Raw genomic sequence first — 144,179 nt, 5'->3', positions numbered from 1 at the left:
CAAGCACACAGTACTGACATATCGAATCCACCTTCTTTCACTTTCTGATACTTCAACCTGTAAGGAGTCATTTTTCATAGTGATATTTGGCCATAAGTAACACTATTTTTATACATACTGTCCAAGCGTAATTTGCGATTCCCATTGCGTGTACTCATTGTGGGGCCTTTACAAGCTAACCACCTCTTCAGACTTAGCCTAGACCCTCATCACTGCTACCTTGATCTGGTTTGGCTACAGCTCCCCTAAGTTGTCCCAGTCACAATACAGGTTGGCCTTCTATACATCTGTCCACCAGGCCAGAGTATAGAAAATCAGTCCTAACAGCAGGCGATGTCGAGATGTTCCACGGCTTGTTTGGGAGAACGTGCCCTGATCAGCATATCGTTCAGGTAGGGGAAGACATGAATACCCCCTCTTCTGAAACTAACTGCCAGCACCGCCATCAGTTTGGTGAAAGCCCTCATGGCGCAAGTCAGCCCGAACAGCAGAACTCGAAACTGACAATGAGAACCTCAGGCTCTTTGTGCTTGTGATGGATAGGCACATGAAAGTAAGCATCCTGAAGGTCCAATGAAACCATTCCATCCTGAAGCTGGAGGGCCTGAATGATCTGAGGAATGGTGACTATCTTCAACTTGTCCTTCCTGAGGAACTTGTTCAAGCATCTAAAGTCAAAAATGGGTCTCAATCCTCAGTCCTTCTTGGGGATTAGGCAATAGGGAGAGCACCACAATTTGTTACTCTCCGTCACAGGTACTGGTTCTATAGCACCTTATTCCAGCAGGCTCAAAATTTCCTGCCTAAGGAATGGATCTGGAACTTTGAATGAGTGGCTCCCCGATGGATTGTCTCGAGGCCTTTTTAGAAAGGGGAGGCAGTAACCCAGAGCTACTGTTTCCAACGCCCACACATCTGAAGTAATACTCTGCCATTCGCCATTCTTGCAGATGCGGAGAGTCTGCCTCCCGTTAGGGTCTTGTGGGTTAAGGCCTCAGAGAGGTTTTGAGGTAGCTGAAGCAGCAGCTGGAGGGTAAAGTAGGCATTGCCTGGGCGGGCTTTGCAGCTCTCCCTCGTCCACCACAAGGGAATCTTCTTTGGCCCCTTTGACTTGCCAGTCCTCTTGCTCTTCCAAATGAGGAGTAGAAAGGAACAAGTAAGTTACCTTTAACTATTGTTCTCCAGCATGGGTCTGGCATGGATTCACATGCTCATGAATACTCCCCGTAGTCAGGCTGGGAATACTTGACAAAGAAAAAAACAGTTTCACTTGCAAACTGTATTTCTCCACTAAACCAATCACTGAACTCTGGGTCACACTTCCCCCAGCCAATGACTGCGATAAGCCCCTCCTCTAATAGCCATCTTCAGATTTGGTAGCACGTAAAGTGGCAGCATGACCAAGAGCCACAGAGGGGCAGGGGAGGGTCGGTTTGCATGTGAATCCATGCCAGAACAATGCTGTAAAACAACAGTTACAGGTAAGTAACTTGTTCCTTTTCCAGCATGGGGTCTGGCATGAATTCACATGCTCATGAATAAAGAATACATAGTAGTACAATATTATGCAAACCCTGGAGGTGGCAAGGCTCAAAAGAAACATACCTCCAGAACAGGTTGTGTAGCACTGCTTGGCCGACCCTGGACTCCTCTCTGGAATCCCCGTCTATGCAGTAGAATCTCTACCTAAATCTGCCCGCCTCTACTCTCCGCCCTTTGCAACTCATCCAGAACAGGACTGCAAGACTTGTCCTTGTGGCCTCAAGCCCAGGGACCGTATCTCTCCAGGACTGAAATCACTACACTGGCTCCCAGTGACTGCGAGGATCAAGTTCAAAACCCTTTGCATTGTCCACAAGGCAGTCTGGGGCCTTGGGCCAAAATACCTTCAACTCTCTTCCTAAATATCTTCCTTCTAGTGCTCTTCGCTCATCCGCCTCCAACTCCCTCAGGGTCAGCCGCTTCTCCAAACAACGAGTTGGAGGCAGATCTCTCTCCGCTGCAGGGGCCTCCCTCTGGAACAGCCTTCCTGCCTTCCTGAAACTTGAGGAGAACCATCTCCGGTTCCGGAAGCACCTCAAAACCTTCCTCTTTGCCTCTGCCTTCTCTCCCCTGCTAAAATTACTGAAACTGCACGGATTCTGCAACTGGGCCACTCACCGTTCTCGGTCCTTGGCCAAGCCACTCTCCCCTGCACTGCCTCCCTGGCAACCCCTGCACTGCGGGACTGTCTGTATCCCTACAGCCCCCCTTCCCAGCACTTGTCTGCACTTACCTCGCACTTGCCACCAGCTGGTCCTTGTAATTTATCCTGTATGATATAACACTGTACTGCACTTTCCCCTCTAGCTTTCCCCCCTGCACTTTTCCCTTCCCCTCTACCCTTGCACTTGCACGATCTGAATGACACCTGGCCTAGTAGGATCGCTGTCCGTCTCCCCTTGTTCCCATCCCCCCGCCTCGTCGCGCCTTGAAACACTTGTGTATAGGCGTGTTACAAGTGCTATATCATATCAATCTTGCAAAGGTGTGCGTAGCAGCCCTGCAGATGTCCAGCAGGGGCACACCAGACAGGAACGCCATAGTCACAGCGATCGCTCTGGTGAAATGGGCTCTCAGAAAGCTGGGCAGCGTTCGATTTACCAACCGGTGACAGTGTGGCATATAGCCGGAGAGCCACCTGGAGATGGAAGACCAGAGAGTCGTGTGAGGGCTGCGACCGCAGGCACTTGAGTGCAGACTCCGGCACCCAGTACTTCTTTTCCAGCTGTCTCTTTTCAACGGGGCTGAGGCGGGATTTCTCATCAGCGCCAGGCCCGCATCCCAAACATCGCCCAGGAGAGGCACCGCCAGAATGATCTTCCTCTTGGCCTCATGGCGTTGATAAAGGAAACTTTTGTTCTTGGTCTCTTCTGATGTCAGCTGGAAGAGCTCAGACGCACGGGTGACCATGCCGAGGAATGATCCTACTTCATCTGGGGGGGAGGGGGAAGGCCCTCAGTGGAGGGGAAACGCCGTCATCCGTCGGTGCCGTGTCCGTCCCCCTTTCCCTAGGGGGTGGGGGGAGGACATGTGTGGTGTTTGAGGTCGCATAGAGTACCGTTTTCTCATCTTCGCCGGCAGAGGGCCCGGTCTCACAGGGGCCGGAGGCCGGGGTGCCGTTGGCATCCTCTTCTGGATCTCCGACACCAGAGTCTGGAGAGTAGAAAGGATGTCCAGCGATACATCCCTGGGAGGTGTTTGCAGGGGGCAGGGGGAGAAGGTTTGGGGTGTAGGTTTGCTGGGCCCATGACCTCTTTGTCCGAAGAAGAAATATCTGTGCCCTGGAGCAGGGTAGAGGCTCCCCTCCACCCCTTTTTTGCATTCCGAGCTGTCAGCCCATTTCACCTTCGATAGGGCGGCCGCCACTAGCTCGATCGTGGAGGATGATTTCGCCTTGACCACCTGGCCTTCAAGGGCAGGTCGGACACCTTACCCCGTGCCTTGGTCTTCTCCGGCTTCTTCTGCAGTTTCCCCGGGTTAGCCAATTTACTCTTCAAGGAGGAGCTGGACCGATGACTTGAGATGGAGGCAGATGATGAAGATGAGCACGCCCTTCTATTTGCGGGACCCGCTTGAGCGGTGGCCGTAACAGAAACTGACTTACAGTACTTGGCCTTGTCTTGAGCCACCACAGATGGAGTGCCCTCAAAGGACTTAGAAGCCCACTCCTCGGATCGGCAGGTCCTGGCCGAGTCATGCCCCCCCCCCCCCCATTTGCCACATAAGGTAGAGGCCTTGGTGTTGAGCCACGCTGCCAACCTACCACGACGATCCTTGACAGTGCGCTTGGAGAAACCAAGGCAGATCTCACAATTAGCTCCTTTGTGATCCGGATGGAGACAGAGGCACTGGGAGCGTTTGTCCTCCACAAACACAATCCGCAGCTGGAGCAGAGCTTAAAGAGGGGACCTCTGTGCTTCTGACATGGTCCGACGTGCAGTGTAGGCCCGATGGCCTTCCGGAATCTTCGATGAAACTCTCGACGATTCTCGCCCTTGAGGGGCAATGAAAGACGCTGACAAACAGATCCCCGCTTGCCAGTCAAAGAAATGAAAGAGCATACAGGCTCCATTGACAAAAATAGGAACTTTTCCAACGAAAAAGCACAAATGTAGAAAATCTATCAGAGCAAAACACAAGGACTCCCCAACACTTGAACGTGCAGTAAAAATCTGTAGATGGCTGCCAGAGGAGGGGCCTAGGGAGAGGGCAGTCATTGGCTGGCGGCAGTATGACCTAGAGCTCCGCGATTGGTTTATAGGAAAAAAGACAGTTTGTAAGTGAAAGTGAAACGGTTTACTTTTACCGAGGATTTCTGGCCTACCGACGGGGAATATTCATTAGCTTGTGAATCCATGCCAGACCCCATGCTGGAGAATGAAAGGACCTACCACTCCAAGATGATCCGCTGGGGTGAGATGGTTGGGGCCATCTGATAGCGGCACCAAGGGATTTGGCTGCCACCTTTGAGGTCTGCAGCTTCTCTAGGCTTTCATCAGCCATACTGCCAAACATCTGGGTGCCGTCAAAGGATATGTTGAGGACCTTGGCCTGCACATCTGGTGCAAATCCAGACTTCAACCACGCGAACCTGCTTATTACTGTGCTTGCTGCCATGGCTATGCTGATACTGTCAGCAGAGTTCAGTCCTGTCTGAAGGGACTCAGACATAGCCTCCTTTCCATCCTTTTCTACCCCTTAGGGAATATTCTCAGACTATACAGTCCCACAGGGTGAACGTAAATGTAGCTAAGGCACAAGAGGCATTTGCAGATTTAAGAGCCATGCTTCCAGCAGAAAACACTTCCCTTGCCCAAGCGTCGAAACGCTTATCCCCGTCTGGGGGAATTGTTGGTTATGCTGCTTGCTTAGGAGGTAGATGTTGCAGCCTGAACTACCAGGCTTTCTGGCATAGGATGTTTAGACAAATAGTCAGGATCGCTACTGGATGGTCGGTACTTCCTGGTGAGGTTTTTATTCCCCGCTGGCCTTGCCTCAGGTGCCTCCCAGTTTGCCTTTACCCTTTTTCTGCAGGGATATTTGAAAAACAAGCACCGGATCTTTCCGAGGACCCTTATTAAGGATATCAGTCAGGTCATCTTGCTCAAATGAGGGAGCAGGCCTGCCCCCATCCTAGAAACTCAATTGCCCTAGACACAAGTTGTCTCTATGGGGCATCAGCTTGTTCTGCTGGTGAAGTGTCAATCCCAATGGCTGACTGAAGGGTTTCATATAAGTCTTTTATCCTCGACTCGTCCAAGATAAGGGCTGCTTGGATGTTTGGCATACCATACTGTAAGCCAAAAAGGAGGGGTAGCTGGGTCTGAAGTTTCATGTTCTTCATAATTTAAACACAAAGATTTGACAAAATCCTTCCTAGGTAAAAGGTTTAAATGTTTTTTCAACCTCCTGACAAGGGCAGGTTTAGAGGGCAAAGGAGTCGATGGTCTCGACCCCAATGGCTTCCACACACATGACATCGATAGTTTGGACGCTAAATGGCAATGGTTTCAAAGACTTGCAGTCTTCGACAATTTCTCGTCGAGACCTCAAAGTTTCTTGTGGAGTTTCTGGCCTGTGTCCCATGCTCAAAGGCATGTGGGATTTTGGCTTAATCCTCTCCTTGTCAGTCTTCTACGGCGCGACAGGAGCAGGACTCTTGGTCTTGTTTCGAGGGGGTTGTGACCTTTTCGAATATTGTCCTCTCAGGAAAAGTATCAGAGGAAGAGATGAAAGGTGACCTACGGCGTCTCTTCATCATGTTCTTCATGTTCTTGAAAGAAGAATGGTGCAACCCACTCCTGATAGAGAGCGCTTTTTGGACTTTTCCCTTTGAGGAGAGGTGTGCTTTTTCGATTAAGTCATTGAGGGGGATTTAGTTGCGTGCCTACCTGACACTAATTTCCCTTTTCACTCTTTCAACACCTTACCAGATCATTGCTCGACAGGATTGACAGTTTGCAGTCTCATTCTCCACACCAAGACACCACAGACACCCTCCAGCTTCCTGATCTCAGCTTGTGTCCCTCCTCCCTCCTCATCTGATTGGTTTCATTCACCTGAGCGAACCAGGCTCCAGGCCCTGTGCACGCTGGTGTAAGGTAGTGCCCACATCGCAGCTTCCTAATCTGCACCTTGCTGTTATTTAAAAATTGTTGGCACTCTGTGCGCGGCCCTGTGCTCACCCCCTCCCACTTCCTGATCCCTTCCTGTGTCCCTCCCATCTCCCACCCCCCCCTACTCTGATCCTCATAACGCTTACCCAAGGGCACCCAGTCTGCCCGTGCAGCCCCAAGGCAAAGACAGCAGCCAACCATAAACCAGCAGCAACCATCAAGGTAGGTGTAGCCTGGGTGGGGAGAAGTGCTATCACTCTACTCCGGAAGCTGTGCCACTCTGCCTACCCTCAGAACACAGTACAGCAGACTGTTAGTACCAACCTGTTTCCTCTCCAAACTAGTAAGGACTTGATATTGTACCCGAGTCGCATCTAGAGAGAACTGTGATTATTGGCCTCTGCAACACTTCGATAGAACTGTATTCGAACAGGGATAGAGCTGTGCCACACTGATAAAACTGTGAATATAGGCCTGCTTCGCACTCATAGAGAAAGGTTATTGTTGCCTTGAGTCACATCTAGAGAATTCCACATTGAGATAGAACTGTGAATACTAGCCTGTGCCACATCCAGATAGGACTGCGAATACTAGCCTGTGTCACACGCGGAAAGAAATTGTTAATACTAACTTGAGTCACATCTAGAGATTGCCACATTCAGATAGAACTGTGAATATTAGCCTGTGTTGCGCTCTTAGAGAGTTGGTAATGTCGCCTTGAGTCACATTTGGAGGGGACTGACCATTAGCCTCTGCCACATTAAGATCCAACTATGAATACTAGCCTGTGCCACATTGAGATAGGACTGTGAATATGGGCCTGAGCCACATTGAGATGGAACCGTGAAGATTAGCCTGAGCCACTCTAAGAAGGACCTGTGAATATTAGCTTGCGTCGCACTTGGAGAAAATTGTAAATGCTGTCTGGAAAAACATGCAGAGACTGCTACATTGATATAGAACTGTGAATATTGGCCTGTGCCACATTGATATAGAGTTGTGTATATTAGCCTGCATCACAACCAGAGGGAATTGTTAATGCTGCCTCGATTCATATTCAGAGAAGACTGACCACTGGCCTCTGCCACATCAAGATAGAACTGGGAATACCAGCCTGTACCGAACTGAGCTAGAACTGCAAATATTGACTGGTGTCGCATTTAGAGAGAACTGTGAATATCGCCTTGAGTCACATCTAGTGAGGACAGTGACCATTGGCCTCAGCCACATTAAGAATAGAATTGTGAATGTATGCATTGATTTATATGCTTATAAACCGCTGAAAGCCCTCGGGCATCAGGGCGCATCAACACAAAACATACAGAGTAAACAAAGAGACAGACGGTATCACCAGGAATGTGAGGAAATTAGCTGGGCTCAGAATTAACTCATTTGAACAAGGGAGTTTTTAGCTGCTTCCTGAAAGTCAGATTTTTTTCCAGGCAGAGAAAAAGGGGTAAGCTTATTCTAGTGTTGTGCTGCCTGCACTGGGAACGCTCGGGCCGAGCCCATTGCTCGATGGAACGGGGGCACTTTTTTTTTAAACTGTATTTATTAACTTTTGACAAATGAAACATGGCAATAGAACTCAACTTGGGGCTCACAGGCCCAAACCCCCTCACCCCCCACCTACTTCCATTGTTTATCAACAACACAACTCAACTTCAGTTCCACCCGTTGCATCTCAAATAACACCAACCCAGTCAACCACCTGTAGCGGCCCTCATGGGGGGGCGTGCCCCGTGGAGTCTGCACATCCGACCCGTTAGCTTGATCCTCTACCATGGCCTGGTAGCACCGGAAGGCCACCCAATAGTCCCTGAGTTTGCAGTTTGACAGAAGAGTTAGGTGGTATTGGGTCTCTCTGCGTTCGCAACTCGCCATGAGGTTAAGCCAGTGGTGGAACTTGGGAGATGCAGGCGCCCCCCATGCCCGCGCCAGTAGTGTCCTGGCCACCACATAGGCCATACCGACTAAGCGTTTCTCGTTCCGGGAACCAGTTGTAATTAGGGCCAGTAGCCACACCTCAAGGGGAGGGATCGACTGGGGCGGAACGGGGGCACTTTTAACCTGCCTTGTGTTTTGGATCTCAATGACCACATCGAAGTGTATCTTGGAAAACTGTTTAAGATATGTTGGTGCGGAACCATACAGGCACATGTGCACTAGGGTCAAGGATTTAAGTAAAATCCTGTCCTCTATCCTCAGCCAGTGTAACACTTTCCTTCCTTCAGATACAGGCTATTTTCTTAATCCCCTTAATGATACAAACTGCTTTGTTCTCCATTACCTGGCATCTCTCCATCCCCCTTGTTTGTGGCCCCAAGAAACAACGCATTGCCGTAATCCAGGCGGGAAAGGATGATGGCCCTGGCAATGCTAGCCATATTAGTGATTAATATGGTTAGATGGAGCAATGTTTACTCTATCAGATGTTTGCTGATATACATAATGAAGCAAAAAAGAAAAGATATATCTCTTCTTTCATAAATGTTTTTTTTTGGGGTTAGGGAGACATCTAACTATTCATCACAAGTTTACTTATTAGAGAACGCTCTGCTTACCTTGTTTTTATCATTGGGCATAGGATATGTCTCTGGTGGGTATGGTTCGGAAAGATGTTCTTGTATATAATTTTACTTATTTTAAGTCCAGTATGAGTTGGACTTTTCAATTTAGGAAATGCCTTAGTTGTGTTTGTGTGTCTGTTTTTTGTCTTTATGTTTTTTGTGATTTTTTTGTTGTAGTTTAGTGTACCTTTTTCTGGTTTTCTCCACTGTTTTTGGCATCATTATCTTGTTACTGTATAATGGACATGGCGAGGATAAATTGGATTTGAGGACTGTAGTATGGATTTGTTGACTTTTGCTATGTGGAATGTTAAGGGGATTGGAGGTGCCATTAAGAGGCGTAAGGTTTTGGAGAAGTAGGGCAGATGTGGTTATGCTTCAGGAAACTCATTTAACAGAGCAGAGTGGGGGATATTTGGTCAGTCCAAAATACTTGCAAATAATTTCTAATTATTATGATTCTAGGTCTAGGGAGGTGAGTGTATTGATTAGGAAAGGTCTTCTAGTGACAGTGAAAAAGACACCGACGGATGATGAGGGCCGGATTTTGCTACTTGATGTTTTTTATGATGGGAAACTGATGACAATTGGGACAGTTTATGCTCCATGTTCGCCAACTATTTATTTTCTTACCAGGTTGGATTTGTTGCTGGATAAGATGGAGGGTGATTATTTTGGGTGGGGACTTGAATGTAGTAATGAATAGTAATCTTGATCGGAGATCTGATTGTGGATACTCTGGGGAAAGGATAAGTGCAAAATTGCGTGAATTAATATCCAAATATGGGCTAACGGATGTGTGGAGGGAACTTCATCCAAACAACAAGGAATATACATTTTATTCCCGTTCATAATTCTTACTCAAGGATAGATTATATTTTCATGAGTACGGGGTTAATTAATCAGGTGGTGTGCTCGAGTATTCGAGAAAGGGGGATTTCGAACCATGCTTTGATTGATATGCAGGTGAAACTTGGCAATATGGGTAAGAGGTCTAAGAGATGGAGATTGCAGGCTGCTTTGCTTAAGGACGATATTGTTTCATCGGGTTTGGAAAACTTCATTCAATGTTTCTTTGGGGATACTAGAGGTTCAGCTGGGGTTAAATCTGTTTGGGACTGTTTTAAGGCAGTTTTTAGGGGTGAATTGATTAGCAGAATAGCTCATGCCAGGAAAATAAGCCAGGAAGAACTTAGGAGGATGGAGGAGGGGGTAAAGACTATGCAAAAGGTTTGTGCTGATAATGACTTGGAATCAAACAGGATATGTCCAAGGAAGTTGGAATCTGAAATGAAGAACTATGTGCAAATTTTGGCAGATAAAGGCATGTTTTATTCGAAACAGCGGTTTTGGGAGTTTGGGGATAGGAATGGGAGATTGTTGGCTAACAAGCTCAAAGGACTAGCGGTGGATACATCTATTTCGTCCATTCTGACAGATACTGATGTTACCTTAAATAAGACGGAAGAAATCTGTGAACACTTCCAGGGTTTTTATGAGAATCTGTATAGAGAGGATGTACAGCCTAATGCTGAGAAGTTAACAGCATTTTTTTAAAAAAAATACTCTTTCCGGGCTGCCTTTAGATAAGAGAAATAGGCTGGAGGCTATGATTGATGTGTCTGAGATAAGCTTGGCAATCTCACAAATGAAAGATGGTAAATCCCCGGGAATTGAATTTATGGTGTCAGGTGAAATGTGTGATTCGATGAAGGAGGCATTGCTGATTGTGATTCCAAAGCCGAATAAGGATAGTAAACTATGTGGAAATTATAGACCAATTTCTCTGCTAAATGTGGATTTAAAAATGTTTACAAAAATTTGGGCTAATAGAATGAAGTCATGTATAGGGGAGTTAGTTGATGAATCGCAGGTGGGTTTTGTACCAGGGTGTTTAGGGTATGATAACATACGGACTGTGTTAGATGTAATTGGAGTACATTATGGGAAGGACTCAGACAATATTATTGTTTTTTTTTATGCTGAAAAAGCATTTGACAGGGTCAACTGGAGATTCATGGAATATACATTATTAGCAATGGGTTTTGGACCTGTGTTTATGAAGATGAGTGTATTCATAATATTAGGGCTAGGTTGCTGATTAATGGGGATATCTCACGGGTATTTCAGCTGTCGCGAGGTACGCGTCAGGGCTGCCCATTATCGCCGTTCTTGTTCAACCTAGCGTTGGAACCACTAGCAGCATATATCAGACAATGTGCGCTGATAAAGGGAATATGTGTTGGGAAAACTGAGGTTAAGCTTTTGTCTTATGCTGATGATATGTTAATTTTGTTGTCCAATCGGATGAATGCGGAATGGTGGTGAGGGATATGTTTGAAGAGGTTAGTAAATTGTCAGGCCACAAAGTTAATTGGGAGAAAACTGAGATTTTTCCATTGTCCACAACATGTAACAATGGGATAAAAGACATTTGGAATTGTAGCTAGTCACCCGAGGCAGTCACTTATTTGGGGATAAGTGTTGTTGGAGATTTGAGTAAATTAGTTCAATGCAATTTGGATCAGGTGTTAGCTAAGATAACCTTACTAATCAGGAAGTGGGAAATGTTGAACCTGACCCTATGGGCTAAAATAAATGCCATTAAGATGGTCCTGTTGCCCACAATATTGTATATTGTTCAATCTGTTCCATTGTTGATCTATAAAAAACATTTTTTGAAGATTGAGAATCTTTTTCAAACCTTTTTGTCGGGAGTTGGGAAAAGACCTCGTGTTCCTAAATTCATATTGATGCAGAAAGTGGACAAAGGTGGTTTTGTATACCTAGACCTATTTAAATATTACAAGACCTTTTTGCTTAAAAAGAGTTCCTATTACTTTAGAGCTGGAAATGTTAAGGAACCATTCTGGTTACGAATGGAGAGGGAGATGTGTGCACCATTCTGTTTGGATACTCTTTACTGTATGGAAAAGCTATCTAGCAAGAAACTGGTTTTGAGACCAATTGGGGCTACTAGACAGGTTTTGGGCTCTTGGTTTAGTGAGTATGGACAGCTTAAGACTTCACCGCAGATGCTTCGATTTGGCATAATGATTTGATAATGATTAATATATGTCTTAATTGGAAGAGCTGGGTTTCGAGGGGTATTCTAAAATTGGGAGATATTTTGGATGGGGCTCGGGTGTTGAGTTTTGAGGAGTTGTAGAAAGATTTAATCTGGGGCGGAGAGAAATATCTAGATATCGGAGTTTGGTTTTGATGATTGAACAAAGAATTACTATGGCGGGTTGCTCACTTGGGGAGAAGCCGGAGTTTAGTAAATTACTGGATGGTCCGGAGTATAGTGCACAAACTTATATGAATTTTATGCTTATGAATGCAAAACATCTGTTAGCATGGGATGAATTGAGAGTCTTGATCGAATGATGTTAATAGGGTCATTTCTGATATTGATTGGAAAGGTATTTTGAGGGTGGGTGTTGTGCTTATGTCTAATTCGTCAAAAAGATTGTTGGTAGATTGTATTGGACGCCTGTGAAAATGTTTAAGTTGAAGTTGAGATTGGATGACTTATGTTGGAGCTGTTGTGCGGATAGAGGTACTCTTTTACTCTGTGGGAATGCACAAGGGTACTATCGTTTTGGAATGAGGTGATAGATAGGATTGATCTCATTTTTGGAATAAGTTTACATAGATCTGCTGCAAATATTATATTGCTCTCACATGTTGAGAGGAATGTTCAAATTAGAAAACATAACTTTTGGATGATAGGGCAGTGATTATTGCGATTAGATTGATCCTCAGGATTTGGAACACTAGAAAGAAACCTAGTTTAGAGGATTGGTTGATGGATCTGAGGGTTTTGTCTAGATATGATAAGGTTTCGTTGAAGAATAGAGGCAAAGAAGAAGAATACTCAATGCTGTGGGAATCGTTTGATGCCCTTTATGATTGATTCTATTCTTTATGGGTCCATTTGTTGAGGAGTGGAGGATGGAGTAAAAAAAAAAAAATGTTTTTTTAAAAATTATATATATATATATATATATATATATATATATATATATATATTTTTTTTTTGTTTTTCTTCCCCTCTCTTCTCTTTCATCTCTTTAGTTCTTCTCTTCTTCCTTTTACTTTCCTTCTCTTTGTGATGTTTGTGTTGGTTTTGTGTTGTTTGGTATGTATTGGGTAGAACACTTGATAAGGTTAATTGGTTTAAGTTTTATATGGTTGATTCTATTATAGGATTTAGTTTGATGATTTGTTCATGCCTTTCATATGTACGTGAGTACTGTAAAGTGGATTTGAACCTATGCAGAATTTGTCATGATGCCTACCTCCAAGGAGCCAGGTCCGACCCAGCAACCCCAGAGGCAGGCATCATTCCCCCCAGGGAAGTGCCAGCGGGCCCAAGCTGGGGCCCTTTGGACACAGTCCTGGCGCCTTAGGCACCAGGCTCATGTTGGGTGCCAGGCTCATAAAGCTAGACATGTGTTCAAGTGTTTTAATGTGCACTTACCTGATGCAGACCATGCTGCTACATCCAGGCCCTCTTGATGTCTGAATGGAACTACTTTACCTGTGGGACTACTTTCCACCTGGGTGTAGTAGGGGAAGGATACACCTGATCAGTGGAAGGATACATACCCGGGACTTCTTCCGAAGCTATTTAAACCATGCCCGATCAGCAACTCGCGCTTCGCGTTGTTCTGCTCCTCGCAGCTGGACGCTCACCGTGTCAGCTCCTGCATCTGGACTTCAGCCACGCCTGTCAGCATCCTGGGTCACCCGCTAAGAGAGAATTGGAGAGAAAGAAGACCTTACCTGCTAAAGCTGCATCACGGAGACTTCACACCGATGATCCTTAAAAGGGAAGACATCATTTTTAAAAGCATTTCACTTCGATCGCTGCAGCGCTGCATTTCACTCACCTTTCCTGGGCACCTCCATCTTCAGCAGCGATCATCCGGATCCCCAGCCTCTTCCCAGAGCCTAGAGAGAAAAAGACAAGAACACAAGGTGAGAGAAGGAAGGGAATAGGAAAAGCTCAGTTTCCTTCTAAGACTTACCTGTTGGGTCATTCCCATTTCATTTCGGGTCCTGCCGCTTCCTGGCATTCCGGACCCCAGCCCCTATGGGGAAAAAAGACAGACATTAAATGAGCGAATGCAAAGACATTACCCGAACGCTCATCCAGAACTTACCTGTCATTTACTGGAACTGCACGTTTCACTTCGGGTCGGCGCCATATCTCCGGCATTCCGAACCCCGGCCCTTAAGGGGGAAAAAGACATAAGCGTTAGCGCTTGCTGCAGTAAGACAATGAACATTATTATTAAGCTTGAACTTTTGAACTTGCTACAGAACTCTTACAGCGCCTTACCTGAATAGTCAAGCTTATTTGAACTCCCATCAAACCTCAATCCAGTGAAGTAACTGGGTTTCAACGCGCCCCTGCATCAGAAGCAGGATGGAGAACTCATCCTTCCAGGCCCTAAGGTGAGACTTCACGGGGAATCGTGGCAGGGAATCGTGGAGGGTTAGAAGGGAGTGGGAGGCTTGAGCATTATTCCGTCAGTAGGTAATACTCCCTTTTCACGCACAGGGGAATATTCCTGCGAGCCAGAGAAGCCAGAGTAGAGGGGCCCTACCTGTCCATCCTCAGAGTCCTGCGCTTCACCATTGAAGAAGCATCAGCACTCGAAGCCAGACCTGCGCCTCCGTGGGAACCAGGTGAGCGTGACAGAATTGATGTATTTTATGGTAAACCTAATAAACAAAAGTAAAAAAAAAATGGACAAATGGCTCTCAGTAGGCATAGGTAGTAGACATCGTTTTATGTAGAAAACAAACCTGAGCCTCAGCCCCCACGGATGCCTCCACCATCATCATGAGGGTTTTAACCCGAGCCATTACTGGAATACGTGTGTCTTTAATATCTGCCTCGAGTCACATCTAGATAACAGTGAACATTGGCGTTGGCCATAATTAAGACAGACCTGTGACTACTAGCAGGCTCCACGCTGAGAAAGAACTCTTATAGAACCCAAATGAATAGTTAGAGAATTGCTCTAGCTATATAACCCCCATGACTAGATCATCCCCCAGCCCCCGACTACACATAGTTTAGATTCATCTTTGCCACATATCGAACCAGACACGCCATCTAGCAAGCCACACCACCAGGCAGCCCACAAGCTTAGTATCCGACAAACCGGCCTCAACCGAGAATAACCCAGCAAGACAGCCAGACTAAGCATGAAAGACTGGCTGCGCAAAGACAGCAACACACCCACAATCATACACGCATAGAAGCAAAAAACTGAACGAAACTAATCAGGAAAATCACTTACAAATCTACAAATCATAACAAAAACAGAGCCAACCCGACAAAACACTTCACGTGGGCTACCGCCCATGCAACCTCAACCCCGAAGGAAACAAACCAACTAATTCACATGGAACCCAACCCAGACAACCCAATAAAAAAACCAAAAAGGGAGAAACACTCCAGACATCAACCCTACAACCTACCGCCAAATAACACAAAGTGCCACAAAAACAAACATGACCATGAGAAAGACAAATGGGAGAGAGCGAGAACAGACCCAACTGAACGCCACCAGAGATCCACAATTGCGGAACACACCCTCCATCAACAAAATCGAAAACGGAACTATCGCCGACAGAAGAGAAAGTCCCTATACCCAACACCATACCCCACAAACAAGTGCCCAACGGAACAAACCAACCCAACGAACGAATCAAGAAAGACCAACAGAACACAACCACGCAGTAAGAACGGACAAAGCTAGAGGGAACAGGAACACGATAGACATCCTCACGCCATATATCACCAAAAACAATAGGACCCACCCTTCAACAGCCACAAAATTTAGAAGATGAACCTGAAAAAAACAAAAACATAAGACTTAATCTAGAAGAGCTATTAGAAGACGTCACAAACACAACTGTACCTCCACCACAACCGGAGATCTACATGGAAGAAAAACAGAACACCAATCAGAAGGTAACACTGATAATAAAGCACACACCAAATTATACCATAAAAATCCACTGCAACCCGAATCAACGCAAGATCAATGTGAAAACACTCAGAGATCTTTGACCTGCTGTGCGACAATGGTATCTACATCCTATTCATCACAGAATCTTGGCTGTACAACAACTACAAAGTCACACTACAAAGCTACCTCCCCGTCAACTTCCAATCCCTACAGTTAAACAGGAAAGGAAAAAAAGGAGGAGGCCTCGCAATAGCGTTCAAAAAGCAGCTGAAAATAAAAACAGACAAACCTTTAAACATCGAGAACTGCGATTCTATGGTCATACACTTATTGGTAAACCCAAAAACAAACGTTAAATTCATACTGGTTTACAGACCACAAACATACAATGCAACCTTCGTCGACAAATTCATAGAAGCTGTCACCAACATCGCCATCCAACAGGAGTATCTGATAATCCTGGACTTCAACATATGGAGGAAAAAAAAAGCAAACTCACTAATCTGCCAACTAGCAACCATGAAACTACAACAACTGGTCAAAGGAGCAACACACTCGGCAGGGCACACACTTGACGTAATTTATACCGACAAAAAACAACAGCAGATAGATACTTTGGAGCGACCATCTCATCATCCCATTTGTCATCACGCTACTAACTACAGCTACCAACCAGCCCCTCTCCCAACAACCACAAAAAGAAACTGGAAAGCTGTCAAACCAAGCAACCTAATAAAACTGGAGCCAACAAAACCATCCACAACCAAACTTGAGAAGGCAGAGCTAGACGGAAAAACAGACCTACTACATACCTGGATTGCTGATACAATTGAAAACATCTCCCGGAAAAACAGTTTACCCCCCTCGAGAAAAAGAGTATTGGCAAAATGGATCACCCCACTACTAAGCACCATGAAAAAGAACAAGAAACTGGAACTAGAATGGAGGAAAGAATATAAACAAGCTAAGAAAACTAATCTGATCGTACAAGAAGGAAATTCAAGAAGGCAAAGAAAAGGCACTGTGACGACAAGCCACCAACACACAAAAAGAAATGTTCAACATCATAAACGAAATGAGAAACCCACCAGGTTGCGACAGCGCTCCAATACCTTCACAGAAACAGTGCAACAACCTAGCAGACCATTTAAAAAATAAAATCAACACCCGACAAATCATACAAAACAGACGGACCAATCCTAACACACAACCAACCGGATCCAACGAAGAGCCAGAGGACAAAATCCAAAACGTCCCGCAAATATCAGTGGAGACATTCGTCAAGCTGGTAAAACGTAGCAAGAAAGCAGGCTCGCCCATAGATCCCTGGCCCCCCAGACATCAACAAATCAATCCTTGCACAATTAACACCATCAGAATATTACAGAAATCTCTTGAATCTATCGCTGAAATCAGCATATATTAAACCACTACTTAAGAACACAAGTGGCGACATGGAACATCTCTCCAACTACAGACCTATTTCAAATATCCCCTACCCGGCAAAAAACCTGCAAATAAAAACGAACTCAAGAGCACATAGAAAAACACTATCAGCTTCAGACCTGCAAGAGGAACAGAATCGGCACTCCTATCCATCTGGGATGATCTAAAGACAAACGCTGTCTCCAACACAACCTCTGCCCCCGATTCTGCTCGACCTCTTGGCAGCATTCGACACAGTAAGCCATGATATACTCATCAAGATATTAGAAGAGATGGGTATAACAGACTTAGCACTACTAAGGATAAAATCATTCCTAGCAAACAGAAACTGTCTGAATAAAGCCCTTCAAATCTGCTCCGCAAGTTAACGACTGCAGAGTGCCACAAGGATCCTTTCTATCACCACTGTACTTCAACATCTACCAGACTCCGCTAATCAAGATCTTCAAAAAATACAATCTTACGTGCTACAACTACGCAGATGACACTCAAATCATCTACAAAATCGAAGATGCACAAGAAGAACACTCAACTCTAGGAAAATGTCTCAAAGAAATATATGCCTGGATGAATGCCAACAACCTAAAAATCAACCCAGGGAAGACAGAAATCATTATTTCCAAAAACCAAGACAACAAAACCTACATACCGCGGGCGATAGAATTGGGAACCACGCTCACATCATCAAACGTAGTCAAAAACCTAGGAGTCTTAATGGGCGACACACTAACATTAGAACCACCAGTAAAACACAACAATTAAGAAATGCTGCCTCCTCCTTCACTCAACAAAAATAATCCTACCATTCCTGTCCTTCATCCACAAAACAATGACAATGGTCACTCTCATCATGTCAAGAACGGACTACGCCAACAGCCTCTACCTCGGAATGCCAGAACACCTGCTGAAGAAACTACAACGCATCCAAAATGCAGCAGCTAGACTTCTCCTCAAACTATCTATAAAGAAATCCCATCACACCAATGCTAAAAATGCTACATTGGCTTCCAATCAAACAACGTATCACATTCAAAACAATGTGCGTAACACACAATGCAATCAGCGGCCAGGGAGTAGAATTCCTCCAAAAGAAAATAACCATCTACAAGCCGACAAGACTCCTTACATCAAGCAATGAAATCCGCCTGGAACCAAAGCCATATGCCAAGAAAAAAACACGGGGGCTCCTCTTTCTCCCACCTGGCGGCAAGAACACGGAGCAACCTGCCAAAAGAAATAAACACCAAAGACCACTAAACTTCAGAAGACCAACACCAAAGACCAACTAAAATTCAGAAAACTACAAAAACTTTCAACGCCTCAGAACCAGACAGAATCAACTGAACCAATAAAACCAAAAAAGCAAAGAACTGGTTGACAGAACCTATGATGGTACAGAGAACTCCCAGAACTGAGGGGGGAACACCCACAAGAACAAGAGAGAGAATGCTAGGCAGAACCGACCACAAGCAACATTCCAAATCAGGACAGAACAATAACATGGCCAACACAAACAACAGGCACAACCATCAAACCTACCCACCACCAAGCATCCCCCTGACAGACATGACCACATGAACCTTATCCTAATACAATTGCGTATCCACACAATACAACTATTACCTCATGCTCACATGACAACATCCTCAAACCAAACCCTCCACATAAGCGAGGGCTGCCAAGACATGAGAGCAGAGGCCCGCGCTGCGCTACTCCGCCTCCCCCAACCAGACTGGAGCCGCTTCAAAGATTTGTAGCCCCCTCTGCAGCACCCAAGGCCACGGCCCGCCACCTGCACTATTTACAGCACAGCAGTAAACCTCTGCCTGAACACACACTTCTAACGGCGCCCCCTCGTAAACCCCACAGCCCATCGGATCATCTTAGACTTATGGCCCTGTGCAATCAGGACATCCAACACTTTGACAACACACAGCGGGACATCCATAACAACTTCTAACAAGGCAGAAAGACCTGCACCGCCCGTCCCAGGCCCTGAAGCTTAGCCCCTCGACCTATAGCCCCGGTCAACAGGGCACTGGTAACCATGTCCTGACGTATTACCTCCAGACCCCTCACAAGGTACATTCCTCCTGTGTTGCATTAACCTGTAGAATAACCTATTGGAAGATTTACTAAAGAAGATAATATTGCAATGACTGAATGACTGCGGTGTGCATGGCCCAGGGCAAATAAGTCAGGAAAGGACATTCATCTCTGACACTGGCCACGATGGCACAACAACACCGCCCGGATGAACCCAGCCAACCTGCCAGGCCCAGCCCAACCGGCGGGGCTGACCAGTGACGTCTTCCAGCCAAAGCCAACCACATCGCAGCAGCACCTATAGTTCGTCGTCGCCACCCAATCCCATTGAACTTGTGCCCCCTATAGTGTGTAGGTTCTTATGACGTTTTTGTAAATATATACGCCTGTCTTTGCTATTGTCAGACAGAGCACTCTTGGAGTTTTGCAGAGTTCTTTGCATGCCCTATTCTGATTGATAAACTCCCACTTAATCTCACCCGCACTCTGTCTTGGCTTGATTCCCAATTTGGGAGAGTCCTTTATTGTCTCTCATTGAGGGGAGGATCGTGCTGGTTGGGGACGCTTGCCTTCAGTGGTGACCCCGAAAGCGTGATCATTATTATTATTATTTTTTCCCCGACCTAACATTACCGTCCCCTTTTGGCACGAGAATCTCCGGTCGAAAAGGGATACGCACGGTGAGCCGGCTCCGGGAGGCTGCCCGCCAACGGCGACCGGTACACTAAGAAGTGCGCACTCAATAGAGAGAGGGTACGGGATCCCAGTTGAAAAATCCCCTTTGAGTACCGCTCGCCGGAGCCGGGGCTGACTGTTGAGCTGACGGCGACACTGCCTGGACGGACCCAGTTTCGGAGACCATCGGTTCAAGACGGGCACGTGAGTAATGAGTGCGAGCGATTGTAAAGGGAGTGGGGGAAGAGGTGTAGGACAGGGAACGAAGAGGGGGTACGCAGATCTACTAAGGATCATCTTAAATTTTCCTTGCTTTTTCTTTTCATATGGCCATTAGGATTAAGAGGTGAATAAGAGATAAAAGTGACGGGAACCTAGCTCCGAAAGGGGGTGGAAGGCGGCGCCGCATAGTGCTATCTTGACTAGTACTGGGAATATATGAAGAAGTGGAATATAAAATAAAAGTGTTCAGCAAAAGGGGGCACTGAGAATATATTAGTGACCGCTATTACTTCTTTCTTTTCTTTTCTTTAGGGGTAGGGGGAGAATAAAAAGTGAGATTAACACAAACTTAGGGGGAAAGTAAGAGAAAAAGAGTCCTACTAGAAGGGGGGAGAGCAGGCTAACATATATATATGCGCATCCATATATTCAAATAAGACGGACAGGGACAGCCGGCTAGAGAGGAAAGGGAGGGCAGCTTGAATGGTGAATTGAGTGGTACCAAGAGGTGTGTGCACCTCGTATGTGTCAGAAGACAATTTGATGTTGTGAATGTGTAAAACGGTTATAAATGTATAATAGTTAAATGGTCATGGTAAGTGTGACCGGATAAAACGTTTTTGAAGACAACGTTGATACAGTGAAGTGAGTGGGTACCTTTTGATTTCCGGGTTGATATTGTCAAAATAAATGATGGGTTGCTCTTGTATGTGCCCCCCAAAGAGAACAGAGTAGAAACTGTGTACAGTCAGTTTTGTATTGTGCAGTCGGGGGGGGGGAGAGTCCAAAGGAGCCCAATATTGAATGTGAAGTAAAATACGAAAAATATTGATACTACATTGACATTGTAGTTGCAAACACACAGAGACACACAAGCACTAGGAGGGCACAGAGATGGGGGCCGAAACACCCTTATCACATATTTGTAAGAATCTCCCAGGGTACGCGGAGCGGATTAAGAAATATCACGACCAATGGATAACCGAGTTGAAGGGAGAGGGGTTACCCCAGATATGGCCCGAGGGAGGGTCATTTGATAAAAGTGTTCTGGATATGGTGGCCACATGTATTTATTTGAAGTACAAGGGGAAGCAGTTGCAAAATAGGAGGGAAATATTAGATCTTTGGAGGTTATTTGAAGAGATACCACCGCCTAAAACACCAGCATTAAATCCTGATCTCCCGTCCACCACAGACAATCCACTAATGATACAGAAAGATGTCAATGAATTGTCAAGTGTAGCGCCACCAGTAGAGGTAATAAGTTTGTACCTGATATTAAACAAGCCTGTACCCGCAGAAGGATACAGTGACCCCACATATGTGCCTCCCCCGACAACTACTGCACCCCACCGGCCCACGGCACCCCCACCATATGAAAGTACGAGAGAGCGAGGCCAGGCGAGTACACAAAGGGTGGACATAGAGAAACTCACAGATGATTTACAGTCAAGACTCTCAATAGCAAAAGATGAGCTCTCAAGGATAAAAGACATGTGTGGACAAACAGCACTTAATGCGGCTAGATCAGGGCGCGCGTCTAGAGCGCCAAGTGAGAATAGAAAACCTGAAGAGGGGTGGAAAAAAGGTGAGATACTGTTCAGAATTGAAGAAGAACCGACACGAATAATTGAAATAGGGACGCGAGAGGGAGATACTGACAATGAAGAAAGGCCTATGGGGGACAGAGAGGAATTACTATGTGACATAAGGGACGAGTTAGAAGAAAGCGACAGGTTGAGCATGGCAATGGGAGGGGGAAGCGAAGGGGGGGATGGTACGTGTTCGATGAGAACACTGGATGATGAGTGGACGGGGCGATTAAGGAACAGAGTGGGGAAAATGGCATCACTGGGAACCTCAGCAGCCAAAACGGGTCCGGATGCAACGACGAAAGGAAGGCTACAGCTCCCGTTGATACACAGGGGAGGAGGGAGGCCTAACTATATCCCATGGGCGCAGATGGATAAAGCCAATTTATTAAAGCTATTGCCCCTGTTATCAGGAGGGGCAAGTAAGTGGATATACGCCTTTGAGAAACACACTGCTGGGGTACCCCTAGCTATAGGAGATGTGAAGAGTTTGCTCGTATCAGCAGTGGGCGATCAGGCTGAAAGAGTATGGGTTAAAGCCGGTTTCCCGGGAGTAACGTTAGACTGTGACCGCCATGATGGGGCCTCCTTTAACACAGTGCTTGCCAGGGTGTGGGATGCCTTACGCGAAACATTCCCAGATACACCAGACTTACAGTCAGTGATGCAGTGTACAATGAATGACGGGGAGGAGGCTATGGATGACATTTTTCGGGTCCAAGAGATGTGGAGAGCTGAAACGGGCACGCCCTGGTATCAATCGACATCTTTATTTTACTTCATTATAAAAAGAGGGCTCCCAAAGGAAGTGCAGAAGGCGCTCGACAAGATAGCAGGTATTGAAGCAAAGGGATGGCCAGAAATTCAGAGCATAATAGTACACCATTGTAAACGAATCAAGGAGAGGGAGAAGGAGGTGGCGCAGAAAAGATTGGCAGACGAGGCGAAGTTAGTACAGACAAAGTTGGTGAAGGTTGCAGCAGCAGTAGCCGCGCTCCCACACAGCAGGGAGGGAGATGATGAGGAGGAGGGACTGATAGCACTACAAGGAAGGGTGGCAACTAATTGGGTGGGAGCAGGACAGCGGCAGTGGAATGAGCAGGAGCAAGGCGGAGGTCCGCAGTGGCAAGAGTGGACCCCTCGAGGGGGACGAGGTGGGTACAGGGGCCGAAGAGGAGGTGGATCAGGGTACGGGGGAATGGGAGGAAATGGATGGCAAGGTCCTAGAGGTGCGCAAGGAAGTTGCTGGAACTGAGGGAGATGGGGGCATTACTCCAGAGAATGTAGAAGCAGACCCAACAACGGGTTCCAAGAGGTAGAACAATATGGCCATCCCCACCCGGGAAGTCCATATGGTCTACCAATGGGACAACAGCAACTAAGAAACCCAGGCCAAGGTAATGCTGGCCAGCAACAGGGACCCCAGTATAGAACACAGAACCACCCACAAAACAATGACAGTATGCAATACACGCAAGGTAACCCTTTCGTGACAACAGCAAACGGGGCCCCCGCACCAGCACCTTACAACGGCATGTCAGTGGTTTCAGGAAGTGTCTTTAGTGAGGGGGGGGGCGATGAGACACCCCGCATAGGACAGCCCACAGAGAACACTTGCGTGTCCAGTTCTATCTACCACCTACAATGCAGCAGAGGAACCATTGGTAGGGGCGCAGATAGGAGACAAGCAGTTCATATTCATGGTTGATTCGGGAGCGGAGAAATCATGTATCAGAGAGGGCCGGTTCCCGTTATCTAACCGGAAGTTAGAGACGCAGGGGTTCTCTGGGGCTGTAATTGAAGTTCCTTACACAGAAGCTTTGGATGTAACAGTGGGGGGTAAAACTGTGAAGGCACCCTTACTGTATTACGAACATTCACCAATAAATTTGTTAGGGAGGGATCTCCTGAGTAAACTTAACATGACCACATCATTTACCGAGAGAGGAATAGTGTGTTCTACACCCGGGATCTGCCCCTTGCGTGCGATGTTGGTAGTGCAAGCCTACACAACCACACAGGAAATACGAGGGCTGCCACAAAATGAGGAAATGTTTATTGAAGGGCTAAAGACTTTGGCCCTCATAATTCCAGAACTAAGAAGAATGGATTGGAGGGTTCCAGCGGAGTTCCTTTTCCGCCCTATAGTGTGTCCCAACGCAGCACCAGGATCAATGGTATCATTAGACTTGCACGCTGTACAAGTATCAGCGAAAAGGATCGCTGTGATTGGAGTGGACAGGGAAGGGTGTGAGTGGCGTACCGTACTGTGTACAAACGCCAACATCGCCCTACGAGAGTTAACAGATGAGGATCTATTTTCAGACACAGAAGGGGATGGTGAGATAGTAATGGAAATAGCAATGCCCTGTGACATTTTGATTCAAGCCAGGGAAGCCCCTGTCCAATTGATGGCAGTGGTAGGAGCACCGCCGTCATTTTTTGATGACGACATGAGGCTCGTACCAAACAATTTATGGACAACAAGCCCCCATGATGTGGGACTGTTACACGGAGTACAACCTGTGGTAATAAAACTAAAGCAAGGAGCAATTTTACCCCGAGTTAAACAATATCCATTGTCCTGTGAAGCTGAAGAAGGGATAAAAGAAACAATAAATGCACTACTAGCACAAGGGATAATAGTGCCTTCAAACTCCCCATGTAACACATGTATTTATCCAATCAAAAAAGCGAAAGGAGGGTCTTGGAGGATGATACAGGACTTACGCCCCCTCATTGATGTAATTCAGAAGGAGTTCCCTCTAGTCCCGAACCCTGCATCAATACTATGCAGCATCCCAAAGTGGCATCACATTTCACAGTAGTAGATTTGAAAAACGCATTTTTTTCGATACCCCTGGCTGAAGAGAGTAGATACCTCACAGCATTCACACTGGGAGGTAAGAGATATGAACACTGCAGACTACCACAAGGATACTGTGAGAGCCCGAGTATATTCAACCGCATATTGCATGAAGACTTGGGAAACCTATCAGTTGAGAGTACGATTATTCAGTACGTAGACGATTTATTAGTGTGTGCACATGACGAGGTAACATGCAGAAAGGATTCAACAACGCTCCTGACCCTGCTGGCAAACAAGGGGTACAAGGTAGACAAGGAGAAGTTACAGTACTGCCTGACAGAGGTCTTATAGTTGGGACAACTCATATCAAAAGATGGAAAAAGAATAATTCCCGACAGGGTAGAAGCAATAAGATCAGTAGGAGAACCCACAACAGTGAAAGACATGCAGAAATTTTTGGGGATGTGCAACTACTGCCGAGCATGGATATTAGATTATGCAGCATACACGAGGCCCCTCCTACAAGCACTCAAGGAAGCACAACAGGAGAATAAAAAAATACAATGGTCAGAAGAAATGAGCGCATCATTTCAATCATTGAAAGAACTAATTTCAAGCGCTCCAGTGCTAGCAAACCCTGATCATGGACGCGAATTTTACCTATTTTCACACTGCAAGGGAACACTCATGACAGCTGTACTGACACAAAAGACGTCCCTAGGACACAAGCCATTGGCATACTATAGTGGTACTTTGGATGCCGTGATGCAAGGCCATTTCGCGTGCGAGCAATCACTGCTGCAGCCGCGTTCGCGATTGAGAAAAGTGCCACAATAGTAATGGGTTGCCCTGTGACATGTTTGTGGAACATTCATTATTTGCAATACTTGAGAGGTCAAAGAGCACACTGACAACACAGCGGGCGACAGCCTACGAGATTATATTGTCTAGCGCCAATATCCATATAGTGAGATGCAAGACAGTGAACCCCGCCACATTCATTACAGAAGCGTGCACACTAGAGGACATGCAGAACCACGATTGCGCAACCTACACAGGAGAAAGAGGGGAGGACACAGTGGTGTGTGAGAACGCTCTAAGCGAGGGGGAAGTGTACTTTGTGGATGGGTCTGCATCAATTGACGTGGACACGGGAGAGAAACACGTGGCATGGCAGTAGTGAGGTTAGAAGACGGTGAGTATGAAACATTAGTACAATACCGCCTCCCATCACATTACTCTGCACAGGCAGCAGAACTGATTGCGCTCATAGAAGCACTACATGCAGCAAAGGGTTGTGCAGTGACAATATACACAGACTCCGCTTACATGACGACGACAGTACATGGAGGTCTAGCAAGATGGGGGCGTAGGGGATTTCGACGGGCAGACGGAACACCAGTACAGCAGGCAGAATTATTGAAAGAGCTAATTGAGGCCCTACAAAACCCTACTGCAGTAGCCATAGTAAAATGCCAAGCACATACATCCAACACAGACGTTGTGTCTTTGGGGAACGCGGCAGCGGACGCTGCCGCCAAGGAGGCTTCCTATTTTCAGAAATAGGACGCAGGGGAGTACATGCTTCAGCATAGGAGAAACGAAGAGCCCCCGGAAGGGTACAACATTATGCCCATATCACAAATACTAGAATTGCAGGAAGGAGCTAGTGCAGAAGAAAAATTGATGTGGACAAAACGGGGGTGCAGCAAGTCGGGAACCGACCTGCTGTGGCGACAAGATAACTCAGGGAAAGTGGTAATGCCAATACAGTTACTAGAAATTGCATTTCAACAGCTACACTTCCCTGCACATAATACCAAACAGCACATCGCAGCAGAAATACAGGAAGAATGGTTCGTGCCCTGTCTCCAGGAGCATGTGTCTCGATTAGCAATGGAATGTACAACATGCCAAATATACAATTCAGGAATGACATTACGCATGCTCCGGGGAACAATTCCTAAGCCCATTGGTCCATTCAGAGAACTGCATATAGATTACGCAGACATGGGGGAAAGGTGTAATGGCGCACGGTACATGATCGTGGTTGTGTGCCCATTCTCAAGGTGGGTGGAAGCTGGACCATGTGCACGGCCTGATGCCAAAAGCGCCGCCAAGTTCCTAGTGAGGGAAATATTCCCGCGCTGGGGAATTTGTGACGTGATTCGCTCAGACAATGGCACTCATTTTGTAAATGAGCTTTTCAAGGAAGTAACTGCATTATTGGGAATAAAACACAAATTGTGCTCGATTTATCATCCTCAAAGTAATGGCGTAGTGGAAAAGATGAACGGACTGCTAAAGAGCAGGCTATCAAAACTCTGCTTTTCATTGAAAAAGAACTGGATCTACTGTCTGCCCCTTGCGCTATTTGAACTGAGAAATCAGCCAAGTAAAGATCACCATTTGTCCCCGCACGAAATAGTGACTGGGAGACGAATGCATACAGCACACTCCCCGCTGCGCGAACACTCAGATGCACACAGAAGCGCCGCGATATTAGGAGAAGAATTCACAGACTATTTGAAAAAACTAACAAGAGCAGCGCGCGTAATATCAAATCAGCTCTCCCCACCGTTCACTAGAGAGGAGGGAAACATAACAGGGTCTGTCACAGAACCTGAGCAGCAGCTACAGCTAATGCCGGGCAAACTAATTTATGTCAGGAGTTTTGTGCGTCGATGGAATGCACCACGGTTCCACGGCCCATACGAGGTAGTGTTCTGCACGCCCACAGCTGTAAAAGTGAAGGGCTTGCGGTACTGGATACACTTGACAGATGTGCGAAGAGCTTATAATAATGTGCAAGAGGAGGCAGATGAGGAGGCACAGACAACAGCAACCAATTTAACTGAATAAAATATCTGAACATCTACTTGTGTGTGTGTGGCAGCAATGAACACGAATGGGGAAGTGGCTGATGAAGTATTGTTGCATTCTCTTGGTTATTTGTATTTTTTTTTTTGTTTTGCCCTATTATGTGATTAATGAAATGATCAAATTATGACTTGTTAACACCCTTGTCTGTGAATTCCCCTCCCTACAACCCTACCCGCTTCTATTACCCGTCAACATATAACGGCACTAACGGTGCCAACAAAACGTTTACATGCATGCTCTTAATGCACTTTTGTATCTTAAACAGGAACTACCATGGCATCAAACAGGCAGCCTGCAACGGATAGAATTAGTAGAATGAGAGAAATATTAAATGAGAGATGCAGATATTCGTATGAGTGCGGATTATCTATATGCATTACAATGTTTTTTATGCTAATGTTTGGCTTGGTTATATATTGGTTTATAGCGTTCATCTCTATGAACGAGGGGGGAGGGATTAACAGCACTGGGATTAACAGCACTACTGGGACCAATGTAACTGCAAGTGTCAATATGAGGGAAGGTGATTTCCTGGTATGGGATGGAACTAAACTTGTATGGGGTTATCACACCACACCATCCAATACTATCATATCGGAAAAGAAGAGCCACAGGGTGGAGTGCAAAATAATACAGTGTCTCCACCCGGGATACCTAATTACAATGCCCGTAGTTTAAATGACCGAAACCTGTCTGCCATATGATGGTTGTATAACACCCCCACCAGCCAGCCTGCCCCCACCCTAAAAAATGACCTGCAAGATAACGTCAGGGACGAAAGGGAAAAGCTGTTAGCAATACACGAGATATTATATGATGCATGGGCCACAGGGGGCGGGAATGAGAAAGGGGGTCTATCTTATCCTTCGCCCAGGAAGCTGGGAAGTACATGAGGAACAAGAACAACAGACAAAAGAGGGAAGCAGGGAGGAGGAAGTATGATGAGTACTATGGGTTAGGTCTAGATAAGATGGAAGACCCACGACACCCCCAACAAACAAATAAGTGGTATGCAGATATGAGTGCCACAGCTAAACAAACAACAAACGAGAGCTGTTATGTCTGCTCCCTCATCCCTCACGCTTCAGGTACACCCAAAGTATTGTTACCCAAAGAGTTGCCAATTATAGATGCCCAATGTCTCCTTCATCTCACGTTGTGCAGAATTAAGAACACCTTCCAGGCACACGAAGTTACTTTTCAAATGCTGCAGAACGAGAAAACGTGCTACCCAAAAACGGCAGGGGTGGTATGTTTGAAAGAACCATTTTTTGTAATACAAGGGACACTTTTTTCTGATAACAAGTGGAAGGATGAAGAAGTAATGTGCAAGGCGGAAGCACTGAGAGGTGTGGCACCAGAGAAATTGCAGTGGATAGCAGAAACATGCACACCAGTATGGAAAGAACACATTTCAAAACTAACTTGGGTAACCGCCATTGAAAAACCTTTCAAGCTACAGAGCGAAATAGACTATGAACTATGTTTTAAAGGAGAGGGGAAGACCTCCATGGGAACAAACAAGAACTGTAACAAGACCCTAATCATCCCAGATCTGAGGAAAGGGACAGCGGCCCTTATGGACACGTACTGGGTATGCGGCAACCAGGCATACCTACACCTCCCCCCGTCGTGGAGTGGCAGCTGCTCAATGGCCACTCTACACTCAGCCCTAATGGTAATACCGGAGAGCCACATCGACGGGAGCAAAAAGACACAGGAACGCCGGCAACAGAGCGCAGCCCAGCCAACTGCGGAGTCGCAAATGTACGTCCTATCTTCCGGAAGCGAGGGAGAAGTGCTCACCCGTAACAGACGTGCATCAAACTACATATCAAAGGAATCATCAGAACTATTGGCCCAGATCCCAGATAAATATCGATTATTCAGCTCAGCAGAAACATTCTTTGCCTCACTGATCTCAAGTGTCCAAGCAAGAGCAAATGCAAAATGGCTCCAGATAACACGCTGGGAACTGATTCAGCTGGCGAACGACACTGAAGAAGGGTTTAACGTAATCAAAGTGGAACTAAGAGCTTTACGACTGATGACCATGCAAAACAGGTATGTCCTGGACCTGTTGACGGCGATGGATGGAGGTGTTTGCCGAAAAATCGGAAGTGCCTGCTGCACTTTCGTACCTTCGGAAGACGCAGAAAATGGCTCCCTGTCCCATGTGATCGAAGCAGTCCACAACCTAGGAGAAAAAATGAAAATGGAAGGTGGGGCAGAAGACAGTACATGGTTCAATAACATCTTCTCCTGGGTCCCCTCATGGCTTGGAACAACTGACATTTTTGATGCCAGCTGTGGTGTTCCTCCTTTTAGCCTGTGCCAGGTGGGTCTTCGGGTTTGTGCTAACGCAGTACCAAATGGGGCAATGATGATGGTGACAATGGGCAACACCCGTGCGACAATACAAAACATGCAGGAAGTACAGGTCCAAACAGGAACAGATGACACACCAAGATATCAGCTAGTGCCTATCTATCACGACAAAGATATCATAGCATGGCACACCACCATTAGAGAGCCCCGTGTATTAGAATGGTACCAGGAGGTGTGGGTAGACTTGGCGGGAGATGGCGGATGTATCTACCTGACTTGTACCCCAGATGAATATGCCAGAAGAGGGGAAAGCTTACGGGGGGTGTGCAGAGCATGGATGCCCATAAAAGGCACACCTGCATGGGACGAGGCAGTGATGGACGAAGCGGAGTGTAGGAGGTTGGAGGAGTTAAAGTATTTGTTACTTAAGTAACGAAAGGGGGGAAATGTAGGGGAGGAGTGGTCCAAAAGACCCCCCCTTGCCTACATCCTCCACCCCGGGTGAGGGCCATGGCTCATCGGGCGTTCCCTCCTACCACCAGGGCCCAGGTGGTGGATGGCTCACCTGCTGAAGACATTGCCCGCACGTATTAAATCTAGCTAGGCCTCAGAACCCATTTTCTGTCTACTTAAGATGGTGTGAGCCCAGCGCGCTACAGCGCGGCCCCCACCTTCAGAGAGTTCCAGTCCTCCCCGTCTCCGCAGCACCATGGTAGATCCGCTGCAAGCACGTTCCCACGAACAAGACGGGCATGATCTAGCGTAATACATTAACATTGTAACAGTTCACCTTCCGCAGTGTATCGCTGCTCCTACAATGACCCAGTCAGCCAGGCCTGGGCGATGGGAAAATCTGTAGAATGGTCATCTGCTGAAAGCAGACAGGTACCCAAATATGAATGGAAGAAACCACTTTTAACATGTATCCTCTCCATACAACCACTCTTACTAAAGAAATCTGTGAAATAGTGTAATTATCGTACATGACACCAGCCGTGAAGGACCCACACCCCTGCAGGGGTGTACAAATGGTAAAAGCATTTGTGGGGGATTATTCTTCATAAATACCACTGAAAGCCCCACGCCCCGCGGTCCCGTACCACAACTGAACTGATGCTGCTAGAGTACACAAGAAAACGAATGTAACCATACCCATGACACATGTGAAGAGTGTGCGAGAATGCACTCGTCACACGTGTATGTCTAGGCCCCGCATGTGCCATCTCCGCCACGCACAGTGGCGGGTTACTTTCTATGTACTCCACAAACCCTAAAACTACCTCACTCACTGCAAATGTATATGCATATAACTAAATACTGTAGTTGTTAAGACATAGTGTATGAATAAGGTGCTCAGACTGGGTATAATCGAAACACATCCAGCAAAGTTTAAATGCATGTTTCAAAATGATTTGAATAAGTATTATAGAGTGTTCAAATGTTTGTGATGTTTTTACCTAAAATAGGCAACACACGAGGGAGATACCTTTGTGAGCTGCATGCAAGGCCGTTCCCCCTCCCACCCTGTGAGGGCTGCCAAGACATGAGAGCAGAGGCCCGCGCTGCGCTACTCCGCCTCCCCCAACCAGACTGGAGCCGCTTCAAAGATTTGTAGCCCCCTCTGCAGCACCCAAGGCCACGGCCCGCCACCTGCACTATTTACAGCACAGCAGTAAACCTCTGCCTGAACACACACTTCTAACGGCGCCCCCTCGTAAACCCCACAGCCCACCAGATCATCTTAGACTTATGGCCCTGTGCAATCAGGACATCCAACACTTTGACAACACACAGCGGGACATCCATAACAACTTCTAACAAGGCAGAAAGACCTGCACCGCCCATCCCAGGCCCTGAAGCTTAGCCCCTCGACCTATAGCCCCGGTCAACAGGGCACTGGTAACCATGTCCTGACGTATTACCTCCAGACCCCTCACAAGGTACATTCCTCCTGTGTTGCATTAACCTGTAGAATAACCTATTGGAAGATTTACTAAAGAACATAATATTGCAATGACTGAATGACTGCGGTGTGCATGGCCCAGGGCAAATAAGTCAGGAAAGGACATTCATCTCCGACACTGGCCACGATGGCACAACAACACCGCCCGGATGAACCCAGCCAACCTGCCAGGCCCAGCCCAACCCGCGAGGCTGACCAGTGACCTCTTCCAGCCAAAGCCAACCACATCGCAGCAGCACCTATAGTTAGTCGTCGCCACCCAATCCCATTGAACTTGTGCCCCCTATAGTGTGTAGGTTCTTATGACGTTTTTTGTAAATATATACGCCTGTCTTTGCTATTGTCAGACAGAGCGCTCTTGGAGTTTTGCAGAGTTCTTTGCATGCCCTATTCTGATTGATAAACTCCCACTTAATCTCACCCGCACTCTGTCTTGGCTTGATTCCCAATTTGGGAGAGTCTATTGTCTCTCATTGAGGGGAGGATCGTGCTGGTTGGGGACACTTGCCTTCACCCGCCAGCCAAATGAGACTACTATTACCACACTAAGAAACCCACCCACAAGCTAGTAAATAGAAGACGGAATACACTAGACCGACATACACGATACCCTAGCAGTATTCCTGGAGATGTACCGACTTCCTAACAATTACCCTAACACACACACACACACACACACACACACACACACACACACACCAATCATCCGAGACATAGGTATGGCGATTCACGTGCGTCAATCCAGACATTCTGGCAAGGGCTGAACTGTGCCACTTCACACTGAGACGGAGCTGTGGGTATGGGCATAGGTCACAACTAGATCAATCTGCTGGGAACAGTCTGCATCAGGCACAGACTGGGATATGGGGCTAGCCTGAGTAAGAACAAATATAGAATTGTAGCGATTAACTAATGCAGCATATGGCCAGAGAGATGAGGGACAGCCTTGTCCTGCTGAAAATAGATCAATATAAGGAAGACATTTTGTCTAAATCTCGAAAAACACAAAATGAGTGCGCATTATCGCCAGACAACAATGCCCAAAACCAACCCTACTAAAACCCCACCCCTCTTCACACACCTCTCAAACCCTAACTAAACACAACCACACCTCACAAACTGCAGCAAACCACACACACTTCACCACATCGCAACAAACAGCACACAGAGCCTCACACAACAGCACACGACCGGATACCACATCAAAAGCTCAGTAAACTGTGCTAACCGAACAGAAGTTGCCACCAGCACATCACTGCTCCCTTGCTCCGCATCCAAACTTTGCCCTACTAACGCAACCTAACCTAACCCCCTTTCTTTCAGATCCACCAGGGAACCACTACGGTGGCGACAGTGCGCAGTATAAAGATCCTTTAACATTAACACACTCAAGGAGGGGCCGTGAGCGACATTTCAGTGCGACAATCATGGCATTTTTTTTAACCCGGTCTTCGGGATTGATGGTGTCAAAGACGAGGCCATTGTTTGAGTAAGTCGCAGTTTACTAACGGATCCAAAGCGTACCGTAATTCTTGAATCACTAGCCACCGCAGAAAAACAGAACTGAAGCCAACGGGCGGTGTGAGTGCTATATGTGCCAGTGATGACGTCGACATTGACAATGAGGCCCTCGAGGGACATCGACGTACAGTACCCTATGCCACATTTATTTTCCAAAGCAGCTGATGCTGGAGACAAATATATAAAAAAATGAGGAATACGTGGGAGGGCACAATCCATTCGATATAGAATATATATGGCATACATAACTCACCGTAATCATGTCTGATGCTTGTATCGGCTTAGATTCACATGCTATGCATAGACTGGCATCTAGTGGTAGTCGCAGAGTATTACATGATTTGTATTCCAAACGACATGGACTGGGGGTGTCAGTAATACTATCCCTAGTGTGACGTCTAGTTTACCCATGTACCTTTACACATCGAGGTGCCTCAGATGGTTTTGTTTCCGACAGGATTATAGCCCCTTGAAAGCTGGAAGAGGACTATCTCTGTGAGGAGCCCCATGATGATGATTGGCCCCCTTGATTGTACCTAGAAGAGCATTGTGGGTCCTGCCCCAGAAACCTTCTAGTATTGAAGGAACCCTGTTGGACAAAGGGTGTGTTTGTTAATTGTCGAAGAGACTCAAGTGCATCGTATTCTTCCTTTGCACTTTTTAGGGCATTTTCCACCACCTTGCCAAAAAGGGCATTAGGTTCGACAGCCATGTTGAGCAGGGTGCCTTGTGTTTATAATTTAAACCCTGGCTGCCTTAGCCAGACATGGCGTTTGATTAAAGTGCCCTCTGCAATGATGCAAACTGCATGGTCTGCAGCGTCATGGTTATTCTTAAGAATGCAGTTAGATACCGGCTTGCCCTCAGACACAGTGCTTAGCAATTGAGACTTAGGGGTTCTGGGACTGCCTCAATTAGGTGTTTTAGCGCGTCCCATTCATGGCTGCTATAACTGGCCAGGAGGGTGGTGTAATTGGCAATTCTGGCCTGACGAGCAGCAGAGGAAGCAACCTTTCTACCGTAGGTGTACGTCTTTTTACTCTTCATCCGACAGGGCTTCAGCAGAGGCCAGTGGTGTGCCAGCTCTTTTCCTCATAGTTGTCACGACTAGCAAATCGGGTTTGAGCTCACTCCTGATGTACAGGGGCTCTGTAGCGGATGGCCTGAACAATTTTCTCAATATGAGGGTTAACTGCCCTCATGAGATTCGGCGTAAGCAGAGAAGGCTGGATGCGCCTTTGGATGGATTGCAAAAGAGGGATTAACAGTGGCAGACTTCTTGTCCCCAAGGATGTCCTCCACAAAGTCATTGTCAACCTGGGTGTCCCATTTTAAAATGTTGGGCGGCCTTCAGGCGCAGTTCATTGTATTGGAGCTGATTGTCCACTGGGTAGTCAGCCACAGGCTGGTCTAGTAACTTGATAAGAGGTCATCGTCATTGTCATATTGGTCTTGGTTATTTTGATCCCCCGGATCACTGAGAACTGGGGTCCTGAGATCCCAAGGTATCTATGACATACAGGTCCTGAGAGGGGTCTTGCTTTTGGGGGTGGGTGGACACGGTCTGGTCTGTGACACCTCCAGACGTGGCTTTTTGGTAGGGGGTTGGTCACTAGCAGCCTCGCATTGTGAAGAGTCCATAAAAAGTTAATCAGGATGCCAGTCCATAAAATTGGCAAAGTAGGACATTCTCCTTGATTCTGTCGAACTGTTCAGGGGTCCACTCAGAGGGCGTTGGAAGAGCTGAGGGGTTAGGTGTTTGTAGTGAGTATGCCTGTCGTGCGGAGAAGGGAATTGTGATGGCCCAGAGGACAGGGATGATTTAGAGTAGCTCGCCCAATGATTTTGTCGCCAGTCAGCCATGGGTTGTGTGCTTAGTGTGACGGGAAGTGCGAGTGCCTGAGCCGCCGGGTGTAGTCTCCATCACAAATGCCGCTGGCCTGCTTATTGGAGTTAGGGGGCCGCACTGGGATTTGAGATTAATCCCATTCGACTTCAGCATCACCAAGGAGGTTGATGCTGCCCTTGCTGGATTCTCCTGCCACGTCAATGGAGGCCATTCACTTACCGATTTCTTTTTTTTTTAAAAAGTGAACGTTTCCCTACTGGGTCTTGCTGCCCCCGACTTGCTGTTAGCCTGTCCAAAATAAGTTTGCATTAGGTCCTACCTAGAATAACCTGGAGTCATTTATAAAGAGTAACACTGGGTTTTGCTTTCCCTGTTCTGTTTTAGACAGACACAAAAACAGTCTTCGGTTTATACCTGCCCCAGGTTGTTGATGGATCCTTGAAAATGTATATGGTTTTACTTCCCTTGAGTTAGCTGTGTGCCATCCTAAATTAAGTTACAAGAGTTACTACTTATCTCAATCTGTGTTTCACTGACCTCAAAAGCACCTGTAATTGAATATTACATCCTTAGGTTTTCTCACCTAGTATAACTATTTTTGTGATCACGCACAGTTATAGGTTCTTACCGTACCTAGAAAAGTATTCCACTACTCACAAAAAGTATATTGTCTAGTTGACTTATGCGATTTCTTGCTGAGCATCACGGTACAACTGTTATGGTCTACTACCCTGGTAATACTGAATGTAATCTGAAAGTAACCATTGGTTTTACTCACAAAGAATAGGTGTATCCTATACTGAATGTTTAAAAAAAGGTTTGACTTACCTAGAACTAGTGTTAGGCGTACCAAATAAGGTTACATGCTTTGGTATGTGTACCTTCAAGCATAGTGTTTTTTTTATAATGTGTTTATGACTTTGACCAGTACTTAACTTGGCCCAATTGTATTTACAATAAACCTTTGTTATAATATTACTTCTGGTTGTCAGCGTTTCTATTGATTTATTTGTGCGTTTTTAGATTATTTGTACCTGTCTACAGTCCTCTCTCCCTCCTAAATAAGCTTGGCTGCTCTGTCTACGCTACCACGAACTCAGGTGGTACAGCCTTATACCAAGAGTGAAGTCTTGTACTGTCTCAGCTGAATGGTTTTGATGAAGTTGGGTAGAACTTCAGAAAAACTGCTCTCACACCCGGGAACCCTGGATGCAAAGTCTGGGCATTGTGTGTTTAGGCTTGTGGCGAACAAGTCTAATGGGGGGGCGGTGGGGGGGTGACCCCATTGTGAGAATGTTCTCTCTAGGATATCTGTTGTGTTGCCACTCATGTTCTTCTGGTAGACGGTATCTGCTTAGAGCGTCTGCCAGAGAATGGAGTTTCCCTGGAACATGTTGAGGGGTTAGGAACATGCTCCGATTGAGTGCTCACTTCCATATTTTTTTGCGATAGCTTGGACAGAGTGTGTTCCTCCATACTTGTTTAGGTAGAACAGGGCAGTGGTGCTGTCTGTAAGGACTTGCACTGTCTGACCTGCAAGATGTTGTTGGAAGGCCTGAAGAGCCTTCAGGACCGTCAAAGGTTCTAGGAGTTGATATGTCGTTGGGCTATAGCACATGGCCACTGGCCGTGGGCTGTGTGGTGAAGGAAGTGAGCCCCTTCCAATCATGCGAGTGAGGAGTCTGTAGTTAGGATCGCTTGTGCTGGTGGAATGGTTTTCCTTTTAGCAGGTTGTCTCTGGACCACCAGCGAAGAGCCTGTACCACAGTTAGTGAAAAACGACTAGATCGTCCCACAGACCGCTTGCCTGAGACCATTGTTTCGGTAACCATTCCTGCATTGGGCACAGGCGTACGTGTGGAACCAAGTGATTGCAGGAGGTCGTCATTCCAAGCAATTGCATTGCTTTGACTACAGTTATCTGGCGACCGGTCTTGTAGTGAGGTACTTGCAACAGCATGTTTTGTACTCTCTTGTTTGACAGGAAAGCCAGCTCCTCTTGTCTTTAGAATAGCCCCTAGAAATGGTTTTATTTGGCTGGGACTATGCTTGATTTCTTTTCGTTGATGGAGAAGCCCAGATTGAAAAGAAAGTCCATTGTCTTTTGTGTATTTTGTTTGGCTAATTACCGGGGAATCACCTCAAATTCACTGTCGTCCAGAGGAAGGTATACTGGGATGGACTTTCTGAGCATATGTGCTGCCACTACTGTGAGCACTTTTGTGAATACTGTTGGCATTGAGGCGATGTCTAAGGGGAGTTCCTTCAACTGGTAGCGAAGGAACAAGTTACTTACCTCTAACTATTGTTCTCAAGCATGGGTCTGGCATGGATTCACATGCTCATGAATATTCCCAGTCAGGCCAGGAATCGTTGGTAAAAGAAAGAACTGTTTCACTCTCACTTACAAATTGTCTTTCTCCTATAAACCAATCACTTGGCTCTGGGTCATACTGCCCCCAGCCATTGACTGCCCTCTCCCTAAACCCCTCCTGTGGCAGCCATCTTCAGATTTGGTAGCACGTACAGTGGCAGTATGACCAAGAAGAGCTGCAGAGGTGCAGTATGGAGGGTTTGCATGTCAGACCCATGCTGGAGAATGGTTACAGGTAACTTGCTCCTTCTCCAGTATGGAATCTGGCATGATTCACATGCTCCTGAATAAATAATACATAGCAGTACAACATTACACAACCACAGGAGGTGGCAAGACTCAACAGAAGCAATTACTCTTACCTCCGAACAGGTTCACCTTCAAGCAAACAGGTTGCTTAGCACTGCTTGGCCGACCCTGGAATCCCCGTCGACGCAGTAGAATCTCGTGAAGGTGTGCGTGGACCTCCACGTAGCAGCCCTGCAGAGGTTTAGCAGGGGCACACCAGACAGGAACGTCGTCGTCGCAGCGTTCGCTCTGGTGGAATGGGCTCTCGGACGGCCAGGCAGCGGTCGGTTTGCCAACCGGTGACAGTGAGTGATACAGCCAGAGAGCCACCTGGATATGGTAGCCTTGGACAAGGCCTTCCCGTGGTTCACAGAACCAAAGTTCACGAAAAGTTGAGAAGTCTTCCGGAAACCCTTTGTGCGTGCCACATAGAACTTCAGAGCATGAGCCACGTCGAGGGAGTGCAAAGTCCTTTCAGCCGGTGGCAAAGGTTTCGGAAAACACAGGCAACACCAGAGGCTCGTTGAGGTGGAATTTCGATGGATCCTTTGGCATAAAGGAGGGGGTGCGTCCGCAGCACCACCTACGTGTTGTGAAAAGTCAGATAAGGCTGTTTGCAGGAAAGGGAATGGATCTCACCTATTCTCCAGGGAGGTGATGGCCACAAGGAAAGCAGTTTTCCACGATAGGCACGAGAGGGGCCTGATGCATAGGCTCGAAGGGGCTCCCCCCCATTGAACCTCAGAGTTCCCACGCCAGCACAGGTGCCTTAACCAGCGGAAAAGATCCAAATAATCCTTTAAGGAGCTCCCTGTGACGGTGGGGCCAAAAGAGAAGATCGTCCAGGAGATCTGGTATAGCGGGAAATCGGCACCAGATGCACCTTGATGGAGGCGTGCGCCAGCCCCGCCTTGGCCAAGCACAGCAAGTACGGAAGAATCTGTGGGGCAGTGACCCTCAGAGGGTTGATCTGCTGCGTCCGGCACCATGTCGCGAAACTCTTCCACTTCAGAGTCAACAACGCTCTGGACTTGGCAAAGACCTCCCTGCAGTCCGCCGGCAGCTCATACCCACCAAACTCTTAAGGCTGCAGGAGCCAGGCCTTCAGGTTCAGCGATTCTGGGTTGTGGTGCAGGATTGTGCCTCCTCCTCTGGGAAGCAGACCCGCGACCACTGGCAGCTTGACTGGGGGTGACGACAGGCCGAGAAGGTTCGGGTACCAACACTGCCTCAGCCATCCCGGGGCAACGAGGATCATCCTGCATCGGCACATTTGAGTGGAATGATTACTCGCAGCAGTAGAGGAAACCAGGGAAATGTGTACAGGAACAGGCCTTCCCCAGGAAGGACAATACGTCCCCCATGCTCCACGGCGGGTGGAACCTGCTGGCGAATCTCTGGCATTTGGAATTTGTCGCTGTCGCAAACAGATCGATCTGGGGTCTGCCCCACTTGATCTTGTCGAAGTTCCCACTCACTCGTTGCAAGAGCACAGCTCCCTGCCGAGAGAGTCAGCGACTGTGTTCTTGACTCCCGCCAGGTGAAAAAGGGATGATGAACATCTCTTGGCCAACGGCCCAGTGCCAGAAGTCCTGCGCTTCTCTGGGGAGCGCTGGGGACCTGGTTTCCCTGTGCTACCTGATGTAGAAGCACGGTATGGTATTGTCCGTGAAGACCCTGACCACCTTGCCCTTGAGGGACGAAACAAATTACTTGAGGGCCCAGAGCAATGCCTGCAGTTCTAGGACACTGATGTGGAGATCCCTCTCGGCCTGTAACCACAGGCCTCTGGCGTGGAGACGTCTGGTGTGGGCTCCCCTGCCCTCCAGGGAAGCGCCCGTGGTGACCAACTCCTGGTACAGGGGACACTGGAAATCTGTGCCCTTGACGATGTTGGAGCACACGCCCCACATCATTGCTTCCCCGAATGGACACTACTTGTGAAGTCCAATATTGACAACCGAAACACGGGTCGACCAAAATCTGTTGAAACAGCTGTATACAGATATAGTCACCATAGGGAACCAAATATTGTTGACATTTAGAATTGTATATAGTGACCTAGTGTAGTGGGTCATTTGTGGATGTATTGAAGAAAGCGTATGGAGATGGAATGGGGGTGAATGAATGGTGGGGAAAGATATGCGAGCCAAAAAAAGATTGTATTGAATTGTTGTGGTAAATGATTTATGTAATTATGCTTTTAAATATTGAATATGTATTCAAAAAATAAAATGAAAATTAATTTGAAACAAAGTTGATATATGAAAAACAATAAATGAGTGCGATCTGTCATCCTCTATCCATTGGTCCATATTGTAGTGTGTTGATGTTATTTGGCCTAAGGACCAAGGATTACAGTTGGGCACCCCTTATTTTTGAATCTGTAAGTACAGCCCGCAATTGTAGGGCCACGAAGAAAGTTGTGACTGAAACACATAGAAAAATTGAGTGTGCATATTTTTTTCCCTTCTCAGAGGAGCAGTATAAAAAACTTCTAGAAACACCAGCATTACTTAACAATGCTGCACCCTTCACAATGACTAGTGGGGGGGGCAAGACGATACATAGAAGATCACTCAAAAAATGAAAAAATAGACTAGAATGGATCTTCATGGCAAATTTATGTTGGAGTACCTTAAGGCAGTAATTACCCTGCAGGGTCTCCAGGTTAAGAATATCCCGAGAATATTTATTGACACCCCCAAATTCCAGAAGAACTTCAGTGGGGTTGGCAATAAATGCTCTTGGGACTGGATAATCTTGATAGAGACAGCAGAGGAAGAGACCAAAAAAACAGGGCGAGTAATTGGCTGAGTTAGAAAAAGTTTTTCTGGACAACAAAGCCATCAAAGATGCCAAAAAAAAAAAAAAAAAAGGCATTGTAAGGGTGAGTATCTACCCTTTCACTCAGTTGTTTTGAGATAGAACGAAGAAATGGCGAAGATGACTGACAATTTGTGGTCTATTAGGTGTGATTTAACGCCCTTTGAATCTAACACTACATATTAGAGACATTCAGGGGTGATGCGACAGAGTGGTTGACAACTAGACGTGTCCTTTATAATAGAAGGGAGTATATGTCTGCACCTAAGGTTTTGCAATCAGGTTTGAGTTACACGATCCAAATCAGGAGACCTTAATTAACTGGGTCCCTGTCATTTCATCTGTATAGGATGGTCCAGAAACATTTGGCCAAACTTACAAGTGGAGTGAGGATTCATCCATCACATCTGTACTTCCCCGATAAACTAGAGATGAAGGTGAGTCAGTCTACGATTACTGTTATCACAATCACATTGATAGTGTTCTATGAATTAGGGGGAATGACAGAAATACAGAGTTTACATTGGATTTTATAGGTGGTGTGGGTCACCCTACGTTGAGCAACAGGACACAGAGTTTCCTGTTCTTATCCTGATGAAGGTTGCATGACCGAATGGACACTACTTATGAAGTCCAATATTGACAACCGAAACATGTGTCGACCAAGAATCTGTTCAAATGTCTATATACAGATTGAGTCACCTTAGAACAGGCATAGGGAACCAAATATTGTTGACATTTAGAATTGTATATATTGACCTGGTGTAGTGGGTCATTTGTGCATGCATTGAAGAAAGCATATGGAGATGGAATGGGAGTGAATGAATGGTGGGGAAAGATATGCAAGTCAAAAAAGAATATAATGAACTGTTATGGTAAATGAAGTAATATAGTGTATTTGAATATGTATTCAAAAAATAAAATGAAAATTGATTTGAAACAAACTTGATATCTGAACAATAAATGAGTGTGATCTGTCATCCTCAATCCATTGGTCCATATTGTTGTTCCTTGATATGATATTTGGCCTGAAGGACCAAGGATTGCAGTAAGGTACCCCTGATAATACAAACCATCTCAGTCTCATCCTCCAAAGAAAAGAGTAAACGTTTAGGGTAAACCCATCAGTTAAGCGTTTGTCTGCCAACCCAAGAGGAAAACAAATGCAACGGCTAAATTGAACAGCTGTTTTATTTACAAAAGAAATATTACATTTAAGTCCGTCTTCAGCACTTGCATAAACAACTTCACAAGAGAAATTCACAAAAATTCAAGAAAAATAAAACAATCACTGTGACCCCCCTCCCCCCACCCTTCATTATTTATGTCAAACACGTGGAATTTCCTGCAATGATTTCGGACCAAAGGCACAGATTTTTGAAGCAAAGGGCACTCCATTGTCATACAAAGACACTGAATCCACTTATGGAATACCTCCTGCAAAAACAAGAGTGCACCTTAATTGTAAACCAGGGCTAGCGCTGCCCTCTAAGATGGGTGGCTGCCAAAATACTGTTAATTCCTGTACTACAGACACCAACAAAAAAAAGCATAAAAAACAGCAGCATTAAGAGGGTTTGTGCAGTGAGCCTGGCCAAACATCCCATAGCAGCAGTTCTTACCAAGAAAACAGAGCTGGCACTTGGTCTATAAGTGTTTGGCCCGGTCCCTTTATTGAATCTTCAGAAATGTTAAGTCACCACAGCACATACGCCATCTAACAGGCCAAGGGTATAATCAGGAACAGGAAAGTGGATAACTCGCCCACAGAATGGAGGTAGAAATTGACACATTCACAGCATTTAAAGATGTCAAATCTGGCCACAAAAGACCAAGGAGAAGCACCTTTTGTAAACACCCTTTAAAGGGCCCCGACTGGACATAAATACAGAAAAGATCTGGTTTAACACGTCCAAATTCAAATAACAAGAGAAAAAAAAGTGCACAACTAAATTTAAAGAGTGTGCATTTAAAAAAAACCCAAAAAAATAAAAACCTGAGGATTCCCCTCCATCATAGCCTTTCTTGCAGCATGGAAATGGCAGGCTCTTCTGCTTTGCCACAAAAGGTATAATGAAAAACTGTTGCATTGACCCAGATTTGAACTGTCACAAAAGAGGTAGAGGGATTTAAGGACAGGAGTTCATCCCTCCCCAATCCCTCATTTTATAGCAGCAGGTAACGTAGAGCTTCCCTCTCATGGTCCAGACTACATCCCAGGCCGAAGCACTCACATCACCATGCACTTCTTCTCCTCATCCCCAAAGGATCTTTCCACACGGTCAATTTCTTCAATAATCTTGTTGAAGACAATACTGCTCTTCTGTGAAAGACAAAAAGGTTTGATCAGGAAACGTAATTCTTCGAAAGGTTGAATGTCTTGCCTGAAAGCAAAGTCATCCAGAATCCTGTAGATTCGCATTCATGAAGCAGAGGGAAATTCAAGGGGCACAGGATTTTTTTTTATTTTTCCAAAAGGCACTTTAGGACTCTCCCTTTAATAAATCTGTGACAAGGTGGGGTCTTCAATGCTCACTCAGGTGTCCAAGAGCACTTCAGAGACACTCGCCAAACTCTAAAAGAAAAGTCGCATTGCTGCATTTTGTGCAATATGAAAGGGAGCGCTTTAAAAATTCCAGTGGTTTGTGGCAGCGTGTGAGGTCAAGATACTACAGACTAATGGGATATTGGCTACATGAACAGGTTATATTATTCAATTTGATTGCAGAAAAAAGTGAGGATTATAATAAGAACAAATACAGTCCCAACTTTGGAATGCTTTATTGTTAGTATCTCTGATCGTCTTCGAACCAAGAGAGACTATTAGTCTGAACTTTTGTAATGAAAACTATTTCATTATTGCAACATGCTAAAAGCCAAACATACATATGTGTCTATTTAGTTGAAGTATTAGACAGGATCTGAATGCCACACTAAAAGTAAAAAGGTCATTTATAAATGTTTCGGTCCTCACAGTAGTTCAGAACACTGAGCAAGCAGCACACTACATGATTCCTTATCTTCATTGGTCCTAAAACAAAAGCGTTCCCAAAATGGGACACTAAACCATACAAATGTTCAGGGTTTCCACAAAACGCTTCTTGAACATGTGGTTAGACTATTCTTTTGTAAATGTGATCCATATTTTATTAGCATACAGGCCAAAGAGTTTACAAAGCAAATGGCAATTGCAAAAAAAAAAAAAAAAAAACAACAAAAAAAAAAATAAACTTCTGATTTTCATATGATGTAAAGTCAGAATTTGCAAGAAATGCACTTGAACAAACAAAACATTTTAAAATAGTCAATACGCATTTTAAGCTTAAATTTGAATTTTGGAATTGTAACTGTATAAAAGTGATATCCAAATAGCAATCCCATTAATCAGGCAGCCAATTGACTAAGATTATTGGGGGGTATGCACTTCGTATCCCTTTTTCATAGGGCAGATGTGAAGGCAGGAGGCTGACCAGCCCTTGCCAGTTTGAATGGGGCAGATCCTTACCATTGGTGGATACAGGGAAGACCCCAGCTCAAATGTAGGATCAAAGGAGGACTGCTGCAGCCCTTCTTCAGATTGTCGTTCGGGCCAGACACTTTTCGAAGAAGTGCAGCCCACTGAAGAGCCAAGGAAGTCCGTTAAAGCCAACCAGGACTTCCTCCAGCAAAGTCCCGGCAAAGCCCCCTCACCTGTACTGCTTCCTGAAGACCCTAATTGGCGCTTCACCCTTCAGACTCCCCTGCCCCCCTGCTAGAGGATCGTCCTCTTTGAAGCCTTCAGAAATGTCAAGGGACCACCACATGTACTGGCAAGATCCCCCCTGTGCCTCTTCACTTCAGTGGTCCTCGTTCTGAGTTCGGCCTAGCAGTCTCGGAAAGATGGGCCTAGCAGGAACAGTTGGTTTCCACCACAAGGGTCTCTTTTTGACCTCCGAGCGCAGTGATTTTTGCTGCTGCAAGCCTTCATCAGGTCCTTGAGTCTCCTAATGTCGTGGGAATCATGGTGGTCTTCATCTAGTCATGCCTGGACAGCCAGCTAACCAGCATCAGTAACTGTCTCACTGGAGTTCAGAACCGCAGCTTACCCAGACTCGATCCGGATTCTGAAACTGATCCAAGCATCCACTGACCCTGGACCCACTGCAACATGAATTTGGGCCAGTGAATTAAGGAATGGTAGGGGTGGTTTTCTTGCATGTGATAACAAAATGGGAACATGCATGTATGATATGGTGATGTGAATGAAATATTTGGTCATGTGAATGATATGGTGATGTGGATGATGTACAAAGTCAATGGAATATGACTTTTGGTAATGTAGTATGGAATAGGCTTTTGGGTTATAAGGAATAGATTGGATAGGATAGATTGGATAGGATTTCAGGTAATGTGTCAAGGAGTAGATTGGATGGAAGGTGGGTTATGTATTGAAATGGTCACATATTTGTTTTTCTACTTTTTATATAATGTAAGAAGGGAGCTTTTGCACCGCCATACAACCCATCCATAAGCGCCATTATGCCTCTAGCATTGGTGTACCCAAAGGGTCCACAAGTAGACATAGACAATGAGTTAAGAGCATTGCGGGAAAGGTTAATCAGGTTACACAAACCTGAAATAGTATCACCAGAAATAAGGGTACCGGTGCATAAAAGAGGGGATTCAAAGTCAATTCAAAGGGGATTTTTTTGTTTAGGTTTAACCCTGGGGCGATAAATGCTTGTGTTGAAAAAGATGATGGACAGAGGGTATTGGCGGCCCTGGCACAAGAGGGGAAGAGCAAGGTGGTAGAAATAATGAAGCGGCCGGGCAAGAAGGATATCAGGGAGAGGAGGTGGCTAGAAACCCGTCCGTGCCACAAGAGGCAGTGACGAGGGACAGATCAAGAAATAGACCAGATTTAATGGTGGTAGTACAACATCAGAAGAAAAAGGGGTGTAGAAAACAAAATATATATATGCAGATGCCTCCAAAACATAAAGGAGCAGGGATAACGCAGCATGTGCCATGGTCTCAAATGGACAAAAATAATTTGATTAAAGCTCTCCCCCAGCTTAAAGCCAGAGCTAAAAAATGGATCTATGAATCTGAAAAAAAAAACAGCAGGGATAGCCGTAACACTAGGAGATTTTAAGAGTCTACTGGTCACCATAGTTGGGGACCAGGCTGGGGACATATGGGCAAGGGCTGGGGTAAACCTTGCAGATAATGAACATGATGGAGCAGACTTTGATGAGGTAAAGGCAAGGGTATGGGCTGCCCTACGAAGGATGTACACAGACTTACATTCTTTAATGCAGTGCACGATGGGTGATGATGAGGACCTAGTTAGGTTTATTGTTAAGTTACAGGAAATGCGGATAGTTGCAACAGTATTTTTCCATTTTATCGTAAATAGAAAAATCAAAAGAGGTCCAGAAGGCACTAGATGACATTTTGGGAATTAAAGCCAAAGAGTGGGCAGAGATACAATGTATAATAGTCCACCATTGTAAGAGAATCAAGGAGCCGGACAGGGAGACAGCCCAGAAGCGGAAAACGGACTAGGCAAAACTATTGGAAAAGAAACCAAGTAAGGTTGTCCCCAACCCCTCCTCCCCCCAAAGCACCAGCGACGGCACCGGCTCAGGGGGAAAGGACAGGAGACACTTAACAAATTGGGAATGCCACAATTGCGGCACTCTGGGGTAAAGGAGGACAGGTAAAATGGGGTGGGGGCAGTACCCCAACCCACAGAGGCAGTATGAAGGAGCACCTAGGGGAAGAGGAGGATTTCGAAAAGCAAGAGCAGGAGCAATGGGGCAGGGCGGGGGGGCATATTGGGCCTCGGGAGGAGGATTGGGAACATCACAGTGCTGGTATTGCAGGAAATGGGGGCATTTCACAAGGGAGTGCAGGAACAGGCCCGGCATGAGTTTTAATTATGGGCCACCACCTCCAGGGCAGGGATTCCAAGGGCCTCAAGGAAGGAGACAACAGCAATTTGGCGAGGGGGTCAAAATCAGTTTCCTTATGGGGCTGACAGGTAAGAGCAACAACTACAGCAGGGTGAGGGAACACAATTTAAAAGGACGGCAGGGGGAACAGGCGCCCTATTCCAAGGAGTTGCAATGACAGTGCGGCCCTTATTCATTCCCCGGGACAAATACATATTCTGATTAGGACAGCCCACAGGAAGCACTCGCATGTCCAATCCAATTGATAACCGCACACCCTGAAGAGAAGTCCTTGGTGGAGGTGGAAATAGGCAATTTATATTTATGGTAGATTCAGGTGCAACCAAATCATGCATCATGGAGGGGAACTTTCCATTATCAGGTAAAACTCTTACATGCAGGGATTCTCTGGGGCTATTTCTACAGTTCCATACACTGAGGAGCTGGATATAAAAGTGGGAGGGGAGGAAGTACGAGACCCCTCGTTATATTCAGAGTTCCCCTGTGAACTTGTTGGGTAGGTGTTTGCTCAGTACAATAAATGCAACCAGATCATTCACAGATTAAGGGGTAGTGTGTTCCACTCCAGGGATTTGTGTAACTCGAGCAATGGTAATAAATCAATGCAATAGCAAGGGAGTCAGTAGTCCGTGCGGTTCCTGTGGTCCTAGATATGGAACAAGTTACTTACCTGTAACTGTTCCCCAGCATGGGTCTGGCACGGGTTCACATGCTCATGAATATTCCCCGTCAGGATGGGAATCCTCGGTAAAGAAAATAAATCAGTTTCATTTCTGAACCGTCTTTCTCCTAACAACCAATCACTGAGCTATGGGTCATACTGCCCCCAGCCAATGACTGACATCTACCTAAGCCACTCCTCTGACAGCCATCTTCAAATTTGGTAGCACGTAAAGTGGCAGTAGGACCAAGAGAAGAGCCGCAGAGGGGTAGGCCGGAGGGTTCGCATGTGAATCCATGCCAGACCCATGCTGGAGAACAACAGTTACAGGTAAGTAACTTGTTCCTTCTCTAGCATGCGGTCTGGCATGGATTCACATGCTTGTGAATAAAGAATACATAGCAGTACACACATGCACAACCACAGGAGGTGGCAAGGCTCAATATAAGCATCTCTTACCTCTTCGACACGCTCACCTTCAAATGAACAGGTTGCGCAGCACTGCTTGGCAGACTCTGGACTCCTCTCTGGAATCCCTATTGATGTAGTAGAATCTCGTTAAGGCGTGCGTCGACCTCCACGTAGCAGCCCTGCAGATGTCCAGCAGGGGCACGCCAGACAGGAATTCCATAGTAGCAGCGATCGCTCTGGTCGAATGGGCTCTCGTACGGCCAGGCAACGGTCGGTTAGCCAACCGGTGACAAAGGTCGATGCAGCTGGAGAGCCACCTGGAAATGGAAGCCTTGGATTCGCAGGGCCAAAGTTCACAAAAAGTTGTGACGTCTTCTGTAAACTCTTGGTGCGGTCCACATAGAACTTCAGCGCCACATCCAGCAAGTGCAAAGTCCTTTCAGCCGGCGACGAAGGCGTTGAAAAAAACACAGGTAACACCAAGGGCTCATTTAGATGAAAGTCTGATGGCATCTTGGGCATGAAGGAGGGGTGTGTCCTCAGCACCACCCGTGTGTCGTGAAAGTCAAGTAAGGTAGCTTACAGGACAGGGCCAGAATCTCACCCACCAATCTTGCAGAGGTGATGGCCACGAGGAACGCGGTCTTCCACGACAAGAAATGTAGTGGAACTGTCTGCATAGGTTCGGATGGAGGGCCCATGAGCCTAGTCAGCACCACAGTGAGTTCCCACGCCGGGGCTGGAGGAACGAACAGAACAGTCCTTTGAGATCTGGTGTAGTGGGAGATAGCCGCCAGATGAACTTTGACGGAGGCATGGGCCAGTCCTGCTTCGGCCAACGACAGCAAATACGGTAGCACCTGCAGAGCTGTGACTCGTAGAGGGTCGATCTTCTGTGCATGGCACCAAACGGCAAGCCTCTTCTATTTATGTCCTTAGCATTTTAGAGTAGACGATTCCCTGGCCTTGGCAAGCACCTCCTTGCTGGAAGACCGTAGCCCCCAAAACTGTAACGCTGCAGGAGCCAGGCCATCAAGGTTCAGCGATCCGGGTCGTGGTGCAGAATTGTACCTCCTTCCCTGGCAAGATCTGCGACGACCGGAAGCTTGACTGGAGGGGACGCCGACATGCTGAGAAGGTCCAGGTACCAGATCTGCCTCGGCCACGCCGGTGCGACGAGGATCATATGTTACCGGGACAGTCTGAGTTGATTGAGGAGTCGTAGAAGCAACGGCGGGAACGCATACAGAAACAGCCCGTCCCAGGGGAATGACACTGCGTCCCCCATTATCCCCGGCACATGGTGTTCGTCACAAACAGATTGATCTGGGGATGGCCCCACCTGGGGAACGGGTGATTCACATGGTCCTGCCAAAGTTCCCACTCGTGACACGAGCGTAGCTCCCTGCTGAGAGTCGGCAACGGTTTTCTTTACTCCTGCCAGATGAAATGGAATGAGGAACATCCCCTGGGCAGAGGCCCAGTGCTATAGGTTCCGCGCCTCTTTGGAGAGCGCTGGGTATCTGGTGCCCCCCCTGCTTCTTGATGTAAAACATTGTGTTGGTATTGTCCATGAAGACCCGCACCATCTTGCCCTTGAGGGGCAGAAGAAAGGACGTGAGAGCCCAAAACACTGCTAGAAGCTCTAGCACATTGATGTGCAATTACTTCTCCTCTGGCAGGCACAGGCCTCTGGCGTGAAGACTTCTGGTGTGAGCTGCCCATCCTTCCAGGGAGGCGTCCGTCGTGACTGTCTCCTGGTGTGGTGGAGTCTGGAAATCCATGCCTCCGGACAGATGAGAGCGTACTCCCCACCACCTTATCGCCCGAGGGAAGCACTAGCACGTGATCTTGTCCTGCAAGCTCCCTGACACTTGTAGCCAACTGTCGCCGAGGAACTCCTTCAACGGACGCATCCGTAGCCTGCAGAGTCAGATGAGATGGATGCATGATGACATCACGTCGAATAGAGACTTGATGGTCCTCACCATTTTGATCTTCAGTGCTAACAGCCGTTGCACCTTGCCCATCATGGCTCCTACCCTCTCTTCCAACGGTGACAGCAGGCACGACATTGTTGAGTTGGGATCCCAGAAACAGCGTGTCCTGCCATGGAGTCAAGCAGGACTTTACATAGTTCACCGAGAACCCCAGATCTGTCAGTAGGTGGACGGTCCTCGCCATGTGGTCGACGGCGAGGTCTTTTGAACTGGCCTGGATGAGCCAGTCATCCAAGTAAGGGTAGACGTGGATCCCTTGTAGTCTCAGATGCGCCGCCACCAGCGCCAGGAACTTGGTGAAGATCCTTTGGTGCCGACTTCAGTCCGAAGGGAAGGGCCTTGAATTGGGAACAACGAAGCGCAGAAACTCGCGGTGTCCCTTGTGTATGGGGATGTGAAAATAGGCATCTTCCAAGTCCAGCGACAACAAAGTCTCCCTCTTTGAGCTGTCGGAGCACGTGCTGAAGAGTGACCATCCGAAACTTTTGGGACTTTATACTTGTTCAGACGGCAGAGGTCCAGAATGGGCCTGCAACCGCCAGTCTTCTTTCTGATGAGGAAAGAAAGAGTTCACTCCGGAGCCTCTTTGGGACGAGCTTGATTGCCCCCTTTAACATGGCCCGTACCTCCAGCAGCAACTGATGGATGTGGTTTTCCTGACGGGCTACTGGTGGCATCTGTGGGCGCTTCCATTGGAACTCTAGGGTGTGCCCGTGGGCTAGAGCATCCAGCACCCAACGGTCGGTGGAGATGGTCTTCGACACGCGGACGAAGTTCGCCAGCTGGCCTCCCAAAGCGGTGCACGGGTGGGGCCCGACTCCACGGCCGGTTCAATCTTGTTTCGACGTCAAAGCACCACCTTGGTCCACCACCAGACTTGGCGCAGCCCCTGTAGGTCTCCTGGGCCGATGAGCGTGGGGGGGTTAACTGACGGTAGGACGAGGCACCTCCTCCGAATCCCTTAGAGGAACCTTGGGATTTCCTGCCAGAAGTCTGAAAGGACGTCCTTCGTTGCTGAAGCGTGCATAAGGCACAAGCTGTCTCAGTGTCCGCTTTGATGGCCTGGAGAGACTCGTCCACAGTCTTTCCAAACAAATTGTCCCCGAAGGGCATGTCGAACACCCTCGACTGAACATCCTGATGGAAATTAGTGGCCCTAAGCCAGCCTCGCAGAAGTCCAACGCTGTTAACCATTTGGCGGAATCCTGTATCGGCAATGTCCGTGACCACTGTAATTGTGTGGTCTGAAGCCAACTCACCTTCCGCTCAGTCGTCACCGTTCTGCTAATCCTAATCGGTCTCCCTGTCGTCGCCCTCGTCAGGATACGTCCCGTGGGCCCTGCTCTCGACACATCTCCCCTCCTGGAGGACCGGGAGGCTGGTGAGCTCTTCCTCTGAGGAAATGTCCGTGCCCTGGGCGGACTACCGTGCCCCCCCTCTCTGCGACCAAGGGAGACGGTTTAGGTGAAATGATGGGAGTCTTTTCGATGGGCTGGAAGGAATCCCCCCTCCTAGCAGGCAGGGATACTCTCGCCTTCGGGGTCGCGTCCTGAGAATCTGCCCCAGCAGCCTTCGCAAGGGACACTACTACTACTTCGATGGAAGTGCGAGTCTTCACCTGATGCATCTGGGCCTTCGTGGTCATGGCCAAGTCCTCGGCCTACACCTTAGGGGGAGAGGGTCAGAGCCCCGCTCCCCCTTAGCCTTCTCCGTCGGGCCATGTCTTCTCCAAAAGCTTACCCGGATGATCAGACTTCCTCTTCTTTGAAGAACTTGAGCGTTGGCTCATGGTCGAAGGTGCTGGAGACGCAAAACTCGCCCTGGCCTCCGAGGAGCCTGTCGCAAAAGCGCTCCTGGAGGCAGTGGACTTGCGGCGCTTAGCCTTATGTTGAGTCCCCGTGGGAGGGGCGCCATCAAAAGGTCTTAGAAGACCGCTCACTTTTCTTCTGGGCATGGGAGGCATGCTGCTGGGACTCACCCAGAGCAGGGGCCTTCGCCGGCAGCCACTCGTTGAGGCGCTTGCGACGGTCAGCCCGCCTGTGCTGCACCATCTCCCAACATGCCACGCAGTCGTCCTACACATGCGACTGGTCTGAATGCAGGCAGTAGAGGCACGGGGAATGTCCATCGTCCGAAAAAGACATTCCGAAGGTTGCAGCCGGGGCAAACCTTCTCTTCCACCATGACACGTGGTGTAGGGCTCGAAGCTACTTCTGGAATCCTCCAAGAAGAAACTTAACGAAAATCCACCCTTGAGGGATGCTGAAGAATCCGGAAACAGGTAACCCGTTAATCGGACGGTTAAATCAGTGGAGCTTGAGGCTCGATTGACTGAAATAAATTGAGAAAAGTCTTTAAAAAAAAAAAAACTCAAAATGCAGTAAAAGCTCGAGAGCTATAGCACGAGGACTCCCAGTCGCTGTGGTACCAGCTATATCTCCCCTTTTCTTAACATGGCCCGAACCTCCAGCAGCAGCCGAGGGATGCATTGTTCCTGTCGGGCCACCAGTGGTATTCGCGGACACTTCTGTTGAACTTCCAAAGTGTGTCCGTGGCCGAGAGCGTCCAGCACCCAGCGATCGTTGGAGATGGTCTCCCACACGCTAAATTCGCCAGCCAGCCTCCCACCTGGGTGCATCCGTTGGGGGGGTGGGGGGAGGGGGGGAACTGGGTCAAACATCCTGGCCGGAACAATCCTGCTTGGAGGTCGGCGTGCCGCCTTAGGGCCCTTGACGACGACCACCTCCGAAGGCCTTGGCTTGATCCGCGTTGGCTTCCTGGGTCTAAGAACGGGAGGGTTGGCAGTAAGAGGAAGAGCCCTGCCAAAACCCTTGAAGGACATGCTAGACTTCCCTTCTGAGGAAAGAAGGGAAAGAACGGCCTGTGTTGCAGAGTGCCCAAGGTACAGGCCATCTCTGTGTCTGTCTTGACGGCCTGGAGGGATTCATCAACGGCCTTCCCGAACAGGTTGTCTCCATCAAACAGCATGTCCAGGACTCTCATCTGGACCTCCTGCCTAAAGTTCGGGGCCTTGAGCCAGCCACAACCACAAACCCTGTACCAAAGCTCCTGGCCGTATCTGGCCACGATCGCCAAGGTGTCGGCTGCCTTGACCGTCGTCGGCACTGAGTAATTACCTTTCTACCCATGCAATCCAATTTCTTCCCCTCGCTGTCCGGGGGTGCAGATGAAGACCAACTCGACAACTTCTTCCTGGCGGCCGCCGAGACCAGAGTCCGGCGACGGTTGAGACCTCAGACACTTGCACCCAGTACTTCTTTTCAAGCCGGTCTCTCTTCGCTGGGGCTGAGGGGTTCCTCAGCAGCGTCAGCCCCTCATCCCAGACGTCGTCCATGAGCAGTACTGACAGGACAGTCTACCTCTTCGCCTCCTGGCATTGGTACAGGAAGCCCTCCTTCTCCTCCGGGGCGAGTTGGAAAGGCTCAGACGCCTGGGTAATGATCATGGAATGAAAGGATCCCACTTTGCCCAGTGAAGAAGCTCTCTCCACGCCAGTGATGCAGGACCTCCCATTCCTGCGTTCCTGTTCCCCTCGAGGTGAGCGGAGCGGCGGGCAGCAATGGTTGGAATGGAGGTGTAGGATCTCTCATCTTCTTCGCTGGTGGTGGTTGCCCTGGTGTCAACGCGGACACCAGTGGTGCCGTCATCGGCAACCTCCTCTGAATCTCCAACACCAGCGCATGGAGGGTCAAAAGGATATTCTGCAATAAGTCTCTAGGAGGCACCTGGGGACAGGGTCGCTGGGCAGCTACCCCGCAGCTTCCTCGGGGTAGCCGACTTCCTCTTGGATGAAGAGCTGGCAATTGACGTTGACGGAGACGATGAACATGCCCTGACTGTTGCGGGACTAGCTTGTGCAGCGACCCAGACGGAAGCCGAATCGTGCTGCTTGGCCTTGTTTTGTGCCCCCACAGATGGAGCACCCTCAAAGGACTTAGAAGACCGATCAGGTTGGCTGGATCTGGAAGAGGCATGCCCCTGTGAATCACCCGGAGTAGAGGCCCTAGTCTCGAGCCACACCGCCAACCAGTCGTGTCTATCCATCATGGTGCGCTTGGTGAAGCCACAGCAGATCTCACAATCTTCTTTATGCATCGGGTGCAGACAATACACGCACTGAGAATGAAACATTCCCCAAACCGCAGCTGGTGCACAGCTTGAAGAGGGAAGCTCTGTGCTTCTCCTCCGACATGATCCGGCATGGTGTAGTCCTGAAGATCTTATGGAAGCTTACAAGAAGAACACTCAACGATCTCTGCCCTTGAGGGGCGATGAAAGATGCCAAAAAAACGGATCCCCCGTTAATCGGAAGGATTGTTACGCTCACCTGCTCTCTGCGGAGGTGCTGGGGCATGGTTGCAGCCCACCCGGGGGTGAGGTCGCTCGGGTTCGACTTCGCCCTCTGCGCTTGTGGTAATAGGTGATGCTGCTTGGCACTGCTCCTGCGTCGAGAATAGGGAGCTTGAGTATGCCAGCTTGTGCGCCTGATCCCCTTCCAGGCCCCTCCTCCCAAACCATGGTACCCGTGGGATGCGCGGTCCCTGGAAAGCTCACCTGTTGATTAGTTTTGGAGAGCACTCCATCCTGCTGCTTCTGGCAGGGGCGCTTATATGATCTGGACCTAGTTCCTTCACTGGTCCCTTGCACGTGGTAGTCCAGTCCTGCTGCGATTAAGCCACAATACTTCAGGTTAGTGTTCCCGTTTGCCTTTGTCTTTCCTCGTCTGTTTTTGTTGTAAAGTTTGTGGTCTTGGATTGCTGTCCGTTGCACTTTTGAGGTCTGCTCTTTTGCTTTCTTCCCTTGCAGGTGATGTTGCCGGCCTGGCAGAAGCTGCGGAGCTCGAGGCGGCAGCCGAAGGGAATGAGGAACAAAGCTGCAGTGGTACAGTAACTCGTAAGTTGTTAACGAGGGGGCGCGCAGGGTTCAAATGCGGCACGGCCCTAGGACGGATGTTCTAGCCTTGTCTTTCTTCTTCTTCACAGGGTCCGAATTGGTGGATGCGGAGTACAGTGGCGTCGGGATCAAGATCACTGGATGTCAGGAGACCAGCCAGAGCCCCTGTGTTTATGGATCCCCAAAGGGACATAAGTGAGTCAAGTGACCCATTGCCCCATCACTAGATGCTGTGGTTTTTGTGTTCTGGGGCCTGTGGCCATGACAAGGATAAGCAATGGAGCAAACGGGCTCAATTGAACCAAAAACAGATTTCCTACCAAACAAATTTTAAAAAACTGCAGAAAGCTTGAAGAGCGAAACAGAGGGGACTCCCAACAATTGAACATGCGGTAAAAATCTGAACATGGCTTCCTGAGAAGGGGCTTAAGTAGAGGGCAGTCATTGGCTGGGGGCAGTATGACCCAGAGCACAGCGATTGGTTTATAGGAGAAAAACAGTTTAAAAACTAAACTGAAACTTGTTTTTTTTCCTTTTAACAAGGATTCCCAGCCAGACGACTGGGAATATTCATGAGCCAGACCCCATGCTGGAGAACGGTTGATAGCTTTGAGAAATGTAAGCATCTGAAGCTCAAAATAAACAGGGGAAAGCTGTACTCTTCAAACAAAAACTCTAAATATCGCACCTTGAAGTGTGGAAACTTGCTTACATGAACACATCCGCTTCTATGATTATTTGAGCACTAGATTCTCAGATCACGGATCTCGGGTGGCCCAACTAGACAAAGCTGGTGCAACCTTGGAGAGGAACTGAGGCACTAGCTAAATTTCCCCGTAGACATAGAGGTGGGGCTTATCAGCCCACTCTTAAATTATACCAGCAGCAGGTAAAAGCATCGGCTACTCATGGTTCCAATATCTGGAGGTCTACAGGTGTAACAAAATCTGGCTGTAGCAGATTTTTTAAAGAAGGGGGAAAAAAAAAAAAACAAAAAACAAAAAAAAAACACTGCTATTACGATCTAGTAGCCCAAAGCACAGCTAGAGCTAGAATGTAATCTTTGCCCAATAGATTATGAACTGGGGTTGTGACCTGTGGTCTTATTGGCTTGGAGAACCCCAGGTGTACATAAACACAGGGCATTTATGAACCCATGTTCTGGACCTGGATGGTGGAAGGGCCCCACCCTTGATTTGGGTAAAGAAAAATGGCCGACGATGCTGGAATTGGAATAACTCGGGAGAATCCACATAAACAACCAGAGTAAACGAGCAGTATCTATCCTGTCTAGGACATGGCTGAAAAATGTTTGCCGTAGCAAACGCCTAGGAACATCTTATTTGATAAATAAAAGCGAACCTGGCTACGAGGATTACCTAGATATCATCCGCCCGCAATATGCTCAGGCATTGCATTTTGAATTCAGGCTCAATAGATTAAAAGTGGCAGAATGGACTAGTAGATGGGCAAACAAGCACTGATGTGTGTGGTTTGTGGATCAGATTTGGAAACCCAGATTAATTGTGTTTCTATGCGACGGCACGAATATCTGAGAACTAAATATTTGAAACCTCTATTTTCTTAAGCCCACATACGTACTGTTGATGACACAAAGTTCTTTTGTAACTCAACAGCTAATTCGTAGTTTACTAGGTAGCTACATTTATCCACTTGGCATGGATAAGGAGATGTTGTGTACCAACAGCTATGAATGGAGTATTATGGTGCGCCATACAGACCAATATCCCTAATGAATGTGGATGCCAAGATCTCTGCTAAAATGATAGCCTCCACATGTGTGAACCGTGGTGCAAAAACTAGTGCAGCGGATCAAGTGGGATTCATCGAAGGGAGGCAGGGTGCAGACAAGTTAGTAGACCCAACTTGATGGACGGGGCTACTGGGTAAGCACAGGGGCCCAGTACTTCTGGTTCTTAACACCGAAAAGGCTTTTGATCGGGTGAACTTGGAATTCCTATGCGAGGTGCTGGTGAAATATGGATTCAGAGAAATTGATTCTCAATGGGATAATGGTCCTCTACACCAATCCAAGGGCGCGGGTGGTAGTGAACGGTAGGAGGTCGATGCAATTAGGGCGACTGCAGAGAAGCACAAGTCAGGATGTCCCCCTATCCCCCTGCGCTATCCTTGTGAACTGCTGGCAGAGGATACACAGCGCAACGGTGGGGTGAAGGGAAGAACGATGAGCGGAAGTAAATTGGGGGATGTATGCAGAAGATCTGTTGCATCAGACAGATCTTCTGGAGTCCGTACCAAAAGCATTCATGGTTATTGAAGGATTTGGGGCACTCTGTGTGTCAAGCGAAGTTGGGAAAAATCGGTTCTTTTTGCTCGTTTAGTGGGGTGGGTGGGGGGGGACCAGAGGACACAGCATTTGCAGTCACTGCATTTGGTGACTTAAGACGAGCCTTCTATATCTTGGGATTTGGGTTACTGGGTCGTCCGGAGGCCAATTTCCTGCCGTTATTTCTTAACGCGAGGACCTGGAAAGATGGGGTCCCTTACTGGATGGGTAGACTCAATGCGCTCAAAATTAATATCATGCCAAAGATTCTATGTGTTCCAGATGTTGCTAGTTAAAGTTCTGAAGTCGTTCTTGCAAGACATCAAGGCTAGGTTTGTGCATTAGTTGCTTATGAGACACTAGATCTTCCTGAAAAATCAGGGGGAATTTATGGCTTCATTGATGTCCTGGGGTGGGTTGGATGCTGCATATCTACAGTATTGCACCCAGTATGTGTTCCAAGGATTCACACTGTTGTACTTGCTCTCAGTACGAACATTCTTGCCTGGTGTCAGGCATGTGTTACGATATATTAAACGGTTTTAAAAATGCAATTAAAAGCACACATACACAAAAAACATGCACCAACTGAACTACAGATTGCCGGCTGGACAAGTAGTTCAAGAAGACTAAAAACGCTTTAGCTCTTAGGAGCCCACCATCACTGGCCATCGCTGCCACAACCAGCAATCGTGCAAATATCAAACAGTGTTGCCATGGCCAATTTCCTGGCTTCTGTGTTGGTGGTGCAATAGCAGAGGGGTAAATGAGGGTCCAAATAGTGTGTGGCTGCCTGCCCACTTAAAGGTCACTGTATCCTCCAGAAGACCCATTCAATCAATACCTCTGGGTCTTTGGCAGATGCCTCCAGGAATGCAGCTCCCCAGGCCTCAGCCAGCTTCTGTCCTTCTTCTTGTTGGACCTCCCGGCTGCATAAAAGGTGGGCATTTTTAAAAGTTATAATCCAGGTATGCCAATAGCTTGTCAATCCCTGCTCCCCCTTTTGTCCCCCCCCCCCAACTTACCCTCTCCCCCATCCCGAGTGCGCACCGGGACAGACATTCCCACTACACCTGCAAGAAGCGGAGCCTCCAGAAACTGCAGGAAGAAGCGCAATAAAATTCCTCACCCCCCCAAACATTGGCTCCCAAGAATCAAAAGGGATACTCACTTGTGGGGAGGGAGATCAGTCTTGTTTCCAACCAGGACAATTGGCATTCTAAAGAGAGAAGACAGGGTTATCAGTGAAAACACAGGACTTAAGTGTCAGCAATAAAGGGTGGAACGCATTGTACAGAATATGGGACCAAAGATTACCAGGCTGGTCTCCAAACAGAAGTAACTAGTCAAGTATGACTGGCAGAGAAGGCTGGATTACAAACATTCCCAAATAGACCAGCCTCAGCCCAAGAACACAGATTCCCATATGGTTCATAGCAGGACTGTTGGGTCTTTAAGCTAGTGGTAAGGGACTCTTGGCAAGCAAGAAATGGTGTGCTGTGTGCATGTGGAGAACTGAAGGGGACAGTGACTTATGTCCTGGCTAGTAGCTTGGAAGTTGCATTTTTTTTTTACTCTTACTCCACCAACTTCATACCTTTTACAAGTCTGAAAACCGTTTAAGCTCATTCTCATGCTTAATTCCACCCAGGTTTCCTGCCCATAGAGCAGCCATCTTGGGGCCTAATGAAAGAAGCAGTGTATTTATTCCACTTAATCCAATGCAGTGCCAGAGACCAGAACAGCCCCATTTCTCCCACCTGATCTGGCATAAGGCTTACAGCAACACAGCGATGTTATGCTTAGTGCTACATTGTCCCTAACCATACTCAGTTTTAACAGCACAGGTTTTGGCAGGCACAAACCAACTCCAAGCATTATCCCTATAGCAGACCAGACTAATACTACCCACCTACATTCAGCAGAGGGACATGGACTTCCAATTGCAGAACTCTCCACTAGTTCATCTTCAACCTCCAGATGCAATAATCCATTAAGAAATCAAGCCAATTAATCAAAATGAAGCTCAAACATCAATCACTATGTTGACAAGACCGCCAAGTGTTCAGAAGGTTCTAGGAGGATCTCAATAAAAAAAAAAAAAATAAATAAATTTTAAAAAAAAGTACACTAAATGGTCAAAACCAGGCTGCAGCAACAGTTTCTAGCAAGGAAGAGTGCAACGGTATGCTCGGGAGTAATCCCCCTTACTGCCTACTCTCCTGTCTATACTCACTGAAGTAGAAAACAAACCAATGTGAAAAATAAAATACTCACAGACACTTCCCTCTTCGGTCCTGCAGTTTGGAAAAGATGGCTTTGGCAATGATGAAGCTACATTGTAGAGAAAAAAAAAGTGGATGACTGAAAGGGACCAGCAGAGTACCAGGAACAAAAAGTAGCAACTTTGTGATAATAGGGTGCCACAAGTAACTAAGTTTGGGTTGAACAATTCAATAAACAACGTGCCTTGATACACACAAGTACAGATACGTCGTAGCCATGAGGTAGAGTGTCAATGGAAGAAATCCGTTTGTGGGCAATACTTTTCATAGTACCCGTCTGTGCCCATAACCAGCATGGAAGATTTCAAAGGCTTCATACCCATGGTTTAGTCATAAAACCATGAAGCAGGCCCGAACAACAAGGAACTGCTTCGTCCGTGCCTCTTCTGAAGTTATCATGAGAACAAACAGCCTTTATTCATTTGGTGCACATTGCTTTAGGACAGGCATTTAAATCACAGGCTAAATGCGAACACAGGCCAGGGCCTCAACTTAATACATGCCGCTGTAGCCTGGCCATTCCTACCACTGGACCCTGGGGGGAGTGGGGGAGGGGAGTAGGTTTCTGATAAGGTTATGTTACTTTGCATTTATTTTTTTTGTGTTTAATCAATTTTTATTAAAGCAAACATTTTATAATCCAAATTATGTTTCTTTGCTCAGCTAACACACACTGAAGACAGTGACGATATTCTGAGCTTTTCCACAGTAAATAAAAAAAAATTAAAGAAAGGAATGCTTCATCTTCTCGTACTGTGCTGAAAATGCCTTTCCCCCAGGTCTAAAAAAACATTAATTTTTTTATATTTTGATATTTTTTTTATTCAAAATATGCATCCAACTTTGGCTGGGAAAATTACTGGAATGTTGTTGGAGATCGACAACTCTGAGCTTCTTCACATGCTTGACTCTCCAGAGTCTTTGTTACAAGGTCGATGAAGCCTAGCAGTATTGCAAGCACACCAGGCTAAGGAAGCAGCACAAAAAAGTTAATGCCACTGGTGTTCCAAGTGTTTAGCATAAAAAAAGCAGAATTACGCTTCACCGGAAGAAAAAAAAATCTAAACATGGAAAAATTCTTAAATATTGCAAAACACAAAATACAATAAAAAATGGAAAGGAAACTTTGAAGCTTACGTACAGAGCCAAATGCCAGGTCTAGCAAAACTTCCTGCAAGTCCTAGATCGCATTGATAAAAAAAAAAAAAAAAAAAAAAAAAAAAAAAACTACTTTGCATTTATATAGCGCCTTATGTACCATTGGTATGGTCTCAAGGCGCTGGTAGGTTGAACACCCTCGGGAGCCAAAGTTCAAGTCAGTAGAGAGAATAGAGAGAGTCATAAGGTGCATGTGCGCACCGGAGATGTATGCAGCTGGTGTTGCATTCGTGTGATAGCTGCTCTTAGCGGTAGGTGTGGTGGTTGAGAGATCAAGAGTATGTGTTTATTCTGGCAGGTTGTTATCCAGACCGATTCTGGCTGCGTTAGGGCTGAGGAGAACGTCTAGGCTGGAGGGTGCATAACAGCAGTGTTTAGTTAGGGTGATGGGGAGTATGAGGCAAATGATGGTATGAGAACAGCTATACCGAATGGTGTCATAGTATTGCTGTGTTCTAGTTGAGTGGTGGTGTAAAGAAGAGTAATCGTGGAGATGTGATATGGTGGTTTACCATAGGTGCTTGAGATCGAGCCCATTCCAATAGTTCCATGTACTCCATCCGTTCCATGTACTCCATCCGTTCCATGTACTCTGACCGTTTCAAGCACTCCGACCATTCCATGCTCTTTCAAATGTTCCATGCAAGTTGATCCGTTCCGTGCACTCCGATCTGTTCCATGCACTCCGATCTGTCCTATTCACTCCGTTTTATGCACTTCATATCGTTCCATGTACACTAATCATTTTTGTACAATGTCCATTCCGTGCCCTCTATCTGTTCCGTGCATTCCATCCGTTGCATGAACTTGCTCAGTTCTATGCACACTAACGGTTCTATGTATTCCTTCTGATCAGTGCACTTTGTCCGATCTATGCATGTCATCCCTTCCTCATCCGGTCTGCTCCTTTCTTTCATTCTACCCACATTATCCTTTCCCCATGCATCATCTATCACAGTTGACCCGTTCCATACACCCCGTTTCATCCGTTCTATCCACATACGTCATCTTCACAAGTTCCATCCACTTCACCGGTTCTACCCGTTTCACACGGATGGACACTGTTTGAGGGTATGGGTACGAGTGGGATGGCTTATTCAAAAAGCTGGTAGAAGAGTCCAAATATTTTCATAAATTAAAAAGGTAGTTGCTTTGAGGCTGCGGCGATGCCAGACTTGCTAGTTTTCGTCATCGCTGCAAGTGGAATCCGTTCCAGTTCGCGTTTGGATGACAGCAAGCATTTCATTTTAGAGGTATTGGAGAGGTTTTTGTAATTCTGGCTAATATCAAGCAATTTAGCTTTGTATTGAAATAGATCACATAAAAAGCAGACAAGTTTCCAACAATACATTAACCAATTAATTTCTACAACTTTCAAAACCTGAACAGAAATTACATTATAGAAATGTTCCATTTAAAAGCCAGTGATATAATATTCTGACACAAATTCAGCTTAATAGTATTCAAGTGCAATATTTGGGATTGAAAATCCCAAACTTAAAATGTCATTGTAAATACCCCACACCGCCTTAGACAAAAGAAAGGGGATCAATATAAAAACTATTTTCTGTTTCATGGCTGAAGTGGGCATTTTCTATTTCGGGGTCGAGCAGTCGGATCTGAGCTGGGGGAAAAAACACCACACCTTGTGTATCTCGAGGGAAATTTAGAATGACATCTGGCCAAAACTGAAATAGTGCATTTTTAATGTTGGCCTCTGGGAAAGCGGTGCTGGCCAATTAAAACAATAAATTCTCTTAAGCTTGTACAAAAATATTATGTCCACACCCCACAACTCTCCCTACTGTTATGTTGATTCGTCGCGCCCAGAAATTCTATTCTTTCGTCAGACTTTACTTGGTGTCAAAGTTGTCGACTACATGTGTAATGGAATTGAAAGTTTCTCCACTATGAGCTCTGCTGCCAACTTGCAGATAGGGGTTAGGGGGAGGAAAAAAGTAAGAGTCCACGTGTGAGGGATCATGGGCACCTGTGCACATAGGGCTGGTGTAAGAGGAACGCTCCCGTCAACGCCCTTTCGAAAAAACTAGTATTCTCCGAACCAACCCATTGATGGCAAACTACTTATTTATATACAGGAGAAACAATGCTCTTTCGATCACAAAATAATGTACAATAGATAAGAAATCGGATTTGACAGGAAGCAGTGAACTTTTTACAATGGGCTGAGGTTGAGGGAAAGGTTGTGGCAGGGAGCAAATGGAACAGTCACCAGGGACAATACATAAGTGAACATAAATAGATTAAGGACAACAAACATTGGACATTTTCAAGGGCAGGTAGGTATAGCCGGCTGTGCTCAGGATGGACGAAGTGCTAGGAAGTGAGGGACAGAGGCAGGTGAGAGGCAAGGGGAAAAGGTTAGCTAGCAGGCCGATGAGAGGTAGGTTAAGTGAGTAACTCTGAAGTAGGCTTTTTGTTTGATTTTCAACAAATCCGTGTGGACGGTTTATAGGAGGGGTGGGGGGATTACATGGAAGTAGAACAAGAAGAGAGAATGAATGGAAACAAGGATGGCGAAGTGCCACAAGGGTAGTCAAGGAAGCACAGCGTTGATTACGAGAAGGCTTGCAGAGTTGGATAGAGAAGGATAGATACAGTGGTGCCTTGCTGTGGAAAGATTTGTGAACCAGGAGAAGAAATTTAAATCTGGCCCCTTTTTTGCATCCGTCCAGCCTGGTCACGGTACGAGGAAGTAGGTGTGAAATGCGGGAGTTCAAAGAGAGTCCTGGTAGCGAAGTTAATGATCTTGTTGAGAAGACAAAAAGCATAGTTGGTGAGATCAAAGAGGATGCTGGCACAGTAGTCCAGTTTTGAGAAGACGAGAGTGGTTAAGAGATGCTTGGCAGTGTTGAAAGGAAGGAGGTGCCAGATTTTTTAAAATATTTAAAGCATGCAAATCTAAGCAGATTCACAGAAATAATGAAATGGGACAAAGTGGCATGCAATAAGCCAGCTCCATGCATGCTCAAAGTAGGCCATGGCAAAGCACAACACTAAAAATGGTACTTCGCGAACTACACTGAAAGGGTAACAGACCGTACATCATTTAAAATGAAGACAACAGAATCTGAGTAAGCCTGAAGATGCCGAATACAGAGAATAATACACAACATTCTACCTTAGACTTATTTTTGGCATCTCTTCCATTGTTGGACTGTGCCATTACCAACAGCCGTAAACATCATGTAGACGGCATCCTCCAACAGCAATGCCGAGCAGAAAGGTTACTTGTTCCTCTACCAGTCAACGGAAGTACAATGAACAGTTAAACAAAGGAACTCCGATGTGTCATCTGTCAGAAGCCAGGAATGTATTCAGCGAGCCTTTTTGAAAAGGATTAGTGTACAGACCCGAAGATCATTGGCAGGCCAAGAACATGTACAAAAGCAACACCAACCGTAATCAGGGTGAAAAAAATGCATGTTGCAAGCTACTAGATGGGCAGAAAGGTCCGCCTTACTGGCACGAATGTCGGTGCTCCACATATACACAGCACACCATTTTAATCAGCAACAGCGAAGCATCACTCGCCAATGTACTGTGCACATTTTATGGCCTGCTGATATTGCCTAATAATGATACAAGTCCAATGTGGCAGACTCTGGTTCACAACTTTAGCTTAGGGCAGGCTAAAAGATTAACGTGTTACAGCTCCACCACTCCAGCCCCCAACAAAAACAAATTTAAGAAAAACAAAAAAATATTGTTGCGCTTATTTCCAAATGTGTTACATCTTTCGTATTTAACCCTAAGTGTACTTATGAAGTGGGATATAGCGTGCCAAACATTTGGCACCAGCAAACCAAATGTTTGCATTTTAAATGTTTTGAAAGAGCCACACGCATAAGAATGCACGAGAGAGAATTTTAGTAACGACATTCTTAAAAGAAAGTTCATAGGGGTCACTAATGAAGTATACTCATACAGATGTCGCAATTGTGGCACTCCAGTGTTTACATCAAGTTTGATAAAATCCCAAGTGCATGTATTATGACACGCTAAACATACGATCAGCAAGCAAATCTAAGAAGAATTAAAATGATCATGAAAACTAAAACTGGATATAACTGCAATCCAGTCAACATAATGGCATCCCTTTCATCTCGGAAGCATGTGCAGAAGGAGCAGGGTTTGAACTTGATGGGAGTTATTTAGTTCATGCTTCTAGCTTCGGAGAGCCAAACCAGGAGCTACCTTTGGCTCCCCAATCAAACTGGTGCCTTACAAACATGCACGACACATTAACTGAGTATTTCAGAATCACATCTTGTACACAAAAAGATAATGGATCATACAAAAAGGGACAAAAAGTTAAGCTTGCATCTCATGTAGAAATTTGATTTGCAGTGCGTTGTGTATTTGCTCCTGGTTCCCCAGCGGTAGCTCTTGCCTGCTTGGAGATGACTGACAAATAGTAGCTGGTGTTAGAAATTATTATAATTCGATGACCAGGGGCCAACACTGAGAAGCATTTGATGTGCTCCTATTTAGTGGCAGAAGTCTTGCCTGGCGTTCATTAACGTCAGCCTCAATCCCTTGGGCTTAGGGCAATGATAGTGATGTGTTACTTCAGGAGATGGCATTGTGCAGAAGACACGTCTCGGCTGGTTTGGCGACCACATCCAACAAGATCGTTTGAAGTTGCCAAATTTGGAGGATCGTTTTTTATTGAAGGTTTTTTTGAGACGATTTTAGACACGGTCCCGCTCTGCCTAGCACCACAAGATCATGGATGCCTGCAAGTTGTAGTTTCGTTTTCCAGAACAATTGTGGGTCAGGCGGCAGGAGAGCAAATCAGCCTGTGCTGTTCGATTGTCACTTTCAGCCAAGGAGGGTAGCTCTGGACTTACCTCTTTTGGGAGGCAACGGAGTAGACCACAATGTAGCCGTGAATGCCCAGAACGAATGTAGGCGGCAGCAAGCTGTATTCATCCTGAGCAGTCAAGAAAATAAAAATAAAATAATCAGCCAGAGGACGAAGGGCCAAAAAGGTCCATCGAGCAACAAGCTGCCAGCCAACAGTTCCCCCAGTCAAAGCAAAAACCCCAATACACATGACAAGGAGGCAGATTAGTTGACTGGCAGCAGACATTACAGCATCAGTGATCTTCTAGCACATCTATGAAGGCCACAGTGCCCGGCCCTTTTATGGAAAGTCTGTGAAAAGTGCATTTTTGCCCTCCCAGACATTAACTATCGGGCATATCACGGATGCATTGAGCCTGGCAGTGCCAGGTGAAATTTCACAAATAAACGGTCTATAAAATTCGAAAACCCCATACACACAAGGCCTACACCAAAAGGAGAAATAATTTTAAGCATGGTTCACAGACCTGTCCTGCTGTGTCCACCACAGTCATCTGGAACTCGTCTTCCCCAATTTTAAAGGTCTTATTGAAGGCTGAAAGCAGGGAGAAGTTAAAGATAAATAGGTTATGCAGAAAAGAAAAAACATATCAGAACAAAGGAAGAGTGCTACAGGCCTGCGTGGCATCAAGTAGCATGATAGCTTTATGAACCAGCAAAGAGTTCAGCACCAGACAATTAGAGTACCTTGGCAAAAGGGACATGGCTCACTCCGGCAGTCTGATAAGAAAGGGTGTGATCTGAAGGCATTTACGATGCTGCACAAAAATCTAGGACAGATGGTGAATATAGCATCTGAAAGAATTGCTCCAGAGAGGTCCAATGAGAGGCAGTACAACTCATAGAACCAGAACATTCTAGTGGCTTGTTAAGGGACAAGTGTACATGTCTCAGACAACCATTTAACAACGTAGACTCCAGAGGCGGCAGACACAAACATTTTTTTTTTAATTTAAAACACACACAAACAAAAATTATACTCCCGTCCTTCCCCCTCAAATGCATGCTATGGGAGATACCTACTGTTCTCAATGGTAGGCTCATAGTCCTCGCAGAATCTTCCCCGAACGAACTGCAGTGCCAGAGAAGACTTCCCTGGGGAAAGACAAACACTACATTAGTCAGTACCCTCCAACGCACCTTCGGCCTATGGTAGGCGTACCACGGTATTAAGGGCACACTCACTAAAAACAGCAGAAAATGTCATCGCTCTGAAAAGTATATTTTTTTAAGTTGTTTAGCTCCCTACAGATGAGCATCTAAAAAAGCTCCACAAAATAAAAAATATATAATACACATAAAACCACTACACAGCTCCATAAATCTACATTTTGAACACTGGTACCTATAGATCACTGCTAAAGGAAGGAGCTCGAATTGAAGAAGAGTACATTTCAGGTGAAATTGTATTTTTTCCATTTGCAAGCATAGCTACGTGCAAAGAAGTATGGATTAGAAAAAGACAGCCGTTTTAGATTTCAAATTGTATTTGCCATCGGTTTACAAAAAAAATATATTTTGAAACCCAGACCCAAGATTCCCAATCATGAATAACCTCGACCACTATGATCAGAGGGGGGGGGGGGGGGGGGAGCGTTTGATCGACCGACTCCTGTCTGCCTAGGAGGCAGATGCCCTCTACGATAGTTTACAGGTAGGGCGCGGCGGGTCATGGGAGTGTTCCAAAAATTGCACTAGGTGCGTGTCACCGTGGCAACTGTGTGGATGTTAGTCTGTGGGGTGGGGAGAAATCGCTCGTGCGGCGATAGTGCGGTCTATCGCACCTGCATTTTTTTCTTGCGGCCGCTGATCTGCCGGGCAATCAACTTTTATGAGTGGGTGATGCTAGCACTCTGCACAAGGTGTTGGGTTATAGTTCTCTGCGTTTTAGCGGCGAATCGTGGCCTATGTAACCCCTCCAAAAAGGTATACAGACAGGCACATTGTGATGCAGGCAATATATTTCATCAACACAAAAACAAAGAAAATCATATAAGAGATTCTCTCTGATTCGTGCGCGGGTCATACTGTAGCTCTCGAAAATTCTATGTTCTGTCAATCGCCGTGCAGAATAGGGGCAGCACATCGGTCCTATGCAGCAGTGCAAGTTTCACACGCTAGCCCTCAGTGCTTCTTGCGAGTAAACAAAAGCAGAAATCATCTTAGAAAATCAACAGATTAACTAGCATGACGTCAGAGACCGTTTGGTTGCCTTTAAGTGTACGCTCAGCATACGTGATCTCTATCTCCAGAGTCAACTGGATCGCATCTGCCCACTCCCAGGCAAAGATGACAAACTACGGGAATTCTCCCGAGGATACACCCTCGTCTCAAATACACCCCACCTTTCTTCAACATGAAACATCTTCCCAATCCTAGTGCTTCTACATGTAATGGACTTTCGTTCTGCTGCTTCGCTTATAACCACCAGTAGAAAGGAACAAGAGGCAACATGTTATTGAGACAAAGAGGAGAGATGGCAATTAGGATGAACCCTAAAGGGAAAATACACGGCCCGACCCCTGGAAGGCATAGAAAAGCCTCTCCACCCCCCTAACACCCCCTCTTACCCACCAAAGAAGCGTTTTTCGTTTGAACCGCTTGTTATATATTGGATTGGTGGACTGGCTAGGAACTTACACTCGCCCATTCGTTTTGGGCTGAAACAAGTTTGAGATGCAGTTAAACAAATCCACCGACATAATAAAACCGTAAGTAAAATGCACTAGTACCAAACACCTGTAGTGCAAAGTGCAAGGCTGTATGAACATTCGCAGGAGGGGGATGAAATCTCACAAACGGCAGCTTACTTTGAGAGGAATCACCCTGCATTTCTGCACAAGAGTCGACTTCTACACCAAACACTCAAAGCTGAATTAGAGTATAAAGGCCAAAGAGCGTGGTTTGTCGGCAACCGGATCAAAGTCATTGATATGCGAATCTTGCTATTGTGAGTGGAGACCAGGTCACAAACTCTTTACTCCGTGTAAAAAAGGCCAGTAATAACAAAGGAACAAAGAAAGTCAAAAGCACGTGGAGAAACTAACAGATAATCTGACAAAGTGAAAAGATTATTCAGGAGACCTGCATCCAGATAACCCTGGAGAACAAGAGTGCATATCCATATTTCCTCCATTCAAGTGGCAGTGTGATCCCACCTTCCATGGTCCAAAGCAGTGGTCTTCAAACTGTGGGGCTTTGCCTTGCCCCAAGGCACTAAACAAATTGAGTGGTCTAGGGACTGAAACAGTAATGGCATGGCGGGCTCAGCAACAATGCATTTTATTGAAAGGTGTGCTGGGAGTGGGGGGGGGGGGGTCACTACATAAAAAAGGTCGAAAACCACTGGTTTAAGCTGCCCCATAATGCAGCAACCACAGCCTCTCACGAGCCAATGTCCAGGGTTTCAGAATGAGGCAGGAATGCCAATGCCGATTATTGGCTGTCCATAGTGGCACATTTTAACAAGTGTTACAGATATTATGCTAATCAGAAAACTTTCCTTGCCACCCTGGTCAGTGGCACTATAGTGTCAGCTAGTCCCCAGAGAAGAAAATTGGCAACAAGGCACAGCTGGCCATGAAGAAACTGGTTAAACGTCTACCTTGCAAAATTGCAAATCGAAACTGTGCAAGTGTCACACAACAAAAACTCCAGATGCTACAACATTGCATGTTCGGGTTGGCATTCTATTATCGGCTCCTTAGCAGAAGATACGTGAAATGAAACTTGGGTGTTTGAATCCCATCAGACTACTCCCCACTTTCCCCCAATTAGTCCATAAGCTCTCATTGGTAGGCCATCAGCCAAAGTCTTCCATTTGTAGTTGACCTTGTTGCTGCTCACTGTCCTGGAGCATTTAAGGGAGTGTGAGCACACAACCATCAACTTGAGGCTCTAATGAATAGCCTTTCTTCTCGACTTCCGAGTCACATATGCAAAGACCACAAATTTGCCCTTTTTAGCATTCCATTTATTGCCAGTTGATTTAATTATGTAGGGTGCGGTTGCTCCTTTAGGCCCCTAGAGTCTCGCTTCCTATGAACTTTAAACACTTTTAACGGACCAACAGTTTGGCTCTCACAGAGGTTTTCATCTTCCTTCATTTATAAAGAATGTCCCGCATTCAGAGTTTATCCATGCATTTCCACGAATCTCTCAAAATAGCATCTTCGCTCTGCGCCAACCTTGCCTCACCGTTGAAGGACGGCTCACAGGGCTGCTTATCTACATCTCCAGATTCTTACAGCCTCAGCCTGTCTATGAGGTAGCTTAGCTAAATTCAACGCGACACGTCCATTTTCCCCGATATGGATGTCCCTGCCATGTTATATATTCCTCTATATGTTGTCTTTCTACTTTGCGTTACTGCTCATTTACAGTTATTGGTCAATAAGTTACTTCACTTCTTTTAGATCCATGATAATTTTAACTTTAGGTTCATGTTACTTTTAGTGCTTCAGTTACATTGTTACTCAGTATTTTCATATAGTTCAACATAGGTTCATATATCTTCTTCATGAGATCACTTTGTCCTCGTCTGATTGCATTTTAACGTGTGTCCACGATTTTCATCGATGCATTCCGACACCCCGACGTCCTTCCATGCGAGATCCTTCCACACTTTCAGCGCAAGAGTACTTTCGGTATGGCTGTCTTAGTGCATAGCTCATACTCGATAGTATAGGAATAATGCAGGAGTGGTGAGTGGGCGGGAACTGGCAGAATAGCATCTCCCAGCTCCTCTACAAGTGGTAACAGCCCAGGACCCAGTTTAAAGGCTCTCCATGCGTTTGGGCCTTCACAGCCTGTGGAACATAAGATGCCAATGAACCCGTTAGGACAGTTTTTCTAAAGTCCACCCAGGGACTTCATAAAACGATACCTTGGGCAATACATAAACTCCAACTCTTAGTAGAAGGCTGTACCACCCAAGAAATTGGTAGCAATAACAGAGCAGCCAGGTTCATATTAGGAGGGTGAGAGGGCTGTAGATAATTGCAGTATACATACAGTACAAAGAAACACTGATGCAGCTCTAAGAGGTAAGCCTGCTGGCCACCTCCCCGACCGCAGTCGGCTTGCAACCATCTTGATTGTTCTGAGCGCCTAAAGCGCGGTAAACACCCCCACCACCAGTGGATGTATGAAAGCCTACATCATTTTAATAATATGATCATTTAAATGCAGCATTGCCTGCAAGTTCCGACTTCGCCATTAGCCAACATCTGGCATCACCCGCTCTAAGATGGCGGCACTTCGACTACGGACCTGCAGACACAGCCAGAAGCTGCACTGAACGCTGCCCATTGGTTTAGGGCCCCTTCTTGTTCTCCAATCCATGACCGGAGGCGTGAGCCAGCCTGCCTCCAGTAAGGCCCACATCGGCAAGGCTGGTGCCTGTCCACAGCTGTATACGCCGTCAGCCAGACCCCACTGTCCCGTTTGGCCCGAATATGGCTGACTCTAGGTGGCCCAATCTATACAACTAAGGTAACATCTCCCACATTGTCACACTATATGCATGACAATGTGCTCCGTCTACCTTTTGTCACACGTGTACTATGATACACGGTCACCTGCCACTTTCCATTTACAAGGCAAAATTGCACACTTCGAGACTGATTAGTGCCGAGACTTTTCACGCTAGCCAGTAGCCTGTATAATTCCGTGTCCACTTACCTCTCGTTTGATTCATTTGTTCACCTGCCATGTGATTGCGCCCTCAGTACCTGTTGCCACCTGAATTCACTAATTTGTTCACATCTGCACTGAGACTGCGTTCTCAGCACCTGCTACCATTTGAATTTGCTCAGTCTGCCACATGTCATCTGAATCTACACACTGTGCTCACCAAATTGGCTTCTTGTTCTTAGCTGCATGTGACTGTGCTCATTTGCATGCACCACTGGAACTTGCTCTTTTCCTTCTTCAGCCACGTATATGCCATTTATTGCCCTTGCCACCTGAACATGCTCCTACTGTCCGGTGCTTTTTTGAATCTGTTCACTAGGCCCTTCTTACCTAAAAGCCTACCCCACGCCTAGCTTACCACTTGCTTATTATGCCTTACCGATACAGTAAATACAGCCGATTTGTGGCCAATAAACTCCTCACATCTAGCCTCTCAGTGGACTGCGACTGGCTGCTCCCTTCTGCGGAAATGATCACCTACCCTGACCAAAATGGCACTCAATAACCTTAGTATTGTCCAATCCATCCACTTGACTGCAACAGGCTTAGGTTTCGATGCAACCCAACCATGCACAATAAATGACAGAAACCTCAGACTCCCCAAACTGCACGAACCACTTACGAGATCGCTACCCCCGATAAATAAGAAAACAAACTGCCCCACCGGTGAGAATTTCTATAAGTCCATTGCGGCCACTCTCTTGCCACCTCTTCACCACAATACTAACCAACCAACAACCAGCCAACTAGCTGACCCTAACTTACCCATGCCCATCCATGCAACAGCCAAACTTGAGTCACCTCTCCTCAAAGCAGCACTCAAACGCCAGATCTCTGGTTGCCCACGCAACAGACATTGCTGACCTAATACTAGATGGTAATTTGGACTTCCTCGCTATAATGGAATCCTAGCTACATGACGCCGCAGGACCTGCGCTTATGCTAGCAATCCCTGACGGTTAGACGATAGCTAGACAAGACAGAGATGAAACTCGAGGCGGAGGCATCACCATTATATCTAGATCTATCCTTGAGACTAGCCTCCCCACAAATCACTAATTCTTGAAGTTCTTACTGCCAAACTTTCCTTAACTAAGTCCCAGTCACTTACTATCCATCTAATATACAGACAGCCTAGCCCACTTCGGACATTTGAGGAGGATATCTACGCCTTCTATCCAACAACCTTAAAACAACCACCCAAGTGATATTACTAGGTGATTTCAATTTAGGATTGAACTATCCTACCGACAAATACGCCCTCAAATTAGCTAATATCCCACACTATCAACTACTAGACCACCTCCGTTGACCTTACCTATTTCCCCCCCCCTTGCCCAACAAGGAATCAAAAGAATATTACAGTGGACAATGTGATCCCTGCCATTCTACCCACCTTAAACTCACTAGCCGACAACCTAGACACCGGTACCCTGCTCCAAGAATATAACAAAATTATGCTTACCAAACTAGACAACATTTCTCCACTCAACTTAGACCGAGCAAACCTAAATCTCATCTAAATAAATGGTTCACCCCCCAGTTAAAGGACCTACGTCTTCTAAAACGGAAATGCAAAACCACCTGGAGACTGCTCCCATCCAATGCAAACAAACCTAAGCTAGCCAAAATATCTTTGCAATAAAAATATGAAATTTGCATGGCAAAACGAAATTCCTAAAACGAACGCATTGCCAAAGCAAACTCTAGTATGAAGGAATTATTCACCATACTTAAAGAATTAGAGTCTCCGATTCCCATACCTGACATTTGCATCAAAAATAAGACATGGTGTTCACAGATCCAACATGCACTAATAAAATAATCACTCTCCAAAATAAAATTACCCAAAAAACCTCTTCGAAGTTACCACAAACAGATAACCTTACCCCTTCGAATGTAAAACCCACTGACCTGACTGTTAGATTCCACTTCTCTAAAATATCTATATTAGGAGGTACAGAAAGTCATCCTATCGCTCAAGCCGTCCAATTGCAAAGTCAACCTCTGCCCTGCTCAGATTATAAAGGATGCAGCGAGAGATCTTCCACCATTCATTTCTAAACTGATCAATGCCTCCTTTGCATCTGGCACTATTCCCTCCAATCTGAAACAATCTTTGGTACTCCCACTCTTAAAGAAGCAATCCCTAGACCCACTCATTCCTACTAACTACCGTCCCATCACAACAGTACCATTGTTAATTAAAATACTTGACGAGGTCGCTCATACACAGATCCAAAAACATCTAGAACTGCATAAACTCCTAGGAGCAAGACAATCTGGTTTTCGTCCACTACATGGGAAGGAAACGGCGCCTATCGACTTAATAACACAGGTTGATGAGCTGAGAGATAAAGGGAAAACCGCCCTCTCCTACTGCTGGATCTCTCAGCTGCATTCGACCTTGTGATCCACTAGGTCCTCTGTAATCAATTGGACTCAGCAGCGCACTTCTCTACAGAGGCCATCAGATGGATAGAATCATTCTTGAGTGACAGAACCATCAGGGTCTTCTCCCCATCGGCTGCTGCGGACCCCGTTCCAATCACATGTGGTGTACCTCAGGGCTCCTGTGTCTCCCCCACATTAAACAATATATTCACCAAGCCTTTGTTCGATGATCTGGACCTTCTGGATATCACCTACACTAACTATGCAGATGATACTCCGATTCTCCTCCCACTTTCGGGAGATTATGGCAAGGATTTAGCATTGGTGAATGGTGTGTATCTCATCATCCATGCATGGATCGCCACCCAGGGTCTATGCCTGAATGATAAGACCGAACTCATCATTTTGGGTACCCACTATAACCTCAAGAAATTAGCCCGGGAATATTCAGCTTTCGTCATCGATGGATACACTATCAGGGTAGCCAAGGAGGTGAAAACCCTCGGCTTTCATCTTGACTCTACCATGTCCTTTGACAATCAGGTGAAATCTCTGGCCTCTACCACTTTTTACACCTGTAAGCTCATCAAGGAAGGAAAAACTTTCCTCTCTAATGACAGATGTATGATCCTGGCCAGAGTACGAATACTCTCCAGGTTAGATTACTGCAATGCTCTTTACAGTGGCGCCAATAAGGCCATTATCCAGAGGCTACAAACACTCCAAAACAACGCCTTTAGAGCTGCACTAAGCGTGAATAACAGAACATCTCTGCAACTATAGGCCAATACAAGTGGCTATCCACTCACAATAAAAGTCTACTAAAAATGGTTTCCCTTACCCACAAAGCATTAAACAATGCTGCCCCCAGTTATCTTGCAGACAGACTCCACAGAAAAATTTCCATCAGACCCACTAGAGCCAGTAACACAAACTGCCTCATTGTACCAAGATACCGACTCACTAAGATTGGCGGCAATAGCTTTTCCGGTGAAAGCCTCTAAACTATGGAACTCCTTGCCTCACCAGCTCAGAGTAGATCAACCGTACTTCCGTCTTAGAAGTAATTACATTAACATGCTCAATTCAACTGACTACTAATGTGCCATTGTACTAGCCCTACCCAGAATGTCCTAGCCGTGATTTCCATCACAGTGTAACCAGGATTTTGTACCTACCTACCCCTCCTGCCCATTACCTGTTCTAACCTGTATATATGTCTTACTGTGAATATACCTGTTATTATTAATGCCACACTGTAACCATACCTGTAACTATGCAAGCTTTCCATCTCCTTACTGCTGCGCCCTGTTACCTTTGGGTTTGTTGCGCATTAGAAATCAATAAACAAAACATATATGGATGCATGTAAAAATAATGGTTTGATATATACACCCACAAAAATGGATTTCTTTAGAAAGCCTAGTACCATTATCATCCATAAATAAAATTATAAAAACCAACACAATACTTATGGTATGCAAACCAAAGTATATACATTATTTAGAAGAGCAGTGTGCAGTTCAAGGCGAGTAAAACCTAAATGATAACACATTTAGAATAGCAATTCGATATTCATGAGGAGTAAAACCACATTAGTTAGACTTTTAGAATGACAGAATGTAATTCAAGGGAGCAGACCCTAATGGTAATAACCTACAGTGTTATGTCCCAGGAATAGTACACTATAAGTATACACCTTCCAACATATGTTACTTATTCTAATAGATACAGTTACACTCAAGATTACTACTTATCAGAACACAGTTCAAAATATAAGTAAATAACCTACTTTTCAGAGGTGCAGTCAGCTACTCATGGATAAGTAAGAACTCAGGATGCACATTTAGAATGGCACCAAGCTATCCAATGCAAATAAAACCTGATTGGTCATAAACTAACACTTTCTATTACAGGAATAGTTAATTATACCAATGATACTTTTCTAGAAAAGTGGAACACGATAAAGGTGCATAACTTCATATACTTTTCAGAGGGGCAACAAGCAACTCAAAGGCAAGTACGAAGACACTTTGTAACTTATTCTGTTTCAGGAATCAAAGTTACACACCAACACCTTTACAAATAAGTACTTAAGAGCCTGGGCGAACTGTATGGGCAAACTCCCAAACACACAAGTCAACCCCTCAGCTATGCAGGATTGGCACAAGACTATAGGCAAGTACTACCCAAGCCAACACAGTACCTCCGTAGCAAAGAGAACTATCAGATGGGGCGCCTTCACTATGCAACAGCACAGGATCAAGTCTCTGGATTCTTTGTCGTGGTGATGAAAGAACAACACTGGATGGGATCTTGCTGCAGCAGTCGACAGAAAACACCCCCCCCCTTCACCCCCCAAGAAATGACTCTCAGTCGAGAGGGGACTTCAGGGATTCTAATCTTGTCTCCGAAAGTCATGCAGGATTCCACCAAAGTTTCAGTGAGAAACGGACTTCGGAAGACGATGCACAGCACTCGGGCCCGAGGTCCCATGGTTTGCAGCCCACAGCACGTCATGGGATGTCTTTTTTTGCAGGTCGTCTCAATACTGAAGAGACTCAGCAGTCTCTGGGTCGGAGTCGGAGTCGTCACCACCTTTGGGACTTCTAGGTGGCATGGAAGAAAGGGTCAGAACAGGATCCGATTACACAGCAGGCATCTCATGTTGCTAGATCAGCTAGAGCAGTCTTTTCTCCATCTTTGAATTCAGCTTGAGCAGTCGACTTGCCTTCAGCTCCCAGAATCAGCAGATAGTTATACAGGAGCGAATGAGAAAAAAAAAACAACACACACCGCCCCCCCCCCCAGAAAGGGGCAGGTGGCTATCTAATCAGGACAGCCAGCCCCCCCAGTGGGAACTGGTTTTGCTCAGGCATACTAGAAAACAAAGGGCTGCAGATTTTCAGACTCCTCCTTCACAGACACTCTGGAGCCTCGGCAATCTACACAAAAGGCTCCTGCCGAAGACAAAACTTCTACTAGTACCTCCCCCCAGGACGGCAGAAGACACTACAAAACAGTTAACAAAGAAAGAAGTGACCCTTCTGTGCATTAGCACGGCTGGTTTGACAGTCTGGGTGTAATATTTACACAAAAAAAGTCAGTAAATTATGTCCACTGCCAGTAGCCATAAGAGGTAGCTTGTCACAGTAACAGAAATGGTACTGGAGCAGAGAGAAGGGGGACACTGTGCATCTCCCCAGCACTCCACATAAGGTGGGGTGTGCTGGTCTCAGCAGGTAAAATGTAAAGGGGATGGAAACTAACAGGTGAGCAAGATGTTCGTTTCTATGTAAAATCTAACCTAACAGAGCATAGCACAGTCTTCAACTTTTTTGCGTTTCCATTTCACTTTATGGTTTTTGGATCACTGACCTATTGTTGGTGGTCAGATGGACTGCTACTGAAGCCACGGTGCAATAGCAAACCTTCCGTATGCAAAATATATGGTCTAGAGATGCCCAAAAGGCTGCTACGCTCAAGGGTGCTGCTTAAGCACCCCATTTATGCTCCAAGTTTAAATCACACTATTTTGCTTTTAAGTGGGTAGGCTGTGGACAGTATTGTGTTTTGGCTTTGCAAGGAGTGCACGCAAGTTTACTGCATTTGTTGGGGGAAGCTAGGTCTTTTATTTTATTCTGTTCTGCCATTCTGTTCTGGGTGTGTCTGTTCAGGGGAACCAGAGAGCAGGCATAAACAACCATTCTGCACATGTGGAATCTGAGCCCAGTCATGGACCCTATGTAGGGGTCTGAATCGGTGTAGAAAAGTTCTTAATCTTGGGCAGACCATACCACATCCTATGGGGTGGACATGATTAGAGGGGACCCTATTGCTACACTATTTTGCTCCATTGTCATTAAAAACAGTTTACCAGCCTACAGGAGGATTTTCCATCGTTGCTGCATTTTTAGGATCACGTTTTACTCTCCTGGTCGAGTCCTTTGCTAATCTCCAGTTGGGTTTTTTGGCTGCTGGCTATTCTTCCTGGGCCCCCTCAGTGTCCTCCTGTTTGCCCCCATTGGGCACTGGACCAGGTCTTCAATGCTGTGACCATCTCCAAGTCGTTTTGTGGTCAGCTTCCCACTGGACAGACTTGGTGCCATAACAAGACCCACATCTCTGCTGTTCAGGATCATTCTGGGTTACCCCCATGGCGGGAGCAGCCCTTAGACCGTATCAAGCAGCCAGAACCCGCTTTGCTGGATTCTCCGGCCTTTTCAGAGTCGCTCACTGTTGCGATGACTTCTAGCTTGAAGGGCTCCCTTTTAGGAAAGGGTTTTCCTTTTACAGCATTGGGTAGTGGTTGCAAGAAATTCCTCTCCTCCTATTCCTCCTCGTTCTCTCTCCCTTGCTATCCTAGCTCTCTGCTCTGTCCCTCCGCTTCGTTACAGCTTGCTGACTGGCGTACCTCAGAGTCTCACAGGCCTCGCGCACCCCCGCCAGTCCTCTATCGCACCTGCCCAAGGGTGCCGCACCTCACCTTCATTGCACTCGAATAACCACCCATGAAGAGTGGCTCCCTTTGCACTTTCTCCAGTCTCCGCCGACTGTGTGCACTTGGACCACCCCCACCCTGTGACCATCTGTGGACTTGCACGATCTGAATGCACCATGCCTGAAAATTGTCCGTTTCTCCCCTGTCCCTTAATTGCACTTGGTAAAACTGCAGAATCGCCGTCAGGCCTACTTGCTGCCTCTACTGTTAAATATGGTATTTGCATTGATAACCAAAGCATCGATAGCCAAACCATCTAAAAAAAATAAATAAAGATACTAAAAAAAATGTGTTTAAAAAAGCATCTAATGCATTTTTGTAGAGGGTAAAGGGTTTGGTTTAATAAATATGGGGTTTAAAAGGTTAAAAAAAGGGGGCTTGGGGTAACCCCCCCTCCCATTAAAAAAATGCCTTAGATGCTTTTTATTTTTTAGATGATATGGCATTAGATGCTTTTGGCTGTCGATGGAATGGCTATAAACCTTAAATATATATGCACTTATTCTGCCTTTGCAGACTATTATTGTCTCAGAATTTCAGGGACTCTGAGGGACTGTTTGTTGTTTTACCCCATGTTCCCCAACCTCTGAGCGCTTTGAAACACTTGATGGTGTATAGGCGCTATATAAAATACCAATTTGGGTTCAAGCCCCTCGGAGGCGCATCCTGTAAACTGCACCTGGAATACAAGCCTTGCTCTTACGTGACTGTTTAGTCTCCCATGAATTGACTTCTCAGTGAACAAAGGGTGCACTTCTGGGTCCTGGGGTGGTGGATTATTAACAATACAGGCCTTGGTCAAGATGATTTACAGGCGGGTCTTTACCAAATAATCTCATTAGGGATTTTCCAAATGGGAGGCATCCCTTTCTGGGGCTCCTGCTTCTCGAACAGACCTTTAGAACAATTCATATGGGGTTCCATAGGAGGTTTGCTACCAAACTCGGATCCATTGGCGTGAAGTGGGACTTAGTAGCTCAGCCCCACCCCCCACTACACACAAATTGGCCATGTGCCGTTGCTCACTTGAAACTCTGAAAATTTATTTTGCAGGGTACTTACCCATCTCAGAAAATGTACTTTGCAGGGTACTTGCCCATCTCAGAAAGTTCTCCTGCATCCAGTTTGATTACAGGAAGTTTCAGACCAAAGAATGGAATTTTAGCCTGCACCAATAATGGTTTTGTGTATTTTTAAGTTATCCACTTCTGCCAAATTACACTACAACTGGCAACAATTTTTCTCTCAAGTGGAAGACGTTGATGCGCTCAGCCTAAATGCCCCCTTTTGGTGGCTCTGGCTGCGTTTTAGTAATTTTTTCCCACCTCTTGGCCCTTCATTTACTGCAAAGTGTGCATTTGCATTTTCCAAATGGTCCAGAAACACAATGATTTAGGGGGTCAATACGAGTACGGCGGTTAACGGCACCGGCATCCTTACCGGTGCCGTTAACTCCCTAACCCTGCATTCCGAGGTCCCTTAGCGGCTAGCGCTAGTGGGACCTGCTAAGGGACCCGGGAGCTAATAACAGGCCTGTAGTTTATGGGCCTGTTATTAGTTCCTTCCCCATTCCTATTGAGCCCCTATGGGGGCTCGAATGGGAAGGGGGAATTGTTATCAGAATGGGGACTTACCGGGTCCTCAGTCCCCATTCTGAGAACCCAGACCCAGACACGAGATTGGAGGCAGCCATGGCGCTAATAGCGCCATGGCTGCCTCCAAACTCATAATGACCTCCTTAGTGTTGGCATGTTAAACTGGTTATGGCCATTATTGGAGTGACTTAAACTCTGGTTCCCTTCTTCTCCCACCTCTTGTTACTAAATGGGCCCTTGACCAGACAGAGTACCGAAAATATGGTGTTGGGGTGTGTTGTGCCTTTCGACACTATATAAAGCAATGTTGGCCAATTGTGCTACACCCTTGTTTTTATAAGCATAAAGAACAATGTTTGTACTTTCATAATGATCCACTTAAAAAAAACAGTACTAGGCACTTTTTAGAGCAAATGTTCTTTACTGGGTTGCCGCCAACATGTATTTCGACCTATACATTCAGTTCTTCTTTAGGGCTTTTGTATGGGGTCACAGAGCTTTAGTGGTGTTTGTCACGCACAAACCTTATTTTGCCCAGAGCCCTCCCATTCCAGAATTTTTGGCAGAAGATACCAGCAAAATTGGCCGGGGTGGAGGGGGGGGGGGGGGGTGGGAGCCTACTGGCTATGCAGGGATAGTCATCTCCACAGTCACAGGCCAGCCAACTGGAGTACAGTGGGAGTAATCCACTTTTTCGTCAGTCTCAATACCCAGACTGCTCCGCTCCTGACAGACACCATGCCAGCATCTAACATTTCCTTTTAATGCGTTTCCACTGCCTTGCCCAGCTTTCAACCTCAATAGGCCGGTGGAGAGAGAACTATTTCAAGATTCTCTCAGTGTTGGACCACCACACAGGACCTCACTCGCGCGCCAAAGACTTTCCAGGTGATCACAACTGTTTTCATCCATCCTGGAATTGATTTGCTTACATCAGCAAACAACCCCAAGCTCTCTTTTCTGTAAAAGGATTGCAGAACCTAGGTCTTGTAGTGGTTTCCTCACATTCCACTCCTGCCCTGGGTTCAGATTCAAATCAAAAGATGCAGTGCTTGAGTTGGCTTCCTATTCGGCCAGGCAACCTTTGTTTCCCCCTGCTGCTCCAGTTGACCACAGCCCCTCACCTTCTTCCAAGATTTCCCCCTTAAAGCAAGCTTCTAAGACTCGGTGGGGAGCTAAGATCCAAGCCAACAAACACACATACCATGGTCATTCAAAGGTAAGACGTTTTACTTGATGTCACCTTAAAAAAGAGACACTAGTCAAACTTCAGTGCACGCCCAGATGTTGGAAAAGAACGGGTGGAAGTAATTTATTTCAAAGCCAGTCTTCATATTACCAAAGCAGTGACATTTTCTTTCAGCCATTGTGCAATCCACAGAAAGTATCAGAAATGTATTTCCATTAATACCCATCTTTACTAAGTGTTTTGCAGTACACAGGCTTTCTTGCCATGTGCCATTTCCGAACCCTAAAAGGGCCAACATAGGAAACCAGAAATTAAACTTGTGTGTTCAAAAAACGATGTGCTTTTGCAGGACTGCAAGATTTCTAATGCCCAATTAACATTAGGAATTAGGCTAGACTCAAATGTTACAGTTCAATGTATTTCTCGCAAAGGTATGCGCTTTGAGTTCTTGCACACCAGATTTGAAATGGCATGCCTGAATTTGGTGAAAATATAATTCAAAACTACAGAGAAACAGAATTGGAAACAATGTACATTTCCAAGCATGGTTTAGGACATACATTTAGAATCTGATAAGGAGTTCAGGGTTTACAGTCCATTAGGAACTAGATAGAAAATAATGACATGTTATGGTGAGGCCAGATAGATTTGAAGACTACTTTGAAATGCTCTTTCATTGCATACAAGACAGGATTCAAGGCAGGTCGGCTACACAAGGTTTTAATTTCTAATGAGAGCCATAGTGATGGATTTCCCCTCCCCCTATCAAGGGTAAGATGTGTGCTATGGAGGAGAGTTGGTCCATGGTGACCAGCATTGAAAAAAAAATAATTGTGCAACTACAGCTACCAGGATCCTTGGAGACTTTAATGAAAATTAATTAGACACACCCGAAAAGGAAAAACAGCCTCTGTGATGATTGATAGAGTCAAGAAAACATTTGGAGGAGAAGACAAACTGTTCAAGCAGGTACACATGACTGGGCACCAGAGTGCGCGCCTCATCCTCTATTTTTTCAATTTCAAAGAGAATCTGTGAGTAATCACCCAGCCATGTCAAATATGCATTAGCCTATGAAAGATTAACTGTCGAGGTCACTGGCATTTGGATGCACAGCACAAGCCAGCTGCCTTGGATTAGTCAAGGTTAAAAAGGTCATAGAAGGTATGCACAGCTAAAGAAAAATTGCTTTGGATAAGATAACATGGAAAGCAAAGGCTTAGGCAACGTGTCATCTCTGCCCTCTTGTAGAGAACTGCTTCAATAACTCCAACGAGATTCCAATGCATTAACATGAACCAAAATGCCCAAATCGGCAAAAACGAAATTAAACCTTGCATCGCCGTGCAAACTCAGATGGATCTGAGCTTTGATATGTTGTAGATATCAGAATCTTGAAACGGAATATATGTGGTCTGAAAAAGGCAAAAATATGTAGCAAGTATCAGAATATCATAACATAAAATGTTCGACTTGGCGTGCAAAAACTAAAAATATAAATGTGTGCAAGGTAGCAGAGACGAGTCGAAATAAAGAGCATAAAAAAACAGTTTCTCTTCTGTTAGTAAGCGCCCTCGCATCTTTTTGGTAATGTGAAAAACAAACCACTCCTGACAAACCAGGGTGGAATATAAGGAAAATAATGGGATACCTAGGGGACAGCAGGATGGATTATTTGTATTTTATTGAATTTATATAGCATTTTAATCCAAAACGCTTTACAAGATGAACAAGCAAGATACACCAAGCATTAAACAACAATTGAATCAAACCAGAACAGTACAAGAAACAATCTACATTATTGATGAGGATTGGTGAGAGTAAAGAGGGACCAAGGTGTGAGGGAGTATGAGGTATGAGTAGTGGTAAAAGCAGAAGAGAGAAGAATGGAAGAGATAAGAATTAGAAAATTGCAGGAAGCAGGGTAGGAGGGAGTAGAGTGGGAGGAGAGGGTGAGGTAGTACAGAAGTAGGAAGTGTGGGTAGAAGTAGTAGCAGAAGAGGAAGCAAAAGGTGAATGGAAGAGAAGATTTTAGAGAGGTGCGGAAGGTAGGGTAGGAGGGAATTGAGCAGAGAGGGGGAGGCGGATCCAGTGGAAAGGAGCAAACACTTGGAAAGAGCAGGAGGGGGCGCAGGGTGGTGGAGGAGGAAATAGTAGGAAGAGATCAGCAGAGCGGAGAGAACAAGGAGTATAGAAAGTGAGGAGGGAGGATAGGTGGGGGGGGGCAAGACCATAGAGGAACTTGAATTGGAGTGAAATGGGAGCCAACCTAGAGAGGTGAGAAAAGAGGAGATGGAGTCATGAGGTGAGAGAAGGCAGAGGGAGCGGATAGCAGAGTGGTAGACAGATTTGAGTTAGGAGAGGAGTCCAAAGAAAAGAGCAGTAGAAATGTCTGGAGAAGATTATTTGCATTTGTATAGCGCACCTGCAGCCTAGAGGCTTTGTGGCGCTTGTTACATGAAGTGTATAAGCATTTTCAAATGGCAGATCACATGAGACCGAGAGGTCTCTTAGTTACAGGTAGAAAATTCAGCCGCAGTACAGATACAATAGTAATACATGCAGGCAGTTTAGTCGGAGGTGGGATGCAGTTCAATGGTATTAGATGAAGAGTTGTGTTTTGATTGCTTTGCGGAAGGCAAGGTGGGAATCAATCATTCTTAGGTTGGGTGGAAGGGCAACCAACTGGAGATTGCAGAGCAAGAACTGATTCTTAGCAGATTCCAAAGAAATCCCCCGATTCGAGGGCTTGCTGACAGGGCGATGCCTGCCTGAAGGGGCAACTATTTACATCTAAAAATATAAAATCAACTCCAATACCACAAAACTGGGTAAAATATTGGAAGATAAAGGACTGGGGAAGTTCAAAAAAAAGGAACAAGGTATTGATAAATGCATGCCCAGTCTTTCCTCATCTATATATTCAATGCAATTGTCCTTTAACATTTTGGCTGCTACTTTAAAGTGGAGGCCTGATTGACTTAACATTTGAAAAACGAAATTAAAAAAACATACATTTTGGCTGCCACTTAAAATTGGGATTGCCTTGGTAAAGCTAGGTATTATTTGTAAATATAGTTAAGTGGTCGAATCTGGGGTTTAACCACAGTGGCTCACACGTCAAAGTTAAATACTACCGCCTGAGATTATATCATGCTTTGATGCAGTCAGTGTAGACCATAGTGAAGTCTGCATGTTTACAAGACGAAATGCATGCTGAATGAATCCCATTCATTAAGGACTGTGCCAAACGCCACTCCTCTGCATTCCCGTCTGTCAATGCCTAGGCAGAGTCAGGTATAGTGTGGGAGGGAAGATACATTTCAACTAAATATCCCTTACTGGAGAATAGTACACAACATCATCACAACGCTGACCGCTGCCATCCCGATTAGCATGTGCTTGAGGAGAAATCCAGAAACGAAAAAAAAGGTTCCTCAATTGGACCAAATCGAAGACAATTAATATAACACAAGGACTGCTTGGAAACAAAAAAACGGAGACAATTGAAATACTCACACTTGAAAATATTGAATTGTATATATGGATAAACAATTGTAGTATCAACAATCCACAATCCAGCCCGAGAATGAGGGGCTTGTGACGAGGCCAGGCAAGCAAGAGCGGAGAGAGGATGAAGCACGTCATAGTGCGAGGACGAGGGAGACGTGGAACGGCTGGAGATTCAATTGCTAACGGGAGACGCTCGTGAGCGGGTGGAGCCCGATAACAGAGAACTACTTATTTACCCCATTTAAGATAATAAATATATATAATTAATCCACATCGTGTTACGCGTCCCAATCACTTCAAGTGGCGACGAGGATTCGGGCTCCACCGCCTCCTTTCATCTGCGCCTCCAGCTCGTGGAGAACACTTCATGGGAAACCGGGCCGCTCCGTTCCCCGAGCGTGGCAGTGGCCCAGTGATGATGATGGCCGCTCCGTTCATGCGAATGTAGCAGCGGTCACCGTATTAATCCATCCGCCTGCCGAGCTCACATCAGCCAAGTAAGTGCCTTCGTTGTTTCTGTGCGAAACGGTCCAGGAGCAAACCCCGCCCACTCAGCCAGCCCACAGCCGTGTACACGGATATTGCTACCGCATATCATGTTATAGATGGGCACATGAACACTGTTTGACACATTACACTTAACAGTGCGGCAAATAGAAATACAATTAAGACTATGAATATTACAGTGTGAGGGGAAACACTGAAGTGGAATGTGAACTATAATAATAATAATAATAATAATAACAAAGCCAAGTCTTAAGAGATTATTCAAAATGGCATTCAGTGGTGTTCCGCCTCCCATGTTCTTTTTGACGGACGTAGGGGAACCCTCAATACCGTGGAAGAGATGGATTAAAGCCTTTGAACACTATGCAGGAGTGGTGTGTGGTCCAAATTGTAGTATAGAGAAAAGAAAATCTCTTCTGCTACACTGCTTGGGTCCAGCTGGGCAAGAAAAATTTGAAGATTTACCTGAACTATTGCCTGAAGAGAGTGCAGATCTGAATGACTATGAATGTTCAGTGAAGAAAATGGGCAAACACTATGAAAAGAAATTAAGCACTATTCTTGAACGGTACAAATTTGGAAAGAAAGTTCAAGAGGAGGGTGAAAGTGTAGAACAGTACATAACTAATTTAAGAAAATTAGCCAGAACATGCAAATTCAATGCACAATTGGATGAGAGACTACGAGACCAATTCGTGTTAGAATGCAGAAGCAGCAAAGTGAGGGAAAAGTTATGGGCTGAAGATGATCCACCTCTTGACACAGTTCTGAGGATAGCCAAAGAAGTTGAACATACGGAAAAATGTGTTCAGGAACTGGAGAACAGGATGCAGTATGTGGAAATCAAACAGGAAACTCCAAAGAATAATAACACGATGACCATAAATAAAAGCAATGAATCAATAGCCCAGGTGATGGACGCATCTGGCAGCAGAGACAAACCAGGAAGACCTCGTAAAGCAACGTGGAATGAAAATAGAAGGGGCAGAGGTGGACCCAGAGTAAATGAGAAGAGAAGAAGTCCACGCAGACAAGGAGGCAATCCACGAAGAAGAATTGATGGGAGATGTTTCAGATGTGACAGTACTGAACATTGGGCTGATAATCCTGATTGCCCGGCTTTGAAAATTATATGTGGCAAATGCAAGGGCAAGGGCCACTATGCCAGATGTTGCAAAGCATCAAATACTACCATGAAATGGATTGGCAGTGATAATGATAGCAATATTGATGATGATGAATGTGTTTTTGCCATATCCGATGAAGAACAGGAGGAAGAAATGGAAAGCCCTAAAGCCATGGTGTGTATAGATGGGGTGAATATGCACATGATGGTTGATTCTGGTGCCAAATATACACTTATACCACAGGAGATGTGGGACAGAAAGAAACATGAATATTTACATGCACCGGACATTCGACCCAGAGCCTATGGTGGAATTAAAATAGATATCATCGGATGGTTTTGGGGTTCACTCAAATTTAAGAACAGGAGAGCGAATGGGAAGATTTACATTACAAAATCTGGGAGAATTCCTTTATTAAGCTGGACTCATCAGAGCAAACTCAAAGTAAAATTGGACGCCAATGCTGAGGAGTCAGTGATGAGTATCGAAAATGACGAAACAAGGAAACATGGAACACATGAGAAAGGGGAGGAAATGATGAAGAAAGTTTTCAAGAATGAAATTGGGCGTTTACGTGGATATTCACATAAAATCAAGATGAAACCAGGATGTGTCCGGTGGCGCAGAAATTACGGAATATTCCTCTTTCTATGAGGGAAGAAGTCAAGAAAGAAATAAAAAATTTAGTCGACCAAGGAGTCATAGAAAGCATTGCTGCCAGTGAATGGGTGTCCCCGTTGGTTGTTTTAAGGAAGAAATCTGGAAAGTTGAGAATATGTGTTGACATGCGTGAGCTGAATAAATGTGTAATTCCCGACAGACACCCGAAGCATTTCTCCACCCTTGATTTAACTTCGGCATACCATCAGGTGAATCTACATAAGGAATCCAGAGGCATGACTGCGTTTATTACGCCAGACGGTCTATATCAGTATAAGAGACTACCGTTTGGGCTCCTATCAGCTGCATCTGTCTTCCAGAAGATCATGCATAAACTGTTTGAAGGGGACCATGGTGTTATATGTTTCCAAGATGATATTTTGATACATGCTATCAACCAAGAAACACATGACGAGAAAATACAACAGGTATTTAAGAAACTGTATGAACCGGGAATGACTTAGTAAGGAAAAATGCAAAATAAATTGTGATGTGATTGAATATTTAGGACATACTATATCAGCAGAAGGAGTAAGACCCAAGAAACAACTGTTAGAAGCAATAGAAAACATGCCAAGGCCCAAATCCAAAGAGGAAGTACGCACATTCATCGGCATGGCCGAATACTATTCAAAATTCATGCGTGATTTTGCCACACATACTGTCCCTCTACGTGAACTATTGAAGAAGAAAACATTTGCATGGGATACAGAATGTGAAGAAGAATTTAAATGGATAAAACACGAATTGAATAAGGCACCATCGTTGAGGAATTTCAAGAGTGGAAAGAAGACCGTTATCACGACAGATGCCAGTAATGTTGGCCTTGGTGCAGTCGTCACACAAGAAAATGATGGTAAAGAGAGGTTGATAGCCTTTGCTTCCAGATTGCTGAAGGGAGCTGAATATATGCAGCTATTGAAAAAGAGATGTTGGCCATTAAATGGGCGGCAGAGAAGTTTCGGAACTTCATTTGGGGTACAGGAGTGGAGTTTCGCACAGACCACAAACCATTAGTCCATGTCATAATGAGTAAGGGTTTGGACAAAGTCTCGAATCGTATGAAAAGATGGGTCGTACTTCTACAAGAGTACAACTGTGTGGTGAAGTATGTACCAGGCATGAAAAATCGTGCTGCGGATTGTCTCTCAAGACTCACAAATGTCTCGGAAGTAGATGACGGTGAAGATATGGAATCTGAAGTTGTGTTAAATATTGAAGAACTATCTATATCAGAGAAAGAATGGAATGAAGCAGAGGAATCGGATGAAACATTCAATAAGTTGAAACGCATCATTATAAGTGGTAGTTCATTGACCAAAGCCAAGTATGAAGAAAATGGGCTTTTGGAATATTGGAAAGTTGCGAATGAACTGAAGGTAGAAAATAATAGAATTATGAGGAGTGACAGAATTATTCCACCTGTAAGCCTACGCCGGAAGATCATTGAGTTAGGTCATGAGGGCCACCAGGGAATTGTAAAGACGAAGAGAAGAATACGAGATGAATTCTGGTGGCCAGGATATGATCTACAGGCTGAGAGAGTCATACGTGACTGTATCCTTTGCAAAGAGAGTGATAAAGGATGTGCGAGTGAGAAATACCCCTTGGTAATTACTGAACTTCCAGGTAACATTTGGGAAGACCTGGGTATGGACATAATAGGTCCAATTCACAGTGAGGGAAAACAACAGTATTGTATAGTGATTATTGATCTTTTGACTAGATGGGTTGAAGTCATGATTAAACCATGCATGACTGCAAAAATGGTAGTTGATTTCTTAAAGGAAGTATGTGGAAGGAAAGGGTTACCCAAAAGCATACTAACAGACAATGGAGTTCAATTCCGTTCAAAAGAAATGCAAACATTTTGTGTGGAGAACTCCATTGTACACAAGAGAAGCGCCATATATCACCCACAGACTAACGGAGTAGTCGAACGTTTTAACAGAGTGCTTAAAGATGCTGTGAGATGGGCTTGGGCAAACGGTATGAAATGGGAAGAAGCTGTTAAACAAAAGATTAATGCACACCGTTTCACAACACACTGTACGACAGGCCTGTCACCGTTTGAGAGGAGTAGAGGCAGGAAAGCTAACACTAAGTTAACACCATCATGGTTAAAAAGAATGACTGTGTTAAGGAAGGATTTCGGAGATGCATGTCAGAACATCAGGGTTATGCAATTAAGAAACAAAAGAAGTCATGATGTGTCTGTAAGTACTAAAAGAAAAAAAGGAAGACCACCATTGATGGTTGGGGGGCTAGTGAGAATCAAACTTCCGCCCGTATTGAGAAATGGTCCATGCCAGTTGGGGTCGTAGAAGTGTTTAAACATGCGGTGAGGGTTGAAGATGGAAGAGTCTGGAATATGGAGAGAGTGTGTGTGTGGGATACTCCTGTGGGGGATGCATCAATGCATGGTAGTCGAGGAGAGTTAAGAGAGAGAACGAATGCAAATGGTACCAATGATGTCGAAGAATATCACAGAGATGTAACACAAGAGATAGACTCATCAATGGTTTCCTTGCCAAAACCTAAAACAGATATCTTGCGCACATCAAGAAGAGGGAGAGTCATTCATCATCCCTGCAGACTGAAAGACTTTGTGTGTGCACAATGAGCCCAATACAATTTGTAAAGGGACAGACTAGTTGTGTCTTCGAATGTTTAAGAAGGGGAGATGTGTAGTATCAACAATCCACAATCCAGCCCGAGAATGAGGGGCTCGTGACGAGGCCAGGCAAGCACGAGCGGAGAGAGGATGAAGCACGTCATAGTGCGAGGACGAGGGAGACGTGGAACGGCTGGAGATTCAATTGCCAACGGGAGACGCTCGTGAGCGGGTGGAGCCCGATAGCAGAGAACTACTTATTTACCCCATTTAAGATAATAAATATATATAATTAATCCACATCGTGTTACGCGTACCAATCACTTCAACAATGACTGTTGTAATGAACTATCACCTCAAACATTTTAAATGTATAGATACAGTATAAAGGAAACATTGAGTGTTAGCTGCACAACCCTAATTGGGTAATGCAAAATTACTATTATTGTGCCTTGAGAAACCCCAAGCAGGGGCAAAACTATTGCACGTGCCTCACAATAGGCGGATGTTGCCACTCCATATGATACAAGAAAACTTGCATTAAAACCAAAACCCGAATACGCATGGCGTATAACTCTCTGGTCGGCCCTGGCTGCACACTATTAACTCCTGCAATCGTTGATATCCCATACTTTTTAATTCCACTTACCAATCCCCACTGATTCGGGGGGGGGGGCACACTAATAGAAGTTCACTCTTCAATAATAACCGTGGAGAATGTTTCAAGGCGTGGGCCTACTCAAAGCCCCATGGGCACAGGACAAACAGATCAGCAGTAACACATTACGAAAAGGGGCATAATCGGGGAAACGTTTCCATTAAAACGCGAGACGCACAGATTTGTTAGCAATACTTGTTACTATCGCTCGACTTACTCCAGCTTTCAATCACAAACTATAATGCAAAAGTGTATTATACATGTACAAAGTTGCGCTTTTCTAACGCAAAACTACTCTTGGCTTTACCCCAAGGAAGGGATGTCACTGCTCGGTTCACGTCCGTACTCCGCGAAGCGTTGTTCTTTTTCACGTCCTCCCCCCTCCTCCCCTCTACATCATAACCGATGAAAGAGCGCGTGCGCAATACGCGCGGCACCCATACTTACCGACCGATGGGTATCCGAGGATGACTATCTTACGAAACTTCGGCATTGCTGGCCAGGGCACAAGTTAGGCAGGTAACGGGTGAGCGATGCTACGTACCCCCACGAACGGGCCAATTAAATATGATGCGTCTGTGCAGTAAGACTCCTCTGAGATGATCACCTCTCTGTTTACCGTTGAAGATTCTCAGGGTCTGACCAGTTGTTGTAAGTTCTGCTCGCAGCCAGCTAACCCGCCATAAAGTATAGCCCTGTAAGCCGCACCCCCCCTTGCTCAACTCATTGGTTCACCTCCCTGGGGTGTGGTAAATTGGTCGGCCATTGGTTGACTATGAGGAAAACTAGGCGTTGCGGAGCAGGCGCAGTGAAGGACTTGCCGTGCTTTCATTCATGTATTTCCGAATTAACAGTTTTCCAGTGGTTTGGGCGGAGACGTCGTTGGATGATTGGCAGTTAACGCTCCACCTCGAGTACGTTGGCGGGCAGAGGTCCTCCTGCTGCTCTGTTTGCAAACAAAGCCATGTGAAGTAGGAGCTAGCTTGGGGTCGCTGTTAGTTTCCTACACGTACCCACGTTTTCAAAGCTCTCAACTCACGCTTTTGGCGGGTGTCACCCGCCTTACAAACGGGCCCGTGAGTCTCCTTCATTATGAAAAGCGCGCTGGGGTGTTTTGGGGACGCGATTAATCATCCGCCACGCAACCATACCGTATCAAAAAATGCTTGAAACTGAAGGGTTTCGAAAGCCGCCGAATTGTCTACCCACCCCGTTTGGAACGGTAAGTAACTCGTTTTAGTGAAAAATAAGACCGTGCTTTGTGCCCCCTAAACTATCTTACGGCACAAATAATTTTAATGGACGTTTGTTACTCTGGTTTTTCGCGGGCAGGTTTATGAGGCCAGCAAAGCGGTGGGATGTGGCTACTGAGTAAAAAGGAAGTGTAGGTCGAGTGGGGGAGGGTTTCGGGTAAAAAAAATAAAACATTGGGGAAGCGGTTGTTGCAACAGTGACGTCCCCGACACATTCACTCCCATCGGATGTGTTGTTAAGAAGCGCCGACCGACACAGCGCTACTTGCCGGTATTGCATGCGTGGCAGGAAAAGCACACAAATCTAGTGGAGACGCAGGGACGGAAGGAAAACCATGAGACTACACGCTCTTCCCCTGGAGAAGTGTATAAAAACTCAGTCTCCAGGTAAAACCCGGAGGCTAGGCAGGTATTGCCACGACCTTGTCTGAGTCGAGTGCCAACCTAGAGGGTATTGGGTGCCGAGGGGTCTCGAACGAAGAGGAGGAAACATCTGCGGTGTAATGGAGAATGCCTGGGTTATGCAAACATGATGCCGACTAATGGGGACCTGAAGGAAGGGTTCCTGGAATGTAACCGAGCAGGACAGGGATCGAAATTAAAGATTTGCTGAGCAGAAAACGAAAGCCAATTCTGGGTATTGTATCTTGGCCTGAGTATGCCTCAGGCCTAGCGCCGGAAGCCCAGCCCCCGCCCCAAACAGAGCATACATGACACGTTGTTAGTTGGCCGGGTGCTGTGGCGTACACTTGATGTGCCCTGTTATTTATCCACACTCGGCAGTTATGTCACTCCACCGCGTGTGTCTGTTAAAAACAGACACCACACCCATCCTTCATCAGAACAACAAAACACAGTAAACGGGAGTAATGCTCAACAACCCTCGTTTGTAATTTGTATAGCACACCTAACCCAGAGGCATCTGGATGCTTATCTTGACAGTGAAATACACTGGTTACGTAAGTATAGAGGGCAGTAGTAAAGCATCCTCCCAGGTCATTACATCTCTTGACAATAAGCTAAATTAGTTGCAGGTTGCACCTGTACAGTAAGGAAAAAATCCTCCAAGTTTGTTACATCTCTTTTTGACAGTATGCTACATTAGTTGTAGGTTGCACAGGTACAGTGAGAAATAACTTACATCCACAATCTTAGGTTACAGTGTTCTTGTGGATGTTGGGGCCTAGTTGTTACTGATGGCAATTTGAGTAATTCCTGTTTGAAGAAGGCTTCTGCCCTTAAGACGGCTGGTAATGAGTTCTAGGGTTTGGAAAAACCACTGGAAAACTGCTGCCTCCAGATTTCTGACGCTTAAATCGGGGGTGGCGGGGTGGACCTCGGGCGAGCGTATGCTGAACACGTGAGCCTGTTATTTTGGTGGATGGTGATTTTGTCTGTCAGGTTTTTGGTGGCTGACTTATGTAGGTGTGCGTCATAGTGAGTGTTTTGGTTACCTTAATTGGTAGCCAGTGGCTGTTCCTTCTATATGTGGAGATGGAAGCGTTTTTAGGTATGTTTAGCGCTGCTCTTAAGGCATTGTTTTGAATCACTTGTAGTTTTTTTTAAATGTTATTGATGTACCAGCATAGAGTGCATTACAGTACAGTCTGGACAGTATGAGGGCTCTTGCCAGCCTGATGCAGCTGTCCGGTGTAAGGAAACGTCTACAGGCGTTGATGAGTTTAGAGGAGTAAGCTGCTGCCTAAGCCGTAGCATTGACTTGTCTCGTGAGAGCAAGGGTTCACCCCAGTGTTTTTACTAACTTTGAGTCCTTGATAGAGGTGCTGTCTATATTGAAGGATTTAAAGGAGTCCTTCAGATTGTTGACAGTGTTGTGAGCCTATGAGATGGAGTTCCTTTTTTTCAGCATTAAGGCATAATCCATTTTGGGCCATCCAGACTTGAATGCTTTGATATATTGCGTTGAGTGAATTGGAGTCTGCGTCGTAGGATCCCGAAATGGGGCTGAGGATTTGGGCGTCAGCGTAAGTGGCATATGTGACGCCCAAGTCATCAAGGCGATTAAATAGTGGCTTCGTGAATATATTGTAAAGTGTAGGTGAGACACAGGAGCCTTGGGGTACTCTGCAGGTGACTGGGGCCGAGAAGGCTGCAGAGACTGATGAAAAAACTCTTGTGGTTCTGTCCGTAAAGAAAGATTGTATCCACTGTTTGGCTTTTGATGAGAACTGGGCCGCTGAAGCTAGAAGATTAAAGTATATTGTGATTGACTAGGACAAATGCTGTGGAAAGGTCCAGTAAGAGAGGTAAGTTTGCCTTTTTCTCTAAGCTCGTCCATTTGTATTTTTAGGTCCAATAATGCTGTTTTTGTCCCATGTCTAGGGTGGAAGCCGGATTGGTGTAGGCCAAGCAGGTTGATGGTTTCTAGAAAGTTTTAGATCTGCAAGTAAGCCGCTCTGTCCAGTGTTTTAAGGAGGAATGGCACTGTAGTTATGGGTCGATAGTTTGTTGGTATGTTGGACGAGAGTAGGTTTTTTTTTATTATTATTTTTTTGTTTTATTTTTAGCAAGGGAAGGATCCAAGCGTCTTTGAGGTTGGTTGGGACTGAGCTACTTTCAAAGGAGGCATTAATTAGCTTTGTGATGAACGGTGACAGTTCATGCGCACAATCTTTAAAGGAGAGTTCCGGGACTTTTTTTTTATTGTCCCTACAGTTCGGCCATGTGTTTTTAAGCATAACTCGGTAGATCGTGGAAAACTTTCCTATGGACCTTACCCGACTTTTCGTCCATTAACGCACTCGAAATCAGCCGCCATTTTATGATAATCCTATCACTTGCCGCATCGCCCTGGCTCACCTGCTTTTGCGGCACTAAATCAAATCCCCCGCCCCTGAAACAGACTTGATCAAAACATTCATATTCCCCGCTGTCAGGATCCATCCCTGGAAGATATGGCAGAAGTGGAAGTTTTCGCCGCGGAGAACCTGCACTTAGCAGTCCAGTCCTCATCCAACATGGCTGCCGTTACTATTTAAGCAAGCTCCGCCCACCTCCCGGCGCGTTGTATCTGTATTGCTACTCCTAGTTGATACCAGCGCTCAGCCAAATTACTCTGTTTCGCTCTCTCTGAGTCCCTCCTGTTGTGCTACTCAAACCCGCTCGTCTTACCTGTTTTTTTGCCTTTCACTACTCCCTTGTTCCGTTCTCGGCACTTCTCCGCCACTCCTTTTCAGACTTTCCCTTTTACTTAGGCATCTTGCCTTTCGTACTAGCGGTTCGCCGCCTACCTCGCGTATCTTCGTGTTCCTCCCTGTGCCTTCGTGGATCCAACCGTTTCTGGTAAGTAGGGACTTCTTTACTTCTCCCTCTTTTCCTACCTTTCCCTCTCGGCTCGGTCCGATTCCCCATTCCGGACTCTTCCTCCTTTCTCTCTTCCTCCATTACTGCTCATTGCTGCTACCTCGCCTCTTCGGATTGGTGCCGGCCTCCTTTTCCTCGAGACACCTTCACTTCGGAGGATTGAACCAACTTGCTCGATCCACTCATATCTTGGCTTCGTTCCGGATCTCTCGATACCACATAAATCATTGGAGTCGCCCCATTAATACCATCTCGGAAAGGCTACACAGGGTTTTTTCACCGTCCATCGGTTTTTTCCCTGTCGCGGGGCTTTGGCTCCTCGGGGCCCCCCAAGACAGGTTCCACCTCCTGTCGAGGTGGCCTCCGAGGGAGCCAGACCCTACTTGCATGACAGGAGGTCCAGAGACAAGTCTACAAGGGAAGATACCAGAACCCTTCGAAGATCCTCCAAACACGCCAAGGACAAGCAAGAGGAAGCCTCAGGTGAGGAGAAGGGTGGTAACGGTGAACATTCTGACATAATACAACGCCCAGACAGAATCATGGCTTCCCTTGAACAATATCAGGAACTGGTGGCAGCATTGCAGGGACTAACTCTAGAAGTCCAATCCTTGAAAACCGAAAATGCCGCCCTACGCCAACAAGTGGTCCTACATAGGAATGACCAAGGAGACCTACCACCCATGCCTTTATCCTTCGGAAAGTATGATGGCTATCCAGGCGGTCTAAAGGAGTACCTAGACGCCTGCCACGTATATTTTGCCTTTCGTCCCCACGCCTTTGAAACAGCCAGAGCGAAAGTGGGGTTTCTCATAGCTAATCTCACCGGAAATGCATTGGCCTGGGCCACCCCGTTGGTAACAATAAATGATCCTGCACTGGCTAATTATGACTCTTTTGTGGACCTCTTCAAGGCCAGATTTGATCGTCCAGAGGTTTTGTACACCTCTTTCGAAGCTATACTAGATGTAGAACAAGGTAACACCGATGTACAGACCTACATTTCTCGTTTCCTGAGACTGGTGGCGAAAACAGATTGGCCAGAATCCGCCAAACAGACGATCTTTCGGAGGGGACTTAAGGATGAGTTGAAGGATGAGTTAGCCCGAGTAGCTCGACCTCCGTCCTTTCAAGATCTCATGTCACTCACTCTCCAATTAGAGTATCGTCTTAACGAACGCCGCCTGGAAAGGAGAAGACCTCGTCTTAGTCAGCCTTCATCCAGCCCAGCTCCTCACCCTTCGAGGGAACCGTCCACCCGAGAGGAACCTATGCAGATAGGAGCAACCCGAGGCCCTCTCACACCTGCAGAACGCAAGAGACGCAGGGATTCAGGTCTCTGTATGTATTGCGGCTCTTCAAAACACCTGCTCAGAGATTGTCCAGAAGTACCTCCAAGAAGGAAGGAAAACTTCCACCCTCGGTCCTTTGCAAGGGAGGTCTCGGGGGGACAAGATACAGTCCTTGCAACCTTACCAGACCAACAGAATTAAGTGAGGATAATAGCCTGATGGTATTTCGAGTCAAACTTTGGACATCCAAGACTTCATGTGTGGAAGTCTTAGCCATGCTGGACTGCGGTGCCGCAGGGAACTTTATGGACGAAGGATGGGCCCGAGAACAACAGATCCCCTTTAAGCAGAAGGATAAGCCCATTCCAGTAGAAGGAGTGGATGGGACCCCCCTGTCCTCAGGCCCAATCCAATCCGAGACGATACCTTTACGTTTGGATTTGGGTGAGCATCAGGAACTGCTAGTATTCGATCTTATTAGAGCAGCCCACTTTCCCTTAGTGATAGGAATACCCTGGCTAAGAAGACATAATCCCCAAATAAACTGGACTACCAACTGTGTGCGTTTTGATTCTTCCTACTGTGAACAGCACTGTCAATCTGCCATTCGGGTCAAAGGAAAGGACAGGAACAACGGATCCCCTCTACTTAAGGTGGTCTCATCTGTTCCCCGTCAGTACCAAGAATATGCTGAGGTCTTTGAAGACACTACACCCAAACTCCTACCACCTCATCGGCCAGAGGATTGTGCCATAGAACTCACCCCGGAGTCGGCTGTCCCATTTGGCAGGATGTTTCCCCTATCTCTTTCCGAAAGACAGGCCTTAAGAAAATATCTAGATGACAACCTGCAGAATGGTCTAGTACAGGAATCAAGGTCTTCAGGGGGGGCTTCACTGTTTTTCATTCCAAAAAAGGACACCACCGAACTACGTCCCTGCATAGACTATAGAGGGTTGAATCGGATCACAATCCGTGATCGCTACCCTATGCCACTCATAAGGGACATCCTGGAAGCAGTGAGAGGATCCTCTTACTTCACCAAATTGGACCTCAGGGGAGCCTACCATCTCCTCAGAGTAAGGAGAGGTGACGAGTGGAAGACCGCATTTCGGACCCCATTCGGATTATATGAATACAGAGTTATGCCCTTCGGTCTGGTGAATGCCCCTGCAGTCTTTCAGAGGTTTATCGACAAGATTTTCTCCGACATGTTGTTTGTCTCGGTGGTCGTTTATTTAGACGACATATTGATCTATTCTCAAGAACTACTGGAACATCGTGAACAATTCAAAAAGGTGTTACATCGACTCCGAGCAAATCACCTCCTGGTAAAACCAGAAAAGTGCCAGTTTGAGGTAACCTCTGTCTCTTATCTAGGTTATGTCCTCTCGAAGGAAGGGATCAGGATGGAACCTGGAAAGATAAAGGCGATCCTAGACTGGAAGGAGCCAAGAAGTGTCAAAGAGATCCAATCTTTCTTAGGTTTGGCAAATTTCTATCGCCAATTTATCCCCAACTTTTCTAACTTGATGCTACCCATTACAGGTCTCCTTAAAAAAGGGGTCCAGTACGCCTTTGGAGCAGAACAGAAAGGAGCCTTCTTACAGCTCAAGGAACTGTTTACCTCCGCTCCCATACTGGTACAACCAGATCAAACAAGACCATTTATAATGGAAACTGATGCCTCGGGGGGAGCAGTGGGAGCCATTCTGTTACAAAAGGCAGAAGACGGTCTCACGCATCCAGTAGCGTATTATTCTAAGACCTTGACAAAGAGCGAACAAAATTACTCTGTCTTAGAAAGAGAATTACTGGCCATCAAACTGGCATGCCAAGAGTGGAGACACTTATTACAAGGAGCAGCACACCCATTTCAGGTACGAACTGATCATCGTAACCTTAGAGTTTTACAGCAGATGGAGTGTACCAATGCCCGACATGCTCGGTGGGCATATTTCTTCTCCCAATATGACTTCAACATCACCTATTTACCAGGATCAGAGAATAAGATGGCAGATGCCCTCTCCAGATGTCCAGGAGAAGAAACTGACCACAATCAAGAGCATGATCTCTTATTTCCCAACCTAAAGATCACGGCAGGTGTCTCTCTCTTTTTGCAAGAACTTACCTCCCAATACGGTGCGCTATCAACCATACCAACCACTGTCAATCTGGCTGATGACGGTTTGTACTACCATGGTACTGGGTTGTTTCTCCCATCCAAAGGACTTCAGGAGCAGATCCTCTCCTGGTGTCATGATACCCCCCTGGCTGGACACCCCGGTATCAAGAAGACTCAAGATCTCATAGGTCGAAGGTTTTGGTGGCCAGAACTCCACAAGGATGTGGAGAGATATGTCTCGTCCTGCCCGATTTGTGCTACCAATAAATACCAAACAGGCAAACCGTTGGGCGAACTGCAACAACCTACCTTACCCACCCAACCTTGGGAACATGTGTCTACGGATTTTATTGTCGATCTCCCAAAATCAGAAGGAATGATCGCAATCATGGTAACTATTGACTCATACAGTAAACTGGCCCACTTCTCGGCATTGGAAGGTCTTCCGTCAGCTCCAAAGACTGCTTCAGTCTTCCTCCGGGATATTGTACGTTTGCATGGCCTACCTCGTACCATAGTTTCAGACAGAGGTACCCAATTTACCTCTAGATTCTGGACTTTGTTATGTCAACAGTTGGGGATTCACAGAGCACTATCGTCAGGATTTCATCCACAGAGTAACGGGCAGACAGAGAGACTTAATGCCGGACTTGAGCAGTACTTAAGATGTTTTTGCAGCAACAGACAGGAGAACTGGTCTTCCTACCTCGCGCAAGCCGAGTTCGCCTATAACAACAACTACCATACCTCGACTAAGATGAGCCCTTTCTATTGCACTTATGGTTACCATCCTCAGCAGATGCCTTGGTCTGGAATGCAGTCCACCAAATCTCCTGCCATAGACGACCGGTTATCAGAACTAAAGAAGGTACATAAGTTGGCAAAAGAAGCATTAGAGGATAGCCGACTAGCACAAAAGAAGTGGGCCGACAGAAGCAGAAGACCCAACCCAGATTGGAAGTCCGGACAGAGGGTCTGGTTGTCCACAAGATATTTACCCAAGTGGATACACACCGGCAAATTCGCTCCACGATATCTGGGTCCTTATCCTATTGTGAGACAAATAAACCCAGTCGCCTACGAAATCCGCATGCCAAAGAAACTCCAGAGAGTACACCCTGTTTTCCACACATCACTGCTTAAAGAATATAAGGTGGATCCTTTCTCACGAAAGTTTCAGAAGACCAGGACTCCGTCCACAGTAGAACCACAAGAATATGAAGTGGAATACCTAGTGGATTCCCGGTATTATCAAGGCCGTCTCCAATATCTTGTCCATTGGAAGGGTTTCTCCACTGAAGAAAGAACCTGGGAACCCAGACACCACCTGCATGCTCCAAGATTACTGAGTTTCACCTGAGATACCCGGGAAAACCTGGGGGCTTTCGGAGGGAGAAGGGTTATACTGTCAGGATCCATCCCTGGAAGATATGGCAGAAGTGGAAGTTTTCGCCGCGGAGAACCTGCACTTAGCAGTCCAGTCCTCATCCAACATGGCTGCCGTTACTATTTAAGCAAGCTCCGCCCACCTCCCGGCGCGTTGTATCTGTATTGCTACTCCTAGTTGATACCAGCGCTCAGCCAAATTACTCTGTTTCGCTCTCTCTGAGTCCCTCCTGTTGTGCTACTCAAACCCGCTCGTCTTACCTCTGTTTTTTTGCCTTTCACTACTCCCTTGTTCCGTTCTCGGCACTTCTCCGCCACTCCTTTTCAGACTTTCCCTTTTACTTAGGCATCTTGCCTTTCGTACTAGCGGTTCGCCGCCTACCTCGCGTATCTTCGTGTTCCTCCCTGTACCTTCGTGGATCCAACCGTTTCTGGTAAGTAGGGACTTCTTTACTTCTCCCTCTTTTCCTACCTTTCCCTCTCGGCTCGGTCCGATTCCCCATTCCGGACTCTTCCTCCTTTCTCTCTTCCTCCATTACTGCTCATTGCTGCTACCTCGCCTCTTCGGATTGGTGCCGGCCTCCTTTTCCTCGAGACACCTTCACTTCGGAGGATTGAACCAACTTGCTCGATCCACTCATATCTTGGCTTCGTTCCGGATCTCTCGATACCACATAAATCATTGGAGTCGCCCCATTAATACCATCTCGGAAAGGCTACACAGGGTTTTTTCACCGTCCATCGGTTTTTTCCCTGTCGCGGGGCTTTGGCTCCTCGGGGCCCCCCAAGACAGGTTCCACCTCCTGTCGAGGTGGCCTCCGAGGGAGCCAGACCCTACTTGCATGACAGGAGGTCCAGAGACAAGTCTACAAGGGAAGATACCAGAACCCTTCGAAGATCCTCCAAACACGCCAAGGACAAGCAAGAGGAAGCCTCAGGTGAGGAGAAGGGTGGTAACGGTGAACATTCTGACACCCGCCTCTATCCGTGACGTGACTGAGCTGCGTAGGCAAACGCGCCCAGGCGTCTTCTACGCGACTCCACACAGAACCAGGAAATCAACACAGATGAGCTCAAACAACACAGCGCGCCACAATTGGGAATATGAAACTGTACTTTTAAATTAAACCGCAAGATTGTAAATTTGGTAAAGTAAATTTATTTGACATCAAATGTTTTGAGAATATTCAGCGATTAGCATTTTTATTTGCACATGTTCCAAAAAGTTCCGTTTCGAGGCACACGATGTTCCTTTGCTGTACACAGGGTCTTAGATCATCTCACAATACAGCGCCACAATTCGGAATATGAAACAGTGGTTTAAAAGCAAACGGCAAGATTGTACATTTGGCAAAGTACATTTATTTGACATCAAATGTTTTGAGAATATTCAGCGATTTGCATTTTTATTTGTTCACGTTCCGAAAAGTTCGTTTCGAGGCACACGATGTTCCTTTGCTGTACACAGGGTCTTAGATAAATGAATTTTTATTTGCTCTCGATCCAAAATATTTCGTCTTGAGGCAAGCGATGTTCGTGTGCAGTAGACATGGTGTTGGTTTACCATAAAATAAGCTCTTCGGTCGCACTGATAATCGCATGGCTATTCCAACAACGAGGCACTAGGGCACCACAACGGTCTGTATGTTGCATCTAGCCATTAGTACCGCGTAAGGGCATACTTGTACTTGGCGATCGTCCCACAAAATGGTCAGGGTGCTAACGTTGTTCACGCGGAGAAGCAACTGGCGATTATAGAAGCCATCCGCCGGTGTCTGGTACTCGTGACACAGACAATAATGGACGATGTATCTATTTGAAAAACATAAAAAAAGGAAATTAGTCTCACCATCAGATCTTTATTAAAATTATTCATTTTATATATTAGGTCTGGAAATTATTTCATAGCTAGGACAGTGCAACTGGGTTTTAAACGTCAAGGGGGGCTGTAGGATACTGAGACAGTCCCCCAGTGCAGGGGTTGACAGGGAGTGCAGGTGGAGAGTGGAAGGGCCCAGGACCGAGATCGCAGACAGTGGACCAGTTGTAGCAGGGGAGAGGGAGAGAGAAAGCAGAAGCAAAGGTTTTGAGGTGCTTCCGTAAAAGTATGATATGATATGGTATTTGTAACGCGCCTATACACAAGTGTTTCAAGGCGCGACGAGGCAGGGAGGGAGGGGAACAAGGGGAAGACAGACAAACGATCCTACTAGGCCAGGTGTCATTCAGATCGCGCAAGTGCAGAGGTAAGGGGAAAAGGAGAAAGTGCAAGGAGAGGAGGTGGGGGGGAAGTGCAGTACAAGGTAAGTAGCGTAATAAAATAATAAATAATAAATAAAAAGGGCCCGCTTGAGGCCAAGGACAAGTCTCGCAGTTCTGTTCTGGATAAGTTGCAGAGGGCGGAGAGTGGAGGCAGGCAGATTAAGATAGAGGCTGTTACAGTAGTCCAGCCTAGAGAGAACCAGGGCTCGGGAGACAGTGAGCTTCTGGGGGAAGGAGAGGAAGGGAAGAATACCTCTGAGGAGGTGCAGCTGGTAGTGTGACTTCTTAGAGACGTCAGATATATGAGGAGAGAAGGAGAGTGTGGAGTCGAAGATGACCCCGAGGTTTTTAGCCTTGCAGGTAGGGGCGGGAAGGGGGCCAAGTAGACGGTTCTCCCCAAGATAGTGCGCGGTACAAAACAACATGCCACATAGAACGAACAAGTACAACTTAACCCGTCTTTAAAGCAACTGTATAGTAATTAAATTGCGGTATAAACTCATCTAAAGAGTTACTTACATTATATTTGCATTTTCCATTGCGTCTGTGCGTAGGGCAGCCCCGAAATACCACTCCTTCTATGCCGACGTTATTTCTTCTAATGAACGAACATGAAATGGCTTTCGTTTTTCTGAAATTATATTCATTATCGTTTCTTACGTGGTCCAGGCCTGTCAAGGTCAAAATACAATAGAACCTTATTCTGAGTCGTGGGCCATTCTGGCACCCGAGAAAAAATCAAAGCAGCTGACCTTCACTTCGAACGAGCACACATTCCAAGTTAGCTACATTCAGTGTAAGGCATTCTCACAGGACTTGAAATTTACACTCCATCTTTGCATTTTGTCTGCGTGCTTTGCAGCCACACAGAACCATAAATACGGAGAGATTCTATATTTATTGAAAAATGATTTATATTACTGTTTGGTTTAATTTAATGCGCAAATGAACAAGGGTGGAGAGACACATTGCATGTACACTGAGCAATCACTTTTATTTACACAATACATAGATACACATATTCAATGGGCCTGCGACATGAGGAGACTTGAGAGAACAGACAATCAAATTACAATCATTTAAACCGTGATGTGTATTTCTCAATGAGTTCTTCTTTAGGTGGACATGGAACAGATGCAATGTTGGGTGGCAATGCAGTTGTCCCCTGCACAGGTTCGTTCACAACTCCATTTATGTGCCTATCTAGGACGTCAACAATAAGTTTCTCAATAAACTCATATTGCATATCCTCAAACACTGGTTTGATCACCCATTGTTTACTTCTTTTAGTGAAGGCCTTATTGTAGCGAAGCGTCCCTAAAGTTCCGGTCGTCCTACTTTGTTGACGGCCAACATTATGGTTATGTGCCAAGACCGCTAAAAGAGTCCGATTTATCATGCCCTCCATGCCAAAATGCAATCGTTTTGGCCTGTACTTTAGGCACATATTGTGGAACACCTCCAAATCTCCTGTGTGGCAGAATTCCGTGAGTCCCCTCAAAGCTTTTGTTATAGTTTTATCAAATACAATCTTTTCAATGGCTTTGTGAGTGGGTGATGAAGGAATCAACCACTTCTTCTTCCGTGCCTCCTCTGTGGACAAATGGCCATGTTCACAATTGTGGAAATGTTGGTTCGTGTTCCATCGGTGAACATTTGTACAGTGTGGCATTACTGACCGCCATTTTTCCAGTAGAATTTCCAACGACCCTCCACATGTTTTTGAGCTCCACCAAAGATGGTTGCTGATTGACTTGGACCACTGTGAAATACCTTGCAATTCTTTTTTTTTACCTGCAGCCGACAATTTTTTACTGATTGATTTTGCAAGATGCCAAACGTCAAATTGGTGATTTATATTTTTGTACTGTTCTCTCATTGTCTTGGCAATTGAAACGTGTCTGTCCGTGGCTATCAGGTCGATCACCATTCCCCGCGATTGTAGTTCTTGCAATGATGCTACAAAGCCAACTTTCTCCATGGCCACTGAGGATGTACTTTGTGACACCTGCACGACCACCGAACTCACAATTTTCTTACTTTCCATGTCCTGAAAGTGGTAGGTGCAGTACTTGGCTGAAAATCCTGGGCTGTCGCACTGTCCATCACCGGCTAGCCTGAACCGTTTGCCCGCGAATGTACTATCAATAGACATTTTTTCCATTCTCCAAGCTTCGCTAATGGCTGGAAATAGATAATCGGTTTGGTATTTGTAGAACTGAGTTTTCGCAATGAAATGGATTCCCACAAACTGAAAGAAAGACTAATTTTTTAAAACTTGAACCACTAAAAAGTGCAGCCGCTGCACAAAGTAGATTGCCTGCTGGCAGTTGTCCCAGCATAGGTTGTGCAGACCATGTGAAAGGATGATATTTTGTACAGGTGGCATGTATTTTAAGGTTAGTGCCTCGAATTGCACGAGTCACATTAATCAATGGCTCCCCACATACTTCCCCACCTACCAAATGCCCACATTTAATCCGAATAATAATATCAATCAAACAACTATCGAATACAATGAATTTGGCCTCTTTCCTTATACTGTCACTCTGCATCCCAGCTGGTTCGGCCTGTAACGTTGAGGACATGTCACTCACATGAAAGGTAGAATCTCTGATATCGTCTTCCGCTATGTTCAGTGATATTGATGGTGTTTCATTGTCGTCTACTTCATTCTCTTCCATTGCAACATCTGTTCCTTCTCCGGCGATGGGTGAATAAAACAATTTCTTCAACTTTCTCGCCGTCTTAGTTTTTGCGGGTGTGGATTCTGTGAATTGATCTCCGACTGCATCCGAACTACCAGGAGGACATTCACTATCAATGGCTGGTGGTGGTATAGCTCCGTTGTCAATCACTTCATATTCTTCCCATTGGCACGATGCTTCTCCAGTCTCAAGTCCCTGCCAAAAGGTTTGACAAGCAACATCTCTCGTTCGCTTCACTGTCTGTGTAGATCTAGTTCGTACACCCACTCGCAACTAGAGGACAGATTGGAAAAGGGATGTTCAGTTTAAACACAACTTACAGTATTGAACTATTAACAGTGAAAAACAACATAATATAGTGACCAGGACACTAACCTTCTTTTGCTTTCTTTTCTTTGAAACTTTCTTGCCTCGAACTTCAACATCAGGACGCTGTTGCTCCGACTCGTGTGTGCATGTCTCCACTTCCTCTTGCGCTGCAACGACTATGTTTTCCTGATAAGCACATCCATCACGCACTGACGCTCCATGGACTCCCTGAAACATAGAACTTTCATTAGTATGTATAATAATATCGAAAACACAAAATGTACTTGGGGACCAATACCCACGTACATCTCAATAGCAAAACACGAATGAACGCTTTGTGTAGAACATTCAAACGACAATTATTCACGCATTGTTGATCTAGTTAGATGGAACTGTCAAGATCCATACCTCGGGCTCCTCATAGACTTCCATTGATGATATTATTGAAGATGATGCTTCAGTGACTCCCTGAAACACAGTAATTGCATTAGTATGGTTTTCTATTTTGATAAAAAGAACAGAAAGTTTGTGCAGGCGTGAACGGCTCATCTAAATAGACCTGCACAAATGATCAGTTGTCTAAAATAAATAATGGATATCTAAATATGATTCGATTTGCTCGATCGTTGGAAGTGTCACCACCCAGAAATCTGCATCAACTACTAGGGGTGATGTTCTTGTAGAAGAAGCTCCGTCATCTCCCTGAAACATAGTACTTGCGTTAATAAAGAAGGAAGTATAGCGGATGTAATCACGTCATATGATCTCGCTTGATCGAGCTGTCAGTATCCATACCTCGAAATGCATAAGAACATCAAGGGACGATGTAACTGCGGTGCACACTTCTGCAAGCTGTTGCGCCGACCCGTAACTGCACGCTCCCCCTTCTTCTTGGACTAATGCTCCATCGACTCCCTGAAACATAGGACTTTCATTAGTAATGAACACAATATTGAAAAAAGAAGACACATAGGAGGGCGACGACAGAAGGACATATCAATGGCTAAAAACGAAAGAAACATTGTGTGTAACAATCACGCTACAAGAATGCAAGATCTGATGATCTCCATCGATGGAACTGTCCTGAAACGTACCTCGAGCATCTGAGTGACATCAACGGTAGTCGTCAATACGTTGGACTCCTCAGCATCTCCCTGAAAGACAGTACTTGAATTATTTTGGATAACAATAATTATAACTGAAAACAAAGACTAGAGGACGAGTACAAGGGTGTACCATTAGGTAAAATAATTACACGATAAATTAAAACTATTGATTTACATGCCTAAAACAAGTCAGTGGCAGAATAGCCAAGTAATATTACCCGATAGGCGCTTGAAGTGGCTGATGACTGCAATAACGACACGGATGGAGAATCTTCCGCCTTCATATTGAGTGGATACATAAATGGGGAAATTATTGTTAGCTAATGCTACACACTACCGCAAGGCCGAGAGATAAATACGTAAACTTGACTCACCAGTGGAGGGATGTGGACGAATAGAGTGGGAATAGCGGTTGAGAGCAATTTTCGCCTCGCTCGCGGTGTGTTCTTCTTTATTAGCAATGATGTGGAGTACATGTCAGAGGTAAAGTGCCTGCTGCAGATGCGGTATCGATCACCCCTCTTGTCCGCAAAGACTTCTAGGACTCTACTTTCAAGCTCAGAGGGTGGATATCCGCAATATCGGACCCATTCTCTTATCTGATCTATTGTCTTAGGGAAAACATGCATTATAGTACCTTCAGATTTATTATGGGTCTTCGAAGGACAACCGCCAATGGAACAGGCAGGCATTGTGGAAAGTTCTGAAAAGTAAAGATCAACAATTCTCTATGAATACCAATGTGTTAAAAAATTAAATACATAAAAGGTTCAATGCAAGGTATGTTTTGGTTTTTGGAACTATACACGGTATTCACATGCGGATAAGTATTTGAATAACTTTAAAAAAGTACAAAAATAATTTGACTAAACTCAGAACATGTGACTAGTTCCTTGCATGTACTGTCTTGAACGAAAAGAAATTGGACGCAAAATGAGTATGGTACATGGCCTTACCTTGACGAGCAAACAGTTAGATGCAGGGATCAGAGTAGTTTCTTGTCGTAGAACAGGGAGCAGTTCACAGGTTGCAAACTGATGAGTTTGCTCAAAGTGGTCACGGAAGTTCACAGAGACGAAGAGCAGACAACCAGCACCTTCACGGGTTGACTAGCAAAGCGCAAAGAAGTTCTCATTAGAAATATGAAGTGGGTTATAAAGAATTCGAAACAGGGGTGTGTTTGTGAATGAATGACGTGTGGGGAGATGCTTGGCAGGAGACACGGGGTCTGGCGGTAGACATGGGAACAACAACCCATGCTCTATAGACCACTTTGAAGTGTACATGGTCTTTGGCACCTCTTGGCCTTTATCGCTCCCTGACAGCTCCACTTGCCAGCGCAAGTACCCCGGTGCGAACTGCCTTTGATAGGGCGGGGGGTGGATTGGGGCGGTGGTCGTGCAGACAAGACACAGGAAGACTCGTGAATGGAGACACACTTATGTGGATTGCAGGGGGCCGTCCAGCGTGAGGGGAGATGCTTGGCAGGAGACACGGGGTCTGGCGGTAGACATGGGAACAACAACCCATGCTCTATAGACCACTTTGAAGTGTACATGGTCTTTGGCACCTCTTGGCCTTTATCGCTCCCTGACAGCTCCACTTGCCAGCGCAAGTACCCCGGTGACACGAAACGTGCTTTGGCGTTGGGAAATGGGCGGTACGCGTCTGCTGTCAGCCTCGGGAGCGGGGGATTTGATTTAGTGCCGCAAAAGCAGGTGAGCCAGAGCGATGCGGCAAGTGATAGGATTATCATAAAATGGCGGCTGATTTCGAGTGCGTTAATGGACGAAAAGTCGGGTAAGGTCCATAGGAAAGTTTTCCACGATCTACCGAGTTATGCTTAAAAACACATGGCCGAACCGTAGGGACAATAAAAAAAAAAGTCCCGGAACTCTCCTTTAATGAGTGAGGCTGGGCAGGTGTCGCCTTGGCATCTAGAAGGTTTGAGATTAGATATGATTTTCAGGACTTCCGTGTTTGAGACAGGTGAGAATTCAAATATCTCGGTATTAATCTTATTAGTTTGAATACCAGTCAGTTGAGGCTGGGAGAGTTTAAGGGGTTTTTTTGTATCAATTTTAGCTTGCCAGAGGTCTATTTTGTCACGTAGGGCTTTTTGAATGCCTGTCCACCAACTCATATCTCTGAGGCAAACATCTGGTGGTGGGACTGGCGACTCAAGTTCTCTCAGGATGGCAAAGATTTCCTTCGTACCTGATTTGGCATTGGTGATTCATTATAAGTGGCGCTTTTAGGGTGAATAACAGCCAGCTTATCATTTTCGGAGGTCTTGGCAAAGGTTGCTTTATTTGTTTTGGTCGGGAGTTTTTTCCAGTTGAGTTCAGCTGCTCTCTTCTGGCTGTGCATAGATTTATAGGTTAGGAGTCTACCAAGAATTGAGGTGGGCTAGTGGTTTAGCTTTGCACAGGGCTAAAGGTGCTATTTTATCAATGGCTACTCTGAGAGTTTGGTTGTATAAATCGACCAAGACTGCAGGGTCATTGGTCCGAAGTTCGTGGGTGCCGTGATAGGGTGTAACAAAGGAAGGATATTGTTTACTGACATGTTGCATGAGTTTCTGGACAAGGCAGTAGTGCCATAGGGAGGGGGATGTTGGACTCAGAGTTCTTAGGGATGTTAAATGTGATGGTCTGCCGATGGACATTGTGAGTTGGATGTGATATTGGTGTCACAGTTGAGGACCACCAGCCAGTTTATATTGCGACCTTTCATATGAGTGGGTTTCTTGATTTAGTGTGTAGAAGCCTAGGGCCATAATCATGTTACTTGGAGCTAAGGCCCAGATGTCATTGTGGTCATTCAAGCCCAAATTAAGGTCTCCCAATAGCAGAGTTTGTGAACTAGGGTTAGTGTTTGTAGACGGGAGTAGTGCTATATCATCCTCAAAGGAGGAAATTAGACTGGGTGGTCTATAGATGAGATGCATGTTCAGAGTAGCCTTGGGTGAGACAGCTGTTTTAATGGAGAGTAGCTTGCCTGAGTGCAAGGTGGTGTTGTGCATTTTCCCTAATGTTGAGGGGGCTCTTAGCAATAATTGCTACACTGCCACATTTGGCTGTGGATCTGTCTGTCCTATTGATGGTATTGTTTTCTGGGACAGTGAGTGAGAGTGCTGGGCCTGCCGCTGCATGGAGCCAAGATTCTGTAATAGCTATAAAGTCAAGTTTGTTGGATGTGATGATAAGGTTGCAATGTCTGCGGGGCGTACTGTGAGAGATCTTGCATTGACTAGAGCACCCTGGAGCGCAGCTGCTTCCGAGTTGGGGTTATGAGTTTGGGTGCGGGTAGACTCTGCATTTTTCGTATTTGCACCCTTGTTGGAGAGTCAGCTTTGCTCAGTCTTACGGTAGGGGTGTTAATGCAGGCGGTGGGTTGGGAATCAGTCGGTGTGGTCTGGTTGTTAAGACTGGTGGTGAGGAGTTTGTAAGTCTTGTTGATGTTGGTAGGTGTTCTAGAGTTGAGGTGTGTGTTCCTCCAGGAGGTTGGGGGGGATGGTGGTTGAGGCTGGGAGCCAACTGCACCTTGCTGTTCGGCTTGCAAGTCTATTGTTTCTGATGAGAGTTGGGCACGGTAGGCCAAGGCTCACTTTAAGCTGTGACGTTAGACGATCTTTGGTTACTGCAGTTTTGTTGGTAAGATCGGTTTGTCGGCTGTACCTCTGAGGCGGGCTGTGGTCGCGTATGTTAGCAGGTACTGGGAAGCTTGTGGGGGGGGGGGTGGTTGAAGAATCGGATAGGTTAGACTGCATGGTTACTGTGTTGGTATGCATGTGGTTAGTAGGGGTTTGCAGTGAACATGGGTAATGGTTGGATGTGTCGGGTATGATATGTGCACATGTATTGGGTTATGGTTGGGCGGTAAGTGTGTGTAACGATTGACAGAACATATATTGGCTCATAAGTGGAGATTCGCTTGAAGTTGGTTACGGTTAGTGAGGCAATAGGTGCATATTACTTGACAGTAGTTAGCGGGTACTAGGTGGCAAGGATAACGTGGTACAGACGGAATAAAGGTGTAGTTGAGTAAGATCGTGTGCATGTAAGGCTCACTAGGCGTGTTCAGCTCTGATTGCATATGGGTTCAAATTATGATGGCCATGGTGACAGGGGCAGTCAGTACTGAGATGTTGTTAAATATGAAAGGTATTTGTACCGCGCACCGTCACTAACGGAGTTGGTCCCCAGGCGCTCTGGCGGATCTGCAAATGAGAAGATGGGTTGGGTTAGTAGGTGAAGCGGGAGTAGGATGGTGAGAGGAGAGGTGTTCTGTTGGCAGCTTCAACTCGGTATACACTGGGTGCTGAGCTTCGGTGCGAGTATTGGATCGATGTCCGTCCTCGTGTGCTGTTGGTGTTGCTTATGTGTTGTTGTGGTGTTGTGAAGTGCGTGCGGATGGTTGTGTGAGATTTTGAGTGGGATAAGTCTGCAGAAAAGCTGAGTTTTTGTTAGTCTGTTGTATGAAGGTTAACAGAAGTTCAGAAATCTGTCCGAGTGTGGCACTTGCCAATCCTCCCAATCTCATCGGGGTGGGCAAAAGGCTATGCCTGGCAGGGTTTTGGTTTGAACGGGGCGCTCCCTGTGCTGTTCTAATGCGCTTTGTGTTATGATTGCTCCTCGCGGTTCTATTCCAGCTGGCTCTGTAGGTTTTCTAAAGCCGATGGGTTGATTAATGTGGGTTGCGTGTCTATTCTCCTCCTTGGGTGCTGCGCTGGTGTGGCGGACTCCTCTCAAACTTTCTATCTAAATGCATCTGCCGGTTTGGATATGGTACGTCCGGGGGGGGAGTGGGTGAGTCATTTAGGGTTTTTGTCTGGGTCCGAGTATGTGATCTGTCTCTGGAGGCCTCCTTTGTGGCTGTTTCCCGTGATATCTTATGGTCTGTCGAGTGGTCAGTTCTTTGGGTTCAGTGTTTGTCCATTTGAGAGTGGCCGATGGGGTGGGCATTCTAGTGCGTCGCTGTTATGGTTATGCTGTGAAGAGCCACGATTTGAGGAGTTTCCTGAATGCTAGGTGGTTTGTTGTGTTACATATATTCTTAGGTAGGTCATTCCAGGTTTTCGGTGCCTGGTGAGAGAAAGAGGATCCTCCGAGTTTCCTTCTGTTATAGGGTTTTGGTTCCAGGCGGATGTCTGTGCTTGATCGCAGTCGTCTTGTCGGTTGATGTAGGTGTAGTTTATCGCTTAGGAATTCTGCGCCTTGTTTGTGTTGTGTATTGCTCTGTGCGTGATGCACATGAACTTTATTAGCTGTTTTAATGGTAGCCAGTGTAGTATTTTTAGCGCAGGTGTGATGTGTTCTCTTCTTGGTACCTTGAGGAGGAGTCTTGCTGCTGCATTTTGTATGCGTTGTAGTTTTTTTAGAAGTTGTTAGGGCATGCCCAGGTATAGGCTATTGGCGTAGTCTACTCTGGACATGATCAGAGCGATGATGGTGTTTTGTTGGCGAACAAAAGGAACGGTAGGGTCCTTTTTGCTGCTCGCATGAGGAAGGAACATTTCTTGAGTAGAGAGTTTACTTGTGGCTCTAGAGTGAGGTTGTTATCCATCAGGACTCCTAGATTTTTTTTACAGTTGATGATGGTTCTGGTGTGGTGCCGAGCTCTCTTGGCCAGGGGATGTAGCTGATGTCTCCTCCCTTTTTGGAAACAATCATTCTCTGTTTTGCCTGGGTTGATTTTGAGGTGGTTGAGGTTCATTCAGTTGAATATCTCACAAAGTCAGTTCTCTAGTGTAGTGTTTTCTTCTCGGGTGTCTTGTATGTTGAAGATTGAGTATCGTCAGCATAGTTGTAGCATGTGAGGCTGTGTTTTTTGATGAGTTTGATTTAATAGGTACATGTAGATGTTGAATAGAAGCGACGAGAAGGATGATCCTTGTGGAGTCTCTAGGTTTTGGATTTAAACGGTTTCATCCATACGGTTTCGGTTCTGTTTGTTAGGAAGGATTTTATCCATAGTAGGGCGGTTTCTGTTATTCCCTAGTCCTTCTAATCTCTTTACGAGGATGTCGTGGTTGACAGTTTTGAAAGCTGTGGACAGATCAAGGATAATCGGGGCGGTGCTGTTGTCCGAGTCTGCGTTTGTTTTTAGGTCGTCCCATATTGAGGAGAGCTGATTCTTTTCCTCTCATTGGTCTGAAGCCAACTTGTGCCTGGTCTAGTAGGCAGTGGTCTTCTATGAATTCTTGGGTTATTTTGTAGATGTATGTTTCTAGCAATTTGGCTATGTAGGCTATATTGGAGATGGGTCTGTAGTTGGATAAGTCCTCTACGTTTCCTGTTGTCTTTGAGTAGCGGCTTGATGTACACTGATTTGAAGGCCTGTGGTACTTTACCGGTTGAGATTGAGAGGTTGAGGAGATTCATGTGGTATTCCATGGGGGTTCCTTGTTTGAGAATTGTTTTGTATACATCCGGGGGGCAAGGGTCTTCAGGAGAGCCTGATTTGTTGCTTTGGTTTACCAGTTTGACAAAAGCCTCGACTGATATTTCTGAGAAGCTTCGTAGCTTGTTTGGGTGTTCCTCGTCGGTGTCGCTGGGGTGTGAGCTGTGATTGCTTGGTCTGTTTTGTATGGTGTGTTGGATGAAGGTTATTTGGTTTTTGAAGTAGTCTCCTAGGTCATCGCAAAGTGTCAATGGAATTGGCGTGTTGTTGCAGCCCGGTGGATTCTTGATTTCATATATGATTTTGAAGAGTTCTTTTTGTGCGTTTGGTGCTCTGAAGATTCGGTTGTCGTAATGTTTCCTCTTCGCTTTTTGTATTTCCTTTGTATATGAGCAAATCTGTTGCAGGAATTTCAATTTGTTTGCAGTGGGGTTGTTGGTCCTCCATTCAGCTTCTAGTTTCAATTTTTTTTCTTTTCATGGCGTTGAGTAGTGGAGTGAACCATTTTGCTGTTTTCTTACGTGATGGGGTGAAGGGCTTTTCTTTGGCGATGTTGTCTAGAGTTGTTGCGATCCAGGTGTGGAGCAGGGCGACTTTTTTGTCTAGGTCTGCTTCTTCCATGGTTGATGCTTGTGGTTTGCTGCGTTCTAGGAGCTCAGTTAGGTTGGAGTTTTTATGGTTCTCCAGTTTCTTTTCATCATGATCGGTGGATTTTCTTGTTGCTTTTTTGTTGGTGCGGCCGTTGTGATTATAAATGGAATGATGAGGTGGTCGCTCCAGAGTATTTGAATTGGGGGTGTCGTGATGAGATCCTTGTTGGCGAAGATTGCGTCAAGGGTGTGCCCTGCTGAGTGTGTTACACCTTTTACTAGTTGTTGTAGGTTCATGGCTGCTAGTTGGGTGGTTAAGGATTTTTGTGTGGTTGTGGTTTCTTCGTCGAACCAGTCTCTGAGGATGATCAGATGATTGTACTTGATGGCTAGGATGGTGATTGCTTCTGTGAATGCGTCTATGAAGGTTGCATCATAGGTTGGTGGACTGTATATCAGTATGAATTTCAGGTTAGTTTTGGGGTTTACTGATAGCCGTAGTATTAAGGATTCGTATTTATCGATGTTTAGTGGATCTTCCATTTTGATGGCCAGTTGTTCCTTATGGATGATCGCTAGTCCCTACTCACCCCCCCTTTTGGATTTCCTGTTTGCTTGGATGCATTTGAAGTCTTCAGGCAGTTGTTGAGGGTGATCTTGTAGCTGTCGTCTAGCCATGTTTCAGTTACAAATAGGATGTCTATGCCTCTTTCTGATAGGAGGTCGTATATTTCCGTTGAATGTTTGGACATTGACCTTGCGTTTATTAAGTAACAGTGGAATCTCTGGGTGTGATTTTGTTTTGTGGTTGTTCGTTGTTCAAGTTTGTAGTTGCCTGGTCGTGGTGTTTTCCGCATTGGTGGTGTTAAGATGAAAATCGGCGACGGCTGCTTCTTCATTGAATCGGTCCAATAGGTTGATAACAGGGCTGATCAGTCGTGGTGTTTCTGCTGTGCTGCTGTTCGGATGAAGATCAGCAATGGCTTCTTCATTGAGTCCGATTGTTGGGTCGGAGGTAGCATTGTTGGTTGACGTGGCTTCGCCGTATTGTGGGGGATGTTGTGGAAATCGATGGGGCACCTCTGTTCTTGTGATGTAAGGGGTGATGGGGTTGGAGCTCTCCCACTATCTTTGAGTGCTCCCATCTTTCTTCCGGGTGTTTCGGGAAATTCTTTGCATGTCTCGAGGTTTACGTGTTGAGGTGTCTGTGTTCTGCGGTTGTCCCGAGGTAAGGTGTGAGGTATAAGGATTTTTCTCTTACAGATTTTGTTCCGGTTAGGGTTGCGTGAGGCGTGTTTCCTTCCAATGGGGCTGCTTCTTCTGGGTTCTGTCGGTGTTGTGTGTTCGCGTCTCTTGTTACACGATCTTTTTCTTTCTCAGCGTCCTTTTCTGGGTCGGGCCATTATTCAGTTTAAGGTGCAGGCATATTTGGGTAGTTGGTCCTCTATGCTGTGTTGTACGGCGCAATGATCTTGGTTTTGCCTTCTCTGTATACGTTGGGTGCTTTCTAGCTCAGTTTGCCGTTTCTGTCGGTGGGTAGGGTGTGTTTCCTAAGGGTGCACTGTCGGGGAAGGTTAGGGTATGGAACGGTCTGGTGGAGTGGGACTTGATTAATCTAGGTAGTGGTGGGTTTCCAGGATTAAGAGTACTGAACTAACCAGTTAGATTAGGGGCCCTGTATAATGGGAGAAGGATTTACACTTAGGAGGGCGACAGAGTTCTTGACCTAACACAGCTGGATTTGAGGGTCAGCCGAAACAGCGGAGCACAATACTAAGCACAGATAGACTGGAGAGTCCAGCACCGTAGGGAGGGGGCCCACGCCTAGGAGAGCAGCAGGGTATCGGACTGAGCAGCTGTATTTCAGGGCCAGTTGAAGTAGTCCTGTCTACCAAGCACAGCTAGATCTGAGGATCAGTTGAAGCAGGGGAGCACAATACCAGGCACATCTAGATCTGGGAGTCCTGCACAGTGGACGTCTCCCTTGGGTTCACCGCGGTGAGCTAGCCATGTAGGTTCAGGGGGGCATGTTGTGAGGTTAGAAGGTATCAGGGAAGGGTGGTTTTGTGGTGCATGAAGAGAGGTAATGCAATTAGTGCAGCGTTTGGTAATGCATTCAAGGCAATGCAGTTAATACAGTGTAACACAGAAGAAAAACAATCTACATTATGCAATGCAGGGCAAATAACAATAGTTACATGCGGTTAAAGCATTTTGGCACGGTAGAATAGACACTCTAGCAGTTACGAAAAGGCACGGGTGTGTATGCCACGCTCAGTTTGGTGTTAGGTCGCAGAGGATTATGCGCTCTGTGCAATGGGAGGTAGGGTTAACGGGCAGTACGAGGTGAGCTGAGTTATAATTGCACTGCAAGGCAAGTTGTGGCAGGCGATGTTAGTAGTCAAGCCATGTTGGGCAGATAACAGGTTATGATTACAGATAGTAATAGTTATACCGGAGGTTTACAGGTATAGGAAGGTGCGAGTATGGAAGCACATCTACTTTATTATGACGCAAGTAGTAATGTAGATATAGACGTTCTAGCTCGGGTACGAGGGACTGTAGGGCTCCGATCTAATAGCCGGTGGGCCTTAACACCGCAATAGTGGACTAATGTGAAGTCAAAGTCACGGATCAAGGCACTGGCAGTCTGAGAGTTAAGAAGTGGATGATGTTCGTAGGTGGGACAAGTCTTACAAGGCTTGAAAAGATCTGGGGTATGAAGCAATGCCAGCTTTCGGTCATCATCGATGAGCCTAGTCTGTGGCCCAGGGCTCCAGAAAGGCCCAGACAAGCACAGACAGGAGCGTTGGATACCGGACCTTAGAGACACAGGGCCAGTTTCCGCCTGCCGGCATCGTTGATTGGCTTTTTGTAGCCAGTGAGGCCAATCACAGAAGTTGAAGGCGGTGATGGCCAGCCGGGAGGGTCCACTGCTTAGCGGCACCAGAAGCCGTCAGCCATTTTGTAATGCGTATTTAACATGTGTATAACATTCTGGTTGAACTACCACAATGGGTGATCTAGTGCTTTTGTCTGACCAGGCTGCTCAACTCAGGAGTTCAGTACCTGGTCATTGGGGCGGGCAGGCCCTTCCTACCCAGTCTCTGGGGATACCTTCTGTCCCCTCGATCCAGGGGAGCTGGTGTGCACACAGGCCCTCCACCTTCTTCCGGTACCTCTGCACAGTCTCTCCTCGGGATGGTCTCCAGCTGGACACCGCCCCACAGCTTCTTGAAGTAGCTGGCGTTTCTCGTGACTGCTGTCTTTCCATCTGACGCTGTTCTCATCAACCCCTTCACCGCAACAATGTCCATGGGATTGGACTTGTACGTCAATTATATTTTCCCTTTTCTGTGTCGATTTCTTATCAGCACTTTATCACCCAGGGCAAGCTGATGTTGACAGAGGCCCCTTCTCACATTTTCTCCTTCCGTCTGATGTCTTCGGTCCCACTGCACCTGGTCAGCATCAGTCATCGCTGGTTACCTGGGCACCCCTTCCGGCAGGAGGCCTCTCGGGCATCTTTGAAACATGGCTTTGGCAGGGGCAACCCCGTGGAGCCATGAGTGGTCGCACAGTAGGCTCTGACCTTGCCCGTGGCCAATCCTAAAGACTTTATTTAGAGTCCTCAACCTTTCGGCTTTGCCATTGGCTTGTGGGCAGACTGGCATGATTTTGGTAATGTATCCCATACTCTTCCATTAGCTGGGTGACTGCCACCCTGGAACGATGGCCCATTGTCTGAGCACAGGGTCTGGGGTAGCCCATGTGTCGGAAATATTTTCTCTAGGGCCACTGCTACATCATCAAATGCTACAGAGTCTAGAAACTACTTCAGGGTACCTCAACCATTGGTCCACTGCTACTAAGAACTTAACAGCCCTTTCTGTGGATCCAAAATCTGCGTGCACCATTTCCCAAGGCCTTGTGCCACAAAGCAGCCGTGTGCCATAAAGCATACACTCGATTTGAGGATCTCTGCACCGGCGAGGCACCCTGGGACCACACACACAAAGCCACAAATTCCTCCACTCGCCTCTCCAGGTCAGGGAACCGCACTTTCAGATGGAGGTCGATGAGACAATTGATTACTTATGCTATCCTGTGGATGTAGAGACACACAGGAATACATATGATTGATAGAAAGAGAGGGATGCATAGCAACAGCACATACCCAGCAAGTAGTGAAAATATGGGAGTAACATATATAAAGATGGCATTATATGGGAATGTCTCTTGAAATCAGAGTCTGAAGAGACCGCTATAGTTGATGATACCCTATGTTATGTCGCTACAGGGAAATCGTAGTGGCTTAGCAACACTGAAGAAACGTCTTGAAAGTTAAATCAAATCTTGGACTTTACTACAAGATTTAGAATACGTACCTACAAGGATTGACCTGGATTAGTATTTGGCTGCATTAAGGGTTTTGGGTACCATCTAGGCATACCGGGAGATATACTATAATATACATTCTTTTTATTCTAGGATACTAACTAGGACATGATGTACCATAAGATCGATGTAAACATTGCAGAATAACTGGGGAACAAAGAACCCTTCTCAACGAACTAACGATACGTCCTAATTATCAGAAAGTGACATCAGAAATGTGTTCTACGCTTTTGAGTAAGTATTTCCCCAATCTATAGCATAAATCTAAACCAAATTGATGAGGTTGACCTTTAGTTTTTTTGCATCCTTGTGGTGGGGTTAGATGTTCTGATCGCCACACAGAGGTGTGAATAGGATTGATCCAAATATCATCTGCATTTCTGTGATGTAAGGAAACACTTAGAAATGGTCACTTAATGATTACTTGTTAGAATCATGTTCATTTACATTACCAGTAACATAAGTAAGAGGGAATGCTCAAATATTTAGATTGTTAATGGTTTTTATTGTATTTTGTAGGTGGTGTAACTCGCCCTACTCGGTTAAATGGGAATGATTGAATTCCCCGTTGTGGTCCTGATGAAGGTTGCATCATCAAGGGGACGAATGTGCTGAAGTCCAAACAGACAACCGAAACATGTGTAAACAACTAGATCTGTGCAATTGATTATACACAGATGGAACCATCTGAAAGTCAGGTGGAGGCATTTCACAGTGTAAAAAATAGATTGCTGACCAAGAGGTCAAAGAGATAGGTGTGATATGTATGTTTTTTAAAGAAAGTGATATTGAATGGATGGTAGGATTGGATGTATGTGAGTTTAATTTTGAACAAATTGTTTTGATATGTTTTATGAATTTCCATTTTATATTTGTGTATGAAAATAAAATTGATTTGAATTCAGTGACATTTATTGATATATTAAAAAAGATAATTGTATAAGATGTGCCATTTCCTATCCCTTTGGTCCACTTTTGTTGGTTCTTGTTCTTAGCTATCCCTTGATGATCTTGGTGTGCCAGCTCGATCACCTGGTGTATTTTGCTGGCTGGCACGACCATTCGGTCTCTACGCAGCAGTAGACCAAATTCCGTAAATGTCAGTTCCTCCCATACTCTCCAGAGATGCTGTAAGGTCGTTTGAGCTTCCAGGGTCCTTTTTCCTAGGCCTTCCAGCACTGACTTCCACTCCACTCATCGGAGCGTGTTTCTGAGGATCTGAAAGCATTCGTCTCCCTCTGACCCCTTTTCCTGAAGTTGGACATATTTGTCGGCCTCCTCGATGCTTTTCTTGTCTCCTTTGTCCACCCCCACCCATTGGTGTCGTGATAGATAGCTGCGTTGTTAGCCTCTGGCCTATAAACTAGTAACACTACATAATCCAATAGGGCGAGCATCCATCTTTCAATCGGAGCTGGGGCTTGGACAATGAGCCCACATTGATCGGCAGCAATGCCTTGTGGTCTGTCACTACCGTCACTGGCCTGCCAAGCACGTACAGGTGAAGTGCCAGCACCCCCACAGTACTGCTAGAGCCCCCGCTCTATTTGGTAGTACTGTTGCTCACTTTCAGGCAGTGCCCGACTGGCGTATGCTATCAGCCGGTTTTCTCCTTGGTTATCTTTTTGCCTCAGGACAGCTCTGAGTCCGAATGGACTCACGTCCACCACCACTTCCGATGGAAGCGAGGGGTCAGAAAATGTCATGGCTGTGAGTGCACCCTTCACATCAAATGCTGCCTGTTCCTAAGGGCCCATTGCCAGGTGGAATCCTTCCAGGTGAGGCTCCTCGGGGGTTCTGACCTCGTGGCCAGATTCCTAATGAACCGGCCACAGTATGTCACCATGCCCAGGAAGCTAGAGATCTCATCACTTTTTCCAGGGGCTTTGCTTCCATGATGTCTTAGATTTTCGTGGGGTTTGGCGACACACTGCCTTCCTTGAACATATGAATCCAAAGAATTCAATGCTCGTTCGCAGGAACTCGCACTTCTCCTTGTGTAGCATCAGGCCCAATGCTTGGATGCATTCGAGTGTCTTCGCCAGGCATGACATATGTTCAATTTCTGACTTGGCGAACACCAGGATATCATCACTGATGGTCAGAACTCCATCTAGGTCTAGAAGGTCTCCACGTATCAGATTTTGAAACACTTCAGCTGCTGATGACACCCCAAAGCTTAGGCGCGTATATCGATACAGTCTGCAGTGTGTGGTGAATGTGGTAATGTACCTGGAGTCTGGGTATCTGGTATACCACGACCTGGTGGTATCCCGCTCTTAGGTCAAGTTTGGAAAATAACTTTGCACCTTGCAGCTCCGTGATGTCGTTGTCTATCATCGGTGTGAGATGCCTTTCCCTTTTGATGGCCTTGTTGGGGTAGTCTCATGTCTACGCAGATTCTGACCGAGTCAGGCTGCTTGGGTTTTCGGGCGACCACTATGGGAGATACCCAAAGTGTCGGGCCTTCCACTTTATCAATGATGTCCAACCTGACTAGGTTCTCGAGTTCGTTGTCTACCAAGCCCCGTAGATTAAACGGAACCCTTCAGTGTTTCAGGGCCACTGGCTGAATTGATTCATGGATGTGATGTCTCACTGGCTCACCGACCATCTGACCAATCCCCTCAAACAGCTGCTCAAACCTCTGGAGAACGTCTTGTACATCTTCGACATAAACTCCATAGGCGCAGCTGACAATCCCTAAGGCCTTCGCGGCTGCACAGCTCAACAGGGTGTTATGGTTCACATGGGTGACCTAGAAGGAGGCTTTGGTGGAACTGCCAAAATGCTCTACTTTCCCTACTAAAGCTCCCACCAGCGAAATAGGTTGTTCACCCCACGAATGAGAAAATACATGCCCTCGGTTGATGCAAGCATGGGGCGTGGCCATTGCCTTGTACTGCACTCTGGCCATCACATTGATAGAGGCAGCAGTGTCAACCAATACAGGACCTGGCGAACCATCCACTTGCACTGTGCACTTAGGCTGTCTTCAGGCTTTTTACTTTAGCACATCCACACTTGAAATGAAAAAAAAATCAGTTTTCATTGATTATGTTCCTTCCTGCAGTGCGCATATCGGAGTACCAGCTATTGGAGGTTTCTGGGTACTCGATATCAGAAATGAAGTCAAAGCCCATCCCCTTATATAATCATACGTCATTCGTACTTCCTGTTTCATTCGTCTAAGAAAACTTGTAGGGGTGGTTGGCAAAAAGTGAGCCATTTTGTATTTCCTTTTTTATAGGCATATTTGCATTACTTTCCAACTGTCCATCTTTATATGGCCACCCCATATAACAGACATACCTTCATCCACTCCAACAACCACGACCAGTGTCACACAAAACAATATAATACTACATTCCTAGAATAAATAAAATCCTTATTATCATTATCCCTACATAACAGAGAGGTCGGTCAGCCATCCTTGCTTATTCCTGGAGAGGAGAAAAAAGGTTATCAAGGAAGAGAAGGAGAGAGGGAGAGAATGGAGAGGAGGGACAGGGCAGGACCCTTTTCCCTCCAGGGCCGACCGGGTTCTGGACCTTAAAAAAAACAAAAATTGCAAAAAGATTAAAAAATGAAACTATGAAAAAAGAGAAAATCAGGTGTGTGCCACTGCACACCACCCTGGCATGGATCCTTAAAAAAATCTTCTTTAGCTATGTCCTCACTTTGTTGATTGAGCTTTTCCTTGTCTCGGGTGCTCTTCGGACATCCGACATATGGACCTTCAAACCTGGGGCTGATCGGTTCCCCAGGTAGTATGGTCCAGTTGTAATATGGGCAATGCTGTATATGAAACAATGGTCTTGCTTTCTACAGTGATAGTCACTATTTCTTCCCCCCCCCCTTACTGTATGCCACTTCTGCCCCTGTGTGCCTCCATCCCATCCCCTGGTCAATTTATTTATGGCCCATCAACATACTATGTCTCCTTCTGTCAATGCATTAGCCGTTCATCAGAGTAGGAAAATAAATAAAACTACTGTGTGTATATACTTGGAAGTTGCTAAAACAGGGGCTGTGCAAATACCTTCTTTTTAGTCCTCAGATTGTCTGGTCATTTTATCAGTCCAAATCCTCTGTCCTTCCCTGAGACTGTGTAACAGTGGCCTTGTGTAGACTGCATAGTCTAGGATCCATGCATTACAATGATTACATAAGCCCAAAATTCTGCTGTATTTCCTTATCATTACTGGGCCTCGGAGTGGCGTGTACTGCCGATACCTTTTCTGGTAATATTTTATTCCCGTTTGCAAAAATGAGTTGTCCCAAGTATAGTCCCTCCTGTTGGCAGTATTGTAGCTTCTTTTTTGTCTGTCTTGTACCCTTTGTGAGCCAGCAATTGCAATAATGCAACAGAATCCCTCCTTCAATGATGTTCATTTTCAATACATACCAAACGATCGTCCACATACTGGACGATCGTGCTAGGCACCTGACTTCAATGTAATCTGTACTGGGGTCACATCTCTCAGTAACCCAACATTATGTGGATTAACAGTCCATAATTGTACTGGCACATATCGCATGTCCTCCTAAAAAATAAAATAAAAATAAAATATTAAAACGGCTGGCTCACCCACTGCCATCAGGGGGCATTGTACCTTCCTACACTGCACCATGATATCACAGCGGATGCAAATTTCCCCCGAAAAATCTCCCCATCTTGCTCACTGTCCTCAAATAACTCATCAGTCATTTCCTTTAATTGTACTATCGGATCTATGCATAATACTGTAGCCACTCGCACTAGTTGTGGTCTGTTTCAATCAGGACTACTCTTTTGTCTGAAACTGCTAGACCTTGCAAATCTAATGACAATATTGTTCCTGCCACCATCTCGGGTGGTACTATGGGTTGGAAAATAAAATCTCTAGGTACTCGCCAACATTTTGTCGCAATTGGACGTACTGCTTTTACTAAAACCTTGCTATTGCATTGATTATTACCATTTATCGAGCTACACACATCCCTGGAGTGGAACACACTACCACTTGATCTCTGAATTATATAGTTCTATTTAGTTTACTGCGCAGATCCCTACCCAGCAAGTTCACAGGGGAACTCTGAATATAACAAGGGGGCTCGTACTACCTCCCCTCCCACTTTTATATACAGCTCCTCACTTAATGGAACGTAGAAATAACCCCAGAGAGTACCTGCGTGCCAAGAGTTTAACCTGATTATGGAAAGTTCCCCTCCATAATGCATGAATTAATTGCACCTGAATCTACCATAAATATAAATTGCTTGTTTCCTATTTCCACCTTTTCCTCTTCATGGTGTGCGGTTGTCAATAGGATTCGACATGTGAGTGCTCTATGTGGGCTGTCCTAATCAGAATGTGTTTGTCCCTGGGAACAAAAAAGGGCTGCCCCAGCCATTGTAACTCCTTGGAATGGGGCGCCTGTTCCCCCCCTGCCATCCTGTTAAACTGTGTTCCCTTACCCTGACGTAGTTGTTGCCCCTGCCTGTCAGCCCCATAAGAGAACTGATTTTGACCCCCTCGATCAAATTGCTGTTGTCCCATTCCTTGAGGCCCTTGGAATCCCTGCCCTGGAGGTGAGGGCCCATAATTAAATCCCATCCCAGGCCTGTTCCTGCATTCCCTTGCGAAATGCCCCCATTCCCTGCAATACCAGCACTGTGATCCCATTCTTCCTCCCGGGGGCCCTATTCCCCCCCCCCCCAAAGCCTCCTGTTTTTACTCCTCAATCCTCCTCTTACCCTTCATGCTCCTTCATACTGCCACTGTGGGTTGGGGTACTGTTCCCCCCCCACCCATTGTCCCTGTCCTCCTTCGCCCCATAGTGCCGCAATTGTGGCATTCCCAATTTGAGCGTCTCCTGTCCTTTCCCCCTGAGCCGGTGCCATCACTGGTGCTTGGATGACAACCTTATTTAGTTTCTTTTCTACTAGTTTTGCCTCATCCGTTTGCCGCTTCTGGGCTTTCTCCCTGTCCCACTCCTTGATTCTCTTATAATGGTGGACTATTAAACTTTGTATCTCTGTCCACCCTTTGGCTTCTATTCCCACAATTTTATCTAGTGCCTTCTGGACCTCTTTTGCTAATCCCCTCTTTTCAATAAAATAGAAAAATAGTGTCTCAAATCTCCACATTTCCTGTAAGTAAGAATAAACCTAACTCGGCCCTCATCATCACCCATTGTGCACTCCATTAAAGCATGCAAGTCAATGGTATCTGGGTACATCCTTCATAGGGCATCCCATACCCTTGCCTCATTAAAGGCTGCTCCATCATGTTCATCTGCAAGACTTACCCCAGAGCAACAGCACTTGCCCAGATGTCCAGGGCTGGTCCCCAAATATGGCCAACAGTAAACTCTTAAAACCTCCTAGTGCTAAGGCTACCCCTGGTATTTGTTTTTCAAATTCATAGATCCATTTACAAGCTCCAGCTATAATCTGGGGGAGAGCTTTAAATCATTTTTGTCCATTTGAGGCCATGGCACATACTGCTACTCCTTTATGTGTAAGAGGCATCTGCATATCTATTTTTTTCTTCTACCCCCCCTTTTTTTTTTACCACCTTGATCTTCCCATCCATTTTCCCTTATTTGTTCTATTTATTGTCCCAGGACTGTCCATACCCTCTGCCCATCATCTTTTTCAACACAAACATTTCTTATTGCCCCAGGGTTGAAAAAGATGATGTTTAACTAAACAATCTCCTGACTTCCAATCCCCTATTTTCTGCACTGGTACCCTTATTTCTGGTGATACTTCTTCAGGTTCTTGTAACTTGACCTTTCCCGCAATGCTCTTAACTCATTGTCTATGTCTACTTGTGGACCCTCTAGGTACACCGATGCTCCAGGCATATCCGTCCTTGTGGATGGGTTATATGGAGGTGCAAAAGCACTTGAGTCCCCCCCCCCCCCAATTGCTAATCCTGATAATCCCGTTGACACTCTCTCTACCACTGGAGGTTTATAGACTGGGTTTGTATACCCTACTGCAGGTTTAGACGTTACGGGGTATATATCCCCTTAGATTGGATCTCTTCTTTACTTTTCTGATCTTCCATATCCTCAAATACTTGCCAGAGATCTAGAATCTCATTTTGGGGGGGGGGATTTGTTCCCTTTATGTTTTGCTGCTAAAAGATGAAAAATAAATTCTAGCATGTTTCTGTTACGGGAGCCCTGCTCTTGCCAGGAGCAGGACATCCCCCTTCATTTGTTTCTACTATCCATTGTTTATTCTGTTACAAAACAGTGGGAGAACAGAACCCTATGCATGTGTTTTATTGGAGTTTCTTCCTCCATAATGTTGCGCATGTCCCCAATACTTCACTTAGACACTACTGCTATGGTGCACACAAAGCTATTTTTTACACAAAAATACAGATAAACCCACTTTTTCACCCACCCCCTTTACACTTTTTATACTTGGATTTCTCACACACACACACCGCGACTCATCCACCTTCCTTCCTTTTTTTTTTTTACTACAAAAGACAGCAAGAGAAAATGTACAACTATTGACTAAAATCCTGCCCATTCCTTATACCTAGCCACTACTGTTTTTCCTTATTTGCTTTGTAATACCACCTTTCCTAGCATTTTTTAATATGCTGAGGATTCTATTGCTTTTATCGTCGTAAAAGAATAATGCGTGGTACTACTTTTTCAACCTGTTATGGCTGTGGATCCCTTCTTCCCAGTCCTTATGAGCTGGGGCTCCCTTTCCTCTCAGTCTTAATACGCTGAGGCTCCCTTTTTACATTCTAAAATGTAGAAAAACAGAAATATGTGACAATTTCAATACATAACCCACCTCTTATCCAATCTACTCCTTAACACATCACCTGAAATCCTATCCAATCTATTCCTTATCACCAAAAGTCCTATTCCATAATACATCACCAAAAAGTCATATTCCATCTGTTCCGTTGACCTCGTACTATCGTCCACATCACCATACTATCATTCACATCACCATACTATAATTCATTCATACATACATGTTCCCATGTTATCACTTGCAAGAATATACTCATGTGCGTGTTGTTCACTGTTACGAAGTCCCCATGCTGGCCTGTCTTTCTGGTGCCACAACCTGCTTCAGTGAGTGGAGAGGATTTCTTTTAAAATGGCTTCTACTAAAACCGCTCAGGAAACGCGTGGTTTTTTTTTATTCAGGGGACTGGTCACTATAGATGGGCGTGGCTGACTGGCCTGGGTCTTCACAAAGTACTGGGCAAAAACTTAACGTCACGTCGGGTCGTCACCACTGAAAGGTAGCCCACCTTACAGGGGTACCCCTTAATTATACAAGAACCCCTCACCACGCTCTCGCACCAGATTAAAGTTCACCCATCTAAGGAATTAAGGCCAAGAGTCTTATCTTGCAAAGTTAAATATTTACAGAAAATGAGGATGGGGCAAAGAACTCTGCTCCTGAACGGCGTATTCTGTCTGTAACCATTCCCAGCTCCTGCAGACTGGTGCCAAGCAGGAGCCTTATTTACTGTTAACTTGGTCACTGGAAACTGGCATGGCTCATCCAAAACTCTTTCTTCCCTATAAGGGGTGCTGCAGTCTTCCTTCCTTCATGGCCGGGTTTCCGTTTAGGACATACTACTTAACATACTGCTAGCCTATGCAAAAATCGCGGTAGCTTAATTTTCCATCATTTTGCTACCCATGAACATTTATATATAAACACATTTTACCATCAGCCTCTCCATACTTCACTCATTATATTCATATTTTTATCTGGTCCAGTAATTATCCTTAAAACCTTATTTTCCCATACTTTTGCATGTTGTGCATTGAGCATTTACACTCCCATTGATGGACCGGTAACAGTTGCTTAGCCACTTCGTGTGCTCTGCCAGAGCTTAGCCTCGGCGACGCAACACTGCATGCTCTGCAATCCATTTTTAGCGCAGGCCACATTCCTTCCAGGAAGGGAGGGGGTGGGGGGTGGGAGTACTTGACTCCTACCATGCTTTGAGATTTTAAAACTAAATCGAATAACATTTACAAATGTATTCAGCTAATAGTTATTACACCTTATATTTAAATACTAACTACCTTCATTTAGTGGCCACCCTTCCCCTGATCTCTTTGTATTGCCTATAAACAGTCAAGTCTTGCCTAATTCTAAAGTGCTTGGGAATGAAGGAAGGCAATAGCTCCTCCCCAACAGCTCTTATAGCCGTTTGTTTATTCCCTGAGTAGATTAACGCCCACACTTGCCTCCCGTTTATCCAAGGTAATAAAAAGGACATCCCTGGAGCAGGGAGGATAATCGGCTGAAAGTTCATATGAACAGGGGGGTGTCCTACCCTCTAATTTCTTTATTTGCAATAATTTAATGCAGAAACATTTGTACCTTTGCATTGAGTCAATGGGACCAAGACCATCTTTGTCTCATTGGTATGCGACCTAGAAATACACATAGAAAACTAATATTTCGACAGCTCTTTTCATTTGACTGTTAGTATTTATTCGAGATATTTGTACATATTCTAGATAAGTGAATCGTCTGTTAGTCAGTTCAAACACACAACAGCAATCTAATTCAATTGTGAAAACAAACAGTGTATGACAAAATAAAGTAGATGGTGGATTTGAAGCTAGAGATCTGTGCGCTCTTGATCACACTAGAAATTATGAAACAATGAATAATTGCGAATTGTGTGATGGCTGCGATCACACTTGTCCCTCCAACCTATCCACCAAGGTTGGAAATTAAAATATAGGAATTTGGGGTGTGGGACGGTGATGTGCACTCATCACCAAATAATGAGTGAGAACTAATTTCCATGAGAAATCACAATCAATCACAAATGTGAACAGTCATCCGTAGTTTAATTCAAGTTGCGAACAGCCGACACGTGTTTCGACACACTGGCCGTTTTCAAGGCTGGTATTATCAAACATTATTTACAAAACATCGTAATCAGATGAAACATTAACATGAAAAGTAAAATCAAACAATCAAATCATTATTATAGAATAAATCATAAATTGTGAAATTAAGTGTCACATCAGTGTGCATTCAAGGAAATTAATATTACAATTTAAAGAATGAATAAGTGAGGAATTCCAAAAATCATACACATTTCAGGTTGAGGACAGGGCAATCAATCAATTTGAAGTTGTTCAGGAGTTGCAGGAATACATTATGGAAAAAAAGGTTAACACAAAATGACCAACGTGGTCTGAAGACGATACATAATATGTTTCCTTAGTCTCTGAATAGCACATATAAACTGATTACTTGATAGAAGGATTAATAATTAGGCCTATGTTAGGAAAAGATGACTATCACAGCAAATAGGTCTTAAAACCAAGGTCCACCAACAGACTGCCTATCAGAGATACTCCTTGTGATATATGCAAATAAAATATCTGGTGTGCAGAAAAGAAAAGAATAGTAGTCACCCCGTGATGGATTTAATAAATGCAAAGTGCAGGCAGTGATGCGTTCCAGTGAGATAATAAATATAATCTGAATCTTGGTCTCAGCTCAAAAGTATAAGGAGTCCTGCAAAGTCATAGTGAAAAAGGGCACTCACTCACCATAAATTATGAATTAAGACAGATTAAATGACTGATATAGAAAAGGTATCTATTAACGGAATAAAGAATACCTGAATGGACAGGAATGTCTCACAATAATAGGGTGTCCACAATATATGTACTGGCAAGATCCAGATTTGGGTTTTGTGCAAATTGCTAAATCTCCTGTAAATTAAGTTACAGAGGGATCCAGTAAGTAACTCAATTCAATAATTGGACCAAATGTGTGTAATATTATAATATGAGGCAATAGTGATCCATACCTGAGACTCAATTGGTAGTTATTGGGAGTCCATTGATGTTGTCACTCTATACGCATTGACCACAATCTTGCAGTACAAACGGTAGATTACAACTTTCGTAACACTTCAGCTTCTTATGTATATCATGTGGACATGCTGAAGAATTTCTTGAAATTTGTATGATCAAACAATGCCTCTATCTTTAACGACCAATATTACCTGCAATTGAAAGGGGTTGCTATGGTGGCTAAATTTGCCCCCTCTTTAGCTAACCTCTTCATGACACATTATTACCAGGTTACTCACCGTAGGGACCACCTTACTCCTAGTCCATAGTCCCCTTTCCTCCATACTTATGGGACATCTCTCTGTCCTGTGGGACGGGACCAGAACACTTTGTAAAAAGCACCCAAAAAAAGTTTTCAAAAATGTGTCCTTCCTCTCTTTCTGCGCGGGGCCTTGCACGCGGCCGTAACCCCGCCCACCTTGGCTCTGCCCGCGCATCGCCCATCAGTCCTTTTCTATCGCCAGGTCAGAGACCTATTAGCAATAACAGAGGAACCTTATTAGAGGGGACGGCGGGCAGGCGTATGGAGGAAAGGGGACTATGGACTAGGAGTAAGATGGTCACTACTGTGAGTAACCTGGTAATACTCCTACGTCCCGTCCCCTTTCCTCCATACTTATGGGAGATTCCCAAGCACTCCTAACAGGAACTACGGGTGGATGGAAATACCCCTTATTGAAAAAGTTTCTTCAGCACAGCCTGCACAAACTGAGCATCAGCTCTCGAACTCATGTCAAGACAGTAATGCTTACAAAAAGCAGATGGGGAGGGCCAAGTAGCTGCCCTAGCGATGGACTCCCAAGGGACATATTTCTGAAAAGCAACTGCGGCTGTCTTGCCCCGCACCAGGTGTGCATGAATACCCTTAGGAGGTTTCAGCCCTTGGACGGTGAAAGACTCCATAATGCAGGCGGCGAGCCACTGAGAAATAGTCGCCTTAGACGCCTGCTTACCCTGAGTGTTACCGAAGTCACAAAAAGTTGAGAAGAACTCCTAAACTCGCAAGTCCTGTCAAGATGGAATTTAAGAGCCCTTCTGACATCGAGACAATGCAGAACCCTTTCTGCCTCTGTAGGGTTCGGAAAAAAAGACTGGCAGGGAGATCGACTGATTCAGATGGAATTCAGTTACCACCTTCGGTAGGAAGGCAGGATTCGTCCGTAGGACTAACTTATCCTTGTGAAAGACCAATAAGGGATGCTCCACCGACAAGGCCTGGAGCTCACTCGCCCGCGTTGCTGAGGTAATGGCGACCAGAAAGGACACTTTCCAGGATAGGTACTTAAGGTCCACCGTGGCCATGGGTTCAAAAGGCTTATGGCACAGCGCCGTCAGGACTACATTTAGATCCCACGGCGGGTGCGGACTACGAACTGGAGGGTAGAGATGTGTTAAGCCTGCAAAATGCCTCTTAACAACTGGATTACACAGAGAGTAGGAACTTTGGTCCGTAGAAAGATAAGCGCAGACCGCTGAAAGGTAAGTTCTGCATGACAGAACGTGAACACGTGAATCCGCAGACAAGTTAAGATGCTCTAAAAACCTGAACTCCGGCATCATGCCGCCAAGCTGAGCGATTGTGGGGAGGGGTACCACATCTGCTGTTCCCCTGATGAAGAGGATCGGGGGTCACTGGTAACCTGATCGGCGGATACACCGACAGGTGTTGAAGTTCTGAGAACCAAAACCTGGCCGGCCACCAGTGTGCTATGAGTAGAAGGGAACAGTTCACCGAGTTCTTCAGCTTCTAAATTGCTCGATGGACTAGAGGCAGAGGCGGGAAAGCGTAAGCTTGCATGTTGTGCCATGGAATCTCGAGAGCATCCCCCAGAGAGGAGGCTCCCAGCCCCCCTCTGGAGGCATACAGAGGAAGCTTCTTGTTTACCGCTGTAGCGAAGAGGTCCACCTCCGGTGTGCCCCAACGCAGGAAAATCAAAGAGAGGACCTCCGCCTTCAACTCCCACTCATAGCTGACCACTGTCCGCCGGTTGAGGGCATCCGCTCTAACATTAAGCTGGCCCGGGATGTGCACTGCAAGCAGCCAGACGGCATGAACCACGGCCCACTCCCAAATCTGGATGGACAGGTCCACGAGGGGGGGACACTTTGTTCCCCCTTGCTTGTTGATGTAATACATCAACACCACATTGTCTGTGCATATGCGGACCACCTTGTTGGCAATGATCGGTCTGAACGCCCTGAGCGCTAGGAAGATCGCCAGAAGCTCCAGATGATTTATGTGAAGGAGCTTGTCCTGAAGCGACCAGAGGTCCGAGGAAGGAGTCCGTCGTGGTTGTCACCATAGGAGCTGGGTCCTGAAACCCCGCTCCCATCGACAGGTTGCTGAGAGACGACCACCATTCCAGGTCCACTCTCATGGAAGCCGGAATAATTATCAGCTTGGAATCCGGGTCCACAGCCTGATGCCAAGAACTCCGAAGAGCTATCTGGGTCTGTCTCATCTTGAGGCGAGCAAGCGGAAGAGCCAGCACACATGAGGCCTTGAAGCCCAGAAGCCTCTGGAACCACAAGGCCGACATGCTCTCCGACTGCGCAAACATCTGACACGTGGCTAACGAATCCGCCATTCTGTCCCCGGTCAGGTGTACACTGCAGTCGATCGTGTTCCAGCGAAAACCCAGGAAAATCTGGTCCTGCGAGACAGTCATGGAAGATTTCCGCCAGTTCACCGACAGCCCAAGATAAAACGGGAGCTGAAGGAGAGACTGGAGATTGCCCGCTGCTTCCAGGAGACAAGGGCTGCATAGGAGCCAGTCCAAATATGGATACACATGGATACGAGGATAGGCCGACATCATCTTCGTGAAGACACGCGGCGCCGAGCTGAGGCCAAAAGGAAGCACTTGAAACTGGAAGTGTTCCTCTCCCAGAGAGAAACAGAGATATCTCCTGTGTGGATTCCAAATCAGAATATGCATGTACGCATCCTGAAGATCCACCACACTGAGCCAATCGCCCATCTGCAAAGAGGATCGAATCTGGCTGGGTGTGATCATCTTGAATTTCTCTTGGGGTAGGAAAAGATTGAACTGGGAAAGGTCTAGGATGGTGCGCAGGGCAGCCTGGTTGGGTTTGGGCACTGTAAACAGTTGGGAATAGAAGCCTTTCCCTCGTTCCCCGAGAGGAACTGGTTCCCCAGCTCTGAGGTCCAGAAGTTTCTGAACCTCTGCTCTGAGGGAGGGCGAGCCCGATAGCTGAAAAGGAGGGTTGACGGGTGGGGTACGGGGTAGTGGTAAACGGAAGCCCGCCCGAGCGACTGACAAGACCCATCTGTCTTCTGTGATGGACTGCCACGCCTCCCAATCCCACCGGGGTCTCGTGCAAGCGCGGAGAACCCTCATTTAGTAGGTTTTTCGGTGGTGTTGCCACCTGAACCTGAGGAAGAGGCTGAGGAGCGGGAGAAAAACTGCGTCCGTTGTTGCCTACGGCGGTTGTTCCCCGCAGGTGTATCCACTCTGCGAGATTTTCGGTCGAGGAATCCCCTAAAGCCAGAGGAAGGTCAACTTTGCGACAATGGTCTCTGGGTCTTGAAAGGAGTCTTAACAAGGACTTAGCTGTCTGAGTGCTATCCTTCGTCTTGGTGAGCTCTACATCTGTTGTAGAATGAAAGAGCTCCTTCCCATCGAACGGAAGGTCCAACTCCTTGTCCGGGACAAGACAACCGGGCCACCTCTTCCGAAGAATGCAGCCTGTATCTCGCGTCAATTTTCTTATTGACAAAAAGTCCAGAGGGTGGCTTTTCCCAGACCCTGCGGACGTCGGCCAGAACGTCCTTCTGCAAGAACAGGCCGGTACGCTTCAAAGGAGACAGGGTGAATGCCACCGAAAGCACGCACTCCTGCGGAGCGGGTGCCTCGGGCACCGGAACATCTAAGAAGCACATCATGTCCAGTACCAGGTCATGAAAAGCTGTAATAGAGCGGGGCAGGTCCTCGTTGTCCTGATCGCCCTGCGCGTCATCCGACAGGTCAGGATCCTGCTGAGCCGTGTCGGGCGCTGCCTTGTCCACAGGGGACAATGGAGACACAGGCGGAAGAGTCGGGGGGAGGCACCACAGGCGAGGGAGGTGCCGGCGGAACCACCGGAGGAACGGGTGGAGTCGGGGGCGTGGGCGGACATATCTCCCTAAAAAGCCCTTTGAAATAATCCCTCATGGGGTCGGTACGCATTAGCGTTTGAAATTTACTTAAAAAGGCATCCTCTGGGGACTGATTCGGAACCTGAGGAAGCCGCTCATGAGTTGGACAAATCCAGGGGCGTAACGGGGAAGGGTGCCACACAGGCCCCTCCACCGACGTATCCACATAAATCAAAGGTGCCAACCCTGCAGGCAACAAAACATTCTGTGGAAGAGACATCCGAGCGTTCCATTCGTAAACTGGCTGATAAGGATGCGCACAAGGGACTCTATGTTCACCCAAGTAACCAAGCCCTACACCTGAGGCCGATGGCGTAGTTGTAGGGGTCGCACCCACAATGGCCGCCGCGGTCGTGGCGGGAACGGGTGCTATTTTGTCATCACCTGAGGGGAGTTGCGGCATGTGAGGAAGTGAGGCAGGGGACCCCGTCGAGCGATCAGGAGTCTTAACTTTAGCCTTGACATAAGGAACCTCGGCAGAGCTGATACTATGAGGCCTGGAATGTTTCTGCGACATACCAAACGCCAAATTAGCCTTCCCAAGAAGGACCTCGGCACTGCCGGTTAAAGAAGAACTTTCCTTCTTTGCCCCCTCAACAGATCTGATATCACCATAAGAGCGGGGACGGTGGGCAACCGCCTTCACCGATAAGGCCTTGTCAGGCCTCTCAGAAAAGTTGGTAACTTTAGCCTCTGAAAGAGGGACCTTGGACTCCCGTCCGGTAACAGCCTTCCCCCGCGTGGGCCTCGAACATCCATTCGGAGACAGCAAGCCCCGCCAAGGCCTTGTGGCGCTCCCGGTCTTATTTTTGAGGGAAGCCGACAGATAGGCCTCAGAGCAAGCTCCGGTATCCCACGATTCAGTAGAACTTGGTCTACAAACATCCCCCACAGGAGGGGCCTCGGAGCATGCTCCGGTATCCACAGGCCCCATACAGAGACCCTTGGCGAAAACTCTGGTACAATTATTAGGCCCAACGGGCACCTCAGGGCGAACCCCAGTGACAGAATGATCAACGCTCCTCTCGGTCCGGGAGGAACCCGGAAAGGTATCCCCCGGCTGGGGTGCTCTGAAAAGTAAAGAACTTACCGGGTGTTTTTTCTTCTCGTCGATGAATGCCTGAAATTGTGAGGGAGGAGTTTGTCGGAACACCTCCTCCCACCGCTCCAACCGGCGTTGAAGTGCCCGGACCGAAAGGGAGTCGCAGTAAAAACAGAGTCCCAACGGTGATCCGGACCCAAGCACTCTAAACAAAGAGGATGGGGATCCGCCCCCGCGAAACGACGGTGACACGATGAACAATCTGGAAAGTCTAGTTTGAACGACATAGACTAGTACATGATGGCTAGCAAGAGCCAGAGAGGAAAAGGGAAGAAAATCTTCCAAGGATGCAAGTGCGTCAAGTCCCGATCGAGCGGAGAAAAGGACTGATGGGCGATGTGTGGGGCGGAGCCAAGGTGGGCGGGGTTACGGCCGCTTGCTGGGCCCCGCTCAGAAAGAGAGGAAGGACACATTTTTTAAAGCATTTTTTTGGATGCTTTTCACAAAGTGCTCCGGTCCCGTCCCACAGGACGGAGAGATGTCTCAGAAGTATGGAGGAAAGGGGACGGGACATATGAGTACAAGGAAATGCATATTCCTACTCATGAAATGTTCAGATCTGATTTAATAGTTTGGCAACGCTTTATTGATGACATTTTTTATTGTCTGGAAAGGTTCACAGGAATCCTTCTCTGGGTTGTTGGAGTATACCAAGGCCAATGCGTTTGGCATTAGATTGACTGGTAGCTCCAATCCCTCACAAATTGATTTCCTGGACATTTTTATTGATGAAGAAACCACTCATACCAAAACGTATCCGAAAACACACTAGGTTAACTCCCTTCTTTCAGCTCAGAGTAATCATCAACGTGCCAACATAAATAATATACCGGCTGGTGAATTTCATAGGGTGAGACGTAATTGCAGTCGCTCAACTGATTACAATATGGAATGTAAAACTCTTACACAATTTTTCAATCGTGGGTATCAACTCAACATCATCAATAAGGCATGCGCCAAATTTGCTGATAAAACTTAATCTGATCTCTTGGTCGACTAAACTAATTCTAGGGATTCACCACAATGTAGCTCTTTAATTACACAATTTTCCAGAGACTCTTCAATATTGTATAGATTGGTACAAAAAAACACTGGCACGTTTTAACACTTGACAAAGATCTTTTACCATATTTGTCTGAAAAACCCAAATTTACTTTTACCGGAGCACCCACAATCAAACAAAGTGAGTCCATCCTACTTTCAGAGTAAAGATTCTACCTCGGATACCAAATGGTTGCACAAACCCATTGGTTTCTACAAATGTGGGAACTGTAACCAATGTCCATTGGCACATGACAATTGTAAATCGTTTACTGACAATTTTGGCACCGAAATCATAATTCGTGAGTTCCTCAATTGTGAAACTTGTTTTGTGGTCTATGCCATAATCTGTGTCTGTGGCAAATGGTAGCATTATTCGTCAACTAAGAATTAGGTTAAGAGAACATCTTGCCTGAAAATGTCTGAACCTAAATCTCCTCTAGCCTTACATTGGCAACTTGAACATCAGCTCAACAACAAAACAGATCTTAGATTCATTGGACTTATGAAAGTGCAAAGGGGGAAAAGAGGCAGCAATATTGAGTTGAAACTAAGACAAATGGAGGCCAAGCTTATTTGCTTTTTACGATGTACCAGTAGGGGCCTCAACACGGATCATGAGACAAATGTATTTCTGTAATGTGTGTTAACTAGTGGGCGGATCTGTCTTTTGCCTTTCTCCACCAACAGACCAGTCTGTTTGTTTGGCGCTGTTTTGCAACTTGCAATCTAACTCAACATAGACCATCCAATGTACCATTTATTATCTATGGATTGAAATGTTTTTTCCTATTCAGTGCCACCTTGTGTGGCCCCACAATTATCATCAGTAGACATTTTATTACTTTTATATATATGCTGTGATTCATTACAACCAGATGCATTGCCCCGAATTTTGCTTAAATCTGCATCAGAATACTCAACAGGTAATTCTGTTAGAACACAGTGATATTTTAGCCACATATTCTTCTTGAACTTGGAATAACTTTTTTTCTCGGAGTTTGGCTTTTCAATGATTCCTCCAATATAGCATTTTCTTTTCTTGCAATTGATTCGGTATTAGTTTTTTTAATATATGTGGTCCAAGTCATTATGGATTTGATGTTTTTAGCTTTTAATTATGTTACAACTTACTCACGATTCAGCTGACCCACTAGGGTATTTTCTCGTTTTCATTATGGCCGTTTGTTTACTCTGACGTCATACGCATCAACGTATGATGTCATGGTGCCGAAATGTCACTTCCATGACGTTCGTGGGTAAATGCTACTTGCAGGCGCTTTTGTGTGTATGCCGGATTGTGAGCTGGTGATTTGTCCCGTTTATATATTTGTTCTCTCAATTATTGAGGTAAGGATGAATTTCATTACTAGAGCCCCAATTCAACAGTGCTTAGCAGCAGATTGAGATCATAGTTTCTCAGTGTAACTTTGTCTTTTATGAACTTTTTTTTAGGATATACAGTGCCCCCTTCAACTTGCTACAATAGATACTGCTTCCCTTAAGGGGTTACCAAAAAATGTTTTGACATCCGTGCCGTACTGGGACTCCCAATACCTACCAATTGAGTCTCGGGTATGGATCACTATTGCCTCATATTATATTATTACACTCATTTGGTCCAATTATTGAATTGATTTACTTACTGGATCCCTCTGTAACTTAATTTACAGGACATTTGGCAATTTACACAAAACCCAAATCTGGATCTTGCCAATATATATATTGTGGACACCCTATTATTGTGAGACATTCCTGTCGATTCAGGTATTCTTTATTCCATTAATGGATACTTTTTCTATATCAGACAGTCATTTAATCTTGTTTTAATTCATAATTCATGGTGAGTGAGTGCCCTTTTTCACTATGACTTTGCAGGACTCATTAATAGTTTTCAGCTGAGACCAAGGTTCAGGGTAAGCCTGACCTTATAATATAACTGAGTTCTCGCTGGAACTCATCACTGCCTGCACTTTTGATTTATTAACTCCATCACAGGGTGACTACTATTCTTTTCTTTATTTCTTTTCTGCACACCAGATATTTTATTTGCATATATCACAAGGGGTATCTCTGATAGGCAGTCTGTTGGTGGACCTTGTTTTTAAGACCTATTTGCTGTGATGCTGCACCAATAGTCATCTTTTCCTAACATAGGCCTAATTATTAATCCTTCTATCAAGTAATCAGTTTATATGTGCTATTGAGAGACTAAGAAAACCTATTATGTATTGTCTTCAGACCAGGTTGGTCGTTTTGTGTTAACCTTTTTTTCCATAATGTATTCCTGCAACTCCTGAACAACTTCAAATTGATTGATTGCCCTGTCCTCAACCTGAAATGTGTATGATTTTTGGAATTTCTCACTTATTCATTCTTTAAATTGTAATATTAATATCCTTGAATGCACAATGATGTGACTTTTTTTAATTTAATGATTTAATCTATAATAATGATTTGATTAATTGTTTGATTTTACTTTTCATGTTAATTTTTCATCTGATTACGATTTATGTTTTGTAAATAATTTTTGATAATACCAGCCTTGAAAACAACCAGTGTGCCGAACGTGTCGGCTGTTTGCACCTTGAATTAAACTACAGATGACTGTTCACATTTGTGATTGATTGTGATTTCTCATGGAAATTAGTTCTCACTCATGTATATTATTTGGTGCTGAGCACACATCACCGTCCCACACCCCGAATTCCTAAACGGTGTATGACGTATACAATTATGATGATATGACTGCTTGTCACTTTCAGCAGAGATGATCAATACAAAAGCTGGAGCAAATGGGTCCCTGAACACAAAGTTTGTGGTCTTAACCACTATATGCAACATTAGTCAACAAACCAAGACTATGTAAGTCACACATCATTCCATATTGTGTAATAGTGCATTGTGTCAACCATGTTGGGTTGCATATTTGTAGGAATCTGATTCTCAATTGAGTTGCAGACCTCTGAGGAGGTCAACCTATACCCGGCAGAAGGGTCACGTATGAGTAGGTCGACGTTTAGGCTCGATGGAATAAGAGCCTTCTTCTAGTGCCAAAACAGGTCTCTGCATGAGGGACATACAAAAGGTGTATAAGAGGATCACATGTGTGGTCAAACAAAGGTAAAAAATATATGCAGTTAAAATTAGCATTGCGAAATGCCAAGTTCCAGCACCTATCTCACTGACCTTGCTGGGAGCCCTCTGTAGTTGTGTGGAGAGGAGTGGATGAAGTGGGCGGAATTGCCCCACTGGGGGAGGCGGACTGGGATCCTTAGGAAGGCTGAAGGTGTCGCTTCATGTGCTCATGAATGAGCCATGTGGACGAACAAAGGGCATGTGAAAGGCTGTCCCCGATGTCATGATATTGGAGGTGTTGGTAGTGTGCCCAACCCCCAAAAAGTTACCCGTGAGGCAGTGGATTACCGCTTCTGGTGCTTAGGCTGGCTTGTAAGGAATGATGAATGCCGGTATCTGAAGTGCAGGGCTCCTGCGAAGGTAGAGAGCACTGTGAGTATGTTGATAAAGTAGTGGTCTAGCGTGTGGATAAAAGACAGGGGGAGGTCTGCCGAGGGAAGGCCAACATCCTTATATTGAGCTCGTATTCTCTGTGTCATACAGGTGGAAAGGATCTGGTGTCGTCAGTTGAAGCGAGTGTCTGCAACCGCGAGAAGGATCCTAAAATAGCAGAGGGAATCGTGAGTCCCTGGACACTGGTGGGAAGCAGGCAGGGTAGAAGAAGGGGCTGCTCTGTGGAGCAGAATAGTCTACCTGAAGAACTGCGGAACAGGCGAAAAAGCTGGCCCTGGAGATCTGTCATCCAGGTGGCCAGGACAGGGCCATCACTGTTCGATTCCCCCCCCCCCCCCCATCTAGGTGATCCTCCCTCACTGTTCCACCCCCCAGGAACTAGGGACTGGTTAGGGAGACACCTTCAGGTTTCTCATATTGTTGATGTGGCAGGATTGCTATACTATGCTAATGATGTGCAGATTGCTATGATATGCAATGCTATTAGGCTCTCCGATACAGTTAGGCCTCAGACCCTCCATGTTGCTTTCCTCAGCCTGCTCTACATGACAGGCCCAACCCCCTGTTAGTGAAGAGGACACGTCAGACCTTCCCTTCCCCTTATTCTCTGCAAGTTCAGCATTAGCCCCACATATGGGAGGTATCAGAAGGGGTTTCTGCGAATGCCGCATATTCATAATACAACACAATGTCCCCACAGGACTGCGTCACTAACAAGGTCACAAGGAAGATGACAACAGTTCTTGACATTTGTCTGTAATGTTGTGCCAAGTAACACCCCCATTGTGATAATACAGAAACATATTAGTGTTTGCCTACGATATGCTAGAGAGAGCTCCTTGTGCCAGCTGCCCAAACACATGCCTGCTCCATGCTGTTTTTCCCTGCTGATAACTCTGTATTTGCAATATATATATACATGAAACTTGATTTACCACCCAGCTATCGGATCTCTTATTTTCTGCAAACTGAGGCTGACCGAGAGTGCCTTATCTTGGCCACCACAGAGATGGTCCTGTGACTCGGCATATGATCTAATACATGGATGAACTCCTATTGGCATCACCTTCCTTTTAGGTCGCCCTCGTTGACTCTGAAGTGCTCCTCACTGCCTTGGCAGGAAGAGGTCACAAAATGAACAAAGCTAAATTGCAGCTCGGCCTATATACAGATCGCTACCTAAGACATGACATTTCCCACGGCACTAGGTGCCTTGCCCCGTCTCGGGTATTCTGCATCTTAGTGTCCCATGCCCGCCACTAAAAGGCAGCTGCGCCCTTTTTGGGAATGAGCAATTTTTGTTGCCCCTGGATCCTTCATTATGCCTGCATAGTTGCACCTATACAGGTGATGCTACATGACTCCCATCCTGACAAGCTCACGTGGTCTCCTGACGCTTCCACAGCCTTTGCCAAGGTCAAGACTTCCCTCTCCATTGCTCAGGCCCTCGCCCTTCTTGACTACAGTAAATTACTCACCCTGTTCTTTGATGAGAAAGATGGGTATGCCTGAGGTGTACTCGCACTGAAGCACAGGGACCTGCAACACTTTGCAACCTACTTTAGCGCACAGACACTGTGGCTTCTGCATTTCCCAAATGTCTCAGAGCGGTAGCTGCCACTGCTCTCCTCCTTACAAAATGTTTGTTTAATGCTTTTAACGCACTGTAGCCCATAGGCATTGGGGTGCACACGAAACACGACAAAACAAAGACTACTAACAATACTGACGCATATAAGAGCAGCAGGATAGTGAATCTAACTGGCCAGAGATCTTAACTGCGAGTCAAACGGAGCTTCTAATTAAATAGTAGCGTCTTGAGCCATTTGCGAAACATAGGGAGGCTCTACCCTATTCGCATCTTGACTAGGAGATCATTCCAGGCAAGGGTGGCTATAACCGGAAAAGACTGACCCCTACCACGAGTTATTTTGATCCAAGGGCAGATGAGACAGTAAGTGTTATTAGATCTTGTTGATCTCCCCTGTGTTTGCAGAGTGAGACAATTTTTCAAGTATCTTGGTGCATGACCATGTAGGCACTTATGCGCCAGGGTAAGGATTTTGAAGGTAATCATAGACGTGACAGGCAGCCAATGGCATTCCTTCCTAGCCAGAGTTATATGCTCCCTTTTGGAGACGATTATTGATATTTCGGACAACGTTGTTTTGATAGGTTTGAAGCTTCCGTGTGCAATTCTTGCTTGCTCCGCCAAAGCGGGCAGTGCAATAATCTATGTGGGGCATTACAATGGCTCTAACCAAGAATTTGCAGTTCTTGCTGGTGACATACGGTTTCACCAATCTGAGTAACCTCAAATGGTATTGGGAATTTTTATGACATTTTCCCCATGGGTGTCTGCTCCCAGGAACTGAACTACTATAACTCCCAAGGTTTTAACCTGGATACGATGGCCATCAATAAACAACTCTGAATATCCAGGTCACAATTTCGTCCTTGCTTGAGAGGATCCAAAGACCAGTAATTCGGTCTTTGCACTGTTAAGGCAAAGCCAATGTTCTGTCATCCAATTTTCCACTGTTTGATAAATGCTCTGCACGGTTTTCGTATCCTCTGTGTGGTCTCCACTCAATTCAACTAGCAACTGAGTGTCATCCAGATCGTTTGTAAATCTGGCCCACCTTTGTCCAGGATGTTACACAGAGGGCGCAGGTAGATATTGTAAAGTGCCAGGGACAGACACGCTCCCTGAGGTACTCAATAGGTGGACAATATTTGTGCGGAGGATGCTTGTCCCCAACACACTCTCGACATCCTACCCGACAGTAAGGACTTCATCCACTTCATGGCTAGTGCCGAGCAATGACCTACCAAAGATAGTGTGGCCAATCATTTCTTATGGTCCGAAAGGTCAAAAGCCGCCGATAAATCAAGCAGCATCAGCAAACCTACCTTACTCCTATCCATGCAGTCCAGCATCTGGCTCTGAAGATCAACTAGCGCACTCTCTGTGCCGTGATGTTCTCTAAATCCAAACTATCTTGGATGGAGTATATTGACCTCTTCCATATTTCTTTGCAGCTGCACGTGGCTACCCGATCTACAACCTTAAAAAAAAAATGGAACATTTGTAATAGGTCTACAGTTGTTAACATATTTGGGATCCAAACCTGGTTTTTTCAACAAAGGTGTTACTACAACCTTCTTGACATCTTCCGGAATGGTACCATGTCGGAAGGTAGCATTAGCAAAGCATGTCAAGAATGGTGCAAAGATACTGGAATTGTTCAAGATAATTTTGGCTGCCAGAGAATCACCATTGCAGGAAGTAGGATGCATTCTCCTAAGAACTTCCTCCATGGTCTGTACTGATATGGCAAAAAAAATTAAAGATTTGGAATTCCTCACTCTGAGGAGCCTCAGAATTTTAGGTGTGGTGGCTGAAACCTGATCTGCTGCAATTTTGGTGTGTACTGCTGTGATTTTATCTATAAAGGCTTGTTGGACGTTGGAAAGATCATCCACTGTAGGGGAAAACGGGTCTAATTTCAAGTGGCATTTCTCCAAGGTTTTCAAGATTTCGAACAATTTCCTGGCATTAGTAGAGGAGCTGATAACATCACGCTAGCACATCACATAAATGTAGCAATACCACACCCTGTATTAGCACTCCTCCTCATGGATAAAACACAACACCTATCAGCTGCACCAAATATGAAAAACTGCTCCTCTCTGCCACTGACGTCAATCTCATCAGATGCAGCCCACTCGACCCTGCCTCCCTCCTGCCTACACGCGATGACGATCACCCGTACAACTGCCTGGCAGCGGTTGATGTATCGTCACCAAGAACTGACCTCAAGGATATCCCCCCTCCCCAAAGCAGACCTCATTATCTTTGTTGACGGGTCTTGTCTTAGAGATTCGACGGGTAGTATCCAGGCAGGTTTTCCCATATGCACCTCATTTGAAGTATTAGAAACTTTTCAACTCCCATCAGTACGATCAGCACAAGTTGCTGAACCCCTTGCCCTAACACAGACTTGCATGATCACCACACAATGCGCAGTTGTGATATACACTGATTCACGCTACGCTTTTGGTATTTCACATGACTACGGGACCATCTGGAAACAGAGAAGTTACCTAACTACACAAGGTACTCACATTCGCAATGCACCCTATGTTGAGGCCCTGCTTAATGCGATTCTGCTGCCTACCGAGTTGGCTGTTGTGAAGTGCAAAGCCCACACTCGACATTCTGACAGCACATCGCAGGGTAACACGCTAGAAGACGCCCATGCAAAAAATGTGGCTCTCCATGGCCCTCCGTTTCCAGATTATGTGCCACTGTTTCTCCTCTCAGTGGAGGATCCCCTAGCATCTGTTTCCACCCTGGCAGACCTCCAGGACGAACCCCCCCCATGCAGAGAAAAAGTGCTGGGAAAAGCAGAAATGTGTTTGTTGCTCCGATCCTCTATATTGTGACAACACGGCTGGTTAATGGCCCCACTGGATCTATGTGATTTTACCGAACTGAAAAGTTTGAACCCCAAAAGTCAATTTTATGTCTTTCAATTTTCTGCAAATATTTATGTGGGGGAGACTCCACCCCCCCTGAGCCCTCACCTTACCCCTATACATGTTTTATTCACTTTACCCCCCCCCCACATATATATGTGCAGAAAATTGGGGGTTGGACTTTTGGGAGTAGGTAATTTTGTACAATACCGGCCCACTAGCACTCCTACCATACCTTGCACGTGTTCTTCACTCGGTGTCCCATTCAAGCAAGGGGAAGATGACAGCTGAGGCCAGAAATATTGGTTTGCCCCCAAGTTCCTCTCCATTGCTCAGAAATACTGTGCTCACTGTCCAACATGTCTCACGTTTAACCCTGCAAAGCCTGGAAAAACTACTCCAGGGGCACATGAAGTCCCTTATGGTTTCTTTGTGAATATCCAAATAGGTTTCATTAGCTTAGCCAAATGTGCTGCCTTTGAGTACGTCTTAGTAATAGATACATTTTCGGGATGGTCTGAGGCCTACCCCTGTAAATATGCTAATTCCATTACAGTGGCCAAGAGACTGCTAAGAGTTTATCCCACACTTTGGCCTTCCAGTTTCCATAAACTCTGACAGAGGTACCCATTTCACTGGACAAATTGTACATAACATTTGCAGTGCCTTGGGGATCCTCTATCACCTGCATTCTAACTTTCATCCACAATCGGCAGGGTCAGTGGAATGCCAAAACCTCTATGTGAAGCTCTGCCTTGCCAAGGACTGCCTGGAAAACGTCCTAAACTGGCCTGATGCCCTACCTCTTGTCCTCATGGACCTAAAAAACACTGTAAATAGATTACATGGATTTCCCCCCAAGATATCCTCATAGGGAGGACCATGCAACTGCCAGTTACTCCACCACCTTCCCTGAGCTCTGTGACTTACAACTGAATGATGATCTGGTGCAGGGCTCGTGCTACCACTAGGCAAGGTTAGGCGCTTGCCTATAAGGTGAAAATGTGAGAGTGGCAAATGCCACCGAAGGCAACAACCACTTATGCAATTTTTGTATACATATATTAATTATTCTCTCTCTCGAGTCTCGACTACTTGAAGCCAGAACTCTCAGCACTGTCTGCAGCAGCATGCAGCGCAGCAGGCACCAAGAGGTTTGGGTCTGGTCTGGTGTGGGTGTGGTGCGGTGCTCTGTGCAGGGCCTCAGGCCACAACTGCACATTAGCACTGCACATACCCTCATGAGGCTCGTCTGAATATTCTTCTTCTGGACCATCCATGGCTTGCTTTGCACTTGCTGAAGCCTGTGGCCTAGAGTGGCTGTCCTGCCTGAGAGAGAATCGGACACATGCACAGGGTGGTCAGGTGCCCTATTGTTTTGTAATTGTTCTGCCTTGCCGTCTTGGGTGTGGCAATAGCCGAACTGGGATAGAGTAGACAAAGAGAAAATTGGATCCGGTGGACGTTTGTGGATGGCAGGCTGACAGTGCTGCTTATGTCCAGTTGGCATTAACTAAGCCTCAAAACCCCAGAACTCATTTTAGTTTCTCTAAATGAGGGTGCAGCATGCATGACTAAAAAAAAACAGTGCTGTGCCATGGAGTTACTTATCTTGGCCTCCTATTTATAATCGGGTGAGTATGATGGAGATGTTTACCCTTGTACATTCAAACGCCCTCCGCTCCATCCCCCACATGTCTTCAATGAATGAGAACATCTTTCCTCTGGTTTAGGCCCTCTGTAAATGTGTCTTCTCGCTGTCATTACTCAACTTCCCTACAACACACCCAAACAAGGCTGTCAACATGCATGGGTTTTCTGTGTAACTGGCACTAGCAGCTGGGATTGTAACATGCACTCGCCTGGTTTACACTTTGGCTGATCTTGAGTGCGGCTTCCCCTGTATCTTGATCAATAAGGAATCTGCAATGGAAGTGCACCTGCTGACAGTTACACATATTTAGAAATGTACTTGGATAGGATTGCGGAACCCCACGCTCACCCCTCTAAGAACTTTTCTTTCACCTGTGCATATATGATAGGGTACATGGCATTTATAACACACCTATGCACAAGTGTTTTAAGTCGTGATGAAGCAAGTGAGAGGGAACAGAGGGAGGACAGAGCCAACGATCTTACTAGGTCTCTATAGGACTGGATGTTGTACGGTCCTTTTACCGTACAACCAGACAAAGGTAAAGGCTCCCTAAGGAGGTGGGCCATGGGGTCCAATAAGCCACGCGATTGG

At 45.9% G+C, this 144,179-nt stretch overlaps 1 protein-coding gene and 1 long non-coding RNA gene across 2 annotated transcripts; one reads left to right on the top strand and one right to left on the bottom strand.

The window, feature by feature from the left end:
- Positions 1-41,718: 41,718 nt before the first annotated feature.
- RHEBL1 (RHEB like 1) lies at positions 41,719-90,398 on the bottom strand. Its single transcript, XM_069653835.1, has 8 exons — positions 90,029-90,398; positions 66,153-66,224; positions 65,597-65,664; positions 65,114-65,196; positions 59,074-59,130; positions 57,968-58,015; positions 57,641-57,725; positions 41,719-42,868 (listed from the first exon to the last, which is right to left on the bottom strand). Exons 1-8 carry the CDS (start codon positions 90,072-90,074, stop codon positions 42,776-42,778), a joined length of 552 nt encoding a protein of 183 aa, XP_069509936.1. The 5' UTR covers positions 90,075-90,398; the 3' UTR covers positions 41,719-42,775.
- An 88-nt stretch (positions 90,399-90,486) lies between these two features.
- On the top strand, positions 90,487-117,622 carry LOC138582497 (uncharacterized). Its single transcript, XR_011305033.1, has 3 exons — positions 90,487-90,803; positions 116,833-116,973; positions 117,259-117,622. It is a non-coding gene; the product is annotated as an uncharacterized lncRNA (long non-coding RNA).
- Positions 117,623-144,179: the final 26,557 nt, after the last annotated feature.

Source organism: Ambystoma mexicanum, chromosome 3q, assembly GCF_040938575.1.
Source record: "Ambystoma mexicanum isolate Mex_15411 chromosome 3q, UKY_AmexF1_1, whole genome shotgun sequence".
Lineage (NCBI taxonomy): Eukaryota > Metazoa > Chordata > Amphibia > Caudata > Ambystomatidae > Ambystoma > Ambystoma mexicanum.
Note: the sequence above shows the minus strand (reverse complement) of the source record. Positions and strands in the feature narration are given on the sequence as shown.

Excerpts from the sequence above, each read along its gene's own strand:
- RHEBL1 (XM_069653835.1), bottom strand. The coding sequence starts at position 90,074 with ATGCCGAAGTTTCGTAAGATAGTCATCCTCGGATACCCATCGGTCG. Across the intron at positions 65,665-66,152 it reads TGAGCCTACCATTGAGAACA|CCTTCAATAAGACCTTTAAA; the intron begins GTAGGTATCTCC and ends CCCTGCTTTCAG. Across the intron at positions 59,131-65,113 it reads TCCGTTGCCTCCCAAAAGAG|CTTCATCATTGCCAAAGCCA; the intron begins GTAAGTCCAGAG and ends TCTACAATGTAG.